This window comes from Gossypium hirsutum, chromosome D08 (assembly GCF_007990345.1).
Source record: "Gossypium hirsutum isolate 1008001.06 chromosome D08, Gossypium_hirsutum_v2.1, whole genome shotgun sequence".
In the NCBI taxonomy this organism is placed as follows: domain Eukaryota; kingdom Viridiplantae; phylum Streptophyta; class Magnoliopsida; order Malvales; family Malvaceae; genus Gossypium; species Gossypium hirsutum.
Genome location: NC_053444.1, coordinates 64,269,102 through 64,413,280, shown reverse-complemented (window position 1 = coordinate 64,413,280; position 144,179 = coordinate 64,269,102). Strand labels below are relative to the sequence as shown.

Here is a 144,179-nt window from a genome sequence, read left to right as displayed (position 1 = left end):
TATTCCACAATTTTGCGTTCTCCTCAATCTCTCGCGATATTTTGTATGAAATCTGAATCCGTTGATGAGGAACGCACTATATCTTTTAACCACTCGATTTGGACCTTGGGAAAGCCATTTAACTTCGTCATTCACATTCTTCCCAGTCCAAACCTATTGAATGGAAAGTAAACTGAGTAATTCAAAATGTAATGAGAAAACATTATTATTTTTAAATGAAGCTCCAATTACATACCGTTTGGCTTAACCATTCATGAAAGGTTTCAGTGAACAACTTATTGATATCTCGATGTTGTGTTCTTCGGGAGCGCGAACGAGATCTCAATATTTGTTTGTACTCACTATGTTAAAAAATGTTCACTTTGTTAGAAGATAAACAATTTTGGATTGATGAATATTTATCAAATTTCTATAACTTACTTCCGTAATGGTTCCATTGATTCATGGTGAAACAGAACATATCGATGTGCTTGTACCCACGATAAATCATCTAATTCTGCAATATCAACTTTGCCGATTGGTTCTCCAAAACTTTGGAACAGATAAGAATCGGCAGAGTTATGTTCCGTGAGTCCAGCATTTCTACTTGGTCTGTTCAACCTTGTTTCAACATCTTCCAAATATCTTAAACAGAAGGTCATACATTCTTCTGCCAAGTAGCCTTCAGCAATCGATCCTTCTGGATAACGCTTGTTGCGGCAATAAGACTTTAATTTGGATAGGAACCTAAACACATTATACAAATTATCAAAAGTTGTAACTAAAACAACTATAGGTGAATGAGGAAAAATTTTAAAAATAAATTAACACCATTCTATGGGATACATCCATCGATAGAAAACGGGTCCGCTAAGAATTGCTTCATGCGGGAGATAGATTATCAAGTGAACCATAATAGTGAAGAAAGAAGGTGGAAAGATTTTCTCCAAGTTGCATAAAGTCAAAGCAGCTCGATCTTGTACCTTCTGAAGTTCTTGAACATCCAAAACTTTGCCACAAATGGCTTTCATTATATTGGACAGTTCAATTATACAAGACGTTACCTTCTTCGACATACAACATCGTAGAGCAACTGGCAGTAAATCTTGCATCAAGATGTGATAGTCATGTTATTTTAGCGAATATAGTCTTCGATCTTTAACACTAACACATCGAGATATATTTGATGCATACGCATCTGGAACCTTTATATCCTTCAACACCATGCAAAACAGTTCTTTTTCCGTCTTGGACATTGAGAAAATTGAAGGCGACAACCGATATTTCCCATTCGGAAGTGGATTCGGATGAAGATCAGGTCGAATTCCCATCTGAACTAAATCAAGTCGACTCTAAAGATTGTCTTTTGATTTTCCGTCTACATTTAAAATTGTACCGACAACGTTCTCGCAGACATTTTTCTCAATATGCATAACATTAAGATTGTGTCGTAATAGGTGGTGCTCCCAATAAGGCAATTCAAAAAAAAATACTTCTTTTTTTCCACAAGTCCGCCTCATTAAGATCATCCTCTTCATTGGAGTCATCATCAGCTTCATCATTTGATCTTTTATTTCTTTGCGTGTTTGCCGGTTGGTTCATCTTCCCATAACTGAAATCCATATCTTCCAACATCAACAAGATTTTAGATCCAGTTGTCTGCGAAGGAGCTTCTCTGAACTCTTCAGTACCGTCAAATACAGAACTTTGAAATCTAAATCTATGATTTTCCGGTAACCATCGATGATGCCCATGTAAGAGAACTTCTTCCCATTGTACAACCATTGTGAACATGTTTGTACAGCACAACAAGGACACGTATAACGACCCTTGGTACTCCAACCGGATAAATTGGCATAAGCGGGAAAGTCATTAATTGTCCATATCAAAGCTGCACGTAAATTAAAGTTCTCCTTTCTCAGCACATCATATGTCTCGACACCAACCCATAATTGTTTTAACTCTTCAATAAGTGGCTGTAAATAAATGTCGATCATTCCCGGGTCCTTTCTCTCCAGGGATAATCATGGATAAGATAAGAGAAGATTGCTTCATGCAAATCCACGGAGGCATATTGTAAGGAACATGCACTACTGGCCAAGTACTGTACGCAGTGCTCATGATCTTATAAGGATTAAATTCATCAGATGCTAGCCCAAGCCTCACACTCCTAGGATCGTTTGCAAAGCTTGGAAATTTATTGTCAAATGATTTCCAAGCTAAAGAATCTGACGGATGTCTTAGTAATCCATCATCAGTTCGTCCATCATGGTGCCACGTCATAGACTCCGCTGTCTTCGATGACATGAAAAGCCTTTGAAGCCTCGGTATCAGCGGAAAATACCGCAAAATCTTTACTGGCTTCTTTCTTGACTGTGCATCATTTTCATCGTCATTCTCATCCTCTGTGTTTTTATTTATGCAACGGGATCGGCCACATACATGACAGAACTGTTGGTTTCTCCGATCGGCCCAATACAACATGCAGTCATTCGGGAAACTATGGATTTTGGTGTACCCAAGGCCTAAATCTTTTATCATTTTCTTCATATCTTTGCATGATCGAGGGATTTTTGCGAACGGAAACAGATCTCTCAAAAACTCTAACAGCATTGTTAAAGAGTTCCCGGTCCACCCTCCCAAACATTTTAACTGAAAAAGACGAATACAGAAAGACATTTTTGAGAATTTTGATCCCTCATACAGTTCTTCATTCATGCCATTAAGTAGCGCGTAGAACTTCGCCGCTTCTCCATTCGGCTCTTCATGAGGTACCCTTCTTCCCTGTTCGGTAAAAGCATTTCCACCGAGAGTGTAATCATCAAACGCCACAAAATCGACTGGGAACGACTGCAAACCATGATTGTGCATATTAAATGCATCCCGCAACATCCCTTCCATGTCATCGCCTCTAACAGATTGATGGTAAGCATTACCATCATAAGATACATCCATCCTTGAAGAGGAAGTACTAGGCGGGCATTCTCCATGAAAAAGCCATTGTTTATAACCCCGAACAAAACCATCAACAACTAGATGCTCGTATACAACTTCACGATAATGCCAACTTATGTTCACACACTTCTTACAGGGGCAAAGAATCATGTTCTCTTGGCTTGCATATTGAAATGCAAAATTTAGAAAAGTCTGTACTCCATTTCGATAACCGTCGCTTACCCTTGACAAATTCATCCAAGACCGATCCATTTCTTAATTATTGAAGTCTGACATTGACAATAAATTGCACGGGTTTAGGATTTAGGAATAAGTGTAATTAAGGTATGTAAGTTATTATTTAAGTTAAGGTATAGTATCACGGTAACTTATAAGTGTATTTAACTTATTTGAGTTCCACCACATAAGGGATATTTATGTAAGTTATGTAAGTTATGTATTAAGTAAATTATGTAAGTTATGTATTATGTAAATTATGTAAGTTATGTATTAAGTAGGTTATGTAAGTTATGTAAGTTATTGTTTTTGTGTATTATGTAACTTTTTTAATTTATGTAGGTTATGTATTGTTATATAAGTTATTATGTAGGTTATTATGTAATTTTTTGTAAGTTATTATGTACGATATTATGTAAGTTAGGATATTATGTAGGATATATAATTTTAAAATTATATGTATTAAAACTATATATAAATATTAATAAGTTATGTAGAACCAAGTATTATATATTTAAATGTTGTAAATTATGAATTATGTAAATTATGTAAAATACGTAAGTTATGAAATTTGAACTTTAAAAAAAATATTTTAAAAAATTCGTGATTAAAATAAATTAAAATATTTAAAATATAACTTTAAATAAAATTTATTTAATTAGGTAAATTAAAAATAAAAGAGAACAAACCAAAATATAATTTTCCTAATTAAAATAGCATAAAATAAAATAAAAAGATAATGAAAAAGGAAAACATATAAATATTTTAATAGTTTTGGACCAATTTATTTATCCATGTTAATATTAGTTACACATTTAAATTGGGATTTTGGAAATGAAATAGTTGACAAATGGAAGAAGATTTAAAGAGGGTATCATAATCGATATGAATGAAAGTTAAATGTGAAAAGAAATTAGATTAGAAAAGGATACCCCCAATTTTGTACAATTATGTAATTTAATTATTTATTTAATTTGGGTCATACGAATCCTATGCAGTAACTGATGCTGTAATTAATGGCAATGGTGATGGCAGGGACATGAAAACATTATATTTAGATTCCTTTAGTAAAAGTATCATCAATTAGTCCCTATACATTAATATACAAAATCTATACAAAATCAAATCAAATATTCCACATTATACTACTGTCTAAATTTGCTCCATTATCTGAGACATTTTTTCCCAAAATATTTATGGTATTTGGGTGAATTAAATAAATGTGCATTCTTTCCTTAAATAAAATAAATAGAGACTTGTAATAGATGAATGATTATATATTAAAAAAGAAGCGGCAGCAGCAGCATGCACCACCATAATACCACCATATCAATTAGTCCAAATAATTGAAAGGAAATCCAACAATTAAATCTATACATAATCGGAGCCCTAAAAGATTAAATTTTCAGAAATCATCATGATAAAACTATTATTGATTAGAATTTTGAACTAAAAGGTACCTTAATAATTTCAACAACCTGGACTACTCCACTCTCACTAGCAAACATAGGCTGCAGTCAGAAAAATGGTATTTGTTGAGTAATTTAAAGGGAAAATGCATATAAATAAGCAAATAAATTTTGCAACGAATCGTGTACCTGCCCAAGCAATATTAATTCAGGTGTATTCGGTTGCACCAAATATTAATTCAGGTGCTCGATAGTACCTAGAACAGATGTAAGATTACAAGATTAGCACATGAAAATATTATGTAAGTCAGTTGAACCAAATATAAAAACTTTATTAATATCACTACCATTCCACAATTCGAAGATTAAATGCCAGCTTCAGTTGAACCAATATAGTTGCAGGAGGAGCAGGAAACAGTAACTGATTAAATGCAATAGAGGGCTGCCGACAATTCCACAAGTCAGAATATATACAAGAATACAAAAAATATTATAGAGGATAAAACTTAGTCAAATCTAAGGGTAGAAAACTACTAAGATAAAACTTAGTCAAACGAAAATAGTATTTGTTTTCGGTAGTTCGGTGCATAAACAACTGCAACTTCAATAATAATTCCCATTAACATATAAAATAGACATACGAATGCCTCTAGTTTTATGATATATTTAGACCTACACATGGTAAATAACAATAACCAATAACAAATAAACAGTTTTACGATTTCCAAAATACAAAATACAATTAGAATATAGGGCACAGAAGTTTTTAAAAGATGGAATCCAAATTCATAGTTTATCATTATGGCAACCCAAAGCCGCACTCCTGCAGTAACTGTTGACTGTTCTTTTTTATAAATAGAACCAACAATTTCCTTAAACATCAGCAAAATAATTACATTAAAGCAGAAAGCAAGGCACCATGCTACAACTTACTTGAACCTTTCTTGTCATTTTACCGAAAATTAAATATAAGAGGTTTGACTTTTGTCCACAGATGCTTATAAGTGTTTCTAAGGTGTTTTTAAAATTTAAAAAAATCAAATTACAATTCAATTTTTAAATCGTAAAAGTATTAGGTTTTTGATAAAATTTACTCAAAATTGATCTGCGTCTTAACCTGCTCTAAACTTATAATATTAGATGAACTATATTTTTCATTGCAATAAAAATAAACTTTTAGTATGAAAGGATTGTTGTAGATAATAATTTAATTAAGTAGAACATTTAACTAATTAACTGCAACCAATATTTATAACAGAGAAGGGATTATTATAATGATAAAACTAATTCAACAAAAAATTAAATTAAAATTCTATACTACCGGGAAAAAGAAGGAAGAACACTTACACCCTAAAATCAAGAATAAGCAAGGGGTCGAATGCTCTTGCAGGAACAAGAATAGAGTAACGGCGTTGTTCCTATCTTGTATGCGACGCAGTTCTAACACCTTCGGGTTAAAGATTCGAGCTTTACGGCGGATTGGAAGATTTAAATTTTGAAAGGAAACAGTTTCGGTTTGGGAGAAAATGGAAGTAGCATGGACGAACTGGATGAGAAATAATGGGAATTGGGGAATTGGGGGTTTGGATCACAATGGGATTGCAAGTTTCGAGATTGGGGAAAAAATTTGGGGAAGAATAACCTAGGGAAATTTAGGGGAAACAGCGAAAGGAAATTGGGGAACTTTTGTCGATCGGGTAAATCTGAATTGGGGGAGAAAGTAAAGGAATTCGGGGTTAATAAAACGACGACGTTTAGGTTAGTTTAATTAAATTTTGTGGCGTTTCTTAATAAGCACCAGTAAAGCATAGGAAAAACGGCACCGTTTGGGAAACTATTAAAACCTATTTGTGGCGTTTTCTGCTAAAGCGCCACTAAAGCATAGTCCTTTTACGGCGTTTTACAAAAAACGCCACTAAAATTTTGCATCAAAACGTACCGTTCCGCAGTATCAAGCACAAATTTTGCGGCGCAATTTAAAAAAAGCCAGTAATTTCTATCCTTTTGCGGCGTTTGGTAAAAACGCCACTAAGAACACAGATCAAAACGCACTGTTTTGCCATTTCTGAAACAAAGTTGCGGCGTTTTCTATAAACGCCACTAGTAACAAAATTTAAAACGTCATCGTTTTGCATACTGTGACATATTTGTGGCGTTTTTTTACTAAAACGCCACTAATGCATCAACACTAAAATAAAATCAATTCCACATGTCTTTTTTAATAAACACTAAAATAAAATTATTTCTAAAAAAAGGGAAATTATAAAAATACGTATATAAATTGGTTTTCCTGTAGAAATTCAAATAAGTCCTTGTAAAATCCAAGTTTGTACCTATAAAATCCAAGGTTTCCCTTGACTTTGGTTCATTTTTAGGCATGAGGACTTGAATTCGATCCTGAACGATTTTATTTTTGATTCTGAATCATAAAAAAATAAAATTGAAATTAAAGCCAAAACATAAAAAATAAAATTGAAAAAAGATAAAATAAGATATTAAAATGAAAACTTATAAAAATTGGATTACCGATTGTATAATTTACCTTATTAATGCCATTTTAAACTTAAACTAGATTCATCCCTATTAAATTATTATTTTTCATTTCATTTTTATATTATAAAAGTATACATATATATAAATACAAAACAACTTTTAAAATTACTCTCCATATATTCAAACAAGCAGTAAACATTCAAAATTGGGGAAATCTGACATGGGGGAAATTAAAGGAAATTCAGGGTTAATAAAACGACACCGTTTATGTTAGTTTTAATTAAATTTTGTGGCGTTTCTTAATAAGCGCCACTAAAAGCATAGGAACAAACGGCACCGTTTGAGAAACTATTAAAACCTATTTTGTGGCGTTTTCTGCTAAAGCGCCACTAAAGCATAGTCCTTTAACGGCGTTTTACGAAAAAATGCCACTAAAATTTTGCATCAAAACGTACCGTTTTGCAGTATCAGGCACAAATTTTGTGGCGCAATTTAAAAAAACGCCACTAATTTCTATCCTTTTGCGGCGTTTTGTAGAAAACGCCACTAAGAACACAGATCAAAACGCAACGTTTTGCCATTTCTGAAACAAATTTGCAGCGTTTTCTATAAACGCCACTAGAAACACAAAATAATACGTCATCGTTTTGCATACTGTGACATATTTGTGGCATTTTTTACTAAAACGCCACTAATGCATAAACACTAAAATTAAATTAATTTTTGTCATTTTTTATAAACCTTAAACCGTTACAGCCATAAACAATAAGACACTAACAATTAAAAACTATACCATAAACCATACCCTAAATCGTAAACCCTAAATCCAAATAACAAACATTAACCACTGAACCTAAAATACTAAACACAAAATGTACCCTAACACCCTAAACTTTAAACCATAAATATATATTATAAGTTACAATTAAAAGTAATTAAAAAGAATCTTATTGCTTGTTTGAACCCTAAAATAACTTTATATTTTTTATCAAAATCCCTAACCCTTAAACCCTAATACCCTAACCGGCCCTTAAAACCATAATTAAACACTAAGACTCTGACTATAAAAACTAAACTCCAAACAACAAACTTTAAAACACTAAATCACAAACCCAATATAACAAACCCTAAACCATAAACTATAAACCCTTAAACTACATACTATAGTAAACATTAAACCTTAAACTATAAAACCCTTAAACTACATACTATAGCCCTTAAACCACCAATTAAACCCTAAACCCCAAAATTTATAATCAATATTAAGTACTGCTTCCACAATTTTTTATAAACATATATAAGCTTTTACATTAATATATATATCTATGTATATACATGTACATCATGTTTATAAACATATATAAGCTTTTACATTAATATATTTTTTTGAAATTTTTAGGGGTTTAGGGTTTTAAGAATTATGAATTTAAGGTTAAAGGGTTTTAAGAAAGCCATATGGCCGGCGTCGATTTTAACAGCTTAATGGTAACTTAAATGAAAACTTCTAATTTTAATTAATATAAATAAATCAATTAAATAATAAATAGGTAAATAATTTTTTTGCGGCGCTTTCCAAAAATGCCACTAAATGAAGAGCATTAGCGGCGTTTTTTAAAAAAGCGCCGCTAAAGGCCTGAGAATTAGCGGCGCATAAATAAAAACGCCGCTAAAGCCCAGAACATTAGCAGCGCTTAATTAAAAACGCCACTAAATCCCAGAACATTAGCGGCGCTTACATAAAAACGCCGCTAAACATTAGCGTTTATGTAAGCCTGAAAAGTCAGAAAACGGCGTCGTTGGGTTTCGATTTTTGCGGCGTTTCTTTTAAAAACGCCACTAATTATATTTTTTGTGGCGTTTTATATGAAGCGCCGTTATTTCTTGTTTTTTAGCGGCGTTTTCTATCTAAACGCCACAAAATGTGCCGCTAAAAGCCTGTTTTGGTGTAGTGACTCCGGTAGATACTTTGAGAAATAAAAAAAAGTGTCAAACAAAATTATTAAGAAAATATATTTTCTTTTAAAATTTATTTATTAAAAAAAATTTCTTTTGAAATTTATTAAGAAAATAAAATTTAAAATGAAATTCTTGTGATTGATCTAGTGACCAATGAATGTTAAAACGATAAAACTCAATGAGTTTGAACCTTCAAAGAAGCAAGTAGAGGATGTTGATTTGGGCAACTTCATTTTCAAAATGAAGCTTGTATTGTTCATTTATTTCTCCATTAAATATTTTCATGTGTTATTCTTTTTATATTTAATATTATTTTTACTGATATCAGAAGCTTTTCATGCATCTTCAAACTTACTTTCTAGACATGGAGCTGAAAACAAAGGAGAGAAGACCTAAACCAAAACGGCTAGGGTAGCACTAGCTAGACCTAGCACTAACTTTAAGAGATTGACGATCTCTAATATTCACCATTGAAATTGAATAAAAAAAACATATATTTTAGACAAGGAATTGGCACCATTATTACTATATGTTATCTCAATGATATTGCAAAAAACTTGAATTATTTTTAAATTGAAAATATGTTGCTTTCAAAGCTTGGGAATGTCAACACATATACTAATGGAGTTTCAAAGGTGACCATCCAATTTATGTAGGGGCATCTTGTCTTTTAGATAGTTGAACTATCACAAGAAAAAAAGTGAGAAATGCGATGTTGTTAGATGATAATTTAGTTTAAGTGAAAACGAAGCTTTTAGAGTAATTCGATTTTTGGTTATGTATTTCATCAAAATTTTATTAATTATTCATCTATTCGAATTAAACCTAAGGTCAAAATACCAACATATTTCATCAAGTTTCATTGGCATTCCAAGTGTGGATGGAGTGATTGGTGAACAATATTCCTTCACTTTTACGTGAAAGAAACGTTATTAGTTTATTGGTTCTTATATATGATATAAGAAACCAGTGTGAAAGCATAGAGGCAAGGTATCTTGCGGGACTTCAATACTATTAAAGCTGAAACATGAGAGCGAAATCATTTTCTTGTGTAATTATTAGATATTAGTTAAATTTTTTTGTAATTACAATGAATTCTAATTTTTTTTTTGGATATAGTCAGACTAAGTGTAATTAGATGTAATTCTCTATCTCATGTTTGGTAGTATGAATTATACTTGCATGATTACATAAATATAAATTTAAAAATCATATTAATTATTATAAAAATTATCAAGAATAATTGAGAGAAAATATTCTCTAAGCAAGTAGCAAAATATACAATCAAACCATTGTATATAATATATTTGGATAAATTACACCGTGATCACTTTAAAATAGGGTAAATCAGGCCTTCTTCCTTCTTCGTTCAAGTAGATCCATTAGGGGACGAAGCATGTACTCGAGAAAGATTGCGAGGTTCAGAGTTGCAAGGGTAAACGATCTCCCTCACGTTGTGGATGAGCTTAGGAATAGAAACGTTAAAGGAAGTGTGGATAAGGTATACTTTGGAGTAATCATCAGATCCTTCATTTGGGGTGAGCAGTGGGATGGTGGTTCTTTTGGCCATTGTCTTTGAAGGGAAAAAATGTCTTATGTTAGCCACTTAGTGTCACATCAGTAATCTGTTAAAAGAAAATAAAAATTTTAACACAGTGACTAATTCATACAATTATATTATTTAAGGGACTAAGTTGAGAAAAAAATTGGATTAACTAAAATACGAAAAACACTATTTTAGAGTGATCATAGGTGTAGTTTACCCAAAAAGTATTTAACAATAAGGTTACTAATAAACTTAACAAGAAAAATAAAAATCCTATGCAATTTTATCTAATTACTAATAAACTTCATGTTTATTGAGTGATTCTCTTTTTAACATTAAACGTATAATCATTGTTATAATAGGTTGATCCTTGATCTAAGTATAAATAATTTATAATAAATACTATGTAATTTAGTTAATTATTTAATATGTCAAAAAATATAAAAAATTATCTCCCATCAATAAAAAATTTAAATTATTTGAATGAGATTGGTAAAATAACATATAATTATGTTTTATATATACTAAAATTAAAATACAATTATTATATAAAAACAACTTTTTAAACTTAAATAATGTACAAGCATGTTTAGAAAGTAATAGGTTGTTGGATTTGAATATAATTATTTGTAATTACCCGTGTAATTATTGCAATTCTTACCCTCCCTCTTGGATTGCTCCAATTGCACCCAATTCATTTAGTGAGTTCAGTGGGACCCACTAATTACAAATGTTATCTAAACACCCTTATAAAAGGTATTCTATTATGGATTAATATTAATTATGGACTTGGGGATAAAAGTTGAAATAAGAAATATTTCCTTATATATACATAATTTATTATCTCACACACATTACAAGCAGACAATTCTTACAACTCAATCTCAGCATGAGTTATAGGGTGAACACCAATAACTAATAAGGCAAATGCTAAGTTTCAAAATAAGAAATGTTGATAAGTTAAAATATTATTCTTAATACAAATTAACCAACACATTTGGGAATTGAATAAATTAATAGAAAATTAAAAAAAAAAACTGTTAAGATGATAATGGTGATCGAAAATTAGCTGATAAGGCTGAGAGGTAATGGATGAATTGTGCATTCAGATTCAATTGAAAATAAGATCACATGAAGTTGCATTATATACTAACAAAACATTCTACTAACTTTAACTAACTAAGCTAAGCAACTTAGCAAATTCCAATAAACACTGAACAAAGACAAGTATGTTATGTACGATGAAGCATATAAATTAGACCTTAGCATTGAGATAATGAAATGTTTTACTTCTATCACTATAGTTTTGTTATGCCTATAGCTCGTGAGTTCATTTTGTTACATACCGACATTATTCATTGCTTTGTGAGTTAATGTCAATTGTAAGAAAAAGACCTTACTAACTAAAAGCTAAGGACTCTTTACTTTGTAAACCCATGGCAAGGTGAGCACACACCTTGAGGACAATACCTTTAGCAAAGGCGTCATACTTGCCATCCATACTCTTAAGACTAAGTGATGTCAATAGCTTGATTGAGTTTCAAGAAATATGGAATCATCAAGAGAATGACACTTATACCTTAGAAAAGAGCGATGGTGCCCTTTATAAGATATCGTAAGGCTAAGGAATCAGGATCTCTCTCTTCTCTCTTCCTCTCTCAACCACCATCTCTCATTTATCTTTCTTTCTCTCTGGCAGTCATGATGCATTTTACAACTTTCTGTGCACCAAATAAAATGTCTCTAATTATTGTCATCCAGACTTAATCAATAAGTTTCATAAGAAATTTATGAATAATAAAAAAATTAAGATTAGTTTTTTTGAAGTAAGCCTGTTATCTATGAATTTTAACTCTTTTAATGGCTATAAATCTTTGGGATTATAAAATTGTGGATGAAGAAATTATTAGTCTACAATATAAATTATGAAATTAAAAGAGTTCAGCCAAATATTTGTTATTACTACAAGGACCTGTTATGTATATATATATATACGTGTGTGTGTGCGGTGCGCAAAATGTTACCCCATGAATCTGCTAAACCTTGAAGAGATCGAATTATACTCTTAGCTCTCCAAAGTTTGCTTTCTGCACTTAGGACAAAAGAAAACCTAGTAAATATTCCAAGAAAAAGGGTAAAAAACTTGAAGTTGTAAATATCAAAACCAACTTCTACTGCTAATAAAGCAAAACAAGGCTCAGCATGTTGTGGTCCCCACAATTGCCCATAAATAATGACTCCATTGGAGGTTTTGAGATTGTCTCTACCTCTTCAAACAAGTTTATTTCTTTTCTTTTTTTTATTAACAATTTTTCTTTCCATAACCTCATAGTGTCGACATGGTTTGCGAGAAAGATCCCTTGGTACAAAAGGTCTGCGAGTTGTATGAGCAAATCTCAAGCCTCGAGAGTCTCAAACCTTGCAAAGATGTCAACATGCTCTTCACACAACTTGTTGTCACATGCATGCCACCCAGCCCTATCGATGTTACCAAGCTTTGCAAATCAATTCAAGACATCAGGTGTAAGTTGATTCGACTATGTGGAGAAGCTGAGGGACACTTGGAGAGCCATTTCTCAACCATCTTGGGATCCTATGATAACCCTCTTCACCATCTTAACATTTTCCCTTACTATTCTAACTATCTTAAGCTTAGCCAACTTGAATTCAATATCCTTACCAAACACTGCTCTAATCTCCCTACGAAAGTTGCCTTTGTGGGTTCCGGTCCTCTTCCCCTCACCTCAATTGTGTTGGCTTCTTTCCATCTTACCACCACCTCTTTCCACAACTATGATATCGACCCTTCAGCCAATTCCATGGCTCTTCAACTGGTTTCATCTGACCCTGATTTATCTCAAAGGATGTTCTTTCACACTTCAGATATAATGGATATTACAAATGATTTGAAGGACTATGATGTTGTGTTCTTGGCGGCTCTTGTGGGGATGGACAAGGAAACAAAAGTTCGTGTCATCGATCATGTGGCTGAGTACATGACCCCTGGGGCTCTTTTGATGCTGAGGAGTGCTCATGGTGCTAGGGCTTTCCTTTATCCAGTTGTTGATCCATGTGATCTACGCGGATTTGAGGTCCTCTCCATATTCCATCCCACTGATGAAGTCATTAACTCTGTGGTCATTGCACGTAAAATTCCAATCACTAAACAATGCTCCGTTGAGTACCCTCTTGCCCCAACAAAGCTTCCCAACAAGTGTTTTGACATTGAAATGTTCAATCCCCTCAACCATGTCAACCTGTTGGAGGAACTTGATATTGAGGAACAACTCTCCTGAGATCCCTCATTCCAACTGCTTTTAGCTATATGGGTTCTGCTTGTCTAACAAGTTATCTACTTGCAACATGAATCGGTTCTCTGCCGTTGCACCTTAAGTCTCAATAAATTAGGATATCCAGTTTAGCCTGATCAGGTTCAAGACATGTTATCAAGGTGATTGATCTTTTCTGCTTTGTTTGCCATATTGTTATATGGGGGTATGTACATATAGCATGCAAGCAAGTATTTCTATTCACCTTCATTTACTGCATATATAAAAATTTGTTTGTGAGAATTCTACTTATGCTAACGTAAGGTACAGCAGTTGCTTGCACAATTTATCTATTGACTTCAATATTTTCTCACCTCAACAGTTAGGGGAAAAAAAGGAAAAAAAGTCTACCGTTTACAATATTTATGAATTATTGGTATGATCAAGGGAAATGGTTATTTTGGATGAACTTAGGAGCAAAATATGATTCCTAGTTCACATCAATAAGAGCATAGGAGTTTGTGCACTGTCTAGGAATAGGGGATTATTGAAATTTGTTGTTTTGGCCAATAAAATAATAAATAGTCAGAAAATTGAACGTGTCCATTTTCTTCTCTTGTTTTTTTGCCTATGCCAACCAATTATGGAATAGGACAAGATATGATGATAGTAGCCAAAATCATGTAATGAATAACAATCCTTAACTTTCATGTTTTTCTCCATCTGTTTTAAGTTTGGGAAAGAGGTTGTGGTTCAGTTTGCAACCTGTGTAGCAATTGTGACATATACTGTCCGTAAAAAGTCTAATTGTGATGATTACTCTACTTTGTTATGAGTATGGAAGTTGCGTACTATTATCCATTTGAACACGGCATCTGTAGGCATCTAAATAATTCATACCCATTGTTTATGTTGATAGAAAGCTAATATTCCACTGAATAATGGAAAAGAAACTCCTAACCATGAGGATGATGTTCACTTCTGCAGCGAACAATACCTCATCAAGACAGCCCGGTGAGGTGGAGGTTGATCTAACACATCTCACACACTTCCTTGTTCTTTAAGACAATTACGGTTGTATGTTTTCCTGGTTTTCGTTCATATCGTTGCACTGCTAGGAATGACAATTGTTGCATCCCACAATATTTGTGTTGGCACCATGATTCAAAGTTAGGACACAAATCATTTCAGTTGCTACTCACTAAAATTGAAAGCATAAGCATATATAGTTGTTATACTGAACCAAATTAGAATCAAATACTTTCCAACTGGTGAGACCGAATTTTAATAATAACCAACTTTAATTTATACTTAAACAAAAATAAAAACTAACTAGCTTTAAATCTCTGCGTTATACTTAAATTTTTATTTTAAGAATGTTTTAAATTTCGTAACGTTTAGTTTCTTATAATAAGAAAGATCAAATATTTAAAACAAATACATAGTTTAACAGCGTATTTTACTATTTGAAAAATAATAAAATATATTTTTATAACTAAATTTAAATTTAAGTTGGGCTAAGCTTATCAAGTTGGACAGACCACTTTGACTCGTGATACGAGTATCAATGCCTAATTTTAGGTGCATGAACATCACGGATTTAATTTTCCTCGAGGTCCAATTACTTGCTAAAAAATTAGAACCCAATTTAAGGTTTAAGAATTTATGATAAAAAAACTTTCCAGAAAATAGTCTTGACGGCTTAAGACTCTATTTTGAGATAAACTTGGCTCATGAATGTAAGCCTATAAGTTAAACATGATTGAAATATATTTTTAAGCTGGGATGAGTTAAAGTATTGAAGTGAGCAGTCCAAATGCAAACTTCCTTAAAGGTCAACCAATTTGAAGCTCTTAATTGCTTTATTTATTTATTTATTTTTGTCTAATCTGTCAATGGCTCAACTACAAAGTTTATTTTTAGGTCTAAATATTTAATTTTTTTTTTATAAATTTGATTTATGCATAACTCTCGTAAATTAGTCAAATTTACTTAGACTTTGTTTATCATTGCGTTTCAAAAGTGTTTTTAAAGTTAAACTAACTTTTCAAACGAGCTTTTGAAAAGTCAAAGTTTAGAAGCTAGGTGGCAAATAATATTTGCCTTTCATTTATATTAACTATAAAATATAAATATTATTATATATTCAAATTAAATTTTATAAATAATTTATATTAATTACTTTAAAAATGTATTTAAAATATATATTTTATATATCATAATATTAACAATGGGTTGCCATAAATTATTTTATTGTATTTGTGTTATAATCTAACTTGAATATTTGTTAATACCAAAATAGTAATAGCTTTGCATTATGGTAATAATAACACGTGAAAAATAAAGATCTTTTAGGGTTTAGGGTTTGAATCAATTATAATTTTTTATTATAATCAATTATAATTAATTACAATTACAATTTATATATTCCATATATCATAATATTAAAGAATTTGAATTTACATATTTCATTTATTACTTACATCATAATATTAATTGCTTAATAAATCATTTTTAATATTTTATAATATTATAGTTTAAGTTTATTTATTCCATATATCATAATAAAAATGGATTTAAATAACATTTGAATACATATTTTCTATTTTACAACATCATGTTTAAAATAGACATTTTATCTTTTCGAAAACACTTTTTGACAGCAATAGTAAGGCCATGTTTACCATAAGTTAGTACTTATGATAATTTTGTGGATATGATGATTAAGTCACTTCCTATAACCAACTTTGAGTATTGCTTGAACTTGGTTGGTGTTCATTGTTGAAAAATACCCCTTATAGGGTTTTGTGAAATAGGTGAAGAACTTGTTCGTTGAGAATTCGTGTCAAGGTGAAGATTATTAGAGATTGTGTGACCCGAATCTCGTTACTTGTTGAAGAAATAAATATAGTGACAAAATAAGGGGATCTGTGGCGGGCTACGGCCTCGGGCCGTACAGACTATACAATACAAGTTGAATCTGTATAGAACTATTCTTCTTCTATTTAACTTTGATTAGAACAGAGTTTTTCAACCCTTAAATAGATGTAGTCGAAAGTTCTCTTGAATGATTCATTTTTCAACATCAACGAATTTCTCCTCCTCTACTCGTGGTTTTTTCCCGAAAGAGTTTCCACGTAAAATCTGTGTGTTTTTATTTTTTTTTCTTATTGCTTTGCGATCGTTCTATCACTATTATCAACATTTATTATAACAACAAAAATGCCCATACCAATCGAACTAAAACTTAATCTACTCATTTATAGAGTATTTTAATTCCACTACTGCTATACTTAATAATAATCCATATATAATAAAATTTCATTTCGTACATGAATATTAACACACACCTTATACTTTGAGGGGGCATTTGGTTAGCTCATTATTGGGTATGTAACAACACGTTATTTGATTTATTTGATTAAAATGTAAGATTTTGTTGTTTGATTGATAGATGATAAGATTATCTAAAATAACATTTTACTAAATTATCCTTCTTAAAGAATTTTTTTTTAAACATGTACAAGTAAAAAAGTTGAAACAATTTTAGATGTTATTAACATGCAAATTATTTCTTTCGCCATAGATAAAATTTTAAAATTAAAAAATATATATCTCAAAATATATTTAAAATTTAACATTTTTTTCCTTAAAAAGGTAATCGTACTTATGAATCCTTTTAAATTTTTATGATCAGTACTATATGTATTTCTTAATTCAAATGTAATGTGAAATCTGGGGTAAAGTTTTGTGTAGTTGATTTTTAACTTCGATTCCTTCCCTCACGCCCCTACGGTAAATATAACTATGCGTGTGGTGTAATAGCTTATGTAATTGATTTAAATTTGACCACAATAACTGTCTTGCAGCATTATGTATAGTTACTTTGCTTGCTTAAAATAATTATTCACATGTAATTATTAAGTAAACTATATTATTTATGTAGTTAAATAATCTTGTACTTCGTCTACTAGTTAAATAATCGGTCAATGTAAACGCAACTTGACTCGACTCAAAATTTTTTGACTCGATTAAAAAAATTTCAAATTGAGTTCGGTTGCTAAAATAGGATTTGTCAACCCAATTAACTCGAAATTTTTTGACTTGATTCGGCTCGACTAGATCGAATGCTCACCCCTAAGTTTGGTTATACAGTTCAAGAACTTTTTACTTCTATTATGCCTTTCTGAAAGAGTAATCCACTATTAATCAACAAATACAATACATGATTTAAGTCTAACTTACACACTAAGTTGAAACCGGAGTTGCATTTAGTCCTGCATTTAGCCCATATAATCGACACTAACAATATAATTGAAGTGAATTTATTTTGAAAAAAAAGTTTTACTAGTTTTAATTAAACTAGTTTATTGGTTTCATTTAATAAAATTATAAAATTAAAGGTAAAATTATCTAAATATAACTTACGAAAGAGGTGAGGATGAGATTACCTTATATTACCAAATATTAGTATAATTAAAAATGTGTGAGTACTGCCAACTATAAGATATAATGTAGTAGTTACTCACCTCACTCTTTAATTATATTATCAAGGATTTTATCTCTACTCATAAAAATGAAATACATTTTATGACAACAATTTACCTTTTTTTTAAAACACACGAGAAAATTAATTTTTAAAAAAATCCAAAATCTTTCCTATAAAAAATACAAGATTAGTGAACAAAAAAAAGGCATAGCAAATAAAATTTCAAAGAAAAAAAGAACCGCTTTTAGCTAAAGCAGACATGACTTTACAGAATATAGGAGTGCCTTACAAATATTTCTACAGTTCTACTTATTACAAGACTGCACACTTGAAAAGAACACTAAATAAAAGCTGACCCTCCATCGCTATTCACTATTGTAAAAGAAAGGTGGTATCTAAATTTGACATTTTTTTTAATTTGGTATTTAAACTTTTTTTTTAATTTGGTACTCAAACTTGACGTTTTTTCTTAATTTGGTACTTAATCTTTTTTGGGGGTTCAATTTGGTACTTGAGTTTGACACTTTTTTCCTAATTTGGTACCTAACTTTTTTTGTTCGATTTGGTACTTGTTAAATGTTTTACAAATTAGTCCAATATATTAAAAATATTTTTTATGAGGTAGCAAAAATAATCAATGTATGACTGACATGTGACAGATGATATGATATTTTTTTGTATTTTATACGTTCAATTACTTTTAGCTTTTTTTATTTATTTTATTAATTGAAAACAATGAATTTCTTTTAATTTGGAGTTTTAAAAATATTTTTTATTTAATATTAATTCATTAAGCATAGTTCAATACCTATTTTTTAACATATATTTCTCTCTAATACTGACAATATTTTTGTATCATAACAAAAAAAAAAGTAACACAGTTAGTATTTTGCGTAATTTATATAACATTTAAAAATTTTATAACCTCTCAAATCCGGCTTAGACGTTAGACTCAAATTCAGAAAATTACATCAGCCACCGAGATGGCCTAACAGGATTATCAAAGTTTTGAAAACAATCATCTTTAAAACATTTATTAAATTTAGTAGAAATTTAGTTAATAAACGTTCTATTATTCCTCTAAGTTTTAAACTCTATATTTACAGCAAAAAAATGATCTGTTTAATTTTAATAAAAAAAAGGGTTCATGCATACTAATCAATAAACATAATATAATATCCTAATAATTTAAGTTAAATGTCATGCAAAATAATTCAAGCCCAAATCTTAAGTCCATGTCATGGTTCAAAATAAAATAATACAGTATGTGAATAAAAATAATAATCTTATAATACTTTAAAAATAAATAAATTCTTCCGAGCTGAAACCCTCCAGATGTCACGTTCACATCCTATCCTGATTGGTTCTCTGTAAGGATGGAAATTTAAAGGGGGAGTGAATTATGACGCTTAAGTCTATTCACACGAAAATCAGTGTAAACAATTGATAAGGCATATTAAATAATATCGCTTAATATGATAATATTTAGACAATCAATTCAAGGTATCTATTTTTTTTCCAATGCAACCATCATTAACATATATTGGAACTCACAGTAGCAGATATCAGAATAATCCAAATTTCATATTTTCCCCTCAATATACAATTCTCATGCATATTTATATCATAACAAAATTTCCAGATTTATATGCACATGATTTTAAAGATGCCATATAGTTTCAATTTTTAATAGAATAGATTTTACCCCCACCACTACTCACCACAATGGGAGTTCTCCAGAACTCCTTTCTCCAACACACCGGGTTATGGATAAACCAGTACATATTTGTAGATAATAACTGTCATTTGGCTGTGGACACACAGCAAGTCCCTACGATTGGAATCCACCTTTAACTGCAGATTCACAGCAAAAAATTTTACAGATGAAACTTAGTTTTTGGTTGTAAATTGTACAACAACACTTGCAATTGGAATCTGCCATTGGCTATGGATACATAACAGTAGAGGTGCTCATGGCCGGGTCAGGTCAAGTCGTGTCGGGTTCGGGCCGGATCTAAGTATGATATTAACATACTTTATACTTGCCAAAAAAAGAGCTTAATTATTAAATTGAGCCAAAAAAAGTTTAGATATTAAATTAAGAAAAAGTGTGAAATTCATGTACCAAATGTTATATCAAGCCTAAAATAAATTTAGTTTCACATTGAACGCAACCCTCTGTGTCCGTCTTTATTGCAACAATTATTTGAGGAGCTTCAATTGCATGCTACCTCCACTGAAATTATAAATCCAACACACAATAGGGACTTTACTCGACTCATTTCGAAACACCAATCCCATTCAATCCATCAAGACTATTCTATATATGTAAAAGATTGAAAAGAACATTTACATATGGAAAAGGGATGCCTTAAAAACCCAGTTGCTTGATCATCACTCTCAGTTCCAAGTGTAGTCTTTTTTAAGTAGGTCCTCCATTAATGTTTCCAGCAAAACCCTCCATAAGAGAAAATTTCATATCTTCTGATGGTTTCCAATGGCGCTTCCTTTGGTTGATGAACCAATTGTTGATTTGCTTCTGGTCTAGACCTGTTATCTCTGATAGCTTCAACTTTTCCTCCTCCTGCAAATATCCACACACCACCCTTCCTAATCATTATAAACCAATACTTTCCAGCCAAATAGGGTTCAAGGGCAATGCATGATGCTATATATAGTAAATGATGTAACAACATTAGGCTCAGTGAACACCTAACCCTCATGAGAGCAAACAAGCAATTGCAAAGTGAAGCATTGTGATTTACCGTAGGATATGGCCATCTATAATGATTGTTCCACCAATGTAGAAGTACCATCCTAGCATCTTTTGGTAGCTTTCCCTTCTTTCTCTTCTTCAAGAATTCTTTTCTCAAATTGCAGAGATAGCCACTGTATTTGCGCATCAGCATTCCTTTGATGTCCTCCTGCCCACTTTCATAAGCTTCCGCTTCCCAACCACTTGACTCACAAGCTTCATCTGAAAATCAATAACATATAACACTAACTCAACTATTTCGAAGGTCAAAGTCAAATATATAATATAATGGGTAAAATTACCTAGGAGTTCCTAGGGACCGAGTGAAATTAATCTTTTTATTACCAAATGAACATTTTTTTTCCTTATACCATTAAAAAGAATCAAATAAGTGTAAATCATAACAAAAAAATCTATTTACAGAATTACGGTATCATAAAAACTTTAAAAATACTAACTATATTTCACTTTGACCTTATTTGATTCTTTTAATGATAAAGTGACTAATTTAATTAAATCCCTATAATAAAAGACCTCTCAAATACATTCAGCTAATATAATCTACTACTAACTAAATTACATACGTAAACCAAAATTAAACATTAATATGTTAATTAAATTTTTGAATGTTATTATGTTTATTTGAGGAGCTTCAATTTAAGCTAAGCTAAATACAATGAATCATTTAATTGAATATTTTCTTTGGTGAGTTATAAGAGAAGAGCAAAACCCTAAGAACAACACGATTAGTGCGACTTGAACCTAAACCACACCTAGGACAATGAACACCTTAACCATTAGGCCAACAGACAGGGTTCAATCATTTAACTAAACATTAATTAATAATAAAATTTATACAGCTATAATTACAACAAACAATAATGTCTTCTTAAACAAACCCAGATTAATCTTACATCCGGTCCTCATCTTCAAAGCTTAATTTATGAAACCCAATTAAATTCGAGCATAGTAAGTAATAGGTAACTGGACAAAATAAAATTATATAAATAGTAACTTAACTTTGGTTCATGATTATTAAATTAGTATAAATATGTTACATTAATTTATTTGATTGTAATAAAGAATTTGTTTATTTAATTAATAGAATATAAAATTACTACTAAACTCTTCTTATAAAATTTATTTATTATTATTCTTAACTATTAAAGGTTGGAGCAATATATATATTTAATAAAAACATGTTATTTGCTATAGATCATGAACCCCAAATTTAATCAAAATAATAATAAAAATGATAAATGTGTTATAATTGTAATATTTCAAATTAAATGTAATATAGTAGACAAAATGTTACTTTTCTGGATTAATAATAATAAATGTATCTTATTATTATTTAGTTTTGATTTAAATAAAATAAATCAAAGTGATTAAAAATGAGAGTAAAATTATAAAAGGCTTCACAGTATTGTAAGATTACATAAAAACAGATATCGAGATTAACTTTACATTTTGAAATATCGACATTCTTAAGAATGTAAAATTTTGGGAAAATATATATTTTGGAAATTTAAACTATTAAGAATGTAAAATTACCGACTTAACGTTTATATTATCCCAGAAATATGAAATTAGCTCAACCAAATGTGGCCTAAGGATAAAGTTTCAACATTTCATTACACATACATATATTAATTTACAAGCACAGCACAGTAGGAGGAGAGTTAAATGACTGGAGAGAGAGAGAGTTCTTCACATTCATTGAAAATAATATTCATAATTTGCAGAATAACATCTTTACCCTTTTTACCGATTGTAAATATACAGTAGTTTGAGATAATAAAATCCGCAGTTTAAAATCTTTACCAGAGCCATAATCCAAAGTTTTTGTCACTGCTCCTTTACAGAGATTACTTAGCTGTGATTCAATGTTGCTGAGGAACGTTGTCGCTTCATCAAACGGCTTTGATAACTCTTCTTTGTACTTATGAAGAACCTCACAATATGATTCCTTCAAATTTCAACAAAAAAATAATTAAAATATTACATTAAGAGGACTTGTGTTTTCCAGAAAAGAAAAAAAAGGAATCTTTTGACTTTTGAAGTACCATGAAGTCGTCAAGTTCTGGATCAGCTCCTATTTCACTGCAACCACTTGTGGGGTGGTGGTTCTCTCGGCCAATTTCTTCAAGAAGAGAACCCAGCTGAGGCGGTGCTCCAACCTATATATAAGCTTGTTAGTACTAAACTATGAGCAAAAGTGAACGAGAAAAATTATAAAACACAAAAACCACCTTTCGGCATTCTATGTGAGCAGATACTAGGTCTGGATAACGAGGGTGATTGGCGATCTGGGTCTTGATCACATCATACATGTCTGTATCAGCTGCTTGATGATCAAATTGAAGTAAATGATGGACTGGACTGTGAAAACCAGTGGTGGTAACAGCTGCAGCTAAGTTATTATTAACCCTTGCACTATCATTTGAAGAAGAGACTGTACGATCATCAAGCCTGTATAAGTCCTCCATATATAACAAAACCTAAATCGAGCTCCTTTGAGAGATGAGGCAACTTGGGTTTTATCACTGTAAAGATCTCAAACATGCCCTAGCTAGAAATTCTAATAATGACCTTACACCAAGACCAACACTAAACATGCAAGCCTTCTAAGAAAAGCTTTGGGAAGGCAAAGCTGGGAAGCAAAAACATCTAACTGAAATAGCTTAGGAAAAGTGGTTTTTTTTCACACATGTTGGTTGAAGTTTCATGTAATGAAAAAGACTAGAGGATGGGTTTCTTTTCCAAGACATGATAAGTAGTAACCTGAGTGAGAAATAAAGAGAGAATATGTTGGGTGCGGATTGCTTTTTTACACGTTTGCGCAGGGTGAGAGAGAGGAAGAGAGGCAGAGAGCTAGAAATGAGGGGGAGGTCCGGAGGGGGGGTCTTAACTACACGTGCTTACACGCTCTGCAACAGTAGTTAGATAGATATATATACATATATATTGATGAAGGTGGAAGCATTTGGATGTGGATGTGTCAGTGCCTAAAAGTAGTAGTTCAGATTTTCTTTTCATTTATGCATTGTTTGATGCATTTTAATAGAAGGTTTTGTATTTTATATATTATTAATAATTGTGAGCAAACTATATTATTAGTCATTTCGTCATTTAATTAAAAAAATATAATTTGGTTATTGAATTATTCGAAAATTTTTATTTAAGTCATTAAAATGTTACTTTTTTTAAATTTCACCAGCGAGCTCCAAATTAACGACAATCCGATGATCAGTACAGTAGATCAATACTCATTGACGAGTACAAGAACATACCTTAGATCCAAGCCGATCTAACGATCAATGTCGAAAATCAAAGACAAAAGTTTTTTAAATTTTTGTTCGTAGATTCATGACATTCAAAGTTGTTTCATGAAAAAAACTGAATTGTAAAAGAGAATATAGAAAGAGAGCTTTCGATTGGTGCATGCAGTGCGAACAAAAAAATTCATATAACATCTCTTTTAACAACCTAGTGACTTAAATGAAAATTTTTAAATAATTTAATGACCAAATTATAATTTCTTTAATTCAGTGACTAAAATAAAATTTTACTAATAATTTAATGACTACTGATGCAATTTACCCTAATTATATTTAAGATACATTATTAATTTCATAATTATATAATTTAAAAATAAGTATTATTATAATAATCTTTTCACTGTGTGACATGAGATTGGGTCAGGTTTCACAACCTCAGTGGTTGTCTTACTGAGGATAGTAGGTCCCCCAAGAGACAAGGGAGGCGGATTACTGCTGTTCATGTACAGTATTTTGTGTCAAGTGCTTACCTTTTGCACTCGCTTTTCACACAAATTTAATTATTTCGAGATTATAACACATATATAATATTGTTTGGAGAGGTCCTCTAGGAATGAATTAAATTAGTTATTTATTATTAAATAAATAAATTTAGTTTTTATATTATTAAAAAATTAAATAAGTTTAAATTGTAATAAAATTAATTTTTATTGTATAAAAAATATTTTAAAGATTAATTTTTTTTACCGAAATTCAATTTCAAACAAAAGATCTCATTTACAAAACTATAAAAACTTTAAAAATATTAACATTGTTAAACAATAAATTTTAAATTTATTCCAATTTGACCTTATTTGATTCTCTTTTATAGTACAAGAACTAAATTGATTCATTTAATAGTAGAGAGACAAATTTGATCAAGTTCTTATAATAGAGGGAACTTTTAAGTACATTTACCCTTCTAAAATAGATAAAAAAAATCATGTAAAAATTATATTTACGAAAAATTTATATAAAAAAATCAATGAGAGTGTATAAATAAATATTGAGTCAAAAATAAGATCCGTACAATTTGGAGCAAATAAAAGAAGTCATATATATAATATAAAAGAAGGTACGAGAAAATATATGGAAACATCGAGTTCTAAATTAGTTCTTTTAGTTCCAAAATTAAAGTGGGCCTTATTTTTAAAATTAAGTTTTAAATATGATTTTTTATCATTTTTAACTAGAATTTGTTTACAATTTTCAATGATGGTGTATAATTACATTAATGCGACGTTTAAATATATCAATTTTAAACTGATAATTATATTTACTTTATTGATGATGTATTAACACATGAAATGACATATCAATAGGTCAAAATTATATTTATTTTATTGATAATGTATGAAATTGTATATTGACATTATAATTACTTTTTAAAAAATTGTTCCCATTAATCAACACGAGTATAAAAGAAGGTATAGGAGTATATATGAAAGTATTGAGTTCTGTATTAGTTCTTTGAATCTCAAAATGTTTCTTTTTTTAGTTATATTTAAAGTAGGTCTTGTATTAACACATGAAACAACTTATCAATCAATAATAATTATATTTACTTTATTGATAATGTATGAGATCATATATTAAAACTATAATTACTTTTTAAAAAATGTCATCATTAATCAACATGAGTATTGAACATCATATGATAATCACAATATATAAAAGACTTAAAAATGTAACTAATACAATATATCATTATTGATTAATTATTATCGGTTTTATGTTTCTTAACCTATCAATCAAATATAATTACAAGATATTTTCAAAAAAATATAATTACAAGTTAAAATTGTATTACCCTATAACTACAAGTTTTATAGCATGTTTTTGAAACCAATTCTAATTTTTTTAAATGATTATGAAAATATTTTAAAATTTACTTATAATGTTAATAAGCCAAATCAATCTGTGCATCGTATGGGTAAAGAATACTAGTTTATTTATAAATTTTAGTTGCAATCTCTGAATAAATCGTTTAATTCTTCTTTTTGGTGGAGCTTCAATTCAAGGTTCCTCTAGACTTTATCTTAGATAGATGCAAGTAGCTTTAAAAGGTTATTAAGACTTGATCTTAAAACTGAGTTTAAAGATATATTTGCTTCAGAATATAATTTGATTTGGATCAAAGGATTTTCGTGACTTGATCTTGAATCGATGTAATTTGCTTCAAGGGTCATCTAGACTTGAACTTGAAAACGGGTTTGAAAATATGCTTCTTGATAATTTGATTGATTTGAATGCAAAGGTCTTCAAGACTTTATCTTGATTCAATGAAATTCGCTTTAAGGGTCGTCGAGACTTGGTCTTGAAAATGAGTTTAAAGAGAGTTTGAACCCAAGGGTCTTCATGAAAAACGAATTTAGTCACTTTTCTATCGATTGAATATGATCAAACAATAACTTTTTTCAAAATTGATGTGGCATTCTTCATAATTCTTTGAGTTCTTCAATTTCTTCAGTGATTTTTTTTACGTTTTGAAGAGAACTTCTAATATTCAAAATCTTCTCTTTAGACTTCAATATTTGCACTTTTTGAACTTTTTGAACTTGTGTTGAATTGCTTGGAGTTGATCCCCTTTTATAGTGTGAATCAATCAAGTAAAAGAGACTTTTTATAGAATATAAACTCTTCAATTGAGAAATAAACAAAGATTAAACAATAATCATTAAACAATATACTTTCTTTCTAAAAGAGTTATAAAAGGATTTAACTTCTTGATTTATCTCATCATTAGTTAATTTAATTAGAGAAAAATAATAGGGTAAACTACACCCAAGTGTCATGAGTCACGGATTGAAGCCCATGATGAATGCACACAGAGCGTCTCATGGAGATCAGTTGATTAAATAGGGCTCATTTGACTTACTTGGATTAACCTGATTCGTGGAACTCATAGAAAAGTCCATCTACTTAAAGCCTTGGTGACCCAATGAAACATTTCAGTAAAACTAGAGTTACTGGGGTAATTATTGTAAATCCTAAAGGATGAAGATGTATGGAGTTTAAATCCCTTAGTACTTTCATTTTGTAGATGGGCACTAATCTTAACCATAGATGTAATTTGATCTGTATTGTTTGATCTAGGGGAGCTCAACTATAAATAGAGTCATTGCCCTTCATTTGTAACCATCACATTCATCTCATTCAGAGTTATTAAATATGCTTTGAGAGCATTTACTCAACTAGTTGATGTGTTTTTTTTTGTTGCTTTTCTGTTCAATTTTTACTTTTTCATTTAAGAATTTGCTTCCACTTTATTTCGGTGTCTTAGAAAATTTCCCTTGTGAATTCTCATTTTCTTACTTTGTACTCTACTCAAATGTTAAATATCATATCATATCATATCATATCATATCATATCATATCATATCATATCATATCATATCATATCATATCATATCATATTATAAGTTCACTTCAAATCTACTAACCTATCTTTCATAAACTAACATATAATCAAACATTTTTCTTACCAATTTATGGAAACATTGGCATGTTATTTGCTTATCCATTTAACATGCATTTCTCAACCATTTCACTACTAAATATCATTCAATTTATTTTATCTACTTACTAGTTTGCTTTATATCCATTTCACCTTTAAACACATCACGCACATTTATATTCACAAGATTCAAACCTTTATCATCTATCATTAATATATACATAAAACATATTGAAATACCTAATCATCCACTAAACATAGCATTATATAAACATAAAACTCCCTTAGGTACATGTCATTAAAATATAAGAAACATCACCACTTGTTGAGTCCAAGATTACAACTGGATGCTGATATCGTTAGACGTTCACGATCAAATCTAACTTGCGCACGGAAAATAAAATCGTACGTTGAGTACGAACTCAGTGATATTTCTATAGTCCGAATATTATAACATAATATAAGTTACTATAAATACATAAATTGAATATCATAAGGTTCATATGCTATTCACATAAAAATTCATGTCATTTCATCATATTTACTTACAAAGAGAATATCATAACTCAATTCATATCGAATTTGATATCTCAACCATTAGTTGTCACATTTCTATTATAATTTTCGAGCTATCAATATCAGTGAACATTATCAATCATCATATCAATTTATATCTCATATGGTTATCCCATTTTACATTTTAATTTCCTATTAACCTGACTTGGACTTGAAAGGATACACAGATCCAACCAATCACACTAGTTTGGCACCCAATGCCTATCAGATAAATCTAAAATAGTAAGTTACGCCCAGCGCTAGTCGATATAACCGAAAAATAGGTGTGCCCAACACTCTTCGACTCATAGTCGTAATAACCCTGAACTCTTTTCATCCTATGGCATGCCAACTATATTAGACTCTACTTGAACAATTAATAGGGATAACCATTTACCAATTTCATTTATAAGCCAACCTCTCAATATCTATACCATAATCTCATCAACAATTCATCATTTCATATATGTGATTGCATGATTCATCAGAATATAGATTAAATTTCACATTTATAACAATATACCATTTTCAATCTATTTAATTTAGTCCTTATCACAAACAACCAATCCAAATCGAATCAATTCGACTCGTTTTATCAATACCAACTAACCTTACAATCTTACCATGCAAAAAAAAAATCATAATGCAACAAATCGAAGTAGTTCAGATTATAGAAATACAAATTGTAAAGTCCGAGTTATTCGTCGACAGCTTTATCTTTACTCTTCCTTTTTAAGGAATCCAGGTCGACGTTAGCTACGGATTAACATAAACACAAAAATTCATCAATACATAATCAAATTCACACTCAATTGCAAATTTATGCATCTTTTACATTTTATTCAATTTAGTCCTTATTTTAGGGACTAACATGACTTTTAATCTAGAACTCATATTTTCAATTCAATTTCACTATAACCCAATTCAGACACCCTATTTCTTATTTCTACCACTAATTTAGAAATTTGTGCATTTCAGTCTCTATTGTACAAAACCATAAATTAATTTCAAAATTTAGTCTCATTTTTTTCACTTCTAAGCTTAAAATCTATCAATTTAGTACTTAAAACTTTAAAGATTCATCAATGTCATCTTTCCAAAACTTTAACAGTTTCAAAAAATAATACACTAGTCAGCTAGATAAGCTTCCATAATTTCAAAAACATAAAAATTACAATAAATAAACTAAATTACACTAACCAATTTTAAAATTGAAAGTAGAAATCCCTAAAGATTGAACGCTTCTCTTATTCTCCTTATTGCTTTAGTTTTTCATGAGACAAGTTGGAGAATGTGTTTGTTTATTTCCACTTACTTTCCACTATTATTCAACATAAACAACATTTAAAAATGCAATAATTTCTAAAATTTCGACATGGGTCGGGTAGTATTTAATACCAGGATTCTAAAAACATAAAAATTACAAGAAAATGGACTAAATTGACTAACAAGTTAAGCTTTGAACAATTGAAACCCTAGCTTTTTCTCATTTCTTTATCTTTTTCTTTTCTTTCTTTCTTTCCTTCTCTATTTTCGTTTCAATTTGTTTCTTTTTCTATTTTTTTTCATTTTATTTGTTTTGTTTTATTATTATTCCATTTACTTGTTATTATAATAATATAATATTTATACTTAAATATTAAGTAAGTATAATTTATTAATAAATGTATGTATATAAATTTTACACATGTATTCCCCAACACCATCCACTTGTTGAAATAAGGATTAATTGCTTCTTTAGTCCCTTTATTTTCTTTAATCTATAATTTAACTTTCACCTTTTATACAATTTAGTCATTATACCTAATTACTCTTAATTCATGCAAATTCACCTAACCAAAACCTAATTAACTACACAACTAGCCTCGTAAATATTTTTAATAAATATTTACGAGTCCGTTTTACGAAAATAGAGACCCGAAAATACACTTTTTGATACCCGTGACTATTGGGTCGTTACAATTCTCCCCCTTAATAAATTTCGTCCCCGAAATTTACTTGAAAAGAGGTGGCGGTATTGAAATCTTATTGTCTCTTCTGGTTCCCAAGTCGCTTCCTCAACACATTGACTACGCCACAACACTTTTACTAACGGAACTCGTTTATTACGCAATTCTTTTATTTCTCGTGCTAAAATCTCAATCGGTTCTTCTTCATATGAAAAATCAAGTTGAATCTCAATATCTTCTGTCGAAATAACATGAGATGGATCCGATCGATATCTTCTAAGCATTGAAACATGAAAAGCATAATGTATTTTCTGTAATTTTGTAGGTAAAGTTAAACGATACGCAACTGGTCCAACTCTTTTCGTGGTCTCATCCGGTCCAATAAAACGAGGACTCAATTTCCTTTTTCGGCCAAACCTCAAATTTTTTTTCCAATGCGAAACTTTAAGAAATACCTTATCGCCAATAGAGTATTCAATATCTCGATGTTTCAAATCTGCATATGATTTCTGTCTATCAAAAGCAGCCTTCAGTCTGTCTCGAATTTTCTTAACAATATCTTCTGTTTCTTGAATTAATTCCGACTCGATTATTTTTCTTTCATTCAATTCCATCCAAAAAATAGGTGATCTACATCTACGACCATATAAAGCTTCATACGAAGCCATTTGAACACTTGATTGAAAACTATTGTTGTACAGAAATTCGGCCAAAGGAAAATAACACTCCAAACCTAATTCAAAATCAATAACACAAGCACGAAACATGTCTTCCAAAATTTGAATAACTCGCTCAGATTGTATGTCAATCTGCGGATGAAAAGTTGTGCTAAAATTAAGTCGCATATCGAGAGATTCATGCAACTATTTCCAAAATCTCGAAGTAAACCGTGGATCTCGATCAGAAATTATCGACATAGGACCACCATGTAATCTCACAATTTATTGAATATAAACTTCAGCAAGTTTTTAAAGTGACCAATTAATCCTAACCGTAATGAAATGAGCCAATTTTGTAAGTCGATCAACAATCACCCAAATAGCAATTTTCTTACTTGTCGATAATGGTAACCCCGTTACAAAATCCATCATGATACAATCCCATTTTCATTCAGGAATAGTGATAGGCTGAAGTAATCCGGTAAGAACTTGATGTTCAGTCTTAACTCACTAACAAGTTAAACATTTAGCCACATATCCAACCACATCTCTTTTCATTCCTAGCCACCAATAAGATTCCCGTAGATCACGATACATTTTAGTTCTCTTAGGATGCAAAGTAAAAAGACTATAATGAGCTTTGCGAAATATCAACTCTTTCAATTCAGAAACATCCAGAACACAAATTCGGTTACGAAATCTCAAGCAATCATAATCATCAATGCTGAAATTTTCTAAGCAATCATAATCATTAATGCTGAAATTTTCTAACATACCATTCTAAACCATTTCTCTTTTCTTCATCACCTTGTCGTCTTCTAACTGTGCTAACTTGATCCGATTAAACATCACCGGTTTAATTCTCAATTCAGCCAATAGACTTCCATCATCACTGATACTGAGCTGAGCAAACATTACTCACAATTCAATTACTGTTTTTCTACTCAACACACCAGCTACAACATTAGCTTTACCAGGGTGATAATCAATAATACAATCAAAATATTTCAAAAGCTCTATCCAATGACGCTGTCTCAAGTTCAACTCCTTTTGAGATAGAATATATTTGAGACTCTTATGATCAATATAAATATAACACTTTTCACCGTATAAATAGTGTCTCCATATATTTAGAGCAAAAACCACAACAACTAACTCTAAATCATGTGTCGGATAATTACGTTCATGCACTTTCAACTGACGAGACGCATAAGCAATCACTTTTCCGTCTTGCATCAAAACACAACCAAGATCACTTAAGGAAACATCACTATAAACAAAAAAAAATCCTTTCTCGATTCTGGTAAAGTCAAAATCGGCACTTCAGTCAACATCTGCTTCAATTTCTCAAAATTTTCTTGATATTGATCATCCCAGACAAATTGAACATTCTTATGCAATAGATTTGTCATCAGCAAGGCTATATTCGAAAATCTATTTACAAATCTTCAGTAATAACCAGCTAGTCCAAGAAAACTACGAACCTCTGACACATTCCTCGGTGTTTTTGACTAAACAATTACCTCTATCATTTTCGGATCAACTCTAATTCCATCTGCTGAGATAACATGACCCAAGAATACAACATCTGATAACTAGAATTCGCACTTACTAAGCTTCCCATATAACTGTTTCTCTCGTAATAATTGCAAAACAATTCTAAGGTGTTGCTCATGCTCAGATTCAGATTTCGAATAAACCAAAATATCATCAATGAAAACTACCGCAAATTGGTCCAGATACGGTTAGAAAATACAATTCATGAGATCCATAAATGTTGCTGGAGCATTCGTCAATCCAAAAGGCACCACAAAAACTTCATAATGACCATACCGTGTACAAAATGCCATTTTCGGTACATTACTTTCTTTCACCTTCAACTGATAGCAACCTAGTCTTAAATCAATCTTTGAAAAGACAGAAGCTCCTTTTAGTTGATCAAATAAGTCATCAATACGGGGTAGAGGATATCGATTCTTAATCGTCACCTTATTCAATTATCGATAATCAATATAAAGCTGCATCGAACCATATTTCTCTTTGAAAAAAAAGTACTGGAGCTCCCCAAGGCGATACACTAGGGCGTATAAAAATAGGGTCCAATGAGTATTGTAATTGTACTTTTAATTCTTTCAATTCTGTAGGTGACATACGATATGGGGCATTGATACCAGAGTCGTACCAGAAAACGCTTGAATTGCAAACTCAACTTCTCGATTCGATGGTAATCTCGGTAATTTCTCGGAAAACACATCAGGGAATTCATAATCAGTTCGAATTTTATTGCATTGACTATTAACAGAATTCGAATTGATGACATAGGCTAGAAAAGCTTTACAACCTTAATGAAGAATTTTATTAGCTCGAATGTTGAAATGATACGAGTTGAACCACTTGTTCGAATATCATTCATCTCAATCTTATCACCACTTTCACTTTGAACGACAAACTCCTTTTTACAATAATCCAGAATCAATTGCAAACTTAACCTCTCGATTCGGTGGTAATCTCGGTAATTTCTCGGGAAACACATCAGGGAATTCATAAGCAGTTCGAATTTTACTGCACTGACTATCAACAGAATTCGAATTGATGACATAGGCTAGAAAAGCTTCGCAACCTTGATGAAGAAGTTTATTAGCTCGAATGTTGAAATGATACGAGTTGAACCACTTGTTTAAATATCATTCATCTCAATCTTATCACCATTTTCACTTTGAACGACAAACTTCTTTTTACAATAATACAGAATCACGACGTGCTCTGTAAGCCAATTCATATCCAAAATCACCAAACAGCATTATCAACAAAACAACAGGGAAAGTTATATTCTGTATCATTAACGGACACCTCCTACACACCCGATCCACAAACACAGATTGTCTCAATAGGCTATACACCACTATCCATACTCTAAATGTTTCAGATTTTAAACTTCCCGACTCAACCAATTTAGTATTAACATATGAATGTGAAGATCTCAGATCTATCAAAGCATAAACAAGTTCTGAATGTAATAAAAATATACCTGTCACAACATCATTAGCGTCACCATCCTTACGAACTCGCACAACATAAGATTGAGTTGGCGTTTTGGCCTCTGACTGTTGAGTAACAGCATCATTTCCCTTTCTAGCACCACTTCGACTTGATCCGCGACCTCTAGAAGTAGTCATAGATCTCTGAGAAGTAACGGGTGTAGCATTTTCATTCTTCAGACAATCTCTAACAAAATGTTCTGTAGATCCACAGCAAAAATATTCTCGAGTTAATTTTCAACATTCACCACGGTGCTTTTTCCCGCAATGCTCACAATTCAGAATTTTCAGTATCCCTAGATGGACCTCGCACATTACTCGTAGACACAGTCAGTTGTCTATCACGGTTTCTATCAGTTCTATCTGACTTAAAATTTGATCTCCAACTACCACAAAATTCTTTTAATCTCTTTAATTGCAGATTTGAACTAGTAGCTCTAGGATGCTTTCCAACAGTACGGGTATTCTCAGTCTTTTGATCAAAACCCAGAACTTGTTATACCATTCTTGCCCGTTCCACCAAATCTGCAAACTGAGTGATTTTATGTTATACTAACTGTACTTACAACTCATCGTGTAACCCACGCAGAAATCGCTTACAACTGTCAATTTCAGTCGGCATAAATTCATCAGCATACCTACTAAGTCGCAAAAATTATCATTCATAATCAACCACAGACATTTCACCTTGTTTCAACATTAAAAACACTTGTTTTCTGTGTTTAATATACAATTCACCCACATATTTCTTTTGAAATTCATTTTGGAAGAATTCCCAATTTACCTGATCTGCGAGTACATGACGTGTCACTGACTGCCACCAGGTATATGCTTTTTCTTGCAGTAGAGAAGCAGCACATATTAAACTTTTACGCGGGTTACATTGAAGTTGTTGCAAAATTATTTTAGTGGATTCAATCCAAATTTCAGCTGCAGAAGGATCAACTCCTTTCAACCCCAAGAATTCTGTTGCACCATATTTACGCAATTCTTTTACCGGAGCTCGACAAACAGTAAAGGTATATGTCGTAGCGGATGTAGTTCCCGCTACTTATTGAAGAGCATCAACAATATCTCTAAGTAACTGTGAATCATTTCTTTCCTCAATATTACTTCGTTCAACATTAGGTTGTTGAGTACTAACTCGATTAAGACTTGGTGTTATCGATTCAGTTTCATCTAATTCATTAGAACTATCATCTCCGGTATACATTTCTTGGTCAACATCATCATTATAATCATTCGGCATTTTCAACTATAAAACAAAAACAAATATATATATCAGCGTCCAAATCCTGACTCAATTCGACTCAATTATGGCATGTACCTCTAGACTCAATTCCAAGCTCAATTTAGTCTAAGAATCAGCTAAACCTGTAAAGCTCTGATACCGCTAAATATAACACTCCTAACCCATATCCGTCTCCAGAATAAGGTTTCAGAGCATTATCGATCAAACATACATAATTTCAAAACATTTCATATAATATAATATTCAAGTCAAAACCAATCAATCACATCTAAAATATGTCAAAACAATCATCCTAGGTGTCTAACCAATGTACCCTCATAGGTTCCACAATTATATCATCAAAACATATCAATAAAACATCATTCAAATCCAATTTGTAAACATGCCAAATTTAATCAATTTTGCCTAATTCATGTTCATTTAAACATTAACTCAACATGCCATATTATGACCTCAAACATAAACATATAGTCAAATGTATATAACAAACCAATATTAACTTATAATCTTATTTACAATCAATCCACAAAATGTTTAATATTTAGACAACCTAGGTACATGCTGACACAAAAGGAAATTTATCACCACGTTTGAGTTCGGGACTGTTGTTGGATGCTGAATCGACAATCAAAATTAAGTATTTAACCTGTGCACGAAAAAAAAAATCGTACGCTGAGTAAAACTTAGTGGTATTTCTACAATCTGAATATCAAATGATATGAAACCACAAATATATATACAATCTAAATATTACAACAACCATATCACATTTCATTTGTTTCACAATATCTCAATTCTCATACTTGCTATATAAATAGCTTTTCACAATATAATACACATATAATTTAAACAATAATATTGTTCATTCCATATCCAATATATGAATACATAATTCTTGTGTCTCATTCCATATTTCAATTCACTGTCATATTTTCATTTCACATACAATATCATCTAACATCAATCATAATGCAATTTCAATTAATTACCCCTATTAACACGACTCGGACTCCGAAGGATACATGGATCCAACCAAAACATACCAGTTTGGTACCCAGTACCTCATCGGATAATTTGAAGTAATAAATTGACACTCAGTGTCTCATCGGCTAAACCGAAGTAAATTGGCACCCAGTGCCTCATCGAATTAATCTGAAGTAGTAAATTGACACCCAGTGTCTCATCGACTCGAAGTCGAAGAAATCCCCGAACTCTTCCAATCCTATGGCATGCCATCTATATCCGACTCAGCCCGATACAGTTAATAGGGTTTCAATTCACTTTTCAAATACAATCAATATTCATTTCAAATCAAATAATCAATATATATATATCAATTCAATCAATATAAATTCAATAAATTCCTCACATACTAAATCAATCCATTTCAACTGTAAAACATAATAATTCTCATATCAACAACTTAACTAAACATTAAATCAAAATACAACAATTAATAATTGGATTCAGATTATAGAAATACAAACCAGAAATTCTGAGCTATTCCTCGTCGACTTTATCTTTTCCCTTTTTAGTCGAGGTTTCCGGCATAACGTTAGCTACGGAATTAAAAGAATTAAATTTATCAATACAATACAATTCAATTTCATATTGAATATTTCAAATTTTTACTCAACATTTTTCTAAATTTCAATTTAGTCCCTAAACCGAGACTAATTTTATTTATTCACAATTAATTCTATATTTTCACTCAATTTCCACTTTAAACTAGATTTAACACTCTAATTTCTCTTAAATCCCTAAATTTTGAAATTTCACAATTTAGTCCCTAATACTCAAAATTTATACTTTATTCTACAATTCAATCTTTTTTCATTTCTAACTTAAAAATATATCAATTTAGTCTCTAATACTCAAATTAATCAACATAGACAACATTTAAAAACTCAATAATTTCTAAAATTTCGACATGGGTTGGGTAGTATTTAATACCAGGATTCTAAAAACATAAAAATTACAAGAAAAATGACTAAATTAAATAACCAATTGAGCTTTGAACAATTGAAACCCTAGCTTTTTCTCCTTTCTTTCTCTTTTTCTTTTCTTTCTTTCCTTCTCTGTTTTCGTTTCAATTTGTTTCTTTTTCTGTTTCTTTTTCAATTTATTTGTTTTGTTTTATTATTATTTCATTTACTTATTATTATAATAATATAATATATATACACTTAAATATTAAGTAAGTATAATTTATTAATAAATATATGTATGTAAATTTTACACATGTACTCACCAACACCATCCACTTATTGAAATAAGGATTAATTGCTCCTTTAGTCTCTTTATTTTCTTTAATCTATAATTCAACTTCCACTTTTTATGCAATTTAGTCCTTATACCTAATTACTCTTAATTCATGCAAATTCACCTAACCAAAACATAATTAACTACACAACTAGCTTCATAAATATTTTTAATAAATATTTACGAGTCCATTTTACGAAAACAGAGACCCGAAAATACACTTTTCGATACCCGTAACTATTGGGTCATTACAAATTATATACTAATTAACATGTTTTAATTAAGTTAATCACGACTTACTCAATTTAATTATTTCATAATCATCCAATGGTGGAAAATGGCACCACTCTCCAATTATTCCTATTGGAAAATAGTTTAATTATCATTTAAGACCTTTGGTTATTTTTTATTTAAGTCCCCAGGCTTTTGGTCAATTAAAATTCTATAGCAATTGAACTTTACAATTTAGTTCCTAAGTCTTAATTAACTATTATTTCGGCAAAATTACTCAGTTAATCTTTAATATATTTCTATATTTTCCTCGTAAATATTCATATTTAATATTTACAAACTTGATTTATGAAAATAGAATTCTAAAACTGTATTTTCTGATATCAGTGAAAATCGGACCGTTACAATATATGCGCATACTTAACACACATATACTTATAGAGGGTCATTTCAAATGGTGACTTAGTGTCAAATAATATAGGCAACGGTTCAAACTATAATATTTTAGTAAATAATTCTAAACCCTAAATTATTTTGATAAAAGAGTTTTGGTATTATTTGAATAAAATCCACGTAGATATATGTAGAAGAGGAAAAATGATAAATCAAATTTTTCCTTCTAATTTTTAGTATTTTTAGTTGGATTTGAATCTTTTTAGGAGAAAAGATCTGAGTTGTCATTCTCCTATTGAGAAGGGATAAGGATAACGTCGAATCAGAGTTTCATACGATCCATTCCGTGTTGAGGTGAGGGAAAGAGAAGAGTTGGGGCATGTGCAGACTATCGCCAACCACTCTGAAGATTGAAGCCCAATAATCATAAGAATTGGATGGGGCTTTGTAGTGATCCAAATCCAAAAAGCAAAGCAAGTGGGTGAAACTCAACAACAACAACGTGCAACAATGAAGAAAGAGAGGGAAAGATGACGCAAAGATTAGAAAGGCAAAGGAGGTGAGGTGAGGTCAAGTCAAGTCACTCAGTCCCATTTCCTCTGATATGATATGAGAAAATAAAGTTGAAAAACTGATTAGATGTTTGTCATTCTCGAAATGACCCCTCCATCCTTTTTCAACTTCACCTTCTTCACCTAATGTTTTTTTTTTCTTTATTATTATAATAATTCATAGGAAAAAGAGGCTTACTTTTTTTATTTAGCTTTCAAAGTACACCTAATTTTTTAATTTTGTATCTAAATTTTTTTCCCATTTAAATTTTTAATATCGCATCTAAAGCATGTCTCTGTTTTTTTATTGATGTTAAAAAAACTTTTGTAACCAATCTCAAAACGCCACATAGCATCTTTATATAGAAAAACTTATATATTAATATTAAAAAATAAAAATATAAAAATTCTGAAAATATATATAATCTAAAAAAATTAATATATAAAATGAACCACAAATAGAGGGAATTTATACTTTAGATACTAAATTGGGATAAAAAAATTTAAGTACCAAAGTAGGAAAATGAGTATACTTTAGGGGTTAAATCGTGAATTAGGCTTTTTTTTAAAGTGTTACAACTACATTACCATTAAATTATAAATATATATATTCAAATAAATACAAGTATCAAATTGTTACAACACAAACAAACTGTTTCAGCAATCACAAAATATAATCAAACCATTATAGTATGAATGGATTAAGAATTAATATAATCCACAGACTAAAGCCGACGAACTGGAATTAGTGTCAATTTACCAATGAAATTGAAAAGTGATTTTAAAAAGTGTGGTGAAAAAATATTTGGTTAAAATATGTCATAGGTCTTTATACACTTCACGTTTTGAAATTTAGCACATGTCCTTTTATTTTTAAGAATTTAGTTAATCTACTTTTCATATTTCAAAATTTGGTTCTAATCATTAACATTTTTAAATATTTAAAAAAAATGTTTATAGTAGATAAACAGAAAGTGATTTTAAAAATAAAAAATGTTGATTTAAAACATGATAGTATAAAATAAAAGATTTAATGAGCATTGAAAAACATATTTCAAAAGGTAAAGGGTAACAAATTTAAGTTTTTTATTTTACGGGAATTAATGGTGTTTTTAATCATCAGATAATGATGCGATTAGAAATGAGAAAGAAAGAGGGACAGTATCGCGCGAGATGCGCGGGTGCTTTCGCCAGCTCCGACCTCCACCTTCTCCTAGATTTTCTCTGTTCTCTTTTGTTCTGTTCTTTGGGTCCCTTTTTATTTTTAAAATTATTGTTTTACACCCTTCTTTTTCAACATGGTATTTGCAATTGTACTACTACTACATGATTCCTGCAATTATAGCAAAATTAAGTCTTACCCTTTTCTCTCACAACTGCACCGCATTTGTACATGATTGTAGCAAGTAGATTAATTTCCTTAACAATATTTTACTTTAGTTCTTCTAATTTTTGTATTAATAATTAAATAAAAATTAACTAATAACCATATCAATTAGGTGTAGGGTAATTAAAAGTTTAAAGTTTTAGAGTTATTTTTGAGTTTAGAGCAATTATTGCATCGGTAAGCATATTATTTTTCTATTAGAATTGGTATGTTTTTATATTTGGTCTGTTTTGTTATAGTGTTTTTTATTATTGATCATGATCGATTATATAAAATATTTTTTTGTTTGTCAGATAATTTTATTTATTTACTACTTTTCATATATTAAAGTTTAAAGTAAAGTTTTTTAAAAAAAATGTAATTTAATTTATTCAATGAATAGAACCATATAATTTAGAGAAAAAAAATAGCAAACACTCATTGTAGATAGTGAATGACAAACTCCATCAACATAACAAAGGCTTTAGCATCAGCATCAATAGAACATTACGACACGTTGACAACTGACTTTGTCACAACTCAAGCACAACATATTTGGAGTGATTGCAAGCACTTAATATGATAAGGAAATCAACCCTGGATGGTCCAAAGCGGCGAACAAAAATCAACAAAAGAATCGAGCATTCACCAAATTAGAGAGGATGACAATACAATCATCCCTAAAATTACTTGTAAAACTACTATTACATGCATAAACAAGACTAAAAAACATGCTAGAAGAGCAGAAAAAAACTTCTAAAATTGAAAACTTATTAAACAATGGAAAAACAAAAAAAAGCATATAAAATTTAAGACAACATGGGTTTAAATCGAAACGTGAAATCATTTATTATTCTAAAATACTCTCAAAACAAAAACAGATTAAGAAGTTGACGAAAAGTCACAAACTTTCCAAGAAAAACTACTAGTGGCTAGTAGAGTTTTAGCGAACGACAGACACCGTCATCTGTTCATCACAACTTGTGAAGACAACAAAGATACTCACAAAATAGATCTGTAAACTGAAAAAAGAGAAGATGTGTAGTGAATGAGAAGAGTAAAGAAAGGGTTGATGGGAGAGGAAAAAAACGGGCGATAACTAGCCCAAAGGTTAGCACCGCCGCTAAGCAAAACAAAAGATAAGAAGCAAACAGCTTGGAGAAAAAAAGAAAAAAAATTAAAGTAAAGTTAAAATGGTAAAAAAAAATAGTTTTAAACTTTTTCTTTTTCAACCATTTTCTTGCAACAACCAATGCACATTGTTGTAGACAATATGATCAAAATTGGGAGGAATGAAATGATAAGATTAATACATGCCTATATTTTTACCGGTGCAAAAAAGAGAGTGATGTTTGAAGCGACTTTAGTACATTGTTATAAAATAAAATAATTTTGAAGCTTTTTTTTCCACAAGTGTAGGGTTGTTCAAGTAATAAATTTACAACGAAATATTTGTTGGAGAGTGTGAATGCCCAAATTTGACCGAGCTTACAACCCAAGAAAATAAAATACAACAGGCCCAAAAAAAATACAAATGACCCAAAATTTAAACCCAAACAAATCAAAACCCTAAAGCCCAAATGGCCCAAAATCTAAAACATTTTTCAGCAAAATTTCAGCAGCAAACCCTAGCTGGCCGCCGCATGCCTCACGTGGCCTCCTCGTCTGCCATGCCTCCAGCCTATCACCGGCCACCCATGCGTCTGACGCCCTCTGACACCACCTGCAACACGCAAGCAAGAAGACAACAAAAGCAACAGACAAACGAAAAAGACAAAAAATAGAAGAGAACATGTAGTTCGGCTATAAAAGCCGAAAATGAAACCATTGTAAGGTTCTTCCCGATTTTTACGAATAGAAATAAAAAGCAGAAACTGTTTTTAATCTTTTTTTTCTTTCTTTTTATTATTATTATTTTTCTTTTTAAAAAAAACGAAAATAAAAAAGGAAAGCAAAACTTACCTAAGGGAGATTCGCAGCCCCGTCGTCGGTAGTCCTTCACCGTCGTCGGATTCGCGTTCAAAGGAGGGGGATTGAACCATTTTCTTTCGGACCCTCGGGTCAAGAAAACCCAACCCTTGAATACACCGCGAAGCGAGGGCTAAAAAGGCCATCTTTTCGTCACCGGCCTTTGGCCTCGGCGGCGGCGGCGGCGCGGCCGTTCGTCGGCAATGACCATGGCCGGATAATGGAGGGGGCTGAGAGGGCTTTCAGTTTCTTTTTCTTTTTGTAACAGGGGCTGCAAATGAGGGTTTCAAAAATTTTTTTGTTTAAATAATAAAAACAAAACGGCGCCGTTTAGGGGAAGAGATCTGCGCATTCTTGCCCTAAGGGTAATTTATGCATTTGGTCCCTTCATCTTGCACTGAAGCGCAATCTGACCTTTTTATTTTTTTAATTTGGGGCTGCGAATTCTGTGTCTGTTTCAATCTGGTCCTTAGACCATGCGCAGACTCTCACTGCGTTTAGGGCTGGGGAATATTTCCCTATAGGTCCCTCACGCTTCGAGCGTGTTTCAGTTCAGTCCCTTGCAGCCTGTTTCATTTATTTACAGTTTCGACCCCCCAGATTTTTGTTCGTTTCCAGTTTCATCCTTGGTTCTTTAATTTCTTTCTTTTTTTTCTTTTAAATTGCTTTTGTTTATTATTATTAGTTTTGTTTGTTTTGATTTCATTTTTATTTGCTTTCTAAACTGTGTAATTTATATATATATATTATTTCATTTAAATAGTTTTATTTCATTTTATTTTTACGTATTATTTATATTAAACCATTTTTGTTTATATGTATTATCTTAAATTTTCTTTTCTATATGACATTCCATATTTTTTTTATATATATATACTATCTCCTTTAAGATGTATTATATGTTAATTATTTTAAAATTGTTTGGTACCTTTTATTCGACTTTGCTATTTGTCTTAATTTATTTATTATCCATTCCAAGAATTCTTATATATTCTTTTTATGCTTTCATATGTGCATATATATTATTATTTATCTTAAATTTTTCATATATAATATTTTTAAATTGTTTTGTATATGATTGATTTTTTTTAAATTTCTTTTATTTATTTAAGACTCATTTATTATCTTTTAAAAAATTATCTTACATTTATTTATTCTAATTTACTTTATACTACTCATTTTGAAGTTACATATATGTTATTTAATTTATTCATCTTTGTTTATTAATACTGATGTTTAAATAATGTATGTTGAGTGATTATTTTCATTGTGTGTGCCATTGGTGTAATTTTATTCATGTATCATTACTCAGCGATTATTATTGCATTGTTAGCTCACGTCCTTGTATTGTAAATTAAGCATCAACATAGTTATCCAACTTAGATTGCTTTATCATTTTTTTCCTAAATAAAACAAATCCATCTCATTGGAGTATTGTACTCGCAACTATTCAAAAAAAGAAAAGTTTTAAATTAAGGCAATATTTCGCGTTTGAAAAATTCGAGAAAACATGCCCTAACGTGCTGGGTTTCGATTTCTCGTTCGACCAAATGGTCAAATACCCTTTTAAACTTTCAATAACTAAGGCAATATTTTGCATTTTGGAAATTCGATAAATTGTACCTTAACTTACTGGGTCTCGATTTTCTCATTAAACCCAAATAGCAAAATATCTTTTAAATTTCAAACACATAAAATTTCAAAAATAAAGGCAATATTCTATATTTAGAAAATTTGAGAAAATTGTGCCCTAACTTACTGGGTTTCGATTTTCCTCGTTGATTCTAAGTAATCGAATATCCTTTTAAAATTAAAATAAATGAGGTGTAAATAAAAAATGAAATGCAAACTTACTCTCAAAATATGAGATGTCGGGTCCTAACTTACTGGGTGTGACGTCTTGTTACTTCGAGATAAGAAGGCATTTTTCCATTTTGATTTATTCGAGTAATTTTAAAATAACACACATAAAAAAGGATCGTATTTTTAAATTCTTTAATGTTTTCAATTTTCGGCATCAAGACATTAAGTAATCAACTAGGTACCAATTTTGGGCGTATCGAGGGTGCTAATCCTTCCTCGTGCATAACCGACTCCCGAACCCGTTTTTCTGAATTTCGTAGACCAAAATCGTTGTTTTAATAAAAATTAAATTTTTTATTAAAAACAACCACTTGTCGAGGTGACCCGATCACACCTCATCAAAAAAGATTGGTGGCGACTCCCGTTTTTTATTTCATTTTTCAAAAAAACAAGTCGACCCCGTTTTCATCAAAAAACGGTGTCAACAGAGAGTATTCCAAGGATTGAACCCAAAGAATTAATAGTAACCACTTAGAAAATAGAAATTGGAGCTACTAATTTTCAGCACTAGTAAGTAAATCAACCTATGATTACCAACGACATTAGATAAAAATTATCAATGCGACTGATTGATATGGACATAAGGATCCAATGCTAAACTAAAGCTTAAATAACAACTAAACACGAAATGTCAAGAACTAGATGTAACAACACAGAATATATAAGGTTAGAAGTGCTAAATTACTAAGAAATGGTTTAATTTTGATGGTTATGTAGTTAATGTATTTCTTAAGGAGTCTAAGGTTCAAACCACACTTCTCCCATTTTCCTTTTATTTTTTTCAGCAACTTATGACCAAAACCAAGCTAAGATATATATATTAAATAGAGCTAAAGCATAATAAGTGTGGGTAACAATCCAAATGGTTAAACAATTACCTCTCTTACCACCCAAGTTCAAATCACAACATTTTCCTTTCCATTTCTTTTATTTTCAGCTAGGGGAATTTACCTAGCAGCCCTTGAAAACAGTTTTTTTCCCAAATAAAAATTGAAATTTTCTCTCTTCTTCCCTATTTCTCCTCTCTTTTCTTTGCAAAATTTTTGCTCTCCATTGCTGAAATTTAATTTTTATCCCGAATCCGAAATCAATCCCCGTTCAACCGTTCTTCCTATCGATTTAGCATAACACCGTTTGTTTCATCTCTAATCTTTCCAAGATCGGCAAGTTTCAATTCAATTTCGGGAGTTAATCCCAAATTCTCGTAGTAATTACATTCAATGTTAATCTTTCATCTAAATTAAGGGATCTTTACGAATCTTTACTGAAAATCTTGACAATCTTAGATAAATCTTGAAATTCATTGTTAATTCTCACATAATTGTTGTTTGAATGACTCAATTCAGGTATCTCAGACCATATTTGAATGAGAGGGACGTCGCTCGTCTTTTAGTAACAGGTGTGTGTTCTTTTAGGAATTTCACTTTTCACACGGCATGAACCTCTCTATGCGATAACGTCTCCCCTGTAGATTGATATTTCAAACACCACATGGCCACAGTCTCTCACACGGCCGTGTACCCCCTCCACACGGTCCGGTCACATGATTGTGTGTCCCCTGCTTCTAAAAAATTACAGTTTTCCCAAAATTTTATGATTTATGTAGATTAGTCCTTGAATGGTTCCTGAACTATTTTTAGTGATTTATTTTTATTCAATTGAGTCCCTAATTTTAGGATTAATGTTAGATTCCATGATTGATTAATTAGATTATCATTGTAGAAGTATGCTATGTGAATTATACATGCCTTCTATGATTGAATTATCGATAAATTATTATTGTTACTCATATAACTGAATTATTGATTGCATGAATCACATGTTTACTGTACCATTAAACTGAATACATGACAGCCATGTCTATTGTTACTGTTGAAATAAAAGCATGTTAAACATGTTTATTATTTCTGTATTGTATTGATGCTTAAATGTCATACTGCATTGCATGGGGTGGGACGCTTTGAAAGGAGGAAGTACTGGCAGTTTTAAACTGTAAACACTAGTGGTTTATCCACAAATTACTAGCAATTTTTATTTGCAACCATTGTGTATTCACAACTAATGGCAGTGTATTAACCTGTAAGCACTCGTGGTTCATCCACAACTTACACTGGCAGCTATTATCTTTAAACTCGTTGTGTATTCACAACTACTAGAAGCATATTACCTGCAACACTAGTGATTTATCCACAAACTAGAGTGTCCGAGATATAATAATTCTAGGGTATTCTTACTGTGGAGTGTAGCGTGGGGTAGGACCTATTTACACTATTAAACTGAAATTGTTAATTATATTACATCATCACGCATTAACATGCTTGAATGAACTGTCAATTTCTACTATGTTATATGATTACTAATGTATTGAAAACTATTATTCCATATGCTTGGATTATTGTTTGGCACCGATTTACTTGTAATGAAACTCACACTGAGTATTATAACTCACTCTCCTTTTATTTCTATCTTTACAGATAACCCACCAAGTTAGGACGCGGACATGACATCTAGAGGATCTCAGCTCGGTTTAGCTTATTAAAATATTTTAGACTTATTATTTGATATATTTTTATTATTCGGAGACTGTGTTATTTTATTTTGAACAGTGGCATGAGACTTAGGATTAGGATTTGGTTTTATATTGTGGCGCCCCAAACTCGGCTGAAATAGACCAACCCAAATCCGGAACATCACATTAGCCACTTTTATGACTCTCCTTACCGATCATCCAATCACACCATAAAACCAACCATTACACCATCAAACCATGCTTAATCAAGTATTTCTAGTCATGCAAGCCTAAATCATGCTTCAATTAACCCAAATTAGCAATTTAAAAATAAGGGTAAAATGTCATTTTACACATCAGAAGAAAAACTCGTAATTCATGAAATTTGGTTCATTCAGTGTCTTGGGCATTTTATTTTAAACCATTTGTGTAAATTTTAGCTTAAAACGACATTTAATTTCAAAACGAATTTTAGCTTAAAACGACATTTAAAACTAATTTACAGAATATCCAGATAATTTTTTTTAAGAAATTGAAACTAACATATTGAAATTCAATGTTTAAATCCATGTCATGTAAATTTTTTAAAGCATTTTGTGGTGTTTAAGGCCTCCAATTTTATGGTGTAAAAATCATGACTTATTTACAACAGACTCAAAACATGCCCAAAACTATCTGAACGTCGTGTCGCGACATTGAGCACTTTTCACGACATCCTATATGGTTTGTCGCGACATTGACTGGAAAAATTACAGAAAAGTTTGCAGCATTTGCACAGGGCATTTTGACACTCAAGTACACATACCAAATCGAGATTACATGTTATTTTCCCTATTTAACATGTCATATAACTTACATAAAACATGTTAATCATACCTAAATACACAAAATCATTCATTAACATGCTTTGACATCCAAATCAGTCACCTATGCTTCAAGCTTTTCTAAAGTCTCAAATCAAGGTACTCAACATATCAAACTTGCATATATGGCAATTTAGAGTACATTATAGGTACATAACCATTTGGTCATTTTGCATCTATCCAAGCCTTTAACACATCATTTAAGCGAGTTTTAATCACAAATCACTATGGCACAAGCATGCTATTCAACATATAGTCTAAGCATTCAACAACCATACTTTATGCAATCATCCAAGCAATTAAAACATCCACAAAACAAATATAAAATTCCTTAAACAATCCATGGAAAGTCCATTTACAAATCCAAAGCAAAAGTAGAGTCTATCCTCTCAAATTTAAACTTACATTGCCATCCCTTATGAAATAAAAACCATCTCACATGCACAATTAAAGTGCATTTGCCTTTGGATCACCAACTTGCTCACTTCGTTACTCCACCACAAGCTATGCCTTTGCAAAAATAGACACAAAAGAGCATGATCTTAACCAAGCTCAGTGGGTACTCAAGATCCTATAATAAATCATAAACACAATAGTTAAAAACAAGCATGCTAAATACAGTTAACACATAGCATCATCAAACATCATATCATATTGATACATTGGAAACTTGTGAGGATGAAAATGCATATCAAAGGCTCTCATTTGATACACGGATCTCCCTCACACCATGACTCAAAAGAGTCTAAATGTCCCAAGTAAGTGTAGCATGAAACTAACACTCTCCAACACACCAACATGTCCCATGAATGGAGCAATGCTCTAGATTCTCTTATCCCTCCACATGTCCCAATAACAAAATATATATATAAGTACTCAAATTTTATGGCATGCCAACTATATTCAATATTTTCAAAGGTTCACAAGGCCAATATATCCATTTCACACAAGAATTTCCTGGTTTATTCACACTCACACTTATCACTTTCATATAATACACTACAAGTGCTAACATTTTGCTTATTGAGGCAAACTCACTTTCATACCAGATGTGTGTGCATAAATCTAGCTATCCACAAGGCATATTCAATCACATAATCAACATATATAATCACATCACACACTTAGCCTTTCACAACACATATAATCTTGTTGATAAAATAATCAAAACTCAAGTAAGGACACTTACTTCTAAGACTTAGATTTGATGATTTTGATCACCTAAGCCCCCATTAACTCATTGTTTTGTGCATTAATTATAGCACACAAGATCACTCACCTTAGCAACTAGCTTCCACAACAAAGCTTAAGTTAGCTTTTGTTTACCTTTGTCCTTACTTGTAGACGCTCCCAAATTAGTTGGCACTTTACATACACATCAGACGCACTACAAAGGCATTACAAATAACAGCAAACAATATTAATTCATTCTAAAATCACAGATCAAAGGCTCTAGATCTTTATACCAAAAACTTAGCTAGTTTTGTCAAAAATAAGATTTCGCCACTCAAATCTTGTTTCTAAACTTTAATTTCGATCCTAATCTTCCTAAATATCATCTAATTACATATTTAAACCTTCAATTTTGTCCAATTAATGGATCTCATTTTTTCAAAAAAATCAAGTCAAATCAACTTTAAAGTGAAAAGATCATACAAATCTTTGAAAACTACTTAAAGATTTGTTAAATTAAGATTAAAAACCTTCTAATAGTATCAAAATAAGTTGAAAATAGCTTTGAAACAGTACTTTAATTTAATAAAACGAAATTCACCATTTTCAAGCTTAAAATCAACGTAAAATCACATGAACGTCTTAATTTAATCTAAGTTAATCCTTTGATTCTTCTCTTCGATAGAGTTTTGATTCAATGATCGTCTTAATTTAATCTTGGATGAGTGTTGGTCGCTTCAAAGGTTGTTAAGATTTGATGTTGAAAATAAATTTAAAGAAATGCTCACTTAAGAATTTGATTTTCTTTGGATTCAGTGATTTTTGAAACTTAATCATGAATTAATGAAGCCCAAGGGTGGTCAACACTTTTTTCTTAAAATGCTTTCAAGACCCTTTGCGGAAAATAAGTTAATGGAGTCCTTGAAATGATAAGGAGAAAACAAAACAAAACACTCTTATATTGCCAAGCCTACATGCAAAAAAGGTGATAAAAACTGATGCTCAAGCACAAAAGCCTAAATTGCAGGCATCTTTTAGGAGGGATCACCATTTACATGATAAAGCAAACGGCTATCATTTTATTTTATGCCCGCAACCACAAGCTGGTTTTTAACTATTTTGCATAAAAATGTCAGGCATGGCCACTTCCAGGTCCTCCTAGTGTTAGAACCACATCTCCAAGATCACGTCTTAGCTTCGATGGAGAAGAAGCTTTAGTTGCCGAATCCAGTCCATTTACTAAAGCTTTCCGAGGACTGTGACTCGGTTCTGGCTGTATACGCATTGCTGGGGGGTGGGACTGGGAAGCCTTCACCGGCTCTGAATTGCTTGAGTTTAGAAATGGCTGAGTAGCAGCAATATGGCTTGTTGATGCAGGTGTTTTAGCAAGCATTGGCTCTCTCGAGATCAAGCCCTGTCCCTAAAGTTGATAAAATAAAATAATGAAATGATAATAAGATGTATTTGAACAAATGAATTAGAAAGTTCCATTAAGTAATTCAAGAAAAAGCTTAGTTACAGGTGAAAATAAGACCCCTCTCAATATCTTCCCATTAACAGTAGCTGTCATCAGGAAACCCGAGTCGAAGGCTCCGTCGACTTTGCCACGAACTTCAGCACCAAGCTAAGGAGAAAAACACTCAATCATGAGAAGCATGAACAAGTGAAAATGAATAAAGCATAAACTCCCAGTAAGAAAATGAACACTGCTAATGGAGTCATACATATTCATTGCCACAAATTTTAGATAAATAAACAACATAATTTGCAGTCAATAGATAGAGGCTTCAACAAAGACCAATGTTTTACCAGGTTCTGAATGGGCCCTGCCTCCATGCGTTTATGTTCCGCAGCTGAGTACTGCGATCCTGTTCTGCCAGTTTGAACAAAATGTTGATTTTGTTCTGGCTTCTGAAGGTTTTGGTGTTCTCTTATAAACTGCAGCTCTTGCCTAGTGTTGTGGACCATAGACCTGGTTTCCTTATGGTTATTTGGAACACTGTTAAGCTGACAATTGCTTGGTATATGATGCAACGGCTTAAACAGGTTAAGTCCATGAGACGCTGTGGAATTTGTAGGCTTTTGTGGTGGGGCTTGTTCTTGATCAGATTGTGAGGGCGATGAATGCTGCGAGAGAGAAAGGGAATGTTCTTCTTGTTCCGATTCAACCTCACTTGTCTTTGGATTGGCACTTCTTTTCCTCTTTGAATTTGATGGATCTAAGGGTAATGAAAAGATGAAACTTTAACATATTTCAAACATCCAGCTCTGTGGCAATGAACTTTGATTCCAAACAAACCTGAACTGGACTGAAAAGAGCGCTTTGCTTCTTGTTCTGCTTCATGAGCTTCCTGTTTTGATACTTCATTATCCCCCAAATACATTGTTCTCTGCTTCAAAATAAAGCAAGCATCTCTTTCTTATTACATAACATTATAACAACTAAATGGGGATAGAAATTTTGCAGTTTATACAGCATGTTCGTTACCAAGTTGTTTTGTGCTACTCTGAGGAATTTTCTCTTTTCTTGGTTCCAATGGCTTCCAAAAATTGTACACATGTTATAACGACCATTAGGATGCTGTGTTCCAAGTTGCAAAACCAGCAACTCTTTGATGGGATGTTCATCCTCCCCACACCTACATGCATTAAGGAAAGGTCTATGAAATAACCATGCGAACACAGTGTCTAGGGACAAGGGAGACTGAGATGTAAAGCAATCATGTAATCAAAAGAACTTACCCTCCATAGATAGCAATGTCTGACTCTGTGAAGACAGCAGTATGAGAAAACCTCCCTTGAGGCTGCTGGCCGCATATATCTAGTTGCGCCCAACAACGAGCACTCACGTCTAGGACCCAAACATCATTGTAGTAGTGTTTATCTCCAACCCCTCCAATAATGAAAACCTTCAAAATAAAAAATTTCTCTAGTTGTAAACCTTTTCCAAGTCATCATATCCCAAATGAAGTAGCCTCATTAACAATGGTAACTCGGTAACATAAGCTACCTTTGTTCCAATACTCACAGCAGCATGACCTGCTCTAACACCTGGTAAAGAGCCTTGAACAGCCAACTTTAATGAAAAATAATATAAAAAAAAGTATTATAATTCATAAATCAGTCAAAGAATTTAATTTAAGTTAATTCTTTTTCTTTTTCCTATAAACTGAATCTGTGAGACTGGGAAAGTAAAACCAATACCCTTGACCAAGTAGAATTGTCCATGTCAAACACATCGACATCTCCATGATATCGATCACCACAATCCCCTCCATACACGACGAGCTTGTTCCCGATTGCAACAGCACTGTGACTGTCTCTAGGGACAGGGATATGACCTCGCACAGTAGGAGAAGTCCATCTCATAGTCCTAAGGTCCAGAACATGTAAATCATTCAAGTAAACTGCTTCACCTTCACCACTACCTCCGAAAATCACTACCTTATCTTCACCAACAAGTGTGGCAGTATGACTTTCACGAGGAGAAGGTGCAACACCGTTACATTCCGCTTGTATCCACTCTTTCGATGCAAGGTCAAGTACATGAAGATCATTTACCTTCTTGGAACCATTAGTGCCCCCAAATACCATCATTTTAGTCCCTACAAGAACAGCACTGTGGCTATCTCTAGGGCCAGGTCCCTGGCCTGTGGTTTCGAGAGTTTTCCATACCATTTTGTTCAGATTTAGCATGAGAACATCACAGAAATGTAGACCTCCACAACACCCCTGTAATGTGTAAAAACAGGCTGATCAACATGCAGAACTTAAAGGGAAAGCATCTTTATATTCCTCGGAAACAATTTCTTGATCTTTTCCTTCATATGGTTTCTCTCCTTTCGATAGAAACAAGCATCAAAATTTACAAAATTCAGTAGTCTTATGGCTCAATAATAAGCAAAAAAATAAAGGTTAAAGAGAGATTAAGGCCAAGTGAAAAACAAGAAATTTAATGAGTCGCTTCCATTTTGACAACATATAGGACCAGAGAGAGTAAACAAGCCTAATGTTGACACACTGTTTTAAAGCAAAGGATCAAGAAACTCCTCAATGTTACACAGTTTTCCATCCTAGCACAATTTCCTTCATAAAGGTTGAGCAGCATGCACCTGACAGCTAATACAATCTTGTGAAAAAATTAACAATGAAATAACAAAAAAAAAAAAACTTCCACCGGGAACTTAGAAGATCTTGCTGTACATGACTGATTACAAGCCAAAACTTTAACAATTACAGACTTGCAAAAGAATACTATTTGTCCAAAAAAAAGAAGAGAAAGATGAATAAGGGAAAGGGAAGAAAGGAGGAAATCAAGAGAAAAAAGAGAAATGGAGAATGAGATTGCTGCTTTCTAGTATTATATAAAAGGAGTTCTTCTCTTTTGGTTATCTTATAGAAAGAGAGTTTAGTATTCATCCTAAATATAGTCTTTACTAATTAGAGAATATGAAACCTGAAGGACAAACTTCAGGTAATATACTAACCAGAAGAAGCATAAGAGAAAGTAGTAAGAATTAAAATATATGAAGAAAGTTGCATGTTCCCTTAACTAAAGATAGCCAGATTGCATAAATAAAGCAAAAAAAAATGATGGTAGTACAAAGTATAAATAAAATTACGAGTGAAAAGGTAGTTACAAAACATATACTGGGAAAAAAAAATTCTGCATTGTTTGTTATACTGATAGCATTGATAAAAGGCAAAATTACACCAATGGAAGAATTTAAGTTAATTTAAACATACCCCAAAAACATAAACAACTCCATTAGAGAAACAAGCAGAGTGCCCCCATCTCTCAGAAGGATTAAAACCTGAAACTTTAGGATAGAGCCACATTGCTTTCTTCTTAGCAGTTTCAGCTCCACGAGACCCCATTGTTTTTGAGATTGGTGTGTTTTCTTCTCTCTTTCAGGGGTAGTATTTGTCTTTGGTCTTGCTTTAGTTCTACTTCAACACAGTGCTTGACAATGATGAAGCAAGCAGAGGAGAGAAACAGAGAGTCAAAAGAGGACATGAACAAGCCAAGTGATATATCAACTATCAATGTCAATAGACATGAAAAGATGGGCGCTTTCAATCACTGTGACAACCAACTGCTACACAAGCTTATGGTGAAAACCACATTCCCCCCCCCCTTCTATAAAACGTATAGTTTATCTTCAAAAAAAAAAAAAGATAACCATTTATGTAAACATGGGTGAATATGTCTTGATGACTATAAACAAGTGATGTAAAATCATGGGACTGCCTGTGACTGTTGAGAGTTGAGGAGGGGCATTCTGTATCTTTTTTATCTTTGTAATTTGAACGACCCCATTTATTTTTAAAAATTTGTTTCTATAATTTTTCACATTTGTCTAACTGAAAATGATGGAGTGTGGGGTTACTGTACTCTGAGGTGTTGTGGAAAATGACTGTGAAGGTGTTATGGAGTTTCTTTCTTTCTTCCTTTCTTTCTCTTTTTTATTTATCAATGGTTTTTGTTAGCATGATATTGGGATTGGTGGATGAAATGAGAAGCTCTATTGCCTATCTTTTCTATGTTGAACTTAAACCCAAGTTTCAAGGAGGGTTTATTGATGATCTAAAGACTAGAAATTGTATCTTCCTCTGAAGGGGTGTTGGGGTATGGGACCTTTTGTTGTGGGGAATTCTTTTTAGTTTTGGGAAATGGAGTGGTGGTGTTGTTACTGTTCCCCCACACCCAAGCTATTGAAAAGGTTTTTGTTTTTTCAATGAGAGGATCCTTCTGTAGGGATAATAAAACATGATAGATCATGCACCAGATTTCTGCTTTACTGTTCTTAATTACCATTATCTATCTCTTCAAAAAAATTAATTAAAATTTGGAACCATATATTATACATAGACCCACATGTCTATTAGCACAATCTATTGACAAGTAGTACCAGATTTTTGAAGGGCAAGAAGGTTTATGTTTATCAATACAAAAAAATTTCTGAATCAGCCATGAAAATGAAATGGCAGCTTAATTTTTTCTACGTTATATTAAAAAGGGGAATATAAGACAGGCAAGCCATCAATCATCATCAAATCAACTTCTTATGATTTAACAGCATCAGTCTACCTATTTTTAACTAAGGCTTTCTCTATCGTCCTCTAGTTGAGAAGATAGTGAATAATATGAATATAATATTTATATTGTTAGAAACAAAAAAATCTGACAAGAAAATGAAAACATAAACATAAAAATAACATTGATGCTGATGGCGATGGTGATGGAAGGAAGATAAGAGATGAAAGAGTAAGCGACAGGCGACAAACACGGGAGTGTTTTTGAGGTAATGGTGGAAGTTTTAGTTGCCTACCTTGATTCACGTGAGATATATATCATTGTAACTTGTGTACAAATTTGTAAAATGTGAAACTACTACTTTCTACTGTAGCTATAGGACTAGCTTTCTTCTCTTTTTCTTGAAATAACAAAAGAGGTGGGAGACTTGTATCCTTTCGAGAATGACTAATAAAAATACTTACTGTTTTTGTTATCATAAAATATATTAAACCAAGAGATTGCTCTGGTACAGGGTTTTCATAAAAGATTAAAAATGATACTTATAGATCAAATGCTGATGAATACTCAATCAACTATTTATACAGAGACAGATACTGTGTGAGAATCAAACCTGGAAAGCAAAGTTTAACGTTTGTTTAGGACTATGGGTAGGGAAGGGAGCCATGTAGATGAGTCTTAGATACTGTGTGTGAATCAAAAAGTCTTGGAATTGGAGGGGGCATTACCGTTGACCCTATAACATGCGAAACCCAATAGCAACAACACCCCTTCTGCTACGGCACTTCTTGGTAAGCACAATCAAGATACTATGTTATGTTCAACCATTTTCAATTCAAAGCACATTGTGAATGTGAAAATGTCATTCACTAATCTCAAAACCTCAATCAATGCACTTGTGTCTTCGATATTTGAGTCTCCACCACTATTATTACAGCAATTTCAATATATAGAGTATAAAAGAAGAATGAAGTCAAACTTCTAGCTTCATTTACGTGTTCCCTTTACTATACCTTCTCTCAGGAATGTTAGTTATATTACATGCACATTAACCCCAACAGGAAAATATGTATTTGAACTGATGAATGCTTTACAAATTTATACAGATTGGGCCCCATTGTTGAGGATATAAAATTTCAAAATCAGCTGCTCTTCTCTTTTACTTTAAGACATCTCACAAAAATAAAAAAAACATTGAGCAACCAATGTGAGATCAATCTAATTACCCCAAAATCTTCTAGGTGGATGTGGGAAGTGTTGAAGACATGGAAAATATACAATAGGATAGCTCATACATTACTTTCAGACTGACTGCCTTTGCACTGAAGAAATTACAGCAGCTGTTGACAATTGAAGAAAATAAGTCAGGGAAGACCATCATATGAACAATATAAGCAGAAAACTGCTAATAGTGATAGTAATTCAAAAAAAAAAAAAGAAGCTACTAACTAAACCAAAAAAGGACTTACATTATAACTACAATTGAGGATCAAAGGAGAAAAGGCTTCTTTGTTCCTCTGTAGGATTCAACAACCACCGGCAGAACATCCATGCAGCTCCGACTACTGATAAAACAGATAGCATTGCTAGAAATCCAAAATGTGAAACATCGTTTGCAAGTATTACAACTCCCAACATTAAAGACTCGGCTAAACTCGCAACAGATATCTCTGTTGTCCCAATAAGATTTGCTTTGGATGATGGGATTCCTGTTTGAAGTATCTGGGCCCCAACAATATCATATGACATATGTCCCAACCTTGAAAATACCTGCATACAGGATGAGAGGGTATTTCAAGCATTATGCTGGACTGGTTGGTGTATTTTCTTCTCTCTTTCATATTTTACATGACAATTTCATAATTCCTGGCCTTAGCTATAGTAGCCAAATCTGTTCAAGGCATCAACAAGGATCAGGAAGGCTCCACTGATCAATAGTCATATAGACATTCAGAGAATCTATTACCTTTTCCAGTCCTATTAGCAGATAAATAATACATAAGGCTATTGACTCAAGCCTTCCTAGATTCCTAATTAACCAAGGCAATTTGGTTTCTACTTAAAGTCAGTATAGTCCAAGAAGAAACATGGAAGTTATAGAAAATTGTACTTACAATCAAACATAGGAATAAAAGAAGGGGACTCCTCTGGGAAAGAGTTCCACTTTGGTAAACAGCAACAGCTATGGTGAGAAGTAAAGCCTGAAAAGTTAAGCCAACTGCTCCAGCCTGTTTGAAAGAAAATATGACCATTAGAACCAGTATCAAATTTGAATGTTGTAGCCAAAAACAAAAAGAAGAGGGAGAGACAAGAGCCAACCTTTAAAATACCAAATCTCCTAACCAAGGATGCAGATAAGAAGGTTGCTGCAACACCCATAAAAGCACATAATCCACTAAACCCTCCAATAACAGATGGCTTTAGGCCTGTTAAACAAACCCACAAGCACTTCAAGTCAGAACTGAATTTTTGCTAGGTTTAATTCTCAACTTAAATATAGAATCTAATCTGTTCAAATAATCGGAAGTCATCCAGTACATGGAGATAAAAAAATGATTGCAGTTTACAATAAACTATATACATGAAATGACTTCAGGCATATCAGGGCATACAGTGCTTTAAGAGATCAATATTAGAACAAGACACTGCTAATGCCTTCCAAATGATGATGACAATAATCCCCTCTTCCCTGTAACCAGTATTTGCTTTTCTTATTTTTCCTGGTAAAGTAACTTCTATAGCTAGAGATTGTTGACTGAAACTTCTTTCAATCTATAGAGGGAAGTTCTCCTCAAAACTTGGTTCGAACCGTAGATTATAAAGAGAACTGCATTTAAAATAGGTCATAATAGATAGAAAAATACCACGCTGAGTTAAAAATGCAGTCATTAAACTGCCTGGAGTAAGAACGACATTGAAGTAGAGGAGCACGTATGCTAGGCTTGCAGGAAGTACTGGCTGCTGTATGTATTCTCTCCATCCATGCTTGATGGCTTCCAAACCTGTACTAACTGGCAATCCAAAAACGGCAATCACTAATTACATCAAGCAAATATCAACCTTTGGAAAGGATGGAATACACTATATAAAGCAAGAAGAAAATTAGGATTCCAAAAGTAATCAGATGATCAAGTTTTACCAAAGTTCTGAGCATCTGGCAGAGGCCCCTCATCAGATGTTCTGCGACTGGCTTGACAACATTTAGCGCGGTCAAGAACTCCAGTAGAAAGCTTGTTTGTTAACCATGTCAGGGAAATCTGGGGAAAAGTGATAGAATTTTGAAGAGAAAGTAGACCGCTTTGTTTGGAAGTTAGATTTAGATCGGCAGGTATGAAGGGTACAGCACAAGATACTGTAAATAGGGACTTATACTCAACTTGGGAGCTGAGTAATTTTATACATTTCATTTGAAATTGTAAATAGCTATAAGTAGCTCCTTAAGCTCGTTGTATGGTTGCAGCAGTGATTACTGCCTATCTTTGGACAAATGAAATTAGTTTATAAAAAATAATAACAATAATAATCAAAAGCAATTACCATAATTGGTAACGACCACACCATCAAGCTAGCAGCTAACTTTAAGCATGCTACCGGATCATATCTCGAGAGAAGAATTCCAAACAATGATGTGCCGGCTATCTGTAATTATAGATGGTCATTAATCTCATTGAAAAATTTTGGCAATGACATGAAAAACATCTTTGATAACTGAAGTTAGTAAATTTTCCAGCATTTGTTTTAGGACTCATGCTCAATGGATTATAAAGTAAACAAAGAACTGTAATGACTTGAAATAACAAGAAAATTACACAAATCGACGTTTCAAAAATGTAAAAGATTTAAAGAATACCTCACAGAGCAGATCAATTCGATTGAGAACAGCATTTGCCTGTGCCAGTGCAATTGGTCTATTTATTCCGGCTAACTGCAAATGCAACTCTAGTTTAATTTGCACTCCCCTTTCCAATAGATAGATAGCCAATATTATCTGTGAAGAAAACAACAAAAATACACAGGATAGGGTACTACCAGCACAACCCAGTCGCGCTCCATAGCGACCCCCAGAGCCACTCCAGACAGTCTCTCAATAGCACCCGCTAACACTAGCACAGCAAACCAAGGACGGAGAAGAATTGATGAAGCAGAAGCAGGGGAGACTGTATGGGCATGAATTATCATAGCTGCTGACAACAACTGAGCAGAAGCCTGGCAGATGCAAACAAATTAGAAAACAAAATAAAACAGTACTGGTTTTACATTTAACTTCATAAAAAGAAAAGATGTTTTTGCAAGTACCTGCACAACATTCAAAAAGATATATGAAGGTACTCTTGGAGAATGATCCATAAGTTTGCCAACCAATGGGCCTCCAATGATTATAACAAGCTGTTAACCTAAAGTCTGTTAGAAAGTATTCTATTGTCTCTTGTTTTATAAAGTGATATGTTGTTAGGCAAATATATACCTTGGTCAAGAATCCCATGACCGCCACTGGTAGAAGGCTTGGATGAAGCAATGCAATTGCAGAAGGCCAAGCAAAATTCCAAAGCTGTTCCACTAAATTCCCAGCCAGGCAACTTGCATAAAATGCTGAAATATGAATGCAGCCAAAGATAGCAACCAATAAGACCATAATTTCAGTAAAACAACTGGAAATGATACAAAATTAAAAACCAATAGGCCTGCATTCAAAAGAATGTATCCAAGGTACAGTCTGAAAACTGTATAGTACCAGATACTCTTAATACAAAATTAGGAATATTATTTTAACTAGGTTTCTGCTCAAAGTGACAACTTATAGAAACCGAATCCTGGCAGAGGGATACAACAACTAATCTTCTAACAACTTTGTTATATACATAGAGCTTAAATCAGCTCAAGTCTCTAAGAGTATTACATCTATCCTAGTGTGCTTTGACTACATGAAAATGGGAAGTCCTACCATACAATCCTTCTGGGTGTGCGGGTGTTGCTGCAAGGGTTTTCTGCTCCTCCTCCGTTAATACCTAAAATGATAAAAGGAATCGAACAGTAGGAAAATCGAAGAAGCTATTGAACTCGAGGTGAAAACAAATCACTATGAATGCAAAGAGGAACATACAGGCAGTGTTGTCAAAAGACTATCTACATAAGTATCCCCAGTGAGTATACTCAAAGATTCAGTATCAAGAACATCAGATTTGAGCTGAACAATTGGGGTTGTACGACAACCAATATCCACTGCAGATATTTCCTCATCTTCCACAGCCACATGGTTTAAGTGTACATCAGTATTTGCTATAGAACACCTAGATTTAAAGCTGTCAAAACTGTACCTGACAGAGAAACAAAACAAGACATGCTTAGCTGCCTCATTCAGACAGTTCTCTCATTACAAAACAAACTGTTTTTTTTTTTCAGAACAAATTCCAAACTAATATAACTTCGAAGTTTGAACTATAAACTATCAGTCCTAAATGCCACAAGATATTGCATCAAAATTACAAATTTTTTTTTCATGTCATATTCAATTTAAGAGCAATAAATTAAAGCATTACCTACGGTTAGTAGAAGAAGAGGAGTTGAGACTCAACCATCGGCTAGAAGAGAAGCGATAGCGAATTCTAGAAGCAGTTTGTCTCGATATAGAGGCTTCTCTTCCGGTAACAGAGCAGTAAAACAGATTGAAAGAGAGCTGAGGGTTTGTAATTGCGACCATTGCCATCCTAATGTTTGCTGTTGGTTATTTAATTTGTTCTTATTCTTCAAATGCCCAAATTTTAAGCACCGATAATCACTTTCGAAATCTTCCAGACTCATGCAGACTTGAATAAGCAAATTGAATAAAAAAGAATAGCTTCCACTGTTGGGTTAGTTTCTCTGACACCAAATGGTATATGGGTTTAGCTTCAAAAAATTTTAAAAAGAAACAAAAATTGGAACTTGGAACTTGGAAGGTACCTAAATGAAATGGTTCGGTTTTGCTCTCTGGGTTTAGCTTCAAATGAATCAAAAAAGAGTTTTTTTTTTTTCCTCTTCTTCTTCTTAAAGAAAAAGAGGACGCTTCGGATTTGTGGCGTGTAAAAACAATGTGGGTTTTGGTTGAACAAAAAATTGGGTGGGGATTGATGAAACAGGAGGCTTATCCAATTCCATCCAGGTGATGGTTTATTGTGCAAGAATCCGCCGGTGGGCGGAGAGGTCTAAAAGCCTAAAAGGGGGAGATCGTGTGGCTATTAGATTTTTGATGGGTGGCGCCACGCCTATGGACGTGGGTCCATTAGAAGCTTTGGTTCACCACTTGCATTTTGCCAAGTCTCCATTTGAATTTCCACATATTATGAGCAAAGCAAGACTTTTAAATCAAATAAAAACAAATCTTATCAATTATTTTCGTCATTTACTAAAAACTATCATTATCTGAAATTTCATCTTATATTTTATTTTGGGTAAACTGTACCAAAAATCCCTTAGTTTTGTTTAAATTTACATTTTGATCACTAACCTTTTGAAACTTACAAAATTATCACAAACGTTTAAGAGTTGTTGCAAAAAGATCATCCCACAGTTACCTGCCATTATTGGAATAAGGTGAGTATCATGTGGCAGGTTAAGTTGCCACAATTTTAAAACCATTTATTTATTTGTTTGACTAATTGTTTTAAAATAATTATTAAAAAACAAAATTTCATGTTTCAAACACCTTAATCTTTTAATTTAAGTAAATTCTTTTAATTATCTAAAGTAAATTCTTTTTTCTTAGTAAGACATGGGTTTGAGTGCGTTGAAGCGCATTATCCTCCAACCTATAAGTTGAGGAGGGGTTATGAATAACTTATCAAAAGAGCATATATGATCAGAATCTATAATGAGATTGTTAAAAAAAACATCATTTTACTTCTTTTTTCAAGACAATCAAGAGATTTTTCGAGAGCGGGTGTCGGGTTATTTTTATAACTCGGTATAATTGAATTTCTTTGAATGAAATTTGAGGTATGGATTATTTTGTAAGAAAGTTAAAATTAGGTGGCTAAATGCCTAAAGGGCAGTAGATCTTATAATTAGAGCCATGCGAGAAGTTTATCAGGTAATTAGACCAAGTGCCCAATAGCATATAAACCATTTGATAAAATTGAATGGAGGCAATTTGCATTTCAAGGGAGAAGCAAAATTTATCGAAACAATTTTCTTTCAAACTCTCTCAATCCATTCTTCAATTCTCTTTCGAATCTTGATCCAATTCCGTCAAGATAAGTATGGTATGTACATTTTCAGTTGATTTCTTCTTCAATTAAGAATTTTAATTCAAGATTTTTCATCATTTTCCTTCATTTTCTTCCATTCACATCAATCTCAAGTTTTGAGTTTTCTTGATGTTTTTGGGTAGGGATTTGAGTGTTTTAAAGTATAGAACAACATCAAATCAATAAAGTTCAGATTCAGCAAAGATTAGAACGAGTTCTTGGAAGGTTTGAGTTAGATTCTAAAAAGAGAATGAGAGTTGAGATTTTTAGTTTCTTGGTTGATTTTACTTTGGTGGGTGATTGAATGTTTCTAAGTTATAGGTTATAATCAAAATTATTAGACTTTAATTTAGGAGAGAATAGATTTAAAAAAAAAAAAGAGAAGTCGGTTTGCCCTTCATTGATATGATTTAAAAGTTTTGATTGCTTATTCTTATTATCCTAACTTGATTTATTGTTTTGATTGTTAAATTGAAGATACAAAGTTGGTCGAGAGTTCAAAGGCCAAAGGGAAAGAAAAAATGTTAGGGAAGTGATCCGATTTCATTTTGTGTTTTCTAATTTTTAATATACTCTAAAAATTTGCCTAAATTAATTGTTTAGGGTTGGTATGTAGTAGCCTTTTAAATTGTTTAATAGTTTATTTGTGATAATGGTATGGTTGTTGATCGAATATGTTAAATAGTGGTGAGACCGGTTGTTTGTTTAATTGTAACATCTCTATACCCAATATAGGAATATTACATTTGGTGTCAAAGCTATCTTGGCTAATTACTAGGTAGTTTGAACATTAAACGATGAAATTTTCATTTAATCAATTCGATAATATTATTTTAGAAGTTTAAGGACTACTGGTTAACTGAGTATATTTAGAAATGAATTAAATATGATTTTTTATCAATAGAGAGGTAAAGTATCGATACTAAAACATGAGGTATCGATACCTTGTCTTCACTATTGATATCGGAAATGTTATCGATACGAAAAATAGTCCAACGCTTCAAAACCAATTCAATTCACCTCAAACTCATTAAAATTCATCACTTAAGTATATCAATTAACTTGAATATAAGTCTTTATCTAGCTTAGCTTGAGTATGCTTTAATTTCTAATAAGTTCATGGAAGTAATAGAATTTGTAAAATCTTACATTCTAGTCCTTTCAGCACTTAACTTTATTCGTAGCTGATTAAGCCTGTGTACATGCCACATCTAAACCAAAATAATTGCATCTTATACTCTTTTACGAGCTTGATGGATGTGATGAGATGTACTGAGGTTGATTTTTCAATCCAATGCTTGCTATCTATTTTATACCTACGCGTGAGAAAACAACGCGTTAAGTCTATGACGACTTACTAAGTACCCATGATATTCAAAATCTATTGAATTCCTTCATTCCTAATATTTCATTTCTTTGTTTATTTATCATATTACATCTCAATTTCTTATTATCATACTCATTTGCCACTTTTTGCTTATTTCACAATTTAGTCCTTAAGTCATCAGTTCATCCCATAGAATTTACTACTCTTTTTAATACATGTAATTTTCATAATTTCATCACTAATCTTTATCATTTCATTCACAATTTATCTTTACACATTTAACTTACTAGTCCTTTTCTTTCTTATACTTCCTCAAATACATTCAATTTACTTGTGCTTCACTTTTTTGATTAAATTTTTCAATCAATAGTCAAAGATGAAATTTTACCTTATAATGAAAGTTGTTGACCTTTTTAACAGAGGCCTAGTAGATTCAACAGAACACTTAGGATATACAGAACTGATACAAAGGTGCATTAAAGTGCACTAATTGAACAGTATGCACCAAAGTGCAAATCACTAAGCACCGAAGTGCGAAGCAGTAAGCGTTGAAGCGCAAGACGATAAGTAAGCTAAAATTTCCTTCATGGCATGTCATCAACATCCCAATAGTTCTAATCTCGTCTACTTGGGCAAATTGTATCATTCACACATATTACTTTTACAATTTTCACAATTCATTCCTTGTAACAATATTTAGTATAATTATATCTTCCACTCTCAATAACACATGTAACTTGTCTCCATACTTAATAATCGATCATAACTCACTAATAGTTCTTATTATACATTTCACATAACACTTTTACATACTTTAAAATTTAGTCATCATCACAATATTTCATGTAACAATATTTTTTCCTTTTAATAACACATATAGCATATTTCAATACTTATTAACATTTCCATAATTCACCACAATATCTATTTTCACATATTAAGTGTTATATACTTCACTTTTACTATTTCTAACATATATTTCTCAAATTCACGATATAGCCTCTAATTCTCACAACTTATAAAATAATTGTAGTTTGGACTACAATATTCATATATTCTTATATTTTTCACTATATTATTTATTTTTCAATATTTTTTTTTAAATTTTTATAACTTTCCAATTTAATCATTTTTGACATAAAAGTCATCTATTCACTATTAAATAATTTTTCTTTCTCATCTAACTTAATTCACATAATTAATTTCACTATCTTGTTTAAACATCAAATTTCTATGTATTTCACTTGTATTTTCCCCCCACATATTTTTCTCAAGTCTTTCAATTTAGTCCATATTTCCATAAAATTTTATATTTTTCCATAATTTTCACTTATTCAATACTTTGTGTATTTTTCACTATCACATAACTCAACTATTATGCTTTTATAATAAATTTCTACTTCACATACTAAATTATTCCACTCTATATTTTACCTAATTACCACTTAGTTTACAAATTTCACATTTTAATTCTTAAATAACTAGGAAGTTCATTGGTACTTGCCTCTTTTCTATCTAAATCTCTTGGTTTTCTCTTCTCCTACCCCTTGATTCACTTTCTCGACTTCTCTCTTCATCAACATGTCAAAAACACAATATTTCCTCATGAGAAATCTTTACTTTAACACCATATTTATGCTTTTCTATTACTACTAAACTTGAAAATAACATTAACCCTTAACATCCATACCTTATTCTCTTGAAACCAAACTTTAACTTGAATTTCTCTCTCCTCCAATCTCTATTTTCTTGAATCTAACTTGTGAAGGAGTGAGCAAAACTCGATTCGACTTGAAAAAATCGAAAAAAAATTTGAATTTCGAGTTAAACGAATTGAGTTATTCGAGTTAATCGAGTTATTCGAATCAACTCGATTTTTTTTTCAAATTTCGAGTTCGAATCGAGTTGAGTTTTCGAATTCGAATAACTCGAATAATTCAAATAATTCAAATATCAAACTATAATATCTTACATTTTTACCCCAAACTCCCAAACCTTTTTACTTTTCCCTCAAAACTTTTACTCATTCCCACTTTCCCCCCAAAACTTTTACTCCCCTCCCCTCCCCACCCCCCAATCTACCCAAAATCCATTTCCCACCAAAATTTTACTCTCCCATTTACTTTTTCTCAAAATTTTACTCCCAAAAACCCTCAAAACCTTTTATTTTCCCCCAAAATTTTTACTCCCTCTCACTTTTCCCCTAAAACTTTTATTCCCTTCCCATCCCACCTCTCATCTACCCCAAACCCTCCCCCCTCGAATTTTTTTTTAATATTTTCCCTCCAAAATTTTACTCCCCCTATTTACTTTCCGTCAAACTTTTATTCCCAAAACTTTTTATTTTCCCCCTAAACTTTTATTTCTCACCCTTTACTCTCAAATAAAAAAGCAAAATTATCCAAAAAAATCACTAAACATAAATAGTAATAATTTTATTTATATCTACTATTTATATTATTAAATTAAATTTCACATTTTATATTATTTATATTATTGAATTGTTTAGTCATATTGAATATTTATATTAAAATTGAATTATTAATTATGCCATAAAATATTCGTGTTAAAATTTTATATTGGTATCAATTTCACATTTTATTTTTAAAATAACTTTTATTAAAAAATTATATTTTTACATTTAATATATTTTTTAATTCTAAAATACATAGTGACAATAATCTGAAGATAATTGAAACAACTAAGCAAGCAAAGAAGCTAACCAGTATATAAAAAATTAATAAATAAATTATGAGGTGATGAAAGTTAATAAAAATTTTGATTAAGGTGGACAAATTTTATTACGATAGGTGACAGTGGTTACAAGGACCCAAAATTATTTTTTTAAATTTAACTCAAACAAATATATTTGATTCGATTCGATTCGAATTTCATCTCACTCGACTCGATTCGAGAAAACTTCAAATAAAGTTAGGATGATAAAATGAGATCCGGAAACTCGATTAACTCAAAAATTTTCGATTTGATTCGATCGAATGCTCACCCCTACTAACTTGATATTCTAGCTCCACACAGTCTCCTTATCATTTTTCTCTCTTGGTGGCTATGAAAATTATTTTTATTTCTAAGTGAAAAGGATGAATTTTTAGTGAAATGACCAAATTATAAAGAAAAGAAAATTTCTTTCTTTCTTCTTCTTCTCACGTTGGAAGAATGGAAAGATGAAAAAGAATTCTTCATTTTTCCTCCCTTTTATATTAATAATTTAATAAAAAAATATTATTAAAAAACTTAATAAAATATTATTTAAATAACATTTATCTAATTAATTAATTAAAAATATCACCTTCATCATCATTACTCTCCAAACTTGCTAATGCCCATTTTTCCCCTTATGATCCTCTAAAATTTTCCATTGAATCATTACTCATTTTAGTAAAATTGCAATTTAACCCTCATACTTTTTTCCACTTATTCAATTTGGTCCCAACCCATCCATTTTCTTTAGTTTCTAGATCCTTACACCCTTAAAATATTTACGCTATTCACCCTTCAAATTTTTCATATTTACACTTTAACCCCTCAAATTATGAGTATTTACTCTTGAGCCACAAAATTTTTCTCGTATTTATGATTTAGTCCTTACTTGAATCAATACATCATAATATGCTTCTTAATCAATTTTTTAATTGATAACTCAACTTCTCCCCCTTTTTATCACTTTTATTTCATTATTTTTCCTTTATTCCACTTTATCGAGCGCAGGATCTCCATTTTTCACTACTTTCATAACTATAGCAACTTTTGGGATGTTACATTAATGGTAAATATTGATTAATAAAGTGAATTTAGCTATTATATGAGCTAAATGTTGTGTTAAATTGTTAAAGTATGTTGATAATTTATGTGAAAAATCTTCACAACCATATTTAGCAATCTTGGATAGTTCTCGAGTATAGTTGGCACATCATAGGATATGTAGAGCTTTTTAAAGATTTTAATTATATGGGTTAGCCTAATGCATCTATAAGATTTGTTTTGTAGCGCTTTGCACATTTTGTGGAACTATCAATTAAATATTGTTTTACACGCATTGGAGATTTTTTAATGTTGCGCTTAATGCACTTCTCGAGGGCTTGGATGGATATTCATGTATCTAGTTATGATTTCATGTTTGGTTAATTGGGACAAATATACAAAATGATCTTTATTATGTCTATTGATTTATCAAATCATTAATTTTAATTGTACGAGCCCATGTGGTATATGAAATGAATGAATATGTGTACATGTTCGAGTATGGAAGGTTTAAGATCATAAAATTATGATAAAAGTATGTTGACTTGATCTATTATGTGTTGCCATTGATTAAGTTAAATGTTTTTGAATTGTTTATATGAATATTTATCGTCATGTTGTTGGAACCTAAAGTTGTATCTAAAGACTAGAACGTTCACCTCTAAATTCTCTCTCTGAGAATTGCACTTACACAATAAATTTTTCAATGAATAAATAAAGTGCTCTCAACATTCTCTCATTAATAACCTATAGTATACAAGCCTCATAATATATATGTTTCTAGACTTGCTAACTTACTAGTGATTGAATATAATGCAACCCCTTAAAATCAGCAACTATAAAATAGCAAAATTTATATACTAATAAAATCCAGTAAAGCGTGGAAATTCAAATTTCAAAGTAATACTCAATGCAATTTCAAAGAACCATGGGTTGTAATTGTTCAATTCAATCTAATCTTCACAAGACAATGGATTAATTTCCAACCTTTAATTAATTTAACAATAAAGTTCATAATTTATATTGTTCCAACCAGAGTTACGTACAAATATAGTCAAATTTAAACATGCATAAAAATATATATTTTCCTCAATCAAAAACCATTTTCATTTAAAAAATTTGAAGAAACCCTTACATATAAAGTTGATAGTTCAGAATAATTTTTCTTAATTTTTAATAAATTATTATATAAATAAGTCTACAGGAATGAATTGATTCTGTAAACTGCATTTAAATTACACAAATTTATTAAATACCAATTCAATGTTCATTAAAAGTAAAACACAAACTATCGCGTTTTCTTTTTTAGAGTACTAATATATTATAAAAAAAAAAGCATGTTTATTCATTAAATTATTTTTTCAAAATAGATCTTTAAATTTCTCAAGTAAAAAAAAAAAAGGGTTCTCTTCAACTTTGTTATTGTATGTTGAATACAAAAACGTTTTACATTGAAAAATGTTAGAAAATGAAAGTTTTTTAAGAAAAAATAGGTTTTTTTTGAAGTTTGTAAAATGTGGAATTAGGTCAATTATAAATTTTTGGGTGAGTGTTTGAATGATTTGAAGATGAATAGGAAATAAAAGAAACGTTGGGGTTGGTTGCCCTGAGAGCCAAGAGCCATATTGTAGCTCACCTCCTTCCTTCGTTGCCCTTCTGCATTCAGTCGACTCTTACTTTCTGCAGATGGCGTAGGCATGTGGTATCCCATTGCTAGCCCATAGATTCTAATCCATGGACCGCCATTTTGTTGTCTTTTACTGATACAAACTTAAAAAGGAAGAAATTGTTGTTAACTTCCCTCTTTAGCCTCCATAGATCTTCAAAAGTCAATATCTTTATACAGCCTCCGTATTAAACTTCCTTTCTGTGTGCCTACCACTCCTCTATCCTTGTTTCTCTGCCTCCGCCTTTCTCATATTATATGTAAACGTAAATCTAATGGGGCATCAAGTTGAATGGAAGATTTTTTGCTTTTTATTTTTATTTCCTTTAAGCCTTACATTTTTCTTGCAAATAAAACCAGTTTTTGCATCAACTTAAATATTTAGAATACTTTAGTCATGCATTATCCTCCGTTTGGTTTTCGAAAATATTTTCTATTTTCATTTTTTACTCTTTAAAAATTGAAAAGCATGTTTAGTATATGTTTTCTTTTTAATAACAACATGAGAAATAAAATAAAATTTACAATTATATGAATTCGAATCAGGATATCGGATTCGATATTAGAAAAACTGCTGAAAAAAAAATACTTTTGTATTTACATGTATTTGAACTAAAGTCAATTCATTTAAAATTAAGTTTACATATGCTAGACGTCCATGTATTCTTTCAAAATTTAAAATTTAGTTTTTATATTTTAATTGAAGCATTGAGTCATTGTACTTTTTTATTTAAAAATCTTGATCCCTCCTTCTAATTTTGTCGGTGAAGTTAATGGTGTCAAAGGTAAAATAACATTTCTAGCCTTCAAAATTTGCAAGACTTTGTCAATTTGGTTCTTACACTTTAAAAGTATATTAATTTTTTTGAAAATGTTTAATAATTATTTTTAATAATTTAAATAAAAACATAAAAAAAATTATAAGTTGAATAATTAAAAATTATGAAAAGAAATCTTTAAAACTAGAAAAAAAAACAAATGATTTTAAAATTATAAAAAAAATCTCAAAATTCATTCTTTTCTAAATCTAAGTAGTTGAATTGAGAACCGGCTGAGGTCTCATGGTGGGGGAGGGCGGTGCCGATTTATGTCATCCCTTGTCCGCGACACTTAGATTCATTTGAGGGTTTTATCTCCAACTTGAACTTCGTAAACATGTCCACAATTTCCAAAATCGGTATCTTCTTATCAGGTTATAAAGGTAGATTACTAAGGAACTTGAGATTCATCAACATTAAATTAACATACAAACGATGGACGAAATACATGAAAGGATTGATTGACTATCAACCGAGATATTAGGGACTCATGAATCACAGCACAACATGAATTATCATGGGACATTATGATGATTTAGATGTTGAGAATGTAAATATGAGATGGTTCAATGAACGAATGGTGCAATGGGATAATCCTTTGGATTTTAGGCCTTCAATTTTGAATAACATTTCCTTGCTTAATTTCTATTGTGGTGTCTACACATAGTGAAGGATAATAATGAATTTTGGATTTTTTTTAAATTTAAAGAGATTTTAATTTTTTTCATAATTTTTTTATCTTTTAAAAAATATAAATTTTTATGTTTTTAATTAAAATATACAAAATTTATTTTTTTAAAATTAAAAATTATGTTAAGGATCAAATCGATAAAAAACTATAAATTTTGAGGGTTAAAAAAATATTTTACCTTGGATACTAGTAATTTTAATGAAAAAATTAAAACGAAGGGATCAATATTCTTAAATAAAAAAGCATAGAGACTCAATGTCTTAAAATTAAAATATAGAGATTAAATTTTGAATTTTAAACAAGTATATTTAAATCAAATTAAAAACCCTTATTTTGTTAGAATTTTACAAAAAGAAAAATGAAAAGGTCGTATATTTCAACCAAAATTTTGACCACTTCAATGGTAAGAAGAATTGAGTCAAGATTTGTATAATTACAAGTCAACGGCTACGTAAAGAACAAATGAATGAAGGAAAAATACAATGTGTTGACACCATTTTTTTATGAAAACGGGGTCGACTTGGGTTTTTAAAAATAAAAACGAAAATGGGAGTCGCCATCAATCTTTTTTTGATGAGGTGTGATCGGGTCACCTCGAAAAATGGTTGTTTTTAATAAACGATTTAATTTTTATTAAAACAAAGATTTTGGTCTATGAAATTCAAAAAAACGGGTTCGGGAGTCGGTTACGCACAAGGAATGATTAGCACCCTCGATACGCCCAAAATTGGTACCTAGTTGATTAATTAGTGTCTTAGTGTCAAAAATTGAAAATTTGAAGAGTTTTAAAAAAAATACGATCCTTAAAAGAAACTCTGATAACGTGAATTGAAATATGAGATTCTCTTGTTCCGAAGGAATATCACATCCAGCACGTTAGGACACGATACTCTAAACCATCGAAACCAAGATCACCTTATAGTTTAATGAAACCATACTTTGAAGCTTTAAGAGGATATTTGGCTATTTAGTCGAACGAGAAATCGAAACCCAGCACGTTAGGGCACGTTTTCTCGATTTTCCAAACGCGAAATATTGCCTTATTTAAAAGTTTAAAAAGGATATTTGGCTATTTGGTCGAACAAGAAATTGAAACCCAGCACGTTAGGGCACGTTTTCTCGATTTTCCAAACGCGAAATATTGCCTTATTTAGAAAAATTCCCTTTCGAATAATAGCGGGTAATTTATTTGAAGGTAAACATTTATCTTACTTAGAATAAAATAAAGCAATCCACATTGGACAACTATGTTGGGGTTTAATTAACAAAATGATGACATGAAATAACAATATAATAATAAACATGGAATAATGATACATGGATAAAATTATACAAATATATGACAATAATATGAAGGTACGAGTAAACTAATTATGGTACACACAATGAAAATAACCACTCGACATACATTATTTAAAAATTAGTATTAATAAACAAAGACAAATAAATTAAATAACATACGTAATGACTTCGAAATGAGTAGTATAAAATAAATTAGAACAAATAAATGTAGGATAATTTTGAAGAGATAATAAATGAATTTTGAACAAATAAAATAAAAAATAAAAAAGTTTATACAAAACGATTTTAAAATACTATGTACAAAAATTTTAAAAGTAATATGTATGTACATATAGAAATGTAAGATAGGAAAAATTTTAAAATGGATAATAAATAAACATAAGACGTATATCATAGCTGAAAAAGTACCAAATGATTTTAAAATAATTAGTATATATAATGCGTTCCAATGTATAAAATACTCAATGTATAGAAACTCTAAACAAAAATAAAACAGTTTTGATATAAATAATATAAAGAATTTCAAAATAATTAGTATAGGAAACAATCTAAATTACATAGTACATATAAATTCAAAATAGATAATGCAAACACATGTATTTAAGATAAATAACATATAAAAAGCTTGAGATAAATACTAGTTAATCTAAAACAGTCTAAAATAAAATAACATATAAAAGAAAATCTTAAATAATAAAAGAAACAGTTTAAAAATGTACAAAAATTTGGGTTAAAAGGTAATGGGCATGATTGAAACCAGAAATAAAATAAAGGGGATATAAAAAAAAATTAAAAGATGGAACGAGGGACTGATTTGAAACGTGCTACAATATCAGGGAGCGAAGGAAGAAATATCCCAAGCCCCTTGTGCGCAGCGTTTCAATGCAAAGGGGCACACATGGTCAAAGGACCTGATTGAAGCAGAAACAAAATTCGCAGCCCAAGTCTAAAAGGAATAAAAGGTTGGATTGCACTTCAACGCAAGATGGAGGGACTAAATGCATAAATTACCCATTAGGGCAAAGCATGCACAGATCTCCCCCATGAAACAGGCGTCGTTTCACTTGATGCATTTGAGCAAACTTTTCCTTCTAGCCTCCGTCCCTTTCTTAGTTTCAAAAACCTTTTCCCCTTTTCTTTCAAGCACCCAACCCTTGGGTTTCTTAGCACTTGGAGCGCCACCGCCACAGCCACAAAGACTGGTGGTCGACGATGAAGGAGAAACCCCACCGGCGGCGTGGTCACGGCCAACTCCGGTGAATTTCTCTTCTCCTTATTTTGCTTTTGATTTCTTTTATTAAAAGTTTTTTAGAACATATTTGTAAAAAATAAAAAAAATAATGGTAATGAATAAAATAAATGAATGAATCGAAGAAAAAAGAAGAATAAAACAGTAACCTTTTGTTCTCTTTTTTATTTCTAATCTCTGTTATGCTTTTTCAAAGAAAATCCCCCCCCCCCCCGAAGAAGCAATGGTGAGATTTTCAATTTTTATAACCGATTACAATTGTTTGTTTTCTATTTGTTTATTTCTACTTGGCTTCTTGCAGGTGGCCGTGGCCGACAGTGGTTTGGAGGCGTGGCCGTGCGTTTGGAGGCGTGGCAGACGAGGAGACCACGCGAGGCATGCGGCGCTAGGGTTTGGGGGAGGCAACTTTCTGCCGAAAATGTTAATGTTGTTTGGGCTTGAGTTTGTAAATGAACTGTTAATTTTGGGTTTATTATTTGGGTTATCTTGTTGGTATGGGCCCGGGCAGATTTTGGGCTTTACACAATGCACCAACAATCTCATATTTTTCGAATAAGTGTTGAAGTTTTCTTATAAATAGAAAAAACAATATCGAGAGAGATTTAACTTGGAAAAAAAATTCAAAGGTAAAAAAAATAGAGAAGAGGGGAAAAAGTTTGGTAACCCAATAATATGAAGCACGATAAATGGCTGCCAAAATCTAATTGGTACAAATATATAGTGGGAGAATTTTCTTTTGTTTCAGATGAGGGAAATCCAAAAAATCTTGGTCTGGTTCATGAATTTGTCGTCCACTTGCGTTCGTAAATTCTCCACAGATCAATGTAATGTCCCTTTTTATTTCTTGACTCAGCTGGTGTCTTGAGATTATCATCCACACGTGAGTAATGTGATGGAATATATGTATTAAGAAGCTAAAATAGATTGACATTTTAATTTTACAATTATGACTTTTTCTAAAATAGGATTAAATTGTTTATAAAATAATTTTTATATTATAAATTAAATAAAATTAAGTTGGGTTCAAAGACTCTTTATTTATTGTATGAAAGGAATAAATGTGATTAAGGCATGCCGCTTGTTGATTCCCGTGAATCGCTTTTATTTATTTATTTATTTAGTACAAAAATGGTTTTTATTTATAATTATAAGAATCAGCCACCAAACCAAGAAAATTAGTATTGGAAGTTCTTTCTTTCTTTCCTTCCATTCCCTTTTCTGCAATTACTTTGCTTCTTTGATACCAAACCTCGAACCAAGCCCTGTGTTTAAACGGAGGAAAACGGAAGTAGACCCAGTTTCTGTCCATCCTATCCAACCCAACCAAACAATGAAGCGATGGAGAACGAAACGAGAGCATCAGATCTACTCCTCCAAGCTCTTCCAAGCTCTCTGTCGTTCTCGTCGGACCTCCTCTTCCACTTCCGCCAAGGAACTCCATCAAACGGCCGACAGAGTTCTTTCCATAACAGCCAAGGGAACCACGCGTTGGAGCAGAGCGATTCTCGCCGCTCCACTCACTGCTGGTACCAATATGAAGAAACATAAGAAAGCCAAGGTCACCGTCCATACAAGGTTGAGGAAGCCGGTGGTTAACAGAGAGAAGAAAAAACTGCCGGTCGTTGAGAGGAAGTTGAAGGCTTTGAGACGTCTTGTCCCAGGTTGCCGGAAACTATCTTGCAACAACCTTCTAGAAGAAACGAGCGATTACATAGCGGCTTTAGAGATGCAAGTTCGAGCCATGACGGCTATCACCGAGTTTCTTGCCCGCGGTGAGGCTCAGGCGCCAACTGATCGGCTCGGTTCTATTGGCAACATGTGAAAAGGTGTTTATTACGACTACTCTATTATGATTGATAGGGGTGTAATTTTCTTCTTTTTATTTTGCTTTCTCAAGCATCATTTATTTAATTGATTAAATCAATTAATTAAATATATGTAACAAAATTATAAAAAAAAAAGTATTCTTATATCACATTACAATTGAAATTCAACTGGATCGAATTTTTATTATTTTTATTATTAATTTAATTGCTACGATTTTTATTACAACAATGAAAAAAATGTAATTAAAGCTTACTTTGTTTACCGTGTAAATAAATATTAATAGTATAATTCAATAATTGATATTAAATTTGTTTTGTTTTTGAATTATCAAATACGACTTTAATTTCGATTAAATTTTGGATTTCATCGAATTCATGTCTCAATGCTGAGATTTTTCTAAAATATGTTTTCAGTACTCTCAATTTTGATATTAATTAAATTAGTTTTTTAATAAAACAATTTAATTAATTAATATTTTCTATCAATTGTACGTAATTTTGATTGATGTGATAATAAATTAAACCATAAATGCGAAATGTACAAAAAAAAATACTAAAACTTCAAAAATACATATAAAAATAGATAAAATGCACAAATTTTAAAGGCTAGGTTTTCTATTATACCAATCATATTATATAGTGTATTAATTATTTTTGAAATTTATAAAAATTAAATTACTTTGATTAAAAAATTGAGGAACTTTTTACCTTTTAATTCCGCATTTAGCTAATTCGATTGGTTTTATCAATATTTAGCATGCAATCTGAGGTAAGCGGATTTGTTTGGTTTTGTAAACCAGAGAAAGAATCAAGTAATTTTCGGGGTAAGAGTGTTTTTGATAAATTAAAACTTTAAGAGTTTAAATATTAAGTATTAAATTTTATAAGTGTCGAATTTGTATTAGAAAATTATTTGATAAATTAAAAGTTTTAAGTATTGAATATAATTATGTTGTTTGATAAGATTAAATATTGATTTTTAATTTTAACCTCATTAATATAATATTTTATTTTAAGTAATTTGAATATTTCCACATGAAATGAAAAGTAGCTACCTACCTACTCATCTTATTCAACGTTCTTTTTGAAAATTTTATATTAAGAAAAAAATTAAAATTATTATCATACACACTCTAAGTCTTCCTAATTTAACTAATTAATTACATCTTTCGTCAATTGTTTTTTATTTGAAATTGAAATTGAAAGAAACAAAAATTAAAATCAATTTGTGTCAGCACAAGTGTGATAAGGAGAATGTATATTTTGGTAACCTAATCTTGTTTGTCGAAACATCAATAAGCGTTAGGTGTAATAGTAAGGCACATTATATTTCAAGGGAAAAATACGGGTTTGAATCGTGAAGACGACATTGTTAAGAGGAGTAACCATAAATTTCAGAAAATTAGTCATAGACAGTAAAATGCATATGAAAAATTGAAAAAATAAAACAGAAAAAAAAAGTTGAATTGAGGGGTGTTTATGAGCAAAACAGAGTCACAGAAGGTGCCCTCGATGAAGCAGCCCTTCTCACCACCATGTGCCTCCATGGCCCTACATTTTTCAAGTGCACCCACCTCTCAAATGCCTTGCATGTGCCCTGACACCCTAAAAAAAAGTTTAAAACAAAATCTAGAAATAAACCCCTTGAAATTTAACTTTTCCCATTCTTTCCCAAAAGCTAGAAAAAAAATGGAAAAGAAAGGTTTGGCTTTTAGAATTGAAATTGAATTACATCCACAAACCACAATTAACGAGGTTTGAATTGAATGAAATAAAAAAGGGTTACCCTACCCACCAATGGGGAAGAAGAAGCAAAAGATCAATCTTAGGAATCAATCACTTTTGTCCAAATCTAACTCTTAAGGGCTAACACGTGTATTCACATGAACCAAGTTGTCTGATGTAGGGATTTGAGAAGTGGGATACCCAAGTGGCATCCCTATCACCAACACAAGTGTTTGGCCTTTTGGAGGGGAGTCTCTCAATTTTTTTGCAATTTGGTCATATAGTAAGGTGACTAAAATTCAAGGACCACCATGCCTCTGTTCTTTTCTCAGATTTTTTTGTCCTTCTATTGATATGCTTTCAGTTGGCTCTTTCTTTTTGCCTAATTCACCGTTGTTTTCAAATCCATCCATGTGCCTTCATTAAACAAGAATGTGAATTTGGAATGCAATCATGCCCCAATTTCATCAATCTTGTTTGGAAATAAAGAAATAAGTTATACATTTTATGTTTGAATGTCAAATCTAAGACTATCTTCTGGTTACAATTTTATTTTTATTTTCTCCAACTTTCCCCATATCTTAATTAAACAATATAAAAATAAAACAGAGATACATTTTTTTGTCTAGTAATATTTTATCTATTCTTAAATATAAAAATAGTTATTAGACCCGGAATAATTATCAATGTAGCTATCTCTTTTGTGAAAATAATTTTCGTTTCAGAGTAATTATATTATAAGAACTATCATTCAGAATAATTGTTCACTGTTCAAAACAACCTATACTAAAAAAATTACTCTCAAATACACATTATTGAAAAAAACGAATTCAAGAAGTGCTTTTAATTGCAAAAATTATGTGTGTCGAAACTAATTTCTTGAAATCGGCTTTTTATATAAAAACAAAAATGGGAGTCGATCGCCATCAATTCTTTTTAAGAGGTGTGATCGGGTCACCTCGTTATTTAACCGTTTTGTTAAGAAATTTGATTTATTAAAACAATGTTTTTCGGTCTAAAAAATTCGAGAAATGGGTTCGGGAGTCAGTTACGCACGAGGAAGGATTAGCACCCTCGTAACGCCCAAAATTGGTACCTAGTTGATTAATTAAAGTCTTAGTGTTGTGAATTGAAAATTTGAAAACAATTAAAACATGATCCCTTTTTGTATTAAGGCATTACTAAATTAATTTCCACGGAAATGGCTTATTTCAAGTTAATCGAGAAGGAAGGATCATGTTCCGTAAGTTAGGATACAATGCCTTAAATCCCCGAAAATAAGAATAAACACAAAAAAATTATTTATTTTTCAAATATATTCAATTATCTCGGTTTTAGAAAGAAGACATATTCCGTAAGTTAAGAACATGACTTTTCTAATTCTAAGATAATGAACATTACCTCGGTTTTAAATGTTTCTTATGCATTAGGTGGAACGAATATGCAACCCCCTTTTTAAAATGACATTTATTTTTATTCTTATATTTGTTTATTTAAAAAATATATTTAAACTTCACAAAACGAATGGATATATTTGAACACGAGACATGATATGATAATTTGGTGAGGATGAACAAAACAATGGTGGAATGTTAAAACGGAAAATAAGCGAATGAATAAATAAGTAAGTAAATAAAGGAGAATAAGAAGATAAAGCCCAAAAACTGCTATGCTAATGAATAATATCGATACTTTTATGATGATAACAAAACAACGATTAAACGATAATCATGTTGCGGTCATTATCTTAGTATTAAATTGAATGAATAATAATGACAAAAACAATGAATAATATATGCAAATGAATAATATAGTAGATAAAATAAAATAAAATATATAAATTTTAAAGGCATAAATCGTAATAAATTAAAATAAAAAAATCGAATAAGGGCCGAAATTGAATGCGCAAAAACGGACAAGGACTAGATGAGAAATTATTCCCTGTCTCCAAAACGACATCGTTCTTTTAAGGACTAAAATAAAATAAAAATAAAATTATAGGGTACGAATAAAAAACTAAAAAGACTGGATTAAAGAACTAAAAAAGCGAAAGGGCTAAATGCGCAAATAACCCATATGCTAAGAAAACACTTGGATCCTAGCCCTTGGGTCGGGTCGAACATTAGTCGCGTCAAAACGATTCTGTTTTGGCGTCTGTTAGCACTGGCCAAAACGGTGTTGTTTCGTAGGGCCTATTTAACTCGTTTTTAAAAAAAAAAATCATTTTTGCCTTCTCTTTAAAAAAAATTGAAATCCTCCTCTTTTTTCTTTGAAATACAGCCCTGCTCCAGCCATCGGAGTCGTCGGGTTCCACCGTGACAGCCGGCGACGGCGCTGCCGTCTACAATGGCTGACAAAATAAAAAAGAAGCCTTTTTTGATCTTTTTTTCCTCAGCCCCGATTTAGAACCAAAATGCCTAAAAAACCCTCCAAAATTTAGAAAAAAAGGGAACCTTTCGGTTCCGTCTTCGGCAGTCGTAACGAAGGTAAAAAAAAACTTGTTTTTGAGTATATATGTATATATGTGCTATATTTAAAACAAATATGCAAAAAAAAGACGAAAATATACCTCTGTTTAAAAAACTATGGTATTTTTTTATTTCTCTCTTTCGATTTGCCCCATTTTTTTTATTTCTCTATGTATTTCGTAAAAAAATACAATTTGGTGAGGGCTTTTATAGCCATAGATACATGTGTTTGCTTTCTGCTACTGCTACCGTTTGTCTTCGCTTCTTTTCCATTTCTTGCACTATTTCTGCTTTTTTTTCTGTCATTTTTACAAACGTTGGCAAGGTCAACGGAGGGGAGACGCTCCCGAGGCGTCAAGGACGACATTCGCACTGACGGCGACGGCTTAGGAACTAGGGTTTTTTTGTTTTTTTCTGAGAATTTTGGACTTTAGGGTTTAGGTTAATTTTGGGCCATATGGCCCATTGAAATTTTGGGCTATAAATTTTTAGACTTATTATTATTTTATTTTATTTTTTGGTTTATTTTTTATGGGCTCGAGCAAATTTGGGCATTTAGAGCTGCCCCTCTTTGCTCATTGTCGTGTAACGGGAATGAAGCAATGACTTTATAAAAGGTCAAATTTGCTTGGTCTTGCAAAATCTCGACTTCTTTAGTGTCTCTTCCAAATAGCCTTGTTCTAACCCACTACAACTTCAGGGGTTTAAGAATTGTCGCTTCAATCTGCTCCACTGCAGCTTTGGGGAGATAAGATTAGTAGCTTCAATCTACTCCACTTCAATTTCAGGGAGATAAGATTAGTAGCTTTAATCTGCTCCACTGCAACTTCAGGGAGATAAGATTTGTAACTTGTAGCTTTGATTTGTTCCACTGCAACTTTAGGGAAATAAGATTTGTAGCTTCAATCTAATCCACTACAACTTCAGGGAGATAAGACTTGTAACTTGTAGCTTTAATCTATTCCACTGCAACTTCAGGGAGATAAGATTTGTAGCTTTAATTTGCTCTACTGCAACTTCAGGGAGATAAGATTTGTGGCTTTAATCTACTCCACTGCCACTTCAGGGAGATAAAATTCGCCATAATGATTTCAACCCATCTCGCTACAAACTTAGGGGTATAGGATTTGTGATCTGTAGCTTTATTCTATTCCACTGCAACTTCAGGGAAATAAGATTCGCATCTTTAATCTGCTCCATTGCAACTTCAGGGAGATAAGATTAGTGGCTTCAATCTGCTCCACTACAACTTTAGGGGGATAAGATTCGCCATGATGATTTCAATCCATCTCATTGCAACTTTAGGGGTATAGGATTTGTCGCTTCAATCTGCTCCACTGCAACTTTAGGGAGATAAGATTAGTGGCTTCAATCTACCCCACTGCAACTTCAGGGAGATAAGATTCACCATAATGATTTCAATTCATCCCACTGCAACTTCAGGGGTATAAGATTTATGGTTTCTCTGATCTATTACACCATTCTCTAGGGAACATGACCTATAGAATCTACTTCATGGGCCTATATATGCCAAGCAATTATAATTTCACTATCAGAATGAATCAAATGCTTCTAACTAGATATGTATGAATGATATTTGCATGAATACAGAATGTCATTTTTCGAGAATAATCCCCTTTTAATGCTTAGGTTGATATTGTTCGTTGTTTGTCAATGTTTTACAATGATGTATTGTCATGCCTTCCTATTCAGATTTGGTATCTCTAACAGGAAATTTGAAGAACTAATCGCAATTTAAACTATTCCTTCCTAAATGTTTCCAACTCTTAAATTTGGTTAGTTCTGACTAGTGGTCCTATTTCAGGTCATTGTACTACTTAGAAAACCTTTCAGAGCAATATGCAGAATTCCTTTTACTTGAATATTATTCGTCTGTTAATCGTTATTTCAATAAAAAATGCTTGAAAAAATATTGTAACAATGGACAAGATTCAAATTTATTGAGAGCAAAGCTCGAAATGAATAAATTAATCAAAATAGCAAATTTTGCTAAAATACAAAATGAATAATATGAAACTAGGTGCCCCAGATATCATGGCATGAGTTTCTTCGCATTAACTTCTCGATGACCATTTGAACTTGATACGTGTTTAGAATACCTAGAGTACTTTGTTGATGCCCCAAAATGTAGCATCTCTCCTTCTTGTTAATTCAAAGAGGACTAAACTATCACATGCCCCATCTTCGATCAAAATTTGAATTACCCTTTCTTGGGTTTTCAACTCAAAACTCCTTTGGTCTCAAAGCGCCCTTTTACGAGTTTTCGCCTTGGACTCTCCTTTTTTTTTAAGTGAAGTACTTCTTGACTGAATCTGAATTCACAAGATTAGGCAAGTTTTTGCCATCTATCTCGGTCAAAATCAAAGCTCCTCCAGAAAAGGTCTTCTTTACCACATAAGGTCCTTCCTAGTTTGGCATTCACTTTCCTCTGAAGTCTTTTGTATAAGAAGGATCATTTTTAATACCAAGTTTCTCTTATGGAATTTTCTAGGGCGAACATTTTTGTCATAAGCTCGCATCATTCGTTTTTGGTACATCTGACCATGACGGATAACCCTTAGCCTCTTTTCTTCGATCAAGTTCAGCTGATCATATTAGGATTAGATCTATTCTGCTTCATCTAACTTCAACTCTGACAAAACTCGGAGAGAATGAATCTCAACTTTAATGGGCAAAACAACCTCTATTCCATAAACCAAAGAGAAAGGTGTTGCCCCGGTGGAGGTCCTGACAGACGTTCAATAAGCATAGAGGGCAAATGGTAACTTCTCATACCAATCTTTATAAGTCTCAGTCATTTTCCCCACGATCTTCTTAATGTTTTTATTTGCTGCCTCCACCACACCATTCATATTTGGGCGATATGGTGATGAGTTATGGTGTTTAATCTTGAATTGACTACAGACCTCCGCTATCGTGTTGTTGTTCAAGTTCAATGCATTGTCAAAACGACGTGTTATGGGCAGAAGGGTTAAATGCACAAATAACCCATGTGCTAAGAAAGCACGCGGATCCTAGCCTTCGGGTTGGTCAAACGTGGGTCGTGTCAAAATGACGCCGTTTTGGCGTCTGTTAGCACTAGCCCAAAATGGTGTCGTTTCGTAGGGCCTATTTAACTCAAAATTTTTAAAATTTTAGCCTTCTCTTTAAAAAAAACTGAAATCCTCTTTCTTTTTTTCTCTGAAACACGGCCCCTGCTCCGGCCTTCGAAATAGCCGAGCTTCGCCGTGATGGCCGCCGATTTTGAACCAAAATGCCCAAAAAACCCTCCAAAATTCAGAAAAAAACAAAGGGAACCCTTCGGTTCTGTCTTCAGCGATCGCAACGAAGGTAAAAAAAACTTGTTTTTGAGTATATATATGTGCTATATTTAAAATAAATATGCAAAAAAGATGAAAATATACCTCTATTTAAAAAACTATGGTATTTTTTATTTCTTTCTCTTTCGATTTGCCCCTTTTTTTTCTATTTCTCTATGTATTTCTTCGTTAAAAAAATTACAATTTGGTGAGGGCTTTTATAGCCATAGATACATGTGTTTGCTTTCTGCTACTGCTACTGTCTGTCTTCGCTTCTTTTTCGTTTCTTGCATTGTTTCTTCTTTCTTTTCTGTCATTTTTGCAGGCGTTGTCAAGGTCAATGGAGGGGAGACGCTCCCGAGGCGTCAAGGGCAACATTCATGCTGACGGCGGCGGCTTAAGAACTAGGGTTTTTTTTTTTTTGAAAATTTTAGACTTTAGGGTTTAGGTTAATTTTAGACCATATTAGGCCATTGGAAATTTGGGCTGTAAAATTTTGGACTTATTATTATTTTATTTTATTTCTTAGTTTATTTTTTATGTGCCAGGCAAATTTGGGCATTTTCAATGTGTTTAGCAATGTTTTTGCTATATCAATAAGTGCGTTATATTGATATATTCCATTTTTCTTATTTACAATTCTCTCTCTATAAAAAAAGAATCCTCTACATGAAGTAAAAAATTTGTTATTCGTTGTGAATTCTTGTTGGGGTTGGACGTGGGGGGTGCATGATTTCCAACTCTCTATTAACATAAAAATGGTCATATTTCAGTTTTGGTCCCTCTACCATACTTACATTTGAGATTATCCTGTACTTTAATTCATTCCTTTTTTTATAATATTATTAGTTAATTCAAATAATTAATATTGCTAACTATTTAGATTAAAAATTTAACTTAATTTCTTTTTTATAAAAAAGCTATTCTAACAAAAAAAAAATTCTATTTCGACATTATGAGTTGAATTAAGTGTTTTAAAAAGATTCATGTTAACTATCGGAATCATTTAAAGTGTTAATTATTAAGATTAACTAATGGAATTATAATAATAAAGGCAACAAATTAGATCAAATAAAAATGTATAAATTAAATCATAGATTTAAGCACAACAGAGTGGTCAACACTATAATACGACTTAAGACAATCTATACCTAATACAATAATTTTTATGTATATAGTCATTGAATGTTTAATAGAAAATTAAATATTTAACACTTCCATTTTTCTTTACAGATTTGAATATTAGATTTATTATTTGGTAACATGAGGCAAAGAATATTTATTACTTAATTTTCCTTTTAATTTAATACAAATATACACATTATGAACTATCTTCTAATGTAATTGTGTCTGTACTAATATTAATGAAATACCATTTGTATCTCTTTTATACATCATGCTTGCACATCATTACAATACTATCTTGTTTTATTTTTCAATTATGTTTTTTTTTTATTTCGTTACTTATATTATTAACATATTCCTTAATTTTTTTAAAGAAGAATATAATAAACTTTAAATTAAATATAAATATTTTTATTAGTACGTACAATTAATCCATGTATCACACCGATAAATAAACTAGTTTAATAATAAATTAATATTTTTTTCTTAAAATTTATTTTTAATTAACCTTTTAATAATTTAAAACTCTTTGAATGAAGTTGTATGATGACTATATTATAAATTGAGTTTAATTAATTGATACATAAAATTCATCTTCAAAAATAGCATGTACATATATTAAATTTAAATTCTGATATTTTTAATTTTCTTTTTTTTAATTAAAAAAAAGTAAAACTTGAGTTTGTTGCTTGTATATAATTTTCTGATATGACTTGTATAGTTGAAGGGGGTCATAAGTAAAATATAAATGTTTGAGGGGTCAAAATGAAATTTTACTATTGTACTAATTTGTATTTTTACAACAAAGGGGCTCTAAAGGCTAGAGCAACTCTACCATTTTTATTTTTATTTTGCAGCCTCCCCGTACCCCTCTACCTTTGCCACTGCTCAAAATCCTCTTCTTAATTGAATCGCCAATGAGGCGTCACAGGATTTGTCTAATGGTGATCTCCATATAGTTGAAGCTGAAGCTGGTGAGAAGTTGGCAACGAAGTGGGGTTTTTCTTCTATAATGAATAATAATAGTTTATTTGCGTACATTGAGGATCCTGATAAATCCTTTGGATTACTAGTGAAAGACATAGTATGAGAGAAATTATATGAGTTAGCTACTGAATTTGTGGGAGATGATGGTTGGGAACTTTGACACAAAGGCAAATTTTCCTTCTCAAATAAGGATATACAATGTGCAAAGAATCTCATTAAGTGCATCCATAAATGTGATCTAGTTAAAATACCGACAAAGGGACCGTATTACACATGGACAACCACTAGCCAAGCCTCTAGTTGTTTCGACGGATAGTAATCACTCACCCTCAATACAAGGATGTTAATGAAGCTTGGAGTGCTCAGAATTAAGGCTCACCAGCATTTGGGATCGTCACTTCCTAAACACCAACTTGAAGCAATATATGAAGACAGAGGACTATAATAGAGAAAAACTTACAACGGAGGAATTGAGAACCCTTGAGTAGTAAAACCATATACAAAATTCTATGGTACATTGAAAGGGTTGCGATACAAAATTCTTTCACATTGCCACTAGAAGGAAAAGGGAATGGAATAGGATCTAGAGGTTGTGTGACTCCAACAATAACATAGATCAAACAAATATTTCTTCAGCATGTTCAAGATATTTATTGTAAGGAGGACTTTGCCAACATTGTTCTAATCAAGGATAGGCTCAACGTTCTTAACCTCCCCAGACTCTGTTAAGATTAGGTTGAGACCTTTACGTTGAAGTGAGGTGAAGAATGATTCTGTTAGGCATTCCGGGACATTGTTGGTCCCTGACTATGGAGGCCACACTGTTCTTTTTTAACTCAGGACACCTGTTAAAGGAGCTAAACAAGACGATCATTTCACTTGTTTCGAAAGGGAATCCTCACATTAAGGCTGAAAACATTTGTCCCATTAGTCATTGTAATGTTGCTTATAACATCATTTCCAGCAAAAATTGGTCAATAGACTCAAGGAAGTCCTAAATGATATTTTTCTCCATTTCAAAATGCTTTTGTTCAAGGCAGGCTGATAACGAACAACATCCTGTTGGCGGGGAAACTACTAAAACCCATTAAAGGTAAGAAAAGAGGGTAGGGCTCTTTGGCAGCACTGAATATTGACCTCCCTTATCATGCAATGCATTTCGATGGTCTTTTATCATGTTTTGATTAATGGTAACCTAATAAAGCATTTAAAACCATGTCGTGGATTAAGACTAAGAGATCGAATCTCTTTATTTGTTTGTTTTCTGCCAGAATGTCTTCTCTGCAATGCTTTCCAAAGCAGACAAGGATGGGACAATAAAAGGAATTAAGATCGCCAGAGGCGCTACATCCATTAATCACCTGCTATTTACGAATGAAATTTTTCCTTGAATGTCCACTCTTCTCGAGCCATTAAAGTGATGGTGAATTTTTCTCTCTTTTCTAGTCGACTTGTTAATTATGAGAAGTCTGAACTGTTCCACGTTGCCTCCTTTTGAGGCCTTGGATATTATAATTAATCAATTCTGTCCACCTCGGCTCCTTTAATTACATAAATTACCATAGGTAAACAACGATAGAGGTCACCCAACTATGGGGCTTTTTATTTTTTTGTCACCTAACTATGAAAAATTACAAAATGATTACTCAACTATTTAAAATTGTCTTTTTTAGTCACCAACTAGCCAACGTAAAACTGAAAACACTTAAAGTCTAAGATAGTTGGGTAACCAAAAAAGATAAAATTGAACAGTTGAGTGACCACTTTTATAACTTTTCATAGTTAAGTAATTAAAAATGAAAAAAAAATCTATAATTGGGTGATTGCTAATGTAGTTTACCCATTAACATATTACTCTATAGTTTATGATAAACAAGGCTTTACCAGTTTCTTTTGGTTGTCATGAGTAGCTTTCTTTCACCCATTGTCCTCACTTTAGGCTTTAAGTTGTCTTCAAACACAATTTGCATGCTTTATCCAAATCCTTTGCTTAATATCGACTTAATCTTGGAAACAAGAAAGCAGCAAATGAATCGGTTCTGAGTTTGTCAAAAGGTACACAGGGTTGACGCCCCTAAAACTTGGCTAAAGGATATATATATACACATATATGTACATGTTAAAACAGTTTCTTGGCAGTTTGTCCACATGTGAAGTGAAATCTTTGGCCTCATTCTTGGCTTGGGGCCTAATTAAGATTCCTTGTCACAGAAGAGTTTGACCCGCAACTCTCAAAAATCTCTTGCATCTCTGTTGACGTGGATCTTTGGTGGCTTAAATTGCGAGTTGTGACCCTTAACGCTAAGGCTTCGTTGGATGATAGGTGCATTTGGGAGCTAAATTCCTTGATTCGAAGGCATGCTATGTTCAACACGAGACAATGTTAGACAAGTGGATCGAGTTTCATAAAACGATTTGGTACGCTAATATAGATGAAATATAAGATTGAAGAAGAAGAGGATTTAGTTGTTGATATGGAAAGTGGTGACACCAAGCAACGAAGATGATACTGATGGATTTCAAAATGAATCAGCAATGAGAGGTGAAGGGTTGAATATTAATACGATCAAGAAAATATGAAAACACTAATTGCGGGTGTATGGTAAAAGAAGAAATAAAATGACCACATCAAGCAAGTCCATTTTGCTTCACTAAATTCAATGTGCCATCCATTGGATATCCTTTTTTTCTCCCCTTTTTTGAACCTAAACCACTAAATTCATGTCCATTGAAACAAGGAGTAAGGTGACCAATGATTGCAAATAGAGGCCTAAAGCCATTCTCTGGTACAATAACATCACCATCTTAGCATAGCTCCCAAAGGATTGAACTTATTAATCACACCTTCACTGGCTCAGCTCTCGGCCTCCACAAACCCAGCCTATATTTGTGGGCATATTTCAGTATCAGCTTCCTCTGCCACACCAAAATCAAAAACCAATCAATGACTCACTCAGTCCTGGTAAAAACTAAATGATAATAGCAAAGGGTTTTACACCCAAAAAAACAAAGCTTCTAAAAAAACAAAGCTTCCATAATAAAATAAGCTTAGTGAGGGTATCAAAGTTCATGATAAACCAGCACATTATCAAAAACTACCACTAAAAGCATCTTCTCTAAATCCCATTAAAAGGCCTCCCCCCCCCCCTTTTTAAAACAAAGAAGCAGGAAACTTCTCAAACTTTATGATACAAAATTAAAAGAAATTGCTATCAGACAATGAGGATTTACTGATGCTAAACCATTCTGACAACTTTATTTCCGTTCTATTCTATCCTAATATTTCAAACCATTCGTAAGAGTCTGTATCTTTCAGCATAAGCTTTGTTAGATCGTAAGGTGGTGCATGCAAACAAACTGCTCAAACTGGTTTGGCTAGCTGCAATGTAAGAACAGTATCATTAATAGTTTGGCTAGCTGCAATCTCCAGTTTGATAAGCACCATGCTAGGATACTATAGTTTAGGAGATTGTCGGAGCAGTAACAGAAACATGTACATAAGCTATTATTCTATTAATGATACTGCATAACTGGATAATCAAATAATAACCGCATAAAGGTACAATGAATAGGGGTTCAAACAGTTGCTTGAAATTGGCATGCTTATCAAAGAAAATTTGTGTTTAGAGAGCGAGTTGGGAATTATTACATGTTTGCAGGGAATTCCAATCTTCTTGAGCTTAAGAGTGCGGGTGACGAGCAGTTTCTGAAAGTCACCAATCTCAGATTCCAGCTTTGCTACGTGAGTTTCAACCCCATGCCCTACACCATTCAGAAATTCTGGAATTCCAACTTTCACTGCAATATAATAAGATCACTTCTCAAATCCATTTTTCACCAATTTAGGATTACAAATATAAAAACAGAAATGACAAGTAAAATAGAATTACTGTTGGCAAATTTTCCTTAAAACATTAGGGAGCAAAAACCTTTGTAGAGTTGAAAATGGAAAAAGTTCATATTAAGGTCTATGTAGTAGCTATTTTAAACTAACATAACTTGAGGATCCTAATGACAACCTAAAGAAAATGAATTAAAAGGCCCATATTCCTCTCTTTTATCTTTCTTTTCACGCATTTTCTTGACAGTAAAAGGATTAAAAAGAACAAACCGATTAAAATTAGCATCATTTAGCTATTCATCCAAGTTCAGTAAATCCTGAAAAATAAAAACTTCCTCTCAACAATTAACCAAGCAGCCAAATAAAAAACGCCAAGAGAAGCAAAACCCATAAAACTAACAGGTTAAACACAGAAATTTATCATATAACTTTCTCAGGAAACAAACAGAAGCATGGGAATGTTTCATTGTTAATGTTCTTGCAAGATTTACGATATAAAGAGAAGATCTTACCAATAAAAGGGCTGGACTTGGAGAAGAATCTCGAGAATCCATATGGATTTGAAATAGGAATTGTTCTTGTGTGGTTTAGAAATTGCATCAATGCCATCCTTAGGATTGATTTTGCAGACAAAAGGCTAAGCTGTTAGGTTTTCTGTCTAGCAGCGAACAAATTGTTGGGGTTGATTAAAGCTGTTAGGTTTTCTTTAGGCGAATTATAAAATTTAGGTTAAAATGTGCTTCAAGTCCTTGTAATCTTTGTACATTTGAAATTTAATCTTGTACTTTTATTTTAATGAATTTAATCCTTCTATTTTTTATTTTAAAAATGCAAATTCAATTGTGAATTTTTTTCATGGCTAAATTATGAGTATTTATTTTATTTTAAAATATAAAATTAACAAAATTAATAGAAAATTTTAGTTTGAGTAAATAATTGGACCTGAATTTTGAAATCTAAAAAGAAAACTAAATTCTTGGAAATACAAGTAGAGGGATTAAATTTCAAATTATGAAGATTATATGGACTTGGATCATATTTAACATAAATTTTAATTATTTAGAAAAAAACTATAAAATTTAAGAGTAAATTGCACCAAACATCCCCAAACTATGGATCAGATTATAAATTGGTCTCTAAACTTTCAAGCATTCCAATTACATCCCAAAAATTTGGAGGTTACATCAATCAAGTCCTTTCTATTCTAAAACCATTAATTTCACTACTAAGCGACAAATCGCGTATCCTATATGGCATAATTTAAAATTTAAAAAATTTAAACCCTAAAGTTAACCCAAAAAAACTTAGGAGAAAAAGAAAAGGCAAAACAGCAAAACTTTGGTGCAATTTACTCGATGCAAGATTTTATTTTTCTACTTTTAACATTTCTTTAAGGTTTTTTTTTAAATTTTAAATTATGCCAAATAAGATCTAAAGTGTCATTTAAGGTGAAATTAATTGTTTTAGTAGCAAAAGGGCTTGATTGATTTAATCTCCAAAATTAAGGGATCTGATTTGAATATTTTAAAGTTTAGGGATCAATTTAAAATATAAGTCACGGTTTGAGGAAGTTAAGTAAAATTTACTCCAAATTTACTTAAATTCAAAATATATAATTTAATTTTATTAATTTATTTTCTATACATAGTTTTCATAGGGGTTTTTTTTCCAAATATAACATAAAAAATTTATCAATCTAACACTCCTTTTTTATTATTTGTCAACACAGATTTTGACCCTTTTAGATTATTTATCAAAACATAGATTTTTGGTAGCGGAGAGAAATAATTTTATGAAAAATAGATTTAGTTTTTTTTAAAAATAAAATAGTGAAATATATTAATTAAATCGACTATGATTGAAGGCAACATGCAGTTTTGAAAATTAGGAAAATGGCAAAATCAATTTTGCTATTTTTCTAATTTTCAATTGATAATTTTAATTTTTTATTTAAAGAGTAAATCGGTTTTTCGAGAATAATATGAAAAAATAATTTATTTATCGGAATTTATTGGTTTGGCTTGAATGTACTCCTTGCTTTATCGCTCTTTTGCTTATTATCTCGTTGATTGATTTATAAATTATTTTTCTAGAAAAAATTTTAAAAAATGCATCTTTCAATATAAATTTTTAAGGATTTAGTTTATTTCTTTTTTTTTTCTATAAAAGAAGTAGATAGATGAGTGGAGATTTTTTCTTTAATAATAGGGTGAATACGCTTTTTTATTATATTTTAAATGTGAAAGCATAAAAAAATCTTTTTTGATTGCTCCCATTCCAGTTAAGTTTTTAACGTAATCGTAAACAATTATTAATTTTATGACCATGTTTTGGTCAATGTAATCAGAATTGATCAAAACGAGTCGGCACAATTGGTAAGGACTAAAATTTTCACCATTGTGGAAAAGGTTGTTGGTTGTTTCGGTTTGGTACTAGAACGGTGCACACCAGCTAGTGTCACCAAAATTTATTGAAACGAGCCAGTGTGATCGTACAATCAAAATTTTCACCGATGCGAAAAAGGGTGTTGGTTGTTCCGGTTTAGCATCGAAACGGTGCTCACCGACCTATATGATGAGAGCCTGTGTAGAACTGACCACCATAGGTGAGACGTCTAGTTTTTGAATACAAGAAGGAAGATTCTTCGCTAGGATGTGTTGAAACTAGAATGACTAATTGTATTGAAATCATGTGAATGAACTAAGATGAGCATAGGTAGTGAAAGTGAAGAGTATAAACAAATTTATTATTCCTGTGGTTATGGTAGTTTTAACAGAAGTGTCAAACTTTTGTTAACTGTTTAGGTCATGGATTTTAAAATCGAGATTGTAATCCTTGAATTCTATTTTAAAAACTTTGTTAGTTCATTAAATCCGAAGTCAATGTAGTGGTTGATTTTTTATTTTTATTTTGCTGCAACCTCTTCTTTTGCATTATTCCTTTTGAAAACCTGTGTTGCTCAATCAACTCCTTCCCAGTCCCACCCGACATGACAAGATAGGAGATGGCATATTCTATTATATCCATAACCAACCCTACTACCTTTGGAAGAGCATGTACATTTTTATCAATCATTAAACACATTTAAAACTCATTTATGGAAGCTATCCAGATTGCATATGTTAAACTAATTTATTACTTTTTACATCATATGTTAAAATTTGACATTAATTACCAAGTTCCTTTATAACCGACAAAAGTAATCTGAAACCTTCCGCTAGGCCCATGACTCTTCCTCTATCCATTTTGCAGTAGGCCAAACTGACACTAAAATCAACAAGTTCAATTCAATTCATGGTTTAGAAATTTTTTTTTATATTTATCATAATCATCTTTCCGTAATAGACAGAAAACCAAATTACAGATCATCAGCTATATTAAATTCCCCAACCACCCCAATGCTCCCATGTCTCTTTCCTACAATACTCAACACACACACTAATGAAGCAGCAAACTTTTGTTTTGAGTTTATGGTAATGGTATATTCATGGCCTGATCGTATATACTAGAGCTACACTATTCCTTCATTACCTGCCAATATCATGTACTTATCCTTTCTTGTTAAAGATGTACACTCAAAATTCAAGGCTTTCCCAATCAGTGCCTGCACATGATTGGCTACCTCAAACTTTGATTTCCCTCCTTTACATGTGTATGATCTCGGTAGCTTCTCTAGAATAGCAAGAGAGCAGTGAGATGTTGGGTTCATGAGCAAGAACACGGGGTCTAAGGATTTATACCCGCCGGCCGTTGTTCCGTAGAACATGCTCACATGGAAATCTATGGCAACCGGAACTATGTGGTCGGTTTTCTCTGCGAATAAAGGACTAAACCTCAGTAAATATGGTTCCCTGCATGTGGTTCCTTCAGGACAAATAACTAGATCACCTTGTTGTAGTTGTTTTTCTATCATCTTTGAGTCTTTCTCCCTGTTTCTTATTAATCGCACTGTCCTAATCGGCGCAAACAGCTCCGTAACCCGACTTAAACTGTATGTGACTAGAGCTAGGCTGAGACTCGGAGGTCGAACTTGAACTAGACCCATTGAAAGGTAGACCGGATCGAGCAGAGTTCTGTGGTTGCATACATAGAGCAGACCACCTTCTTTACTTAATTGTTTTAGCTCATTTGAGACACGGCAGTCGTCGGGGATAATTAAGGTGCCTCTCAAACCTGTGAAGTGTAAAAATAGTATAGACAACTTGTATGGTAACAGGAAGAAGACTGTGGCTCTAACAAGGAGTAGAAAAATCCCGAAGGGAATCCACATGAAGATGAACTAAGTAGCAATAGGTGTTGGCCTTAAGGCTAGTCTTCCATCATGGAAAATCAATGGTCTTGGATATTTCTCCCTAGGAAGCGTTTGCCAATTCTTCTTGTCAGCTTCACTTACCATGTAAACAACCTGAATGATACCAACAATAACATAATTACTTTTTTGTTGTTAGAAAAAAAAAAGTAGCAAAAACAAGCAAAATTAATGGCAAACCTCACAACAAGAAAAGAGTTGGTGATGAAGAGAGTTGTTGAAGCAACTTATGCCAATAACAGGTGAATCCATTTTCCCTTCCCTAGGAACCTTTTCAAGTTCCATGGAACCACTGCTTGTCTTTTTGTCCTCCATCAAGCCTATAAAATGCCCACAAACCACCTTCAACTCTCTGCCTATAACATACTCAATCCTCAAATAGTCTGTCAAGAAGCAATCCACCATAACTCTAGGCATATCGGTGACTGCTATTTTTGTGCCACCGCATTTCATTACCATATCAAAGCCTTCATTCCCAACATCCTCTAACAAGAACTTGGGCAACACCGTTCTCCCAACACTAAAACTTGCTTCCTTCAATCCCACAAAGCAAACAAACACCATAATCTTTAGCCCCCATTCTTTACCGACCAAACAAATGATAGGGTACAAAAGAAGCAGGGTGAAAGCTCTTAATGGCCCTCCAGCTTCAAAGGCTACGAGCAAGAAGTAAGGGAAGACTGAAGAAGATTTCAACAGTGCCCCCTCCATATGAAACATCAATGCTTTGTTTAAAAGTGTTCCTTGTCCTTTTCCAAGGAAAGGGTATTTGTTGAAATGGGGTTGGGATGCATGCGGGCTGCTGTTAGCTTTTCTCTGAATGTATATTTTATTCCAAGTTCTGGTGAACAGGACTTTTTGCATGAAGAGAAAAAATTTGAAGTTGAATGGTTTTCCAGCCATAGTTTTTGACAAAATTTTTCAACAATGAAGAGGTCTTATACACACAAATGAGATTAGGCTAGATTAATTTGAATGTAAAAGAGGCTCACAAGTGGCGAAATCAGAAATGACATCAGGATTAGTCTAGATGATATTTCTCAATCAGATGTTAGAGACTTGGACAGGGTCCAAGCCTATAATTATGTCTAACCCCTCAATTAATTCCGACTACCAAAGACTTAAAGCTACAGTTCATTTTCTTAATTTTGACATCAGCCATCAGCCATGCATGAAGCTAAAGCCACAGGTCATCTTTCTTAATTTTGACAGTATTAATTATGGGATTTCCCTTTTTTTTTTACATATATCCATTTTCACATAAATCATGAAATGGATGGTTAAGCAATCAGCAAACAAAGATTGGATTTCATCAAGAAATGGCGTGCAGTGCATGCATGTGAAAGGATTGTTGAAACATGAAAGGATGAGGTGGTCAAGGTATTTCGCATCTTAGTCAGTGTTTTTAGTTTTTATACGCAACTGCTTCCCCTTTACTTTACCTACCCAATTACAACACTTTTTTCTTTAATCAAACTAGATTTTCTTACCCGTGAACGAATTTTCTTTATATTTTGTTTTAATTTATATTAATTATTATATTATTTTAATATATTTTTATTGAACTACTATAATTTTAAAATGAAGGTGGGGATGAGAGTTAAACACTAACAAATTAAAACTATTACTTTTAGATACCAATATATATAATTTTTATGAAATGCAAATATTAGATTAAAAAAAAAAGCACCAATATAAATTCAGATATGAAGCGTGTTAAATAAATAGCAATGCGGATGATTACCGATACAATGTTTTGCTGCTTTTGCATGAAATGGGAGATAGCATTTGGTTCTCTTTCCCTACTTATAAATTGGGGGTTGGATATTTTAATTAAAAGTGAATCATATATTTCAACTAGATAAATGCCGGTACTAATTGAAATTTTAATTTAATAAATTTAAAATAAAAAGCAAAAACAATAAGAGAATTTAACCCACTATAACTATATAATATTCAGTGATGAATCTAGTGAGATGGCCTTAAAATAACTTTTTAATTTTAACACATGAAAATTTTCATGTAAACTTTGTTAGGGAGGCATGTCGTACATCTTCTGGCCAATAAACTAGTTTAAATTTTAGAGTAAGTAATGCAAATGTTGTTGGTGGAGCAATATAATATCATCCGTGAATAAGCTTGTTTTTTACACAATTATTTAATTCAGTAAGTTGTCTTTTAAGTTTTCTATGCTAAAAAGCAAAGAAATAAAATATAAATATTTATCTTTGGAATAATGAGTCTAAATTGTAGAGACCAAAATACGACAAAACAAGCAACAACAACAGTTTTCTTTTTACATTACATAAGTTAATTACTGCCCTAAACACAAATAATTTTATCCTACACGTAACTTTCCCTCCGATTATTAAGGGAGTCGCTTTTCATTTCTTGTAAAAAGTAACTCCCATTATCTACCAAAAACTTTCAAGTTAGAACCTAAAACAAACAAAAAAAAAAAAGTCATACATGTCTTAATTTGGTAATTAATAGGTTTGGCGCGTGATTATAATGCATTAATGGAATAAGCCATTTTATTTTGACCCAAGACAACCGGTGTCTGTCTAATATGATGTAATGGAATTCAATCACCAATTAATTCTCATAATTATGGTTTTAGAAATGAGAAAATGAAACTATAGCTTTTTCTACCTAAATCCTTACACCCTATTTTCTTGTTCCACACGTTGAAAAATAAATTACTAAATAAAAGTTTTATTTTTTATTTAAAAAATTCAATCTAATTATTAATATTGTTAAATATTTTCTGTTAAAATTAGTCAAAATAGGATTTTGATTAGACCGTCCTCATATGATTGATAAAAAATAAACATGATAAAATTGATAAGTTTTGACATAAATTATTAATAATGATAATGATTGGGCTAGAATTTTTGAAATGAAAATTAATAGAATTGAATTTTTAACTTTTTAAAGTACATGACTAAATCTCAAATTCTATACTAGTTCAGGGACTAACAACATATTTTAATTTGTTTTCTTTTGTAGCAACAAAATTACAATTTTTTTCATGGTATGAATAAAATAGTGTCTATCAATATTGTTGGAATCAAGAACTGGTAGGTGTATCTGTTTGAGCAATGACATTAAATTGAGTTTTAAGCGAACCACTTGAAATTGCTATTGAAACATGAAATCAAATCGGTTGAATTAAATTGCATTTTGAACGAACCACTTGGAACTGCTATTGAAGCATGAAATCAAACCGACTAAACTAATTTAAAAAATCGATTGAATCAATATGTTATTTTTATTAGCCCAAACCCATAAAATATAGCCCAAATAGGTAATAAAAAAAACCTCAAAAATGTAAATCTAAATCAAAATTCAAATAAAACCTAACATAAATAAAATGAAAAAACTATTGGAAAAAAAAACTTAAATTTTCAATAAATTTTATTGAAAATATTATTGAGTCTAAGTAATAAAAAGATTTAGTTTATAAATCTTTTCAATCTAAAATAAATATAAAGTTTTATAAAAAAATTCAATAAAATTTTATGTGACTTAAGAATTCATCTAAGAATTTCACAAATAATAAGACTTCTGTTTGAGCTATAGATTGAAAAGTTGACAGCTTTCAATATAATCAAATGAATTATATGTGACAATAACATGGATATTAATAAAAAAATTTTGAATATTAGCAATTTTAAGATTTATTAAGATGGAATTTTAGTATAATACTTCTTAATTTTTTTCCATTTTTATTTATTAACAATTTTAAATAAAACATATGTTTATTTTTCTATAATTTTAAAATTTTAAAATAAATAATTTTTAAAATTTTAAATCATAAAATAAAATGCTTTTAATTAATTAATTTATTTTAAATAGATTTTAAACTTGAATTATTTTACACATTTTTTTGAAAAACTCATTTGCATAATTTTAATTAGCATTGCAAAGGTAAAAATTTTAAATTATAAATATGATATATATTAGTGTTTCTTTACGGAAATGAAAGTAATTTTGTTAAAAAATAAATTTCTTAATATAGACATGTATCTAATAATGTTTTTAATAATTTGAATATTCTTGCAACACATGTTAAAAAAAAAGAAGGAGAGTTTTCTAGTTATTATTTAAAATTTAAATATTTCTAATTATTTTAAATTTAAATTTAGTTTGATCATTAAATTAAATTTCTTTTAAATTATTTTAAACTAATTCAAAATGATATTTATTTCTTATATTTTGATTAAACAATAATTTTTTATTTTTTATTTATATTAAATATATTGAATGTTAAATGAAAAACATATTTAAAAAAGCGAAAATCGTACTAAAGATTTTTAAAATGTTTGTTGTACTATTAAATGTTTTGAAATGTTTATATAAATAATTAAAGTGCATCACACGAGTGTACAAATTAATATTATAATAGAATAAGGTATAAATGCATCAGTTATGACAAGTGATATATTTTTATTTTTGCTATTTAATTTTTGTAGTTTTAAAAAAAAATAATTTCTATAATTTTTAGTTATTCATAAAGTGTTATTTAGATTATAACCCCAAAGTTTTACATTTGAAAGTGTCAAGTTTTTTTAGGTTCAAAATTCATGATTGTCTATTAACATTATTATTTATTTAATAATTTAAATGACATGTGGGATAAGAATTTTAAATTTAAATATATTTTTATTAGAAAAAGAAAGTATTTTAAAGAAAATTTAAATTTTAAGTTTTAAAATCTCGATTCTTTATTTAACTTTTAAATACTTTCAATTTATTTATTTTTAACTTTACTTTTAAAAAATATGTATTTTGAATTTAAAATTAAATAAATATATAAATTTTCATTTTAAAACATCAACTCTTTATTTAACGTTTAAATAAATTTAATTTCAAAAATTTAATTTCAAATTTTAAAATGATCTTTTGACTTATTTGAAAATAAAATCTCATCTCTTTATTTAGCCTTTAAATATTTTTAATATATTTAATTTTAATTTTAATTTTTAAAAAATATATTTCAAATTTAAAATTAAAAAAAAATTATCTTAAAACTTAAAATGTACCTAGCCAATTTCCTATCAAAATTTAAAGCTGTCTTTTTACTTATCTAAAATTATAATATCAAATTTGAAAAACAAAGAAAAAAGTAACTTTATCATGTTATAATTTATACTAATTAGATTTTTTAATTATAAGGATTTTTATACTAATTATATTTTATTATATTAATGATTGTTTATAGGTTTGAGTTTTAAAAAAAAGTAAAAAACTTTTTTGAAACATTTAAAACATTTATTATAAATAAATTTCATAAGTATTAAATTAATGGATTCCATGAACACTTTTTTTTTAATTTATGTTTAATTTAGGAAATTGTATATTACAATATTATAACAATTTGAGACATTATTTTTATCAAATAAAATATTGAATTAGCCTTATATTACTATAATAATATGAGATTATAGAGAGAAAAAAAATACAGAGTTTATGTGGTACATTTTATATGCTGCCATCTGACGCAAAAGATAATTATTTAATAAATTGCATTAAAAAAATCTTAATAAATTTCAATATTGAAATAGAGTTTAAGGTTGACATTAATATTATTACCAGTGTAGAAGAACCTGAATTTGGGTAATAATACTTCTCATTTAAATTAAATAAATGATTAACATGTTACACATTTTTTTAACATAAAAATTAACATCAACACCATATAATAAATGGATGTCTCATAATCTATTTAACATTAATTATTAACGTATTAAAAGGTATTTATATATTAGCCCACCCCCATTATATCACATGATCATCCCAATTTCTCGAGGTTCTCGCACATGAGGGTCCAATTCGATCATCCACTTTGGGCTGGATTCCCGCAACAGGGATAAGAGGGATTGTCCGACCCACATGCGGCACAACCGAGTACCAAACAAGGTCATAGTTCAGAAGGTTTGGGAGGCACATCCCTTGCCTTGATGCCCGTGGAAGCTTTTGGAAGCACCTAGGAGAGTCCTTAGCTTACATACTATACACAAATCGCCTTAGACTATATATTTTAGGCTAGGATCAACATGGACCGCTTGATTAAGTGATGTAATGGGGAGCAAGTCAACCCACCCCACATTTGAGCACGAGCTTCAGCATTGTAATAAACCCTTTTAGCATTCTTAACGCTCTTGTCCTCTTACTAGCACTTTTCTTTTGCCCATACTCTTGTCAGCAGCTTATGTTCTCACTCACGCTAAGCTTAGAGATCATTGGTTGTTTTACTCAATTTGAGTTTGTAAAGTTTTTGTATTAGAAATTAGATTATATTCTGTTTCATTTACTTAAAAAAATAGGTAAAATAATCCCCGTACATCAGATTAAAGAGTAAATTAATTTTTTTCTATTAAAATTTCATCTATTTATATTGTTAAAAATTGATTTTGTTGACAAAATAACTGGATAGTAATATGTGACATGCTATATATATCTCATGTCGGCATGTAGGGACAAATTTTTAGCAGTATAAATGGATGAATTTTTTAATAGAAATATTAATTTACTCTTTAATCTAATGTATTGGACAAATTTATCTATTTTTTTAATAAAAAAAAAGAGTACATGAAAATTTTCCACATAACTTCCAGGCATGTTGTAATTAGTGGTACAGAAATGTTGTAATTAGTGGTACAGAAGTTATTAAGTTAGGGTTGGTGGGCGTGAACTTGTGAAGGTAGGCATTAAACTTTGAAGCTTCTACGTACTCCATATATTTTGGGCCGTCTTTGATAATTATGAACCCTAAACCTGGAGGGTTTTTTTTTTCATTTGGGCTAAATGCATGGTATATTATTTTCCTTTGAAAAGAAAGTTAAAATATACTATAGGTCCTTATACTCTTAATAAATTTAGAATTTAATCTATATATTTTTATTCTTAAGAATTTAGTTCTTCTACTTTTTAAAATTTAAAGTTTATGTCCAATTATTAATCCTGTCATTTTTTTGTTAAATTGGCTGGTGGAATATTTTCAAATAAAAAAACACTCACTTGATAGCAATTTGACTTGAAAAATGACGCTGTAATAAGCTTGAATTTAACAAAATAATTTTAAAAATGTTAACGATTGAACTTAAATTTGAAATATAAAAAAGTATAGGGATTAAATTCTAAATTTAAGAAGGATACATGGACTTATGGAATATTTTAACTTAAAAATAATGGTCCATATCACTCGCATAACAAATTTTTAAAGGTTAAAATATACTATAAGTTCCTATATTCTTCAAAAATTTAAAATTTAGTTCTTATATTTTTATTTTCAAGAATTTAGTACTCTACTTTTCGGATTTTAAAATTCAAGTCTAGCTATTAACCTTGTTAATTTTTTTGTTGAATTTAGGTTTATTATAATGTTACTTTTTTTTTAATTACATAGTTGTCAAATGAGTTTTTTTTTATTTCAAAATGTCACACCAACAAATTTAACGAAATAAATATCAGTGTTAATAATTGGACCTGAAATTTAAAATATGAAAAGTAGAAGAATTAAATTCATGGAAATAAAAGTATAGGAACCAAATTCTAAAATTTTAAAAAGTACAGGGACTTATAAATTTTTTTAACCTTTTTAAAGTTAGTATTTTGTTGGTCGACTCAACTCAGTGAGTCGCTGAGTTTGTCAAAATGTAGTTAAGTATTAGAGCAATAAAATGTAGTATATATAAAAAGGGAAAAGTAGCAATCGATTTTCTACTTCACAATCTGTGTCTACCCTCTGTACCTTCACCCACGAATCGATCCCCTTTTCATTTATTCTACAAACACATCAAGACAGGGATTCAGAAAAGAAGAGAATGTCGCTTCGACCAGGTAGCCGAACTGAGGTGCGGAAGAAGAGTTACAAGACGGGGGTGGACGCGGACGAAGCCAGGCGGAGGAGAGAGGACAATTTGGTTGAGATCAGGAAGAACAAGCGCGAAGACAATCTCCTTAAAAAGCGTAGAGAAGGCCTTCTTCTTCAGTCTCAGCAGCCTTTGCTCGATGCTGTCCAAAATGCTGCCGCTATTGAGAAAAGGGTACCCTTTTTCTTTTTCTTTTGGGTGTTTCGATTGATGGGTTTGGATTGGATTGGATTTGTTTATGGGGAATTTTGGGATCTTGAGGCTACTGAGTTGTTGCTTGTTACTTAGCTTTTGTTATCATTGCTGTTATTATTCGATTGCAGTTGTTTATTCTTACGATCGGAAAGGAAGGATATTCCATTATTAACTTATGTTAGAAAAATGAAGAAGATTTCATCAAGATTTGGGTTCTTAACTCAATGGAGATCTTTAAACTCACTTGATTTGTTTTTCTTCCTTCCTAATATTTTTCTGTGGTACAAGTATTTTGATAAAGGAAGGGGCTTTTTTATTTAAAACAAGCCAAAAAAAAAGAAAACTTCTTTTATGTCTGCTGCAAATTTTCCCTCTTGTTTCAAGTATTTGAGATTTAGTCTTTTGAGTGAAGGGTTTGATGAAATACATGTTTGTTTTAATTGACAGAAAAGGGAAAAGTGGAGGTTTAGGGTTGTTTATTTAGGATTACAATATTCTAATTTTCTATGATCTATTAGCTTTTCTATGGCAGGAGTGTTTTGTTCCAATAACCGTTTGTTGATTGGTTTTGTTGCTTGATAAAATGGATGTGGTTGAGGGGAAAATTTAGTGTTTTCATCAGGCAGAGTTGAGATTTGGTAAAGGTTAAATGTGTTTTGACATACTGTTCTTGAGTTAGGTTATCTAACCATCACATCTGCCCGAATGTAGAGAAAGTGTGGGAGAGGATTTTGTTATGGTTTTGATCCTCCCAGTTTAGGCTTTTCATTATTTGGATCCTGAACATATTACTTGTGATGATATCTAACAGTTGGAAAGTATCCCTTTGATGGTACAAGGGGTGTGGTCGGAAGATCCTGCCTCACAATTAGAAGCCACAACTCAGTTTAGGAAGCTGTTATCTATAGGTAAGTTCCATTTTCTAATTCATATTCTTAACAGATCTTTTATTAAGTAATATGTCCATCTACGTTGTTGACTTTCATCTGCTTTACTTGTAGAGCGCAGTCCTCCAATTGATGAAGTAATCAAAGCTGGAGTTGTCCCTCGATTTGTGGAGTTTCTTGGAAGACAAGATGTACCTCAATTGCAAGTATGATGTCTTGTGTGTCTTTTGTTTAAATTGAAATAATTTGTATAAGAGATCCTATCATTACTGAGACTACTTCCCTTTGATTTTAGTTTGAGGCTGCCTGGGCTTTGACCAATGTTGCCTCTGGTACATCTGAGCACACACGGGTTGTTATTGAACATGGTGCTGTTCCAATGTTTGTTCAGCTGCTTAGCTCTGCTAGTGATGATGTTCGCGAGCAGGTCCATTTTTGTTTCAATAACTCATTTTTATCTGCTGTACCTGTTAGAAAAACAAAAATCTCCTACATCCCAAGTAACTTATATCATTAATGTTTTAGTTTTAACTATTACATTTTCTGCATGTGCTTTACCCGCCAGAGTAGTATATTTACCTTTGATCTATGTGCACATGTTCTGATAGTCATTTTTAGCACCAGCAACTGATGTGTTTCCTATCCTCGTTTCCTATACATTCTGTTTAGGCTGTATGGGCTTTGGGTAATGTTGCTGGAGATTCACCAAGTTGTAGAGATCTAGTTCTTGGTAATGGTGCACTTATGCCATTGTTGGCTCAGTTAAATGAGCGCTCTAAATTATCCATGCTGAGGAATGCTACTTGGACATTATCTAATTTCTGCCGTGGCAAGCCGCCGACACCATTTGAGCAGGTAGAGATTGTAGAGGCTTCTGTGGATATCATAATAATAGAAGTTTTCACAGTTAACTTATTATTGTTTTTAGCAATTTATTTTGGTAACTTATAGAGCTTATGGGTTATGACAACAATCTTGTGTTCTTTTCAGGTGAAGCCTGCTTTACCAGTTCTACGGGAACTTATTTACTTAAATGATGAAGAAGTTCTCACGGATGCTTGCTGGGCACTATCTTATCTTTCAGATGGCCCAAATGACAAAATCCAGGCTGTCATTGAAGCTGGGGTCTGCCCACGACTGGTGGAACTTCTTGGGTAAGCTTATGAGTACTCTAGAAATACTGGAATGTTAACAACCTTAGGTTGCAATCCTTTTCTAAGTACTTTTTTAGCGTGGATCTCATGCACCCTCTCCATTTCAGCTACCGCCAATAGTTTTTGCTTTTATCACAGGGTTTTTATCTCTGTATACTTTGTGGGTTATTCTTGTTCTAATATTTTGACTACCGGTGCTGACCAAAATTCAATCATGCCAGTCATCCATCGCCGACAGTTCTTATACCTGCTCTTCGGACTGTGGGAAACATTGTCACTGGTGATGACAATCAGACTCAGGTATAAAGTGCATTTATTCATGTTCACAGCAGTCTTGGCATCATTTATGTTGTTTATTGCACTCACATTCTTGTTGCATTTGGATTGCCATCAATCAACTTTATTGTGAGTGTAAGGATATAGTAAACTAACTACATATTCTTTTAAAATAGAATCAGTTATTCAAAGCTCTTTTGTTGTATTATACAAAAGAATTGTTGTGAAGTTGTTTCTTTCTTTCCTTTAAAAGCTTCAATAACTCTAGGTATATTTTTCAGTTTGTGATTGACAACAAGGTGCTCCCTCATCTCTATCAACTTCTTGTACAAAATCACAAAAAAAGTATCAAGAAAGAAGCCTGCTGGACAATCTCCAATATAACAGCTGGGAATAAAGCTCAAATACAGGTATAGTTTCTCTATCTGCCCTCTTTTATGAAGATTTATTGGCTCAATTTGTGCAATGGCCTGAAAGGTATAATAATTCAATCATCTTGTTTGGCTGCCTAAGATGGCGTGTCATGTGTTGCTGATAATTCTGAGGTGTCAATAAATTTTAGTTGACAAGCAACTGAAGCATTGCTTATTTTGACTGTGACTTAAGTTGATACTAGTTTCGGGGCATTGACATATTAGAGGCACTTGTGGTGTTATTGATACTTTTGTTGATTTTCTGTGGCACAGGCAGTTATTGAGGCCAATATTATTCTTCCTCTTGTACACCTTCTTCAACTTGCGGAGTTTGACATTAAGAAGGAGGCTGCATGGGCCATCTCGAATGCCACCTCTGGAGGATCTCATGAGCAGATTCAGTATGTCCTCTGCCTTTTCTGTTTACATTTCAGTTTTTCCTCTTTGGATCTGATAATCCTGCATTGCAACCCTTCATGCATGGAATCACTTGAGAATATCTGCTGATATTGTCCAAATGCAATATCAGCATCATAGTGCACACATGTACTCAAATATCAATGGGTACAGGAGTTGTCAGCATTCTCAACTAAATTAGTTAGTTAACAGGGTAATGAATGCAGCCATTGTCTTTATTCTTTCTTCCAGTTTCTTCCATCATATATTAGGTTTTGGTCATGCTGTAGTGGTAATATGCACTGAAAATCCGGTCCTCATTTGAGTAACCTTACATGATAATGGTTGTTAACTATATTGATTGAATCATATGCATGTGAGACAGAATGTGCCTGAATGCGGGAAACCTCATATGATGTGTTATTTTGCAGATTCCTTGTGAGCCAAGGTTGCATTAAGCCACTCTGTGACCTACTAATCTGTCCAGATCCACGAATTGTGACGGTGTGCCTGGAGGGGCTTGAGAACATTCTGAAGGTTGGTGAGGCTGATAAGGAAATGGGAATGAACGGTGGAATCAATCTATATGCACAAATGATAGATGAGTGCGATGGGTTGGATAAAATTGAAAACCTGCAAACTCATGACAACCATGAGATATACGAGAAGGCTGTGAAGATCTTGGAGAGATACTGGGCTGAAGAGGAGGAAGATGAACAGAATATCCAAGATGGTGGGAATGAAAATCAGCAAGGCTTTAATTTTGGAGTGAACCAGCAGCCAAGTGTTCCACCTGGTGGCTTCAAATTTGGTTGAAGTGTTTTTAGTTTGGGATTGGGGCCATAGTTTTGTAGGTCTACTACATTGGTCGCAATGAAATTTTTAAAAGACTGTTTTTATGTTTTTGCAATTTGGTGGGTGGGTGCCAAGGGGTCAGGGTTTTTGTTCTGGCGCATAGGCTTTTGCTGTGTCTGGTTTTGGTTTATTTTGGAATGTGTTGAAAGGGTTTAAACTTTGATTTGTATTTCTATATTTACATAGGAAAAATATTCCTTGTGGTTGTGGTCAAATCTGGAAGTAGCGTTGATGGTTTTCTTATATACCAATGGCACTGAGGGGGGCAAGTCTATATTTGGAATGTAAAAGATTCCTATTTATCGACCCCTCAATAATCTATATTTTTAACAATAATTTTTAGAGGTCTTAAATAGATTTTATAGGTCAATTTATTTGGTAAGTTATGTACATAAAAAGTCATTTAAAAGTATACTGCAATCAAGGCCAAGGGCAATGGATATTTTTAATGAAATATCAATTTATATTATAAAGCCAATTTAAACTCTTTATATTCAAAAAATTCATTCCTTTTTTGTAGAAATATTAGGCATTAAGTATTTCAGTTCATTTGTGGCCTCTATACAAATCTACCATAAATTTATAATTTCTTTTGAAAAAAATGAGAAAAGCATTGTTTTTATTTGTCAAAGGGTATGTGTGAATGTTTTTTAAATTTTAATTTTTGCTCTTCATTACACAATAATAATTCTATATAAATATGATTAATTTTGATGATGGTATGCAATAAGTCAATGCCTAACTAATTATATTCCACATTTTACTCTAAAATTTTCAATTACTTATATTTTTATCCTCTATCTCAATATGTAGGGTGTAAAAAGTCCTCAAACTTTTTCAAAAAAAGCAATTAAGCCCCTCTTTTTTTCTCTTTGCACTCCATTGAGCACTTGAACTTTCAAAATGCATTGAAAAGTCTCTCAAACTTCTTCAAAGAAAAACAATTAAACCCCTGCTTTTTTTCCATTCAATTGGGTACTTGAACTTTCAAAATGCATCAAAAAGACCATCAAAATTTTTCAAAAAAACAAATATGGCCATACTCTTATTAAAAAATAGAAAAACTATAAAAAAAATATTAAAATTTAGAAAAAAAAAATTAAATTTTAATGAAATATAAAAATTTAAATTTTATTAAAAAATATATTTTTTATAAAAATCATAAAAAAATTAACGACGCCTAGTTTTTTTCAATTAAAGTCATCACGTGTCGCAACACAATGTGACATGTGGCGAAAAATGATAAAAAATAAAAAATAATAAAATTTATAGAAAAATTATAAAATACTTCTTTTGGTATGATAATTTTATAAAAAAAATTTACGATTTATATATTTTTTCTAAATTTTAATAAAATTTTAATATTTGAATTTTTTATTAAAATTTAATAATATTTATAGCTTTTATTGATTTTAATTTTTATAATTTTTTTTTTCTAATTTTTAATAAAAGCATGGACTTAATTGCTTTTATTTTGAAAAAGTTTGAAAGTCATTTGGATGCATTTTAAAAGTTTGAGTATCCAATTGAGTGCAAAAAAGAAGTGGGGGCTTAATTTCTTTTTTTGAAAAAGTTTGAAAATTTTTTTGATACATTTTAAAATTTTAAGTATTCAAATAAGTAAAAAAAGTAGAAATTTAATTGATTTTTGAAAAAATTTAAAAATAATTAGAGTGCATTAAATACTATATAGTTACTTTAATTCCAATATAAAAACTTTCACGTCCATTTAGTAATTATATCAATTTTAATTATAAAAAGATCAAAAATTTCAGCGCCGCATAGCCGCCCAATATTACTAGTTTTTATATATTGGTAATCAAGTACCAAAAAATAGACAACTAGGTCCACTTCTATTGGTAATCAAGGGCGAAACTAAAATTTTTTTTGGGTCGAGATTGAGTTACATATTTTTATGAGAATTAAAATATAATTTCATTATATATTTTTTTAATTTTTGAAATGATTAAATTAAAATTTTATCATTTTAGGAGAGTTAAATTCTAATTTTAACATTTATTAACATAAAATTTTATAAATTTTCTAGAGTTAAAAATATAGTTTTCCATTTTAGGAGAGATAGGACCACTGTTTGCCCCTATCTTCCCCTCTGTTGGTAATAATAAGAAAAAAAATTATGATGTCTCTTAAAACAAACTTTGAAATCAATTTTACAAAACATACTCAAATCAAATTTACATTATGAATTACATATTTTTGCAGCGACCTATGGATAGGTCTAGCGGTGAGCAATGCATTTTTGTAGTAAATGTGTTATATAAGTTTTGTACTAAAAGTCAAATTATATTTTTATCTTTTTCTACTTAAAATGAATAGATTAATTTTTATATATTGATGCAATAACCAGACAGGAATACATGTCAGTGTCACGTATACCTTATGCCGGCATACGGAGACCAAATTTTTAATAATAAAAATAGATCGTAATAGTATCTGTTTGTTTTTTTGATCTAATATAAAAGGTCAAATTTTTACCCATTTTTTGAATAAAAGAGACAAAATGCAATCTAACTCTTAATACAGGGACCTCCATGATGATTTTACCTTTTTTTTGCTTATGGAATATGGGAACTATTGCTTCTTTCATGACCAATGCCAAATGAGATCAAGCATGATGAATCCTTTCCAAAACAGTTACAGCTGTGAAATGGGCCATAATATCAATATAAAAGCTGCAAACTCCGACCAGTTGATGACTGCAGGCTCAATGTAAAGGGAGGATAGGCCGTTTTTCATTTGGGTGAAGATGACATGGAAATACACTTGGGGGGATTTGGGTGAAGATGAAACCGGCCTTACTCTTTGTATTCAATACAATGACCTGTTTTCTACAAAGCAAGGACAGGCAAGGGGGGCCTGGTGGACCTCCCATCTCTGGCCACCATGCATTGCATTCCCATAACTAGTAGGCTCTGACTCACAGTGGCAGATCAGCAAAATATTAAGGGCTGCTCCTTCCCCTAATTCAGAGGTAGTAAATTAATTATAGAAACTAGCTACAGTTATCTGCTTTCAAAGTGTTTGTAGGATGATGATGTAGTCTCTCGTTTCATTTTTTACTTTTAGAAATCAGTATTGGACTATATGTTTCAATTATAAAAGAAGAAAAGAGAGTAAGAAACCAAGAATTGAGTTATGAAAGTATAAAAATCCCATCTGTTTGTGGTTCATCTGTTTATCACATCAATAATGGATTCCCCCTCCCACCTAAACTACTGTCACAATGGCATTTTGTCAACACCCTTTTTCTTTTAAAACACCCCCACCGGTCCCTTACCCTTATCATCACCCTACAATAAACGTCCAACTGTATCATAAATGCTAATAAAGGTGGCTAGGTACAATCTCATGCCCTAGTCTCTTCACCAAATTACTCGCCTACCTGTTGTGTTGTTACTTCACCTAAAAGGAGGCTGGCTACACCCAAACCCCAGCCTTGGTATGTGCATGTGCATGCTACAATGGCATTATGGAAATATTTCCCCTCCCACAAGGGTGGATAAATAGCTTCACTACTATATCAACGCCACTCTCCCTTGGCCTCAGCATCAATTCCAAGTTTTAGAAAAAAAAGATGTCTCTAGTGACTGAAGAGATCAAAGGCAGCGCTTCAGAAATTTACCATGGAGATGAGATATGTCAAGAGAAATCAAAGTTTCTGCTGGAGGAAATGGGCATGCCCAGTGGACTTTTGCCCCTCAAAGACATTGAAGAATGTGGGTATGTGAAGGACACTGGTTTCGTGTGGCTGAAACAAAAGAAGAGCATAACCCACAAGTTTGACAAGATTGGTAAGCTTGTTTCCTATGCAACTGAGGTCACAGCTGTGGTTGAGAAAAACAAGATCAAGAAGCTCACTGGGGTGAAGACCAAGGAGCTTCTGGTTTGGATCACACTCAGTGATATCTATGTTGATGATCCACCAACTGGGAATATCACTTTCAAGACACCTGCTGGGCTGTTCAGAACTTTCCCTGTATCAGCGTTTGAGGTTGAAGGTGAAGTTAAGGGTGCTGTTAAGGACAAGAAAGAAGAAAAGGATAATGTGAAGCCTGCTGCTGTGGAAGCAGTGAAAGAGGTCTAGAGTAGTGAGACTAGAATTAAATTTCCAAATTCCATCCATCTGCGGGGTTGTTTTTGGACTTGCTATCTTTTAACAAGCCTCTTCTATTAATATCATCAATAGCAGCAATCAATAAAAAATAACAGCATGTTAGTTTACATTCAGAACACTAATGTTGCATCGCATTGCAAGTCAAATTGCATGGACCATATTATATTTCAGGTACGACCTTGCCTGAGGCTGAGATACCTATACTTGTATGTCGCAAAAACTAGTAATGTGTTTCCTCTTTATGACTTAAATCAAAGAGAATAAATAATTGACTACTACTATTGCTGCAATTCTTGGACTTCTTAAGATATTAACCTTTGCTATTGGAATCCATAAACCAAACAATGTGAGGCTCATGTAATATTATTTGGTGAAAGCGACAGCACCATGAAGGCATAAACAGGAAAGGCTAAAACGTGATACTCACTCACCGCCTTAAATGGATCCCTTAATTGCTTAACAAACATCAGCCCAGGCCAGAGGTGAATATGCAGGTAGGGGCCTCAAGGCTCTGACTCCAACGACGACAGAACAGAATATTAAAGGCGATAATAACAATAATAAGATTTATATTTAATTCATTGTTAATGTATAGGAATAGTGCATTGCCAATTTTAGTTGAAGGGTTAAAGAGTTTAATTTCCTGTATTTTTTTTTGAGGGTTTTTAATGAATTGGTAGCATTTGATTGGTTATCACCATATAAATTTATACAATGACAAAGTATCAAATATAAATCCATAGCAATACTCACTTATTCAGTTATTTGTATGATCGTAGATAGATAACTCTATTTTAATGCTTTCAGCACCTAACTAAATGATTAATTTGAGTCCATTGCAATTTGCAACGATGGCTGCCATAAAAAGTAAAATTTCAACTAAATCATGGAACAAACATAAATGCGACACAAATTTGTATTAGAAAATCGTAAGTAATGTATCACTAATCCTTCACAGAAAAGTTTAGGCTAGTTTAACTATTCTGGTAAATGTAGGGTCATCCATATTAATGATATTTTAGTAATGTTCTACTCAGTTCAAGTTGCTTATAAGGTAATTATAGTCGAAAAACACTGCCTATGATTACTTACCGAAGTAGTCACCAGCAGAAGTTGTAATACTAGCCAAAAAGCATAAAAAGAAACCCTCCAATGATCACACACCTGCTTCATGCTTCGCAATGATCAACCACATTAGTATTACTGCGGCTACTCCACTTACAACCAAGAAAAGACATAATTAAAATAGAACTCGCATGATAACACATACACGAACGAATCATGATCCAATTTCTTGCACTTTAAAAGAAACCCAAAGAAACAATAGAGTTTACCTCTTGAACTTGCTCGGCTTCCTCCAATGGCGGTACCCAAGACCCATTAAGCCACTCTCTATGAAGCCTCATTTTATCTTCTCTAAATTCTAACTGCTCCTTTGACCTTTTAAAGTAACCATGAAAGTTCCCGTTCTCCAGTTCTTTAGTAATCTCCCCTTCCCACCAACCATCATTGTGAAAAGCATCCACCTCTTCACCGAATTTGAACTTTCTTGTTGTTTCTCGAGGGGCGGGAGGACCTATATCGAAAGCGTGGAAGGTCTCCCTCAAGGCTTTTTCCCCGGCCTCATCTTCGAAGAGGTGAGTGTATTGGGCAATGTATTTGTTGGCGCTTTTTGGAGTAGCGAGCTTGATGATAGTGGCGGTCTACCAAGAACCTCTGAACCCGGTTGCAGGTGTGGAGGGACTTCAGTTCGTGAAGAACGGCGCAACGCATTGTGTGAGCTGCGTTTTGGAGCCATACTCCTTGTTCTTTGGGGGATTCAGGAAAATGGTAGACAGAGCAGGGCTTTTTGGCGGGAGCGACAGAAACAGAGAAAGATGAATGCAAAACGTGAAAAGAGAACGGTCATATAATATATATATATATTGAAACTGAATCTTTATTATATAATAAAATTAAGGGTGGATTTGGATGGGTGATTGGTTGTGGTGTGGTGCGGTGTATTTAGTTTCCTTTTTGTCTCACGTTATAGTATTTAATCTCACCGTCATCGCTGTTTTTACACTAATCGCAGTTGAACGCACCATCCATCTAAACTTACCCTAAATCCAGGGGCAATTTAAGATTTCGAAATAGATTGATTCCTAACTCGATTCGTATTAATATTGTTATTTATGCAGGAGAATGTAGTATTGGGTGCCTTAAAGCGTATTTATTCTCCTATTTGAGGGTTATGGAGACTATGGATAGTTCATAGGCATTTGTATTAAAAAAAAAGTCTAAAGGTAAGCGTTTTGAGTCAGTCGAACTGATAATTTTTTATTTTATCATTTTAACTTGATTTAAATTTTGTTCGAATCAAGTTGAGTGAAATAAAATTTGAATCGAGGCTATTGAATAAATTTAATCGAGATAAATTAAAAAAATTAAGCTGAACATATTGAAATTTTGTTGACAATGTGACTAAATTCTAAGTTGAAGAACATAAATACCATACATATTTGAATTTTTTAAAAAACAAAATAAAAATATGATAAACTTGATGGAATAATTTATAGGAATGACAATGGGTCAGATATCTACATTTTTTGAATTATCTAGATCTGAATCCATAAGCTGTACGAATATTACTATCCAAATTCGAGTTAAAATATTATTTATTGGATATCTGACTCTACATTGGTTACAAAATATTTAGATTTGTAGTTCCAACCAAATTTGAACACATAACCTTTAAGAACTAAAATTATGCTTTAACTTTTAATGCTAGTCTTCAACTTTGATAAAAATTTATACAAACTAATAAATAACATATAAATACCAACAAAGATATTCTAAAATTAAATAAAATAATTAATAATAAATTTAAATATATTTTAAAAAGTTATAAAAAATATATTTTATTTAACATTTTATTCTCTTAAATTTGTAACTTCTTTTAAAACTTATTTTTTTATATTCATAAATCTATATGAAAAATAAGATTGAGCCATTAGGATTTCTAGATTTTTTATTATCCATTTTATTATTTGATAAATTCAATTAGTTAATTTTTTAAAAAAATTAATTAATATTTATATAATTAAAATAAAATTTATGATATGAATTTATTTTGTAAGGTGAAATAATTATATATAGGTCATATTATATTATAAAAAATAGTATACATACTCTTTTAAGAACATATAACATATCATTTGTTATATAATTAAATTATGAATGTAAAATAAATATTATAACATTATGAGATTGTAATGTGCATTCTTCTATTAATGATGTGTTACCTAAATCTTAAACATGTAACTAATTGTCTATAGTCACTCCCACCGAAAATAATTTTTGTACCAGTCAATCCTAATTTCAGATAAAGCACTCTTGTTTATTTCTTTTTGCTTGACTTCTTTATTGGTGAAGAGGATCCTCGAGAAGGCTCTTTGGCCAATTCGATAGAATTTGACATATGGCGATGTTAATTCTAGCCAAACATGACAAGTGGAATTTGATATGTAACCTTATATACAGGGGCGAAGCCCGAACAATTTTTGGGGGGCCAAATGAAATTTTAATTTTTTTTATAGTCTATATCTTTATAATTTTTAAAGGATTAAATCAAATTTTTATAATTTTAGGAGGGGCCAAAGTACAATTTTACCTTTACTAATTTAAAATTTTAAAAAAATTTAAAGGGCCTAAATGGTAATTTTTCATTTTAGGGGGACCGAGACCCATGCCAGCCCCCCTAGAATCGCCTCTGCTTACAGTTATGTTATTATAATGTACATAACTAATCTACCTTAATTATATAATGTTAATATATTATAGTATATCATAAAATTAGTTACATGTTTAAGGTTCAGGTTGCATATCATTAATAGAAGAACGCATATTATAATATTATAATGTTATAATAATTATTATACATTTACAATTTAATTATATAACAATATTGATATATTATATGTTCTTAAAAGTGTATGTATACTATTTTTATAATATAATATATACTAAAGATAATTATGTCACATTACAAAATAAATTCATATTATAATATTTATTTTAATTATAAAAATATTAGTTAATTTTTTGCTCAAAATAATTTAACTAATTGAGTTGATCAAATAATAAAAGGGATAATCACAAATCTAGAAATCTTGATGATTCTATCTCATTGTTTAATTAGGTTTACGGATACAAAAAAAAAATTTAAGAAAAGCTACATGAGATGAGAATAAAATGTTGAATAAGATTATATTTTTTTGATATTTTAAAACATATTTAAATTTATTAAATTTATTATTAATTAAATATTTTAATTTTAAAAAATATTTTTATTGATATTTATTAGTTTGTGAAAAAATTAAATAGAGTTGAAGGCTAGCTTTGATAATGGATATCCGAGAGGGTCTATCCAAAGTAATAGATAGTGATTTTAACATCCGAATATTATTTTAATTTGCAAAATTTGGATCATATATCTGAATCTGCAATCTAAATTGCCATCTATAATAATTTACTTGTTTAAGGTGGAAGTCCTAAGTCTTGAGTACATAGTTTCGGGATCTACCATGAGTAATTAATTGTATGGGTCTTCTAGTTGTACCATGAGTTATTGCCATGTGTGAGTTTTAGTCTAGTTACTCAATTGTTAGTCTGAATTGTTTTAGTTCGTTGACATATAATTTGGATTTTTTTTTATACTCTTACACCCTTAAATCGGAAGAAAAGATGTAATTAAACGTGCTTCAACTCAAGTTCCCCTAATTATTACAATAGCAATGATGAGAATTGAAGTAAATCTCATTCGACTTTTGTACTTGCACTTAACTTCAAAAAAGAAAAACTTAAAATTGACTTCTCTTTTTCTTTTGTAGTTAAGATAATTCGTTTCAACAATTTAATTATATTCCGAGAGATCTCAATTTGACTCCACGTAGTAACTTCACAAGCATTAATGAATACAATAATTTATAGGTTGAATATATTTTATTAAACGATAGAGGAGAGATTTACACCCTTCCGTATCTATTTGTACAATTAAATAATTTAACAATCCAACTATCAAATTTTATCTTTCATTTATATAAATCATAACTTTTTATTTGATTACTTAAATTCTAAAACTCATACTATTTGAAATAAAAACATACCATCAACAAAATTCCAATTATTAGAAACAAAATATTTCCTATAAAGAAATGTTATAATTACTTAAATTAATTTTATAAATCTTCAAGCCCAAGTCAGCCATGAAATACTTTGTTTTCCAGCTCAACCATTCAATGCCTTGTCTTTGTCTCCCTCAGAATATAAACGACTCATTGGCTAATTCACTAAAGCAATCTGAACTCTCTTCTTCAACCCCTATCAAATATAGAGAGTATAAAGGCGAGAAGGATGAGTTGCCAACCGGAAACCATGACAATCAAAGAGAGCTAAGCATGCATGAATAGCCAGTGAAAATTCTTGTAGTCACTGTACCTTGTAATGCGATGGCCACACCGTTGGCTCATTATCGTCCAGGCTATATACGGTAACACCATCTTTGACACTGCACTAAATGCTCAACTCACTAAGTTTCTTCAATAACCCTAACCCCTTTTTCTTGAGTTCGGTTCTTCTAACACTTTCATTGCTAATTCATGCTAGTTTCACCTTCTTCATTCATGGTGTCATACAATTATTATAGTCGTTGCACCATTGCGTGTGATGACCACACCACCGACTCATTGCCATCCTGCTATAAATGATAAAATCGAATTTGATATTGCTACAAAGATTGGTAAGCTCACTAAATTTCTTCAATAGTCTTAACCTGAGATTAGCTCCTCTACCACTATCATTTGCAATGCATGCAAGCTTCACCTTCTTTGTTTGTGGTGTCATACAATTTTTGGCTACGTTGCTACCCACGTGTTCGAAAGCGTGCAACACAGGCTCATATAATCCTCTAAAGGTCTAAAACTGGTGCATCTGATACTCCCACAAGACATTTTCTATCTTATTTGCACTACCAAAGGATCTAAAATTCAAAGATGGAAGTCCTATATTAGATGTAAAACCTTTGAAAATCTCATATCAAGGGAAACCATGTGAGGTGCAACACTACCTAGGTTCAGTTCATTAGCTTTCAAGACATTCATTTAATGGCAGCTCAAAGGTTACAGTTGACATAAGGTTCCCCGATAAGCGATTTTCAAAGGTTCTACATCTAATATGGGGCTGCTTTCTCTAAATTTTAAATCTTTTAGAGGTGAAATTGAAATGGGGTTGTCTTTGAGAGTACTATTAGATGCAACATTTTTAGCCCTTTAGGGAGTCATAGATTTGGGGCTACACCCTTTGAAACAGGTGGGAATTAGCTTAGTCAAAACTTGCATGACACTGCAAAGAAAGAAAGTTAAGCTTGCTTGGATTGCCAATGAAAGTGCTACAAGAGCTGGTTTCAAAAAAGGAAGTTAGGCTTGTTGAAGAAAACCAATGAGTTGGTCACTCTTTGCAGTGTCAAAGTTGGTTTCATTGTATATATCCCATATGACACATTCTATGGAGTAATTGTTGTTTTAATAAAAAATTGATTAATTATATTAATATCTTTTATATATTGTTATCAATGATGCAAAGTAAAATGGAAGTAAATATTGATTCACTGATCTAATATTTAACTAATATTAAGCGGTATTACATAGTCGAATCGTAATAAAAAAGACAACTTGTATTTATAGATAATCTAAATATGTCCTTAGTTTAATTGAAAATGAACAAACTGATCGAAAGACTAATATATATCGTCTATCAAGTCCCATAAAGAGATAAACTGCCTTGGGTATTGGAGTGGGTAGAGATATATATATGTCATTGATTGGACTTGCAAAAATAGATACTTTGCTTTAGGTATTGGAGGAAATTATTTCCATCAAATATGACCCAAGTAGAATAAATATTAAATCCGTTTGTGGATTGATTTACTTGTGACGTTCATAATGTGACATTCCTTAGTCCTGAGTGGATGATGGGTTATGAATATGTACCTCATATATTTTAATATAAATAAAGTCTAAGTTGAAATGGATTAAGGAATAGAAAGTAAATACGTTGGCTATACCATCATTCCACAACTAGATATATCTTCAATAAAATTAACAAAAAAATATAATTTTTTTATTAAAGATTATTTTTATTTAATAAAATATTATTGACATATTTTTTTATATAAAATTTAAACATGTTATTAACATAATATCTTTAACTAAAATTAATTATTTTTATTGAATTCAGAAATAAAATTAATTTTATTAAAATTTGAGACAAGAGGGTGTACTTATAATTGTTGTTGTTAAAAAAAGGTAGTTTCATAATGAAAATATTATCATAGAAAGTAATTATTATAAAGAGTACTGTCGATATATAATCATTTTTGCTTGTTACTATAACTAACTTTATTTGTATTTTTGCACAAGTTTTACCTTATAAATCTAAAAATAAGAAATACATTTATTTGTTTATTAAAATAGTTTGAAAATGTTGAAGGTGGTACTTTGAAATCTTTTGTCATATTATTTTATTTGTCAATGTGGACTTGATGATTTGGAAAAGGAAATTCTACATGTTGAATTTTCATTGGTTGGTTTAAGAATTCACTAACATTATTAAAATCAAATATCATAATAAAACACATATGGATAATTTAGGTATCAAATTAGACATTTTTAAATTATAGGATTCACATTACACATTTTATAAAAACACAAGTAATTAGATGTGATTAGATATTTCACTATATTTGTTTGTTATACTAAAGGAAATTCCTTCCTCGAGGAATTCCTAAATATCTTATCAAAGTACAACAGAATATAATATCTCATAAAATTTTTAGTCATGAATAAGTTTAAACTTACTCCCTAGTCCGGTTATTTGAACTTCTAATATTTGCCTCATGGAATTCGCATATACATTTTTTTTTATGATTTTTTTAACATTTTATAAATAATACAATAGCTCATATTAATTCAATTAGATGGTCTGCCTGACAGACACAACAAAATCTCAAATAAGTTGAAAAGCCATTATCTATTTTTCTTTAAAAAAACCATAAACAAAAGAGCAGCTCCAGCTGATAATGAGTTACAAGAGTTGGTTAATTCAGCTTAGCTCTTTTTCTCTTCTTTGATTTATTATTTTTTGCGTGATGATGAGGTCTTACATTCTTGTTTGATAAATTCTTAGGTTTTTGCTTCTTGTTCTGCTGTCTGCTACCACCTAGCTGCTCTTCATTGCCGTCTTCCTCGGCAGTATCTTCTTCATCTTCATCTTCATCTTCATCTTCATCCGAACTAAGCACCAAGTCTTCCACAACATCTTCATCGTCACCAACCCCTTCATCTTGTTCCATCCCTTTCTTCCTCTTCTTCTTCTTCTTCTTTTTCTTCTCCTCCTCCTTTGGGAGATTGGCCCTGATGGAACATGATAGATAGTGTAATAAGTAATGCTTTTTTTGGCAATCTAACAGTTTATAGACAGCAAAAACTTGTATACAAGAATGAAAACATGAGCTATTAGTGTACTACATGTGTGTCTGCATGGTGCACACGAGAGGGGGGCAAATATGACATGACAAGACATACCTGGAATCACCTCCAGGTAACCAGGAGGAACTAAAAACTGTAGCACCATCGTCATTCTTGATATCATCTTCTTCATCACTATCAGGGATCTGATCAAGCTTTTTACCAAAAACAGCAGACTTTTCGCCAACAAGAACACTGAAAATTTACATGCATGCTACTTAAATTAGCTGTATTAACACAATTATAATATAGACAGGATGAAACCAATCACAGAGAAAGATCATAGACCTGGATTCCATCATTGAATCATTTCTCTGTTGTGCTCTTTGACGCAGTGTTGTAACATACTGTGAGAGAGGACTAGTCCCCATCTTTTTCTCATCCTATGAGCAACAAAAAAGCTTAGTAACTTCATTTGATACCAAATCAAGTGCTCAAAGATGACAACAGCAGGAGCATTTGATGGAAAATTCTAACATATAATAATGGTACGGACCTCAAGAAAAGAAGTTGCTGCATTATCATTTGGTAGAAATGTAACTGATGCACGCCTTTCATTAGTAAACTCATCATTAGCCTCAATCTGATGTGAAGACAATGAAGCAATCAATAGCGTGCAGCCAAAAGTTTGCAAAGTGTAAAGGGAACATGCTTATGAATAACAGGTTAATATACTTAACAAGGAATGTTTTTCCATAAATCTAATTTTGAGAAGGAAGACATGTTAATCAATCCAAAGGATGTACCTTACGAATAAGATGCCTCATTTCTTTTCGGAATCTTTCAACTTTAGTACATTTGCAGAAGGAACGCAGCCTCACAGCTGGAATAAAAGACAATTCAAAGAAAGCAACAGAATAGCTCCATTGAGCTAAATGTTCAGCGAGCTCTTCAACCACAGAAATCACACATGCCTCCTGGAAGGCTCGTGTCTTTAGAATGGGCTTGCTTGCCTGGAAAATAAATTTGTCCAAATTTAGATAGGAACAAAAATGCTTATATCAATTGGAGTAGAACACAATAGATTTCGAGAATACCTTGAGTGTTGTACGTAAATCAACGGCTTTGCCAACACCTCCAGTGGGAGGTCTATTTAACTCTTTCATCTCCAGCATGTCCAAAAGAAGCATAGAAACAGGAATAAACGTACCAGTAGCTGCAGAAATGCGGTTCAGCATTTTAACACACCTCAGTCTAAGCGGAAAATATCGAGCAGTTGGAACTAGACGGGCAACCCCAGAAATAATTTGGGTCAATGGATAAGCAAGCGGCCTAAAATCAGCTTCTGAGCTATAGGTACAGATAGCTCCAGTCCAAAGTTCAAGACAGTTAATAAACTTCCATTCATAAACCTTGCGGTATGCTTCCTGTGAAGAATGGTGGGACATGGAGCATTGCTTAGGCAAAACAAAAAAGGGAACAAATGCCAGAAGATTGCAATAAAGAGAATGGTAGTAGATGATCTTCTACTAATAGCATTCTCAGGAGACAATGGATAACTGCAACACTTTTCTAAGAAAAAATGTGTAAATGATACCTTAGTTTTCATGTTGAGTGCATCCCGGAGAAGCATTGCTAATTGTCTGATAAAAACAAATGCATGTTGATATGCCGTTGGGAGGTCCACTCGAATAAGTTCTATGACACAATTGGCGAGAAATTGGATATGCTGTAATTTAGATGCATTAACGAAGTGGCAGTTCAAAACATAGGCTTTGTAGATCCCTCTGAAACATTCATCTAAACAATCTGATCCTAGGCGAACACAAAGATCTCTAAGAAATAGAAAGGAGACAACAGGCAGAGCATCACCTCCTGTACCCCAAAAGTGAAGTGCTACCTGAAGAAAGATGAATAGAGTAAACACAAGCAGATCTATGAATATTCCTTAAACGTTTAAAACAATATCATCCACAGAGGAATAGATTAGACCTCAAATTATCATAATAGATATATGAATATCACATACACAAGCAGATCAGGAAACAAAGAGTAACAGCAAATAAATCATTGCATTTGAATAAAAATCCCTTATAGATTAACCCTTTCTGCATACCTTGATGTATTTCCTGAGAAGGCTTGGAAAAGCAGCCAAAAACACAGACGAATACTGGAGACGCCTTAAAGTGAATGATATCATTTTTGTGTCAGTCATTTGGTTCAAAACGTGTAGGGCATTTCCAAGATACGACTTCACTAAGTGGTTATAGTTCTTCCATTGTTTTGTGTTCATTAGCTCAATTATGGTCTCTTTCTTTCCGCCAGAAGCAGGAAGGTTCAACAATTTGCGGAGTATTCTATCCATTTCAGATAGTGTAAACAACATTATTTTGTTAAATACACTGCTTGACATGACAGCAAACTTAGCTGAAGAGTCGGTCCCAGTATCATCACCATAGTGACAAGCAGTCCTAAAAGCCTTCATAATAGAATGGACTGCACTTAGTTTCTCATCCTCTCGGATTGACTTACACCAAGAATTAACCATTTCAGTAGTTAAAACGTTTTTGGATGGTTTCTCCTCTTCCTCAGGGATATCATGCTGATAAGTCTCATCATCCAACTGGTTTTCTGCATCTTCCATGTCAACTTCAGCATCATCCTACAAAAGACATGATTGAAGCAGGTGAAATTGCATCTTGTTTTATGCAATGAAAGCCATTTGTAACAATATAAAGTTGAACCTAATTTGCCCAACTTACGTCAAAATCTTCATCTTCATCATCAAACGTAAGAAGGTCTTTGCCGTATTGTTGCAAGTACTGGTAGAACTCTGGATCCTACAAAACCGATAAATATATGTTTAGGTGTGTAGATATATCCCCGATGAGCTAGTAAAATATATAAAAGAAAAAGGGGAAATAATTTAAGATAAAAATTCAGAAAACCAGAAGAGAATATATATATACATGGAAACGAAAGAAGAAACCTTTTTCTGGAGCCTTTCAAGCTGCTCTTTATGTTCTTTAGCAGCACTTGGAGATTTTGACATTGTTTTACTTTTTTTGCCCTTCTCTCCCATTTCAGCAAGCACTCTGTCGCAGATAATCAAAATTGAACTAGTTTTACTCGATTCTTTTTAAATGAAATTGGGATTGAAATTAAAATTAAAATCAGCAGAAAGTTGAAACCTCTTAATAGTGACGAATTCTCGACGACCGCGTAATATACCCGCCGGCTTTTTTATGCTCCGGCTTCTCCTTTTTTCTAAAGGGGCGTTAAGGGCTTAAGGATGCTACCAGCTAGGGTTTTAGAAGAAGGGTTTTCTTTATTGGCAAGGTTTATTTTCCATCTTTACCCTAAGATATTCAATCGGGTAAATTATAGGTAATTTAACTAAAAAAAAATTAGTGATTAAAGTTTTCAAAATTATATTTATGTATAATAATAATTTTAATTCTCTGTTTTTATATTTTCTATTAATTTGACCTTAATTTTATGTAAAATATAAAAAAAAACTCAAAATTATTTTAAAAGTAGAAAAATCTATATAAAAGTTCTAGAAAATAAAATCTTAGAAAACATTATTGTTGAAAATTTTATATGTATGGGAAATGAAAAATTATCACTCAATAGAATGCAATAACAAATTAAAAGCAGAACAAAAAAAAAAAAACAAGACTCAAGTCTAGTTCTATGCTCCCGAAGAACAACCAAAATTGGTATTATAGAAGATTGTGAAATCAACTTTATTGCTTTCAATTAATTTGAATTATTTTTCAAAACCAAAATTATAAAAAAAAATTGAATTTCTTGTCTTATAACGAAAATGTTATGTAAAGAAACAAAAAAAGGTAGAAAACAAAAGACCAATACTTTTGCTTAATAATTTTATTTTTTTCTATGTTTTTTAAATAATGAGTATTGGTTATTTCTATACAGATAATATAAAAAGGAATTTTTGAGGGTTTAACGATAATTTTCGATCATTTTTATTTATTTTTGAAATTTTTATATACTTTAATTTATTTTTTTAGAATTTTCTACATTTTTAAAAAGAATTTCAAATTTTTAACATTTTATATATAATCAATGTCAAATTGACAAAAAGTATCTTTTTTTCTTCCAAATTGACAATGTATAAAAATTGAAGATTAAAATTGTTATTATATCAACTAAAAAAGTGTTACTTATTAGTTGAGTGACCAAAAAAATAATTTCGAAAAATTTAGTGATCAAATTATAACTTTCTAGTTAAATGACCAAAACGAAAACTTATTCATAGTTTATTGACTAATGGTGCAGTTTACCATATTAAATTTAGGACCAATTACAATTTTAATCTTGGTTTAAATTTGCCAAAGATCCTTTTACTCTTCTAAAATTTAGAATTTAATTTCTATACTTTTTTTTGAGACATAGAGTCCTTATACTTTTTCTATTTAAAAATCTCGGTCTTGCTGTTAGATTTGGCAATGTGACACTTATAAGAAAGGTAAAAATAACTCTTTTATCCCTCAACATTCATTTTTTTTTATTAATTTGGTCCTTACTCTTCAAAAGTACATGAACAATTTAAAAATGTTTTAGAAACTAAATTCTTTTTTTGGATTTTCAAGAAAAATGTAAAAATTTTAATAATTCTTTAAAATAAAAATAATTTCCAAAAATTTCATTTGAAATAATTTTAAAAATATGAAAGATATGAGAATTCAAAAAATGTGTTATTTACTCCATGAATGGTAATAAAATATCTCTAAAGTTTGAGCTATTTGTTCTCTCCATATTAAATTAAATTTGGACCAAAAAAATTTAATAAAAAATATGTAAATTTAATTATAAAGTATATGACATATTAGTATAAAATAATTTTTAATAATAATACAATTTCTGAATTATATATAATCAAGTGAAAATATTCCTGTTATTTAAATTTTTGTTTAATTTTTAAATAAAGATACAAACCATATCTTGAAGTCCACCATAGCATAGCAATTGCATAGACATCGTCTCTTGAGCGTAGCATTCCATGTGATAACCATATTTTTCTCTTTCATATCATCAAAAACCGAGCATGTGATATATATGCGCTTCCTCCATTCAATTGCCATGCATGCACTACACTAGCTCATGCTTTATACTCGCCCAAAGAAATTACATTCCTTTCTAAAGCTCCCCATTGCTGGAATATGAATTTATGGAATACCACCACTCTTGAATTCTCTCAATGAAAACGCACAACCACAAACAATATAGACAGCAAGCATGCTTTAAATTGCTTCAACATAGGGAATCAAAACCAATATCCTGCTATTCTGATAGTTACTGCTTTCTTATAAAGAAATTTGCTAAATAATATACACAGTAAGAGCCTTGGGAAGAGTCACAATGTAAGTTTGAGGGTCTGTTCATCCCACTCACTTTTACATTCAATGCCATTGCAAATAACTTGGATCATTGATTGGAAAAACAATGTGTGTGTGGCTATACTACACTATCTTGTAATACAAACCTGTATGTAGAACTTCTAAGGGTTGAAAAAATTGCTCTTTGATCCCCTTAAACTTGTGGCTGTACAGTGGAAAGAGAGGCTCTCTGCCTTGCAAACAATGCAGTTCACTTATATGAGTATCTGAGATCTGGCAGCACCACGAGAACATTTCTTCCGGCCGCTTTTGCTAAGACCACAAACACAGATCTCTAGAAGATTGTAGTCCTCATCCCAGAATAACAAAGAAGCCGTCTTTGGATTCTCCAACATCATTTTAGAGGTCAGGAAACCGGCAATACTCCATGTTTGGTAAAGTCGGGATTGCTTTCCAATAAACTTTCCATTTCGAGTGTCATAATATTCAGGCCAATGATCAATTGAAAGCCTCTTCTCTGCCAAAGCAACTGCCTTCTCAGCTAGTTCTAATCTGCGCATCTTGATGCAAGCCAAAGTGAACTGAAAGAGTGATGTAAGATTTGAATGAGTATCATTGCATGAAATGGTTCAAGGTACTATTCAAAGAAGAATCATAGAACGAAGTTGGATGATTAAAATAAAACCAGATAAACAATTAAGTCCAAAGAAAATTCAAGCTTTTACCTGCCAGAGAAGTGTTGGCCAAGATCCACCATTATGGTAGGACCAAGGGCTGCACAATACACTCGTGTCAGTATATAATGCATGCATGCATGCATATGTGTGTGTATATATAGAGAGAGAGAGAGACTTCATGTAAAGGGCAAGGAACTCACGTATTCTTTGGATCACTGCCAGTTATTATGCGCCACTCTTCATTCTCCACTGCAGGATATAATATCTTGAGAGGCATATGTCCCACAATATCACCCCATTTGGCTTCAACTAAGTTGAGAATAGCTTCATTCTGCTTTGGAGTGCCCAGTGATGAAACAATGGACCAGAGATTCCCAAGTGTGAAGAACCTAAAATCCATGTGAGCTGGCTGTAGATTGCCAATTAGATACCCACCTTCTTCAGGTATCCAATCCATAAGCCATGAAGGAATTTGCTCGGGATAAATATTGAATTTGTTGGTAGCATCCATGGAATACTCTTCTGTCTTATATCGGTAAATCTCATTAATCTTTTTCATGTCAACCCAGTAGTATTCTCTAATGTGGAATGATAGTGCACTCAGTCGATTATTGATAGCTCTTATCAAATTCTTGGAACTTTCATTTGCAGTGAGCATCTCAAGAGAAGAACGTAGAGCAGCATAAAACAAAGCCTGTTAGATCAAACATATGACAGTTAGGAGAACTGAAGATAAGCAGAGGAAAGAAAACTTAAAAATACTTGAAACAAATTAACTCACCTGGATCTCAAGGGGATGACCATGAATGCCCATCCTTCTGTCTATCATGCAGGATCCATCAGTGACTAACAGAGAAGGAAACATATCAAATCCATCAGCTAAACACAAGTTGAGGATCAGTTTTATTCCTGTTTGAACATCCACTCTCTCTTGCAACGTACAATCACCAGTGATCTTCCCATATGCCCTCAGCAATATAATCCACCACAATCCTATCAACAAAGTCAGTTCAATAAGCTCAATCACTTTCTTACTGAGCAATAACTTGGAAAAGAAGAAATCAGTTTACGAGTGCAAAATAACTATGATTGTTGAAGATGAACAGCTCAACATCCTCATTTTTAGACTAGCTAGCAAGTTCTTGTACTAAATGGTATTGACAGTTGCAATATAGTATACTAACCAGAGTCCACTGGGGCAACACGACCAATAGCTGATTCTCCAAAATCTGGATCCAGTACTTCCTCAAACTTATTACCATCAAGAGGTACAGTTCTGACCTTAAAACTAGCTGGCATCAAACCCTGTCCAGGACTATAGCAGTCCACAGTTTTCTCCCAACTCTAGATCAAAAACAACAAAAAAGTTGTTAAGTTCCAAATTGTTGATTTGGTAAAACTTATTGGGAAATGGTTAACCTCCATAGCATTGCTAGTGGATGTGTTTCAAGGTCCCAGCACAAGCAAAAGAGGCATAAATTTGATTACATTAATGGCTCATTTGGTTATTTAGTGTATTAACACAAGTAAAAGTTTAATCATTACATAAGCATTAAATGGTTTGGACAAGTAAAATGTAGTAAAAAATTAAGACCTCTCCAAAATAAGTAAAGAAATTCCCTTCCTTAGCTCAAAACAAGTCATGTGAGTAGCTAAAAATTTCCATATGAAATTAATTTATTGTTAACTCATTTATGGATACATGTTGAAAAAATAAGACTACATGAGTAAAAAATGCTCAAAGTTCTACAATGATTAACAGGCATCTAAAAAGCACAATATAACAACTTTATGGGGAATATGTGCATTGAATTTGTTTTACACATGGAGAAGAAAAACTTAATGGTGTGTGAGAAACATGCACTAAGTACTTTAGAAAAGAACAAGAAAAATCCCAGCTATCTCTAAGGGAGCCTCGAATTGCTTAAAGGACAGTTAGAAAGAACCACAGAAATGAATCCTAAGATGAATTTTCCTAGCATTGACTTTTCTAAACATTTTAACATGCAAGTTTTGCAGCTATCTGAAATTATGAATGTTAAACAACACTTAAATGTACACAAACACCCAACAATCAATGATGGAAAAGGAAATGCAGAGTTATGTAGCTACAATATTATTCAACAAGGTAAATAAGTGAATATATATACCTGCAACTGCAAGGTATGGAGGAGAAAATTCTTGACAATCTCTCCTTCACCTTTAAGCAAGAAAGCCAAAGCCGAAGGCACAAAATCACGAATGAAAACCTGATCATAATTCAAGGGCTGCTTGTCACCTGGATCGTTTGCAGCCACTGTACCAACAGGGGATCCACAATACGTCACAACTGCACCTCTCAACAAATTCCATGCCTCCTTTTCAATGTCGCTCTCAACTTTAATTCCACTCTTCCTTCCCTCCAAAGCCTCCCCGATGTTCTTCACGTTGTTTACATCTTCAGCTACAGGAACTTCTCCTCCTAAAACGTTCTCATCCTTTTCAATCCTTTCAACAACAAACGGATTCACATTGATGCCGTTTTGCAAGTAAAATTTGTCCAAATTCTGGTCTTTTACGCGGGTTTCAACCGATGTTGAGAGATCTCTCACCCTTGATGCTACCCTGACATCAGTAGAGACGTAAGGCCTAGAAACTGACCCGGATTGAGAGAGATCCAAACTTGTTGACCAATTCGGCTTCTTCGTATTATTGATAACGCGTCTAAAGGGTAAGAATCGAGAAGGGTAGGCGTGGAATTGAGAGTTGTAACTGAAATTCGGAAGAAAAGCATTGGTCTTGCAGAAAAGCTTTTGCTCACAAGGAAAGGGATGATGAAACCAATGTCTGAACCCGAAAAACGATGAGTTTCGGAGGTTTAGGACCCTTGAAGGAAGCTTCATAGGGGAATTGCGGATAAAATTCATGACGCTCATAACCGAAAACAAAGATATGGAGATAGAGAAGAATACAACATGAAATCGTTTCTTTTCGTCCCCTTTGGTTGTGCGAGTTGGATGGGCTTTCCTTTTAATGGGTATTGTCTTGGGATAATAAGAGGTTTTGAAAGAGAGATTGGTGTCCTTTGACAGGGAAATGGAGTCCAGAGTCTTGGAAATAGAGGCCAAACGATGGATGAAACCACACTGATTCTTAGAAAGCGCTTCTTAGGCATGGAAGGGGAACGGTTGCCGGTTTTAAACAAAGAAAAAATGAAAATTCGTCTAGGTTTTAAAAATCCAATAACATGTCAGTCTAACCGGTCAGATTATGATCAGTTCAAGTTTTGATTAAGTAAATTATTAAATGGATAAACTATCAAAATAGTTATTTTTGTTTCTCTCAGGTTATATTTTAGTCATTTATGTTTGAAATGTTATGTTTTAGCCACTTAGGTTAACGTATTGTAACATTTTAGTCACTGAGCCATTAATTCTCATTAATGGTGTAACGGTAAGTTGACATAGCACATTAAATCATCATTTGAAACAAAAATTTTAGATTAAATTATACAATTGTCCCCCATATTTTTTTTCGTTTTGAGCAATTTATTTTTTTCTTTTATGCTCTTTTAACTTTCTTTTTTTTTCCTTTATTTTCCATTCTATTCTACTTCTCCTTCTATTTTCCTCCATTCTCCATCTCTTTTAATGTAAAAAAAATTGCTCAAAACGAAAAAATATAGGGACCAATTATATACCTAAATTTTTCATTTGAAATAATGATTTAATGTGCCATGTCAACTTACCGTTACATCATTAATAGCAATTAATGTTCAGTGACTAAAATATTATAACACGATAAGGTAAATGACTAAAACGTAATATTTCAAACATAAATAACTAAAATATAACCTGAAAACAAAAGTGATTATTTTGATAGTTTACCTTACTAAATTTTATGAAAGTAGAATTTCTTTTAATATTTAGTTGAGTTGTTATTTTACCTCAATTTTGGCTCAATTCTTTGTCCGAATTAATATATTGACTTTTTTTTAATTCAATAAATTCGATCCAACAATCATGCTTGAAATACTTTTTTATTCTTTTGTTAATTTTCAACATTTTTTATATCAACTTTTGGTTTATGCATTTTGTATAAATTTTGATGGAATAATATAATATTTAATTAATTTATATATCCAACGGATTTATTATTTTTATCTATTGAAATATATTAAAATATTTATTTAAAATATATTTAAAAACTGTAACATTTGAAAATAATATATTTAAAAATTAAATCATAAAATTAAACCATCGTTGTCAAATTTATTAATTTCAACGTTGTTCTACACTTCTTTATAATTAGTTTATAATGAAACAATACATTATAGTTATTATGATATGCTGTACATGTAAATTATTAATATATAATAATTATACGATAAATAAATTATTTTGTTAAAAAATAAATTAAAGTAATGAACGTGTAGAAATTAAAATCTAAATAATTAAGACCTAATTATAAAAATCAAAGTTGAATAAATGAAGAATGTGAATCGGAGATCAAATTAAAAAAAAAATACAGAGGACTTAAAAACAAAGTAGATTGAGTTCAAATTTAAATAAATCGTACATAAGGACTTAAGTGCTTAAACGTAAATAAATGAAGAACTTAAGATAAAATTACTCCAATAAAATAAAGACTTAAAATAAATAGGCAAAAGTAATATGAACTAAATTACAATTTATCCGAAAAAAAAACTAGATAATAACTCCCACTTAGAGGTGTTTATGGGCCAGGCCGGGTCAGACCCAACTAAAATTCAGGCCTGTTTGTTAGACACAGGCTCGACTCGGACCGAAAAAATGGGCTTAAAATTTTGCCCAAACTCAACCTGGATAAAAATATTAAAATTCGGGCCCAGCCAACCCATATTAATTTTTTATATTATTTTTTATATATTTTTAAATATATAATACATAAAAATACTAAAAACATCAAAATAAATATTTCTCAACAAATTAAAAATAATTTTAAAAAATAATTTGTGTGAAGAGTTGGTGCAACCAAACTATTTAATTGGAAAATAAATAAATGGGAAAACATGGTTAATTAAGAAAATTACTTTGGTGTTGTGATCAGAGGGGGAAATAGAGGAGATGGTGGGGGAAGACGGTGGAGGAAGCATATGGGAGATTGAATCTAGCATTTTTTAATGTTGTTTAATATGGTTTTTTTTATGGGAATTTAAGGAATTAATTTAAATTTTTTGTAATTTTTAAAGGGACTAAAAGAATAATTTTTTTCAGGTTCAATCAGCAACCTGTTGACAGTTTAACAATTGAGTGATCATTTTAGTCAATTTTTCTAATGACAAAAAATTTTAAAGTGACTTTTAAGATAATTGTAGTTTACCTAATTATTATTATTATGGAATAAATTTTCCTATTGTTAATTTAAAATTTAGTTTATATTAAGTTTTGACGAAAGATTATACTGTATTACACATTGTAATGGTAGCTTTAAGACCTAGAAATTAAAAAAAAAAAAAACAAAAACAAAAAACCTAGAGGGTGCTTGCTTTGCCTTACAATCATTGACATGATTTTGATTTCAATTTCCTTTTTCCATAAATTTCTTCCATATTCTTTAAAAAAATAGGTAAACCCTAATTTGGAGGGATTGTGAGAGTTGTCCTCAGATAATTTTTTTTTCTATTGTCGTGTTCCACGAGTGATGAATTGCTGGCATTTATAGAGTTTCCTTTATTCTTCTAGCATAGTTATTTGTATGTTTGCAGGTTTGCTGATCATAATGCTTTTTTGCTAGTCTTGCTGCTTATACTAGTGCTTAATGTTTTGATCTAGTGTGGTAGTAGCTGAGGTTGGCGGAAACTCTCGCAGCTTAGACATGTTGCTGGTCAAGTGGCAGCAGTTTGAAGTATGTTAAGACCAAGAAGGGAGAAAATTCCATCAAGCTCTATATTCCCAAACATGGCCATTCATCATAGGCTTGAGATAATCCAATGGTTGCAGAACCTTAGTAAAGCTTGATTTAGTCAATCATGATCTATGTAATGTTTGGAACCTAAAACTTAGGAAATTTCGCTAAGTTGTTTATTGATGTAATGCATAGCAGTCACATGCTTTCTTGGATAATGAAACCATTTGCTTATATAGTGACCAAATTGAAAATTTTTAAAGTTAAATGATCAAAATAAAAATACAAATATAATTAAATGACTTTTTTATAATTTATCTTTAATAAATAACCTCACACAAAACCCACACATTGCATACGTGGCTGTAATGTAGTGTGTGGGCACAACTATACCTTTTTCTAGATAAACAATTGGCTTCCAAATGTTTCACGTCTCATATTTCCAATGCGGTACACTTGTCATTCGATCCCCCCCATTTGTGGTTACAAAACGCATGGCCAGAAGAAAATAATTAGTGGATGCAAAAATATACGTCACCTACTTTTTCACCCACTATCTATTCTAATATCTGATTTAAAGTTATAAATTGAGTTTGATATCACCAATTATTAAACATAATAATTATATTATAAGAAAAACAATGTGAATAAAATTAAACAAATAACTTATTTTTATCTATTTATTAAGTATGTTATAATAAAAAAATCAACATATATCTATGTATTTTCTATTTAATTTATTCTTTTCTTTAGTTTTAATTACATCTTGAAGTATTATAAGATCACCCAACAATTAAAACCAATTTCTTTCATTAAAAATATATTAAATTCACTTAAGATTAAATATTTTAAATTTATAATAAAATATTAAAAAAATAAATATATGATACTTTTTTAAATTATTTATGAAATAAAATATACCCTATACCAAAATAAATATTTTAAAAACGAAATACATGATAATTTTTTAAAATTATTCTTGAAATAAAAAAATAAACTATACCAAACATATTCAATTATATATTAACCTTGATTAAATTATTTTTATATAAAATTAATTAGTTATTATTTAAAAGGTTCTACGAATATATTTAAAAAATAAAAAGGTAAAAAAAAGACAAAAGCCAAAATATAATGGTTATTATTTGATACATCTTTAATGAAGTTTTTCAAACTCCACAAGTTAATTAAGAATATGACAAGTGTTATATTTATTTATATATTTTTTTATTTTTTACTACATTCTATAATACATTTGTCAAACCCTCAACCTATTTTTAGAGTCTAACTAAAAAACTCTACTAACAATATATCAAATGATTTTCTAAATATAATTATTATTAATATCATATCGTTTTTTTAAAAAAAATAAACTTATGGCTCATGAGACCTTTAACTTAATGATAAAGTTAATGTTTAGAACTTTAAGATTTTAGGTTTAAGTCTCGTCTTGTGTAAATAATATGTAGGTTCTCAACCTATTTTTATTCTAGCGTATGTCTTACTATATGTGAGCTAAAGGTGTTCATGGGCTAGTTATATTTTTCAATCTTGGGTAGATCCAACCCACTTTATTGTTTGCAAATAATAAAAAGTAAAAAAAAAAGTTACATTAATATTTTATTCTTATAATAATTTTAAAAAAATGTGTTCATTAATTTGTAATAAATAAAATGGGCTTTTGTGTAACTCAAGCTTAGGTTCAACCTTAGGGAATATTTCGGAATCAGGCCTTGGTCCATTATCACCTTTAATGTGGGCCATGTATTGATTTATTCTAGTCTAATTCTAGATATATTATGATTATTAATGCAATCGTGTTTCTATAATGATCAATTCTGGTTATAGTTTTTTGGACGTGTTACTAAAAATTTCTGGTGAGAAAAATTTGAACACAAGAATGGAACTCGAATAGAAAAAGAAGAAATAAGACAAGGCTCTAAGGCATGTATCAAGTCACTATCTTTAAAGTTATATTCGCCCCCACCTATCTTCGATGTGCAAATGAGCTCCAAGCAAATTAGCCTCGAGGATACAATAAAACCAATGACTATTTGCGTTTTGCACTGACAAGAATAGTTCACTACACACTGAGCAATGTATAACAAGAAACTCAATTTCTACAAAAGATTTTTGCAGTAATACTTTATAGATTAATCTAATAATATTAGAAAATGAAGGAAGGAAAAAAAGAATATTAGAATTTGTTGGTATGCTTTCCAAATGAAATTTCATTCCTATTTATAAGAATTTTCATGTCTCTTCATAAAGACATCTTTCAATAGGTGTCTTTCTGAATAATAATGTCTTTAAATTAAAAACATAATTATTCATTTAATATTATAACTATTTAAATAATTTAAATAGTTATAATTTTTTTCAAAAAATTAAATAATATAACTTTTGATTAATTACACCCATTCATTTATAATTATTGGAACACTATAAATATTTAAAAATGTTCCAATAATCTCCGCCCATTTTCAAAATATTTAGATTTTGATATTCTTGGAAATCAATTTGCATAAATTAAGGTATCTTACAATTGAACCTTCACTTAGTGAAAACATGTTAAAGTTAATCGAAATTGCACAGTAGACTAAGCTTTGAATCAAAACATGTTAAAGTTAATCGAAATTGCACAGTAGACTAAGCTTTGAACCAACTATTCCATTTGATTAACTGAACACATCTCACACAATGATTTCAACATCGATTAATGCATAGCATCTAGGGACACTATTATGACCACGTGTCTGTGTCCTCTTTTCATGAGTGCTGTTAGAGCCAAGCCCTTGAGCTCCTAGAAGCAGTCACACTTCCACTCACATAGGTAGATCCCATCAAGAGTGTTCCCGTAATTATAACACTCTAACATATTTATGTTATGGGTCCATTAAGAGTACATTACTCATCCTTCCCTTATCATTACGGGTGCCTATGTAACACCCTTAACTCGTATCGGTTGCCGAAATAGAGTTACGAAGCATTACCAAAATTTATAGATCAAGTAAATTGATATTTCACATCATATAGTATTTATACCAGAAGTCAATCATAAAGTCCCTTATATGAGCCATCGAGGCCCAAAATACACATTAGAAATAAGTTCGGACTAAACCGGATACTCGGAGAAATTTTCAGAAAATATATACATGCCATTATAACCAAAATCAAAACATCCGAAAGTACTGATAGAAGTGGTGGATAGTGTGATATATCTCCGACAAGTTTTCAACCCGATCAAGCTTCCGATAATCTGGAAAGTAAAGGAAAACAACTACATAAGCAATGAATGCTTAGTAAACTTGTATAAACTTTAATCATATCAATTCATTTCAAATATGAAATTTATACATATAAATAATATTCCAATATTGACACCGCAATACTCGTGAAGTTATATTCAATAACTCAGAAGGTGAATAAATCCACATCATCACTTTTACATGTTATTCTAGCATAGTAGAATTTTAAACAACTTTAAACTCTTCTAAATTTATTTATCTTCATTTGCATTTCTTTATTTTTCACACTCATTCCATGTGCATAACACACAAGCCATAAGCATAATATTCAACCTTAGCCACAAGCTACTCCATTTAACCTAGCCTTTCTTGAATTAATCCTATGATAAGTCGTTTCATAAGAAATTGCACAATTTAAACCTTACCACTCTTTCATGAGCACTTGCATATTTTCTCTTGAGTACTTACCATTTCAATGCATCATGTAAATAAACATATTACCCATTCAACCAATAGCTTGACACTTGCTTAAGCATCAACAACAATATTTGTTAGCGTACTTACACATATTCTATATAAATTCAACATTGATAAACTTATTTTCTCAACATGTCACACTTGAGTTTATTACTCGTTTCAATTTACATAATTTCCTTGTATCAACATCTAAAAGATATTCACATATGTGCATATCATGATGCTTATCATTCTCGTACTGTTTCTTCATAAACATATATCATTCATTTCTTTATATCAAGATACCATGTACCATCATTTCCATGTATTTCATATATATATATTCCGGTAATTGTTCGTAATTACTAATGTACTTAGTCATCAGGCAAGTTTCATACACATGTATCTTCTATCTCATATTTCAACATGTCATGTAATATCAATTTCATGTATTTCATACACATGTATCTTCTATCTCATATTTCAACATGTCATGTAATATCAATTTCATGTATTTCAGGCATATACGGGTAATAATTCATTTCGTACTCATATTTTCTAATGTCAAGATTTTGCCCGTTAAATCATTTAAAATATCGATGGATACACAGGTAGTACACACAAAGTGTACAAATCTGTAATTTGTCAATTCATTTTTGGGAATTATAACACCCTTAACCCCAAACTGTCGCCGAAACAGGGTTACGAGGCATTACCAGACATATTAAACGATTTACAAATAATTTTTAATAAATAACCAACATATTAAAATAAATCATAAATTTATATGTTTGTTTACCAATTGACTTCATTCATTTTTTTTATAAATTTCGGCAGCATTTTTACTTATTTTTGCATAAAACCCCCAGCAATTAAAATTGCAACCAATTTACAGTCAATACAAAAACCAACTCATTTTCACATTCAAACATGTCTAAATCATGCCTAAACATTTACTTATTAAATTGATCAATACTATTCATAATACTTTATAAAAGTAACTAATAAACTTTGTTCATCTCACTTCAATTTTAATACCGAACATACCATTTTGTAACTTAGTGTTTCGTTTATCATTCAAACATTAGAAACAAATTCTTTACAACCAAAACTTACAAGACTCTTTAATAAGACCTAAGTACATGCCACATTTACCAAAAGGAAAAATACATCATCGAAGTTATGCTGAAGTCGGGATTGATCTGGATGCTGAACCGGTACCTTTGACTTCTATCGACCTGCGCACAGAAACAACCGTACGCTGAGTATTTCATACTCAGTGGTATTACTATAATTTAAATTATTTAAGTAAGATAACCAATAACATGTCAACTTATATAACAATTAAATTCATAAACAAACTAATTTATTCTTACTTTCATTTCTCAATAATAGCAACTCAATTTGACCATTCACCAATTTAATATCATATAACATTTCATTTGAACATAAATATGTTCATGAATCCTTGATTCAATCTTTTCATTCTCATTTCTCAATTTTCAATTCAATTTTCATTTCATGAATAAAGTCGATCATTTTCATTCGATTTTTGCTATTTCATTTATTTACCCCTAATAATAAGACTCGGACTTTGGCGGATACACGGATCCAACCAAACACACCAAAATGGCACCCAGTGCCTCATCGGATAGTTCGAAGCAATAGTTGACACCTAGTGTCTCATCGGCAAAGCCGAAGAAGTTGGTACCCAGTACCTCATCGAATCTATCCGAAGGAATATAGTGACACCCAGTGTCTCATCGACTCGAGATCGAAGTATCCCTGAACTCTTCTAATCCTATGGCATGCCAACTATATCTGACTCAACCTGACTAGTTAATAGGGTATTTAAGTCACATATAATCCCAATTCAATCACAATTTCTCACATTTTCAATTCAATCATTTTTCCACCTTTCAATCAATAATTAATCCACAATTCACACATTTTCACAACTCAATACATTTACATTCAATTTAATATTAGTCACTATTCGATTTAAATTCACTTCCCGCTTTCAATTAACAAACAATTTAAATATTAATTCATATAAACTATTCAGTTTAATTTCCACTCATCTTAATAATAATAATAATAATAATAATAATAATAATAATAATAATAATAATAATAATAATAATAATAATAATAATACTTACCTCACATTTCATTTAACAAACACATAAATTAAAATTTAACATTTAATAATAAATAACTTGAGTTATAGTAATACAAACCGTAAATCTCCCGTTTTAGTCCTCGATAGCTTTCTCATTTCCTTTTGATGCCGATGCCTCGGAATTTTTGTTAGCTACGAAAAATAATAATTTACACTATTAATTGCAACACTAATTATGATAAATAATTGAATTTCTATTCAATTTCTTCTTTATTCTCAATTTGATCCTAACTAAGTTCACTTACTTTCCTAATTCAATTCACACTCTATTTCTATTCAAATTTCATCCAAACTCAAATTTAACTATTAAAATTTCAGCATATTTTCCTAATTTCGAATTCCCCCAATTTAGTCCCCAACACATAAAACTTATAGTTTCTTTTACAGTTTAATCATTTTATCTATTCTAATCAAAATTTCTATCAATTAAACCCTCAATTCCATCATTTATTCAACATAAACCCTACTCAAAAATCTATTAACTTTCAAATTTTCAACTTAAGTCCCTGAGTATTTCACTCTAGGATTCCAAAAACATCAAATTTATGAGAAAAGGACTTGATTTAACTTACTAATTAAACTTCAAGCTTCAAATCCCTAGTTTTCCCTTTTATTTTTCTTTCCCTTTTCTTTCTCCCCTGTTTCGAATGGTCTCTGTTTCTTTTCTTCTTTTATTTTATTCCTTTTATGTATTAGATAATAATAATATATTATAATAATCAAATAATAATATTTAATTCACAAATATCTTTTACTTAAATTATAAGAAAATGTTTTATTTTATTACAAGTGTGTTTTTATATATTTTACACATGTGTTATTTTATCACCACACAATTGTCTTTATTTTATTTATTTCCTATAATATAATATCTTAATTTTAATTAATATAATTTATAATATTTGAATTAAATAATGTTTTTATAATATTAATCAAGAAAAATCTAAGATTTTTCCATGTATTGCCGCCTACTCTTAAGCCATTGACTTATTTACCTATTTAGTCCCTCTTATTTTCTTTTGATCTATAATCAGACTTTTACCCTTTATTCAATTTAATCCCTTTTTCCTAATTACTCTTAATTAAACTAAATTCACCTATCTAAAACGTAATTAAACACACAACTAGTCTCGTAAATATTTCTAATAATTATTTTTGAACTCAATTTACTAAGACGGAGGCCCGATATTATACTTTTTCGATGCCCGTGAATTTTGGGTCATTACAGGAATGCTCATACAAGCACATAAACGAGAAGCTTTCTCTCGAGCCATATAACAGGAAGCTCATGTGAGCCATATAACGGGAAGCTTATACGGGCTGTATAACGGGAAGCTTATAAGAGCCATAATTAGGAAGCTCATACGAGCCAATTACGGGTAGCCCCGAGGAGCCATTAATCGGGAAGCTCCAGATAGCCATATATCGGGAAGTTCAAGCGAGCCATATCAGGAGGCTCCAGAGAGCCATTAATTAGGAAGCTCACAAAGAGCCTTTAATCGGAAAGCTCATGAAGAGCCATATATTGGGACGCTCATAAGAGCTACGGTGTGTCCACAATACATGCAGGATCACAATCGATCAGGATGCTCCGAAAAGCTATTAACGGGAAGCTCGCAAGAACCATATAATGGGAAGCTCGAGAGGGCTAATAACGAGATGCTCTTTCGAGCTGTGGTTTGTCCGCAACATATGCAAGACCATAACTAATACAGAAACCCTGTATCCATTGAATTTCATTTATTCAAACGGGACTTAATATTTGTCGATCATCATGGAAATTTAAACAAATCACACACAAAAAATTCAATTTAAAACATATAAATATACAATTTAATTACACGAACTTACCTGGCTAATTTGCAGAAATACCAAAGTTCAGGGGTATTTTAATATTTTTCTATTTTTCTTAAATTTACACCCGATCTTGATCTAAATCAATAATTTCATTTAATATATTAATTTAGACGATGAAACCATTCATTTCATGCAATTTAGTCATTTTTAGCATTTTTACAAAATTGCCCCTAAAGTTTAAAGTTTATTCAATTTAGTCCCTAAACTCAAAACATGCAAATTAACCATTTTTAATATAAATTCAAGCTAGATGAATGTTCATGGCATTTAATACAGTCCATTTTTGCAATATATTCACAAAAAACCATTGTATTTTTACTATTTCAACAATTTAGTCCCTAATCGGGAAATTCATCAAAATTACTTAACAAAATACTTTTAAATATAAATAAATATCTCAAATTCATCATTTAACATCTAAAATCATATAGATTCATCAATGTCAACATTCAAAATTTTTAACAATTTCAAAATCGAAGATACGGGTTAACTAGACCTAGTTATAATGATATTAAAAATATAAAAATTATTAAAAACGGGGCTAAATTGAACTTACTTGCAGCAAAAAGTATGAAAACCAGCTTGAGCTCTCCCCCTTCTCTGTTTTTAAACTGAAAATTGGAGAAGAAAAGCCTAGAATGCTTCTAAATTTCAATTTGTCTTATTTAATTTCAATATAATTACAATTTTGCCATTGTTTCTTTTTATTTTATTATTTTTTTATTCATATGCCTCCTCATCCATTAATTTAGGCATATTTATCACTTAAGTCCCTCCTTATTTATTAATCAGGCCATTTAGTCACTTTATTATTATAATTAGCAAGTTTTGCATATTTTTCAATTTAATCTTTTTTAATTAATTAACTATTGAAACATTAAAATTTTTCAACGAAACTTTAATACAACCTTATTGGCACTCCATAAATATTTATAAAAATATTTATGGCTCCTTTTATAGAAACGAGATTCCGATACTTTATTTTTTAAAACCACTTAAACTAGGGTTTTATCACTCGAATCTAATAATTCATTATAAAACATAAATTATTAATTCAAAAATATTTTTAAAATCATATTTGACTCGTAAATATTAAATAATAAAATTTACGAGCTTATTCGCAGAATTTGGTGGTCTCGAACCACTATTTTCGACACTACTGAAAATCGGGCTATTACAACCTAGCAATTTAATCTTAGGATGAATTTATTTATAGTGCTAACAGTCACATACTAATGATATACTTTGTCTCATTGAACTCAAGATTTGACGTTATACCAAGCGTTGAGTCGAGTTTCCATCACGGGTGACTCTAATTAATGGGCTTGAGTCTCATCCTTTTGAGGTCCTTTTTACTGCATCTCTAGCAAGACTTTTTTGTGAAAGGATCCGCTAAATTTTCACTTCAATGTTCCAATACCTATAAATGAATGGGTGTAATTAATCAAAAGTTATATTTTTTAATATTTTGAAAAAGAATTATAACTATTTAAATAATATTATTTAAATAGTTATAATATTAAATGAATAATTATTTGTTTATTTTAAAGACATTATTATTCATAAAGACACCTATTGAAAGATGTTTCTATGAAGAGACATGAAAATTCCTATAAATAGGAATGAGATTTCATTTAGAAAACACACCAATAAATTCTAATACTCTTTCTTTCCTTCCTTTCGTCATTTTCTAATATTATTAGATTATTGTATAAAGTATTACTGCAGAAATCCTTTGTAGAAATTGAGTTTCTTGTTATACATTGCTTAGTGTGTAGTGGACTATTCTCGTCAGTGCAAAACACAAATAGTCATTGGGTTCATTGTATCCTCGAGGTTAATTTTCTTGGAACTTATTTACACACCGAAGATAGGTGGGGGCAAATATAACCTTAAAAATAGTGGCTTGATACATGCCTTGGAGCCTTGTCCTATTTCTTCTTTTTCTGTTTGAGTTCCATTCGTGTGTTCGAAATTTTCCTCACGAAGATTTGTACTAAAAATTTTAAGGTTAAAACCTTTCTAGAAGTGAATTGTAGTTCAATAGACCCTTTGCCTTTGATTGCTGCAGTGGAAGAATTTCCCATGTACAATACATGGTCATTTTCACATTGTGTGAACTTTGTTTATTCATTTAATATTATAACTATTTAAATAATATTATTTAAATAGTCATTTTTTGTGGAGGAGCCATTTCTTGGGGTTCCAAGAAACAAACATGTATTACTGATTCCACCATGGCAGCAGAATTTATTGCATTAGCCGCTGCATCTAAAGAAGTAGAGTGGTTAAGAAATTTTCTTTATGATGTACCTTTATGGCCTAAGCCAATTTCACATATTTCTATCTGTTGTAATAGTGAGGCTACTCTAGCAAAGGCATATAACCAAGTGTATAATGGAAAGTCTAGACGATGGAGTGATCACATAATTTATGTGTCTTAATCCAATGTGTCTAGACTTTCCATTATAAATTGGCTATATGCCTTTGCTAGAGTAGCCTCACTATCACAACGGATAGAAATATGTGAAATTGGCTTTGGACATAAAGGTACATCATAAAGAAAATTTCTTAACCACTCTGCTTCTTTAGATGCAGCGGCTAATGAAATAAATTCTGCTACTATGGTGGAATCAGTAATACATGTTTGGTTCTTGGAACCCTAATAAATGGCTCCTCCACCAAAAAAGAAGATCCATCCACTAGTAGATGCATGATCTTCCAAACTTGTAATCCAACTAGCATCCGAATACCCTTCTAAAACTGGATGATATACATTATAACACAATCCATAGTTAATAGTTTTCTTTAAGTATCTAAGTACTCTGTTCAAAGCTTGTCAATGCAAACTACTTGGATTACTTGTGTACCTACTCAATTTTCCAACAGCATATGTAATATCTGGTATTGTACAAGTCATTATGTACATAAGACAACCAATTAGACTTGCATATTTCAATTGATCAATTTTCCTACCAGTATTAGATACTAATTTTATTTGAGGATCCATGGGTGTAGATGCTGGTATACAGTTGAAAAGATCAAACTTTTTAAGCACCTTTTCAATATAATGTGATTGTGATAAAGTTATAGTGCTTTCATCTCGGGTTATTTTAATCCTAAGAATAACATCTGCTACACCCATATCCTTCATAGCAAAGTTGTTTGACAAGAATTTCTTTGTGTTTTCTATTTGTTCCAAATCCGTGTAAAAAATGAGCAAGTTATCTACATATAAGCAAATTATAACACCTATTCTATTTTCAAATTTGCTATATATGCACTTATCTAATTCATTTATTTTATAGCCATTAGCTAAAACAACCTTGCAAACTTTTGGTGCCATTGTTTTGGTGCTTGTTTAAGTCCATATAAAGATTTAACAAACTTACATATCTTATGCTCTTGTCTTGGAACAACAAATCCTTCCGGTTGTTCCATGTACACTTCCTCTTCCAATTCTCCATTTAAAAATGTAATTTTAACATCCATTTGGTGAACAACCAAATTATATATAGAGGTAAGTGATATTAAGAGTTTAATTGTAGCAATTCTTGCTATTGGAGCATAAGTATCACAGTAATCAATATCTTGTTTTTGTGTAAAACCTTTGGCTACCAACGTTGCTTTAAATTTATCAATGGTTCCATCGACCTTTATTTTCTTTTTGAAGATCCATTTACAACCTATTGGTTTGGAACCCGTTGGAAGATCAACTAAGATCCAAGTTTGATTTCCCATTATTGAATCCATCTCATCATTTATTGATTCTTTCCAAAAAATAGAGTATTGAGATTTCATTACCTCTTCAAATGTAATAGGATCAGATTCCGTATTATAACAATAAGGTATCTTATTACATATACTTTCACCCTTTCCTTCTACAAGAAACATAATGAAATCTATCCAAAATCTTTGACCTTTTTAATCCTCTTACTTCTTCTTAATTCTTGACAAGATTCATCATTATTATCAATTTGTTCCAATGTAATCTCATTCTCATTTGAAGAATGAATCAATTGTTGTGGCTATAATTGTCTTGATATGGAATTAAATTTATTTTCATCAAAAATAGCATCTCTTGATTTAATAACAGTATTAATTGAAATTGAATCATTTGGTTCAATTACCATGAACCTATATGCCTTGCTATTATGTACATATCCTATAAATATGCATTAAGTTCCTCTTTCACCTAACTTTTTACGTTTAGGTGTTGAAACTTTGACAATAGTTCTATAACCCTAAAATTTCAAATAATTAAGGTTTGATTTCCGTTTCTTCCATTGTTCATAGGGGGTTATTTTAGTTTCCTTATTAGGAACTCTTCAATATATGACAAGTTGTTAGAACAGCTTCTCCCCAAAAACTTTGTCCAAGACCTGAATATAATAACATTGGATTTACCATTTCAATCAAGACTCTATTTTTCCTTTTAGCTACATCATTTTATTGTGGTGTGTAAGGGGATAAAATTTGATAGACAATTCCAGTGGATTCAAAATGACTTGGATTATAATATTCTCTACCTCTATCTGATCTTGAGCACTTGATAAATGATTTATACTAAAGTTCAACTTCAGATTTATAAATTTTAAATTTATCAAGCGCTTCATCTTTTGAATACAATAAATATATATAACAATATCTAGAACAATCATCAATAAAAGTAACAAAATATTTCTTTCCACCTAATGTAGGAGTATTATGCATGTCACATAAATCACTATATATCAAATCAAGCAATTTTGTTTTTCTTTTAACCTTAGGGAAGGGTTTCTTGTAATTTTAGTCAACATACATGTATTGCATTTTTCAATATTATTATTAAAAACAAGAATTAAGTCTAACTTATACATGTCAATCAATTTTTTATAATTTAAATGACCTAATCTATAATGCCATAAACAAAAAGATTCAACCATATAAGTAAAAATAGTATTTTTATTCTTATTAATAATATTGAGTTTGAACATACTCTCATACATATACCTTTTCCCTACAAAAATTCATCCATTAGACAAAATAAACTTATCTGCCTCAAAAATAAGTTTGAAACCAAACTTATTCAACAGAATTTCAGACACTAAATTCTTCCTAACTTTTGGTACATAATATACATCATTTAAGGTTAAAACCTTTCCAGAAGTGAATTGTAGTTCAACAGTGTAATAGCCCGATTTTAAGCTTAGTCGGAACAGTGGTTTCGGGACCACAAATCCGACGAAAAAAAATGTAATGGCTTGAATTTTCAGAGGTGTCAGAACGGTGATTCGAGATCACTAAATTCGACAAATGGGTAGAAAATATTATTAATTTAGTAAGTATAAGTTAAATATGAAGTTAGGAAAATTTTTGAAATAGTGAATAGTGCACTAGAAATAAATATTAAAATAATTAGAATCGAAATGAGGTATCAAGACCTCGGGGATTTTAAACTGAGCCATAAATATTTTTATAAATATCTATGGAGTGTTAAAAAGTTAGTATTAAAGTTTCGTTAAGAAATTTTAAAGTTCCGATAATTAATTGAACAAAAAGGACTAAATTGTAACAAATGCAAAATTTGAGAAATGATTAAATAGCTTAAATGATAAAAGGAAGAGGGCTTAAAAGGCAAATAGACCCAAGGTCTATTTGGGCTGGACGGCAGAGGCATGAAATCAGCAAGAAAGTAAGGAGAATTAAGGGCAAAATTGGAAAATTGCAAAATTTGCTTAATAAAGTTAGGACCCAAGTGGAATTATCTAGATTTCTCTTCATTTTTCTGAATTCTCATCAGCTAAAACACCATGGAAGGGCTTCTTCAAGCTGGTTCTTCATATTTTTATTACAAGTAAGTTCAATTCTTGACTATTTCTTGAAATTTTTGTATTTTTATGACTTTTACAACTAGGCCCACTTGTTAAATCCATTAGTTTTTGATTTTATGAAAGAAGTTGAAAGTTGATATGAATATGTACTGGAAGTATATGATGATTTAGCATGAAATTAGAGCTTTAAATTGTTCATATGCTGATTTTATTGAAAGAATTGAATAGAAAGTGAATGTTTGGGACCTAATAGTAAAAGAGTTTGAAGATAGAGTTATATGTGGAAATTCTGAATTTCAATAGTTGTGTAACAACTTATAATGTCTAGTAAAGAACTAATTGAGAAAATTAGATTAATTGAGGGGTTAATTGAGAAAGGACCGAATTGTATAAACTGTGAAATTTGGGGCAAAATGGAAATCAACATTTTGCACTAAAGCAGTTTTGGACAGCAGCAGTAGTGTAACTTTGAAAAATCACCAAAAATTGTAGAGATTGAATTAGAGGATGAATAAAATATGAAACTAAAGCTTATTGAGTCTAGTTTCTTATAAAAGAAATGATGTGAGCAATGGAATTGTAAATCATGAGATATAATAGATTTTGTGAGACAAGGTCAGAATGAATTCGGGTTCCCCTGTTCTGACTTTGGAAAATCATTAAAAATTGTACAAAAATGATTATGAGTTATAGTTTATATGATTAGAATCCTTAATGAGTCTATTTTTAGAAGAAACAAGCTAAAACATCATCCGAATTCTGTACAATGAGATAATTAATTTTTAGTGAAGAGTGGTCGGAACTGTCAGACAGCGAAACAGGGGAAACTTTAAAGAATAAACTGTACTATTTGGCTGAACCAAAAATTATGAAAATTTTATGGTATGAAGATATGTGAGTCTAGTTTCAAGGAAAATTAACGGATCTTAATTTGAAGCTCTGTAGCTCCGGATAAAAATAATTTAGTGACTTTGACTCGGATAAACAGCTTTGAATATACACGTTAGTGAATATTGAAATTATGGTTAATGTTGTTTAAGTGTGTTATACACATTAAGGATGTGGAATGGAGAGGAGGAGGAGGAAAATTTGGGAAATATATGAATGATTCGTGTATAAATGGTCATATGTTTGATTATAACTCATAAACGATGAAATATGAATGATGCTTATTTTTGTGCATTATTGGTCATGGTTTAAGCTCATGTGTGAAAATAAAGTTTCATAGTATGTGTATATGGTATATTCAGTATATGATTTGGCATGAAATAATACCATGAATGGTTTATGAATTAACACATGTTGGTAAGCCTGATATATGAATAAATGATCAAATTGAGCGGAACGCCGGATTTGAGTACTTCTGATCAAGTGACAAAGTGATAAGTGGTAGCTTTAGCTACACTTATCTGATCAAGTGACAAGTGGAAAGTGATAAGTGATAGCTTTAGCTACACTTATCTGATCAAGAGACAAAGTGATAAGTGATAGCTTTAGCTACACTTATCTGATCAAGTGACAAGTGAAAAGTGATAAGTGATAGCTTCGGCTATACTTATCTGATCAAGAGACAAAGTGATAAGTGATAGCTTTAGCTACACTTATCTGATCAAGAAACAAAGTGATAAGTGGCTACACTTATCTGATCAAGAAACAAAGTGATAGGTGGCTACACTTATCTGATCAGGGACAAGTGATAAGTGATCATACGTAAGACCATAGTTATCCTATGGCAAAGTGAAAGTGAAGTACTCAATTTTCCGTGACCGTTCCCTAATTTGATTAAGGATGGTAAGTGACAAATGGGCCCAAAAGAATTAAAGTAAATGGATAAGTGGTAGTGTATTTATATCAGGACGATGTTGTTATTCAAA

At 31.3% G+C, this 144,179-nt stretch overlaps 11 protein-coding genes, 3 long non-coding RNA genes and 1 pseudogene across 22 annotated transcripts; 7 read left to right on the top strand and 8 right to left on the bottom strand.

Annotated features, from left to right (window-relative positions):
- The first annotated feature begins 12,793 nt into the window (after positions 1–12,793).
- Positions 12,794–14,126, top strand: LOC107933758 (nicotianamine synthase). Its single transcript, XM_016866046.2, has one exon. It carries the CDS (start codon positions 12,894–12,896, stop codon positions 13,848–13,850), a length of 957 nt encoding a protein of 318 aa, XP_016721535.1. The 5' UTR covers positions 12,794–12,893; the 3' UTR covers positions 13,851–14,126.
- Positions 14,127–20,410: 6,284 nt separating this feature from the next.
- On the bottom strand, positions 20,411–23,946 carry LOC107933765 (homeobox protein knotted-1-like 1). Its single transcript, XM_016866048.2, has 5 exons — positions 23,320–23,946; positions 23,134–23,247; positions 22,892–23,036; positions 21,078–21,289; positions 20,411–20,896 (listed from the first exon to the last, which is right to left on the bottom strand). The coding sequence occupies exons 1-5, from the start codon at positions 23,554–23,556 to the stop codon at positions 20,735–20,737; spliced, it is 870 nt and encodes a 289-aa protein (XP_016721537.2). The 5' UTR covers positions 23,557–23,946; the 3' UTR covers positions 20,411–20,734.
- Positions 23,947–44,816: 20,870 nt separating this feature from the next.
- Positions 44,817–46,570, top strand: LOC121219958 (uncharacterized). Its single transcript, XR_005917012.1, has 2 exons — positions 44,817–45,330; positions 46,406–46,570. It is a non-coding gene; the product is annotated as an uncharacterized lncRNA (long non-coding RNA).
- A 2,833-nt stretch (positions 46,571–49,403) lies between these two features.
- LOC107933755 (rab9 effector protein with kelch motifs) lies at positions 49,404–54,088 on the bottom strand. Of its 2 annotated transcripts, none has more exons than XM_016866042.2 (9): positions 53,223–54,088; positions 51,681–52,208; positions 51,487–51,552; positions 51,219–51,385; positions 50,965–51,115; positions 50,776–50,866; positions 50,286–50,695; positions 50,011–50,100; positions 49,404–49,896 (listed from the first exon to the last, which is right to left on the bottom strand). In XM_016866042.2, the coding sequence occupies exons 1-9, from the start codon at positions 53,352–53,354 to the stop codon at positions 49,609–49,611; spliced, it is 1,923 nt and encodes a 640-aa protein (XP_016721531.1). In that variant the 5' UTR covers positions 53,355–54,088; the 3' UTR covers positions 49,404–49,608. The 2 variants fall into 2 exon arrangements, with proteins under 2 accessions (XP_016721531.1, XP_016721530.1); XM_016866041.2 differs by having other exon boundaries at positions 49,996–50,100; positions 53,223–54,074.
- Positions 54,089–55,481: 1,393 nt separating this feature from the next.
- LOC107933809 (solute carrier family 40 member 3, chloroplastic) lies at positions 55,482–60,716 on the bottom strand. 5 transcript variants are annotated; one of them, XM_041098825.1, is made up of 15 exons: positions 60,454–60,710; positions 60,051–60,372; positions 59,615–59,822; positions 59,456–59,519; positions 58,979–59,103; positions 58,810–58,899; positions 58,543–58,719; positions 58,364–58,438; positions 58,051–58,152; positions 57,653–57,770; positions 57,378–57,524; positions 56,833–56,939; positions 56,628–56,741; positions 55,983–56,283; positions 55,482–55,853 (listed from the first exon to the last, which is right to left on the bottom strand). In XM_041098825.1, exons 2-14 carry the CDS (start codon positions 60,215–60,217, stop codon positions 55,990–55,992), a joined length of 1,788 nt encoding a protein of 595 aa, XP_040954759.1. In that variant the 5' UTR covers positions 60,218–60,372; positions 60,454–60,710; the 3' UTR covers positions 55,482–55,853; positions 55,983–55,989. The 5 variants fall into 5 exon arrangements, 4 of the variants coding, with proteins under 4 accessions (XP_040954759.1, XP_016721581.2, XP_016721583.2 ...); XM_016866092.2 differs by having other exon boundaries at positions 59,615–59,828; positions 60,454–60,709; XR_005917011.1 differs by having other exon boundaries at positions 55,983–56,404; positions 59,615–59,828; positions 60,051–60,716.
- A 903-nt stretch (positions 60,717–61,619) lies between these two features.
- LOC121219957 (uncharacterized) lies at positions 61,620–62,367 on the top strand. The gene is made up of 2 exons (XR_005917010.1): positions 61,620–61,751; positions 62,214–62,367. It is a non-coding gene; the product is annotated as an uncharacterized lncRNA (long non-coding RNA).
- Positions 62,368–72,191: 9,824 nt separating this feature from the next.
- Positions 72,192–73,396, top strand: LOC107933785 (uncharacterized). The gene is made up of 2 exons (XM_016866067.2): positions 72,192–72,555; positions 72,850–73,396. Exons 1-2 carry the CDS (start codon positions 72,298–72,300, stop codon positions 73,102–73,104), a joined length of 513 nt encoding a protein of 170 aa, XP_016721556.2. The 5' UTR covers positions 72,192–72,297; the 3' UTR covers positions 73,105–73,396.
- LOC107933754 (transcription factor bHLH149) lies at positions 73,297–74,542 on the top strand. Its single transcript, XM_016866040.2, has one exon. The coding sequence runs from the start codon at positions 73,594–73,596 to the stop codon at positions 74,368–74,370; it is 777 nt and encodes a 258-aa protein (XP_016721529.1). The 5' UTR covers positions 73,297–73,593; the 3' UTR covers positions 74,371–74,542.
- Positions 74,543–86,619: 12,077 nt separating this feature from the next.
- LOC107933751 (uncharacterized) lies at positions 86,620–88,583 on the bottom strand. 3 transcript variants are annotated; one of them, XM_016866036.2, is made up of 3 exons: positions 88,353–88,583; positions 87,649–87,797; positions 86,620–86,915 (listed from the first exon to the last, which is right to left on the bottom strand). In XM_016866036.2, the coding sequence occupies exons 1-3, from the start codon at positions 88,447–88,449 to the stop codon at positions 86,838–86,840; spliced, it is 324 nt and encodes a 107-aa protein (XP_016721525.1). In that variant the 5' UTR covers positions 88,450–88,583; the 3' UTR covers positions 86,620–86,837. The 3 variants fall into 3 exon arrangements, with proteins under 3 accessions (XP_016721525.1, XP_016721526.1, XP_016721527.1); XM_016866037.2 differs by having other exon boundaries at positions 86,620–87,378; positions 88,353–88,533; XM_016866038.2 differs by lacking the exon at positions 88,353–88,583 and adding an exon at positions 88,111–88,312.
- A 2,552-nt stretch (positions 88,584–91,135) lies between these two features.
- Positions 91,136–93,131, bottom strand: LOC107933769 (probable glycerol-3-phosphate acyltransferase 3; annotated as a pseudogene).
- Positions 93,132–99,780: 6,649 nt separating this feature from the next.
- On the top strand, positions 99,781–104,417 carry LOC107933801 (importin subunit alpha-4). The gene is made up of 10 exons (XM_041098823.1): positions 99,781–100,200; positions 101,033–101,129; positions 101,223–101,314; positions 101,404–101,535; positions 101,778–101,963; positions 102,099–102,262; positions 102,484–102,562; positions 102,820–102,948; positions 103,225–103,352; positions 103,779–104,417. Exons 1-10 carry the CDS (start codon positions 99,979–99,981, stop codon positions 104,161–104,163), a joined length of 1,614 nt encoding a protein of 537 aa, XP_040954757.1. The 5' UTR covers positions 99,781–99,978; the 3' UTR covers positions 104,164–104,417.
- A 2,951-nt stretch (positions 104,418–107,368) lies between these two features.
- On the top strand, positions 107,369–108,444 carry LOC107933815 (uncharacterized). The gene has a single exon (XM_016866102.2). It carries the CDS (start codon positions 107,798–107,800, stop codon positions 108,305–108,307), a length of 510 nt encoding a protein of 169 aa, XP_016721591.1. The 5' UTR covers positions 107,369–107,797; the 3' UTR covers positions 108,308–108,444.
- Positions 108,445–116,385: 7,941 nt separating this feature from the next.
- LOC107933811 (nucleolar complex protein 2 homolog) lies at positions 116,386–120,202 on the bottom strand. Its single transcript, XM_041098822.1, has 11 exons — positions 120,033–120,202; positions 119,831–119,936; positions 119,604–119,681; positions 118,958–119,503; positions 118,439–118,741; positions 117,939–118,268; positions 117,648–117,854; positions 117,398–117,484; positions 117,190–117,284; positions 116,959–117,096; positions 116,386–116,787 (listed from the first exon to the last, which is right to left on the bottom strand). Exons 2-11 carry the CDS (start codon positions 119,921–119,923, stop codon positions 116,472–116,474), a joined length of 2,193 nt encoding a protein of 730 aa, XP_040954756.1. The 5' UTR covers positions 119,924–119,936; positions 120,033–120,202; the 3' UTR covers positions 116,386–116,471.
- A 1,950-nt stretch (positions 120,203–122,152) lies between these two features.
- On the bottom strand, positions 122,153–126,061 carry LOC107933805 (alkaline/neutral invertase A, mitochondrial). Of its 2 annotated transcripts, XM_016866088.2 has the most exons (6): positions 125,035–126,061; positions 124,069–124,228; positions 123,666–123,877; positions 123,085–123,578; positions 122,933–122,981; positions 122,153–122,788 (listed from the first exon to the last, which is right to left on the bottom strand). In XM_016866088.2, exons 1-6 carry the CDS (start codon positions 125,797–125,799, stop codon positions 122,462–122,464), a joined length of 2,007 nt encoding a protein of 668 aa, XP_016721577.2. In that variant the 5' UTR covers positions 125,800–126,061; the 3' UTR covers positions 122,153–122,461. The 2 variants fall into 2 exon arrangements, with proteins under 2 accessions (XP_016721577.2, XP_016721578.2); XM_016866089.2 differs by lacking the exon at positions 122,933–122,981.
- Positions 126,062–133,455: 7,394 nt separating this feature from the next.
- Positions 133,456–137,124, bottom strand: LOC121219956 (uncharacterized). Its single transcript, XR_005917009.1, has 3 exons — positions 137,049–137,124; positions 134,694–134,767; positions 133,456–133,691 (listed from the first exon to the last, which is right to left on the bottom strand). It is a non-coding gene; the product is annotated as an uncharacterized lncRNA (long non-coding RNA).
- Positions 137,125–144,179: the final 7,055 nt, after the last annotated feature.

Excerpts from the sequence above, each read along its gene's own strand:
- LOC107933758 (XM_016866046.2), top strand. The coding sequence starts at position 12,894 with ATGGTTTGCGAGAAAGATCCCTTGGTACAAAAGGTCTGCGAGTTGTAT.
- LOC107933765 (XM_016866048.2), bottom strand. The coding sequence starts at position 23,556 with ATGGAGGACTTATACAGGCTTGATGATCGTACAGTCTCTTCTTCAAAT. Across the intron at positions 23,037-23,133 it reads CAGAACTTGACGACTTCATG|GAATCATATTGTGAGGTTCT; the intron begins GTACTTCAAAAG and ends TGAAATTTGAAG. Across the intron at positions 20,897-21,077 it reads ATAGATGGCCATATCCTACG|GAGGAGGAAAAGTTGAAGCT; the intron begins GTAAATCACAAT and ends GGATATTTGCAG.
- LOC107933755 (XM_016866041.2), bottom strand. The coding sequence starts at position 53,354 with ATGGGGTCTCGTGGAGCTGAAACTGCTAAGAAGAAAGCAATGTGGCTC. Across the intron at positions 51,386-51,486 it reads CTGTGAGTATTGGAACAAAG|GTTTTCATTATTGGAGGGGT; the intron begins GTAGCTTATGTT and ends TTTATTTTGAAG. Across the intron at positions 50,867-50,964 it reads GAGTAGCACAAAACAACTTG|AGAACAATGTATTTGGGGGA; the intron begins GTAACGAACATG and ends ATTTTGAAGCAG.
- LOC107933809 (XM_041098824.1), bottom strand. The coding sequence starts at position 60,217 with ATGGCAATGGTCGCAATTACAAACCCTCAGCTCTCTTTCAATCTGTTT. Across the intron at positions 58,900-58,978 it reads TCATGGGATTCTTGACCAAG|CTTGTTATAATCATTGGAGG; the intron begins GTATATATTTGC and ends TTAGGTTAACAG. Across the intron at positions 56,284-56,627 it reads TTTTATTCCTATGTTTGATT|GTATTTTCAAGGTTGGGACA; the intron begins GTAAGTACAATT and ends TCCTGTATGCAG.
- LOC107933785 (XM_016866067.2), top strand. The coding sequence starts at position 72,298 with ATGCATAAATTACCCATTAGGGCAAAGCATGCACAGATCTCCCCCATG. Across the intron at positions 72,556-72,849 it reads CGTGGTCACGGCCAACTCCG|GTGGCCGTGGCCGACAGTGG; the intron begins GTGAATTTCTCT and ends GGCTTCTTGCAG.
- LOC107933754 (XM_016866040.2), top strand. The coding sequence starts at position 73,594 with ATGAAAGGAATAAATGTGATTAAGGCATGCCGCTTGTTGATTCCCGTG.
- LOC107933751 (XM_016866036.2), bottom strand. The coding sequence starts at position 88,449 with ATGGCATTGATGCAATTTCTAAACCACACAAGAACAATTCCTATTTCA. Across the intron at positions 87,798-88,352 it reads CAAGTCCAGCCCTTTTATTG|TGAAAGTTGGAATTCCAGAA; the intron begins GTAAGATCTTCT and ends ATTATATTGCAG. Across the intron at positions 86,916-87,648 it reads TTGGAATTCCCTGCAAACAT|AGGAAGCTGATACTGAAATA; the intron begins GTAATAATTCCC and ends TTGGTGTGGCAG.
- LOC107933801 (XM_041098823.1), top strand. The coding sequence starts at position 99,979 with ATGTCGCTTCGACCAGGTAGCCGAACTGAGGTGCGGAAGAAGAGTTAC. Across the intron at positions 102,563-102,819 it reads GTGATGACAATCAGACTCAG|TTTGTGATTGACAACAAGGT; the intron begins GTATAAAGTGCA and ends TATATTTTTCAG. Across the intron at positions 102,949-103,224 it reads GGAATAAAGCTCAAATACAG|GCAGTTATTGAGGCCAATAT; the intron begins GTATAGTTTCTC and ends TCTGTGGCACAG.
- LOC107933815 (XM_016866102.2), top strand. The coding sequence starts at position 107,798 with ATGTCTCTAGTGACTGAAGAGATCAAAGGCAGCGCTTCAGAAATTTAC.
- LOC107933811 (XM_041098822.1), bottom strand. The coding sequence starts at position 119,923 with ATGGGAGAGAAGGGCAAAAAAAGTAAAACAATGTCAAAATCTCCAAGT. Across the intron at positions 119,682-119,830 it reads TTGAAAGGCTCCAGAAAAAG|GATCCAGAGTTCTACCAGTA; the intron begins GTTTCTTCTTTC and ends TCGGTTTTGTAG. Across the intron at positions 118,742-118,957 it reads TTCTCAGGAAATACATCAAG|GTAGCACTTCACTTTTGGGG; the intron begins GTATGCAGAAAG and ends ATCTTTCTTCAG.
- LOC107933805 (XM_016866088.2), bottom strand. The coding sequence starts at position 125,799 with ATGAGCGTCATGAATTTTATCCGCAATTCCCCTATGAAGCTTCCTTCA. Across the intron at positions 122,982-123,084 it reads GGCAGTGATCCAAAGAATAC|CCCTTGGTCCTACCATAATG; the intron begins GTGAGTTCCTTG and ends TGTATTGTGCAG. Across the intron at positions 122,789-122,932 it reads GGCCAACACTTCTCTGGCAG|TTCACTTTGGCTTGCATCAA; the intron begins GTAAAAGCTTGA and ends TCACTCTTTCAG.